General features: G+C 41.2%; 5 protein-coding genes across 22 annotated transcripts; 1 reads left to right on the top strand and 4 right to left on the bottom strand.

Annotated features, from left to right (window-relative positions):
- Positions 1 to 4,916: 4,916 nt before the first annotated feature.
- On the top strand, positions 4,917 to 13,920 carry kif9 (kinesin family member 9). Of its 2 annotated transcripts, none has more exons than XM_034148563.1 (20): positions 4,917 to 5,169; positions 6,375 to 6,546; positions 6,684 to 6,790; positions 7,387 to 7,617; positions 8,556 to 8,639; positions 8,761 to 8,853; positions 9,092 to 9,239; positions 9,336 to 9,400; positions 9,486 to 9,563; positions 9,726 to 9,794; positions 10,027 to 10,131; positions 10,223 to 10,278; positions 10,401 to 10,491; positions 10,637 to 10,758; positions 10,933 to 11,112; positions 11,212 to 11,420; positions 12,753 to 12,905; positions 13,010 to 13,089; positions 13,195 to 13,272; positions 13,413 to 13,920. In XM_034148563.1, exons 1-20 carry the CDS (start codon positions 5,074 to 5,076, stop codon positions 13,506 to 13,508), a joined length of 2,313 nt encoding a protein of 770 aa, XP_034004454.1. In that variant the 5' UTR covers positions 4,917 to 5,073; the 3' UTR covers positions 13,509 to 13,920. The 2 variants fall into 2 exon arrangements, with proteins under 2 accessions (XP_034004454.1, XP_034004446.1); XM_034148555.1 differs by having other exon boundaries at positions 13,010 to 13,104.
- Positions 13,618 to 76,481, bottom strand: scrib (scribble planar cell polarity protein). Of its 13 annotated transcripts, none has more exons than XM_034148455.1 (45): positions 76,129 to 76,481; positions 75,461 to 76,016; positions 52,021 to 52,138; positions 50,514 to 50,592; positions 49,902 to 49,991; positions 46,970 to 47,026; positions 46,303 to 46,366; positions 45,579 to 45,653; positions 45,236 to 45,380; positions 44,548 to 44,666; positions 44,202 to 44,401; positions 43,573 to 43,739; positions 43,001 to 43,128; positions 42,613 to 42,729; positions 42,255 to 42,434; positions 41,768 to 42,172; positions 40,679 to 40,744; positions 40,031 to 40,093; positions 37,329 to 37,418; positions 37,162 to 37,239; positions 36,745 to 37,062; positions 35,484 to 35,564; positions 33,700 to 33,948; positions 32,885 to 32,995; positions 32,613 to 32,789; positions 32,390 to 32,506; positions 31,863 to 32,051; positions 31,612 to 31,731; positions 30,588 to 30,644; positions 29,968 to 30,024; positions 29,234 to 29,314; positions 24,739 to 24,810; positions 24,172 to 24,225; positions 23,516 to 23,638; positions 22,358 to 22,408; positions 21,850 to 22,011; positions 21,313 to 21,472; positions 20,981 to 21,200; positions 20,814 to 20,903; positions 20,545 to 20,727; positions 19,019 to 19,158; positions 18,846 to 18,883; positions 18,307 to 18,381; positions 16,662 to 16,716; positions 13,618 to 15,442 (listed from the first exon to the last, which is right to left on the bottom strand). In XM_034148455.1, exons 2-45 carry the CDS (start codon positions 75,617 to 75,619, stop codon positions 15,306 to 15,308), a joined length of 5,517 nt encoding a protein of 1,838 aa, XP_034004346.1. In that variant the 5' UTR covers positions 75,620 to 76,016; positions 76,129 to 76,481; the 3' UTR covers positions 13,618 to 15,305. The 13 variants fall into 13 exon arrangements, with proteins under 13 accessions (XP_034004346.1, XP_034004353.1, XP_034004421.1 ...); XM_034148462.1 differs by having other exon boundaries at positions 76,382 to 76,481; XM_034148489.1 differs by adding an exon at positions 16,503 to 16,532 and having other exon boundaries at positions 15,317 to 15,442; positions 75,461 to 76,481.
- A 955-nt stretch (positions 76,482 to 77,436) lies between these two features.
- LOC117498358 (poly(U)-binding-splicing factor PUF60-like) lies at positions 77,437 to 86,699 on the bottom strand. Of its 5 annotated transcripts, XM_034150431.1 has the most exons (12): positions 86,641 to 86,699; positions 86,009 to 86,094; positions 85,682 to 85,780; positions 85,196 to 85,285; positions 84,682 to 84,732; positions 83,454 to 83,615; positions 83,219 to 83,311; positions 81,800 to 82,013; positions 81,485 to 81,717; positions 80,761 to 80,893; positions 78,211 to 78,458; positions 77,437 to 78,112 (listed from the first exon to the last, which is right to left on the bottom strand). In XM_034150431.1, the coding sequence occupies exons 3-12, from the start codon at positions 85,757 to 85,759 to the stop codon at positions 77,813 to 77,815; spliced, it is 1,602 nt and encodes a 533-aa protein (XP_034006322.1). In that variant the 5' UTR covers positions 85,760 to 85,780; positions 86,009 to 86,094; positions 86,641 to 86,699; the 3' UTR covers positions 77,437 to 77,812. The 5 variants fall into 5 exon arrangements, with proteins under 5 accessions (XP_034006322.1, XP_034006299.1, XP_034006313.1 ...); XM_034150408.1 differs by lacking the exon at positions 86,009 to 86,094 and having other exon boundaries at positions 86,641 to 86,691; XM_034150422.1 differs by lacking the exon at positions 86,009 to 86,094 and having other exon boundaries at positions 80,779 to 80,893; positions 86,641 to 86,691.
- Positions 86,700 to 87,148: 449 nt separating this feature from the next.
- LOC117498349 (nuclear receptor-binding protein 2-like) lies at positions 87,149 to 116,597 on the bottom strand. Its single transcript, XM_034150390.1, has 18 exons — positions 115,903 to 116,597; positions 94,892 to 95,014; positions 93,799 to 93,900; positions 93,608 to 93,697; positions 93,277 to 93,317; positions 93,088 to 93,182; positions 92,934 to 92,957; positions 92,754 to 92,840; positions 92,189 to 92,244; positions 92,011 to 92,106; positions 91,644 to 91,776; positions 91,029 to 91,131; positions 90,873 to 90,923; positions 90,656 to 90,791; positions 90,488 to 90,541; positions 90,234 to 90,297; positions 89,632 to 89,687; positions 87,149 to 89,516 (listed from the first exon to the last, which is right to left on the bottom strand). The coding sequence occupies exons 1-18, from the start codon at positions 116,020 to 116,022 to the stop codon at positions 89,430 to 89,432; spliced, it is 1,518 nt and encodes a 505-aa protein (XP_034006281.1). The 5' UTR covers positions 116,023 to 116,597; the 3' UTR covers positions 87,149 to 89,429.
- A 3,351-nt stretch (positions 116,598 to 119,948) lies between these two features.
- LOC117497891 (lectin-like) lies at positions 119,949 to 120,582 on the bottom strand. Its single transcript, XM_034149928.1, has 4 exons — positions 120,544 to 120,582; positions 120,385 to 120,389; positions 120,212 to 120,300; positions 119,949 to 120,101 (listed from the first exon to the last, which is right to left on the bottom strand). Coding segments are annotated over exons 2-4 (243 nt in total). The 5' UTR covers positions 120,386 to 120,389; positions 120,544 to 120,582.
- Between the last annotated feature and the right edge of the window lie 1,638 nt (positions 120,583 to 122,220).

Here is a 122,220-nt window from a genome sequence, read left to right as displayed (position 1 = left end):
TGTGTTGCTTGGGGGGGGGGGGGGAAGAAAAACGTACAGTTAAATTAGTACAAAATCCTACGTTGTTCAGCCGCTGTGCTGTCTGTCTAAATTGTGGATTCAACTGAAAAGACGGTGACTGACATTTAAAATTATACAACATTAAATCATTATAAAAGCTGATTGTGGAAAGTGCTGTATAGTTTCTTACCCGACGCTGACGCACTGTTGGTTTGAAACCAGCAACGCCCGAAAAAGGCTGAATAAAACTAGGTTTAGCTATATGTTTCTGAAGGGGGGGAAGACAAAAACGTACAGTTAAATTCGTGTAAAAACAATCCCAATTTGTTCAGCCTCTGCTGTCTGTCTTCTTTTTTGCTTCACCTGAAAAGACGATGACTGACACTTACAATTATACACCTTAAAATCCTTTAAAAAGCTAACTATTGCATGCTCAATATTTTTTTTACCTGAGCACTTTTTCTGTTTCTTTTGTGAAATCACAAAAACGTTACATTAATAAAATAAAAATAAAATGGATGCTAAGAAAACGCTTTGTCTGAGTTCCTTCCTACAGTGTCTTTTTATATAATGATGAGAATGTATTATGTGCTGCTTTACAACCCTGCTTTTGTGACCTATTGCTCATGCAGACACTTTTTTTCGATAGCGAAATATTGCAAAGTAAAAAAAACTCTTATATGAGATAGTGCTGTGCTTTGGTATATTTCATTATATTTGAGTGAGATGTCCCATTTTAATCTGATATACTCTCGCCGACCACAAGGTGGTGATGGAGCGTATTGATGCCATGTAGACCGTATGCACACAGCACAGACCCGGTTCCGGTTAAATGGATGGGATTGTGACGTCACAGGGATAACCAAACATGGACCTAATTAAAGTTGTTTGAAATTCACTACGCTTTTAAAGTGAAACCAAAGTACAGCCATAGACAGTTAAAATAACACGAACAAATGTTTGTTTGAAAAAAGTTAATGGAAAAGAAAAGCCATGTCATTCATTCAGTTTATGTTGACGCTGAAGTGTGCCCTGGCAGTTAATCAAGCCACCTGTTCAACCAGGTAACGGTAGTCACATTTGACTGCTCAAATAATACAAACAATTGCTTGTTAACTTTGGATATGTAGAGGATTTCTTTGTTTACAAGATACAGGACTAAGTTGCCTCTAGTTAGCACCATGTGTTGTCTGGCTATCTTTTGTATTTGTGTTTTATGTGAAGGCTACTTTTGTATCTCCTTGACAACGATTACGAAACGCACTTCAACTAAACGTTATTTGGTTCCCTTTACCAAGAAGTGGGTTTAATATTTTCAGTTGGCAGTAATAATATATTTTGGTGCCAACAACACTATCAGAATTATGCTATATCCTGGCTTTTTGGCCGGCCTTGGCTTTTGAAAAAAAATTATATATATATATATATAGTTAAAATAAATCAATTTTTTAGGTTGATTTCCCGTATTCAATGTATTCATTTTATATTGTGTTGTCATTTTTAACCCCAGTGAATAGGCATTTTTATTAGAGTTTTTCCTCAAACGCTAGCATACATTTGCCTGTAGCCTACGCCTGTTTTAAAATGGTTCTTCAGTTTGTTAAGCTTCTTATTAAAAGCCTAAAATGATTATCAGACTAGTTATAGAATTATTTTATTTTGATCGAGTAATCTACTAATAGTTTCAGTTCTATTTTCATGAAAAGAGCAGAGCCTAACAGAAATAAAATGATCATTAAGAATGAGGTTTTTATCATCCTGACGGCGGTAATTCTCGATCAAGACTTACAATTGTTTTATGTCTGTTGATTTGAGCCCTTTGCTGTGTGTTGTATACATTATATTACTGCTAAAAACAAATGTAATTATTTTTACTTAATCACCATAACAGCCACACATGTAAATACATATAAAACCATGTTAACAGGATTAGTAATTGCTTTTTTTCAGATTAGATGTCAGCTGACATGCAACATCAAATTCGGAACAGTTTCTTACCTGGGTGTCTTCTTCCTCAGCACTTGGAGGAAACCCAGCCGAATTGTCAACATTAGTACGAGTACCATTCCACTGATGGGGAAAAATTATAAGCAACGCTTTATGGTGAGTACATTACATAGTTAATAAAAAATATCTGAAGTTTACATTTTTCTATGTTAACACATTGTCTGTTGCACTTTAATATGAGTCCTGCCTCTCAAATATACAGTCAGATATTTAATTGTTATTGTACTTCATGATTACATACCTCCGCATTTGAATCAATTAGTCTGGTTTTATTGACCTGAAATAGAAAGGCATTGCACTTAAATAGGAAGTAAAATGTAACTGTCACTGCAGGAATAATACAAATTGAGACACTAGATAACCCTAAAAATATATAATTGTGTTCTACAACTGCAACACTGAAGTAGAACAATATGTGTTTTATAAAGATAACGTGTATCTTAACCATTGATGTAATTCAGATTATAACATTAAGGTCTGAGGCCAGACTTTGTGGAAAGAATTAATGACAAGAACATTTGACTCTCCCACAAAGTCTACCTACCATTGTAGAGTTGATTGTGGTGTTAAAGCCAGCAGGATTTTGCATCGGTAGTTGACTTCCTGGTGGCCACTGGAAATGTGATTTTAGAATGATTAGATCCAAAGAGTGTTTTCTTGGTATCTGGTTGACAGTTTATTTGCAAAGAAAAATTGACATTTGATTTAAAAAAAAACATAAAATATTAAAATAAATAGTAGCAGTATGATACATTCTGTCGGCCTCTCTTCTCTTCTGATTTTTTAAAAACTATGGAAATTAAATGTTTTCTAGTTTAATCTAATCTAAGTTTTTATCAAAATTAAGGTTGCAATACGTATGGAAGCAAAGAAATGTCATTTAGGATTTGTCTTATTACTGGATACAAACAGTGTGACATCTAAATATCACCTAATTTATGCTATGAAAAACAATTTTTACAAAGAAAACAATGTGTCATGTTTAATAATTCAGCGTTGTAAATTGTAAGTACTAGACAATTTAAAGTATATGCAAAAGTGTTTCAATAAGACAATTGGGTAGTCATATTCAAATTTTTGCTACGTTCTTTGCTACCATACATTTGAAAACTGCAAAAGTAACATTCAAGTAAATTTAAATTACCGTAACGATATATAAAAAAGGAACATTAGCAGTATATTTCATCAATTAGTTGTTTCCTTTTTCAGTGTTTTCTCCGATCTTACCACAGCAGATTTAGTCAATGCTGCTAGAATAAATCAAAATTAAAGTTTAAAATAGTCTTTAGTTTCGAAAATGAGAGGAAAATCAGCAGTTTTACCTTTGTACCAGATGATACTGTGAGAATGAATCCCAGAAAACACAGCAATGTGAGCCCTCTCATGTTGAATGTAGGTTAGCCTCCTGTCCGTACCATACAGTCAATGATCGGCGCATAACCCAACTTTATAGTATCCATGTCAGTAGGTGGAGTTTGTTTCAGTTTTTGCATGCACAAGTGTTTTGTGTTTCACTTGTAGCTTAACTTCAAAGTCCATTTTACTCGTATATCAGCCCTTTTAAGGACACTAACATTTGATTTAAAAAGTGTATTTATCGCTCATCCCATGGAAAACGGTCACATTACTTTATCCACAAAGTCTACCCACCATAAATTACTCTTCTTTTGTTACCCTGCTCATCTTCACCTATCACCTATTTGGATTAGAAAAAAAAACGTAATCCAAGGACATAACAATGTTTAGATAGTAAGGACTTTGACATTACAATTCAAACATTGCAAATACAAGATCAATAAGTCAGCCCACTTCATGTTGTAAAGCGAGTTTAGAGCTTTTTAGCAAATGAGAATTTATATACAGAAAGTTCTAAAATAAAACATAGAATTGTTGTTTGGAGTTGGTTTCCTCCACTTTTATGATCACCAGACTTACCCTTTCTTCCCCTTTTTATATTTGAATTTATATATTTGTATATATATATATTTATACATTAATTTCTGAATTTAATTGTTTTAATTGTTTTTAGAAATGTTCAGTGATGATTGTAGGTGAACAAGAAATGGAAAAACCCTGAGATCGACTCTAATGTATTTTACAGAATTACTTGAGAACAGGTGGTGGTAATGTGCCAGTGAAAGCAGTAAAGAAGAAGAGTGCACCTTAACAAGGTAGGAATTACAAATATTTATCGGCTTTTGAAATATTTTATTAGGAAGGACATTTTTGGGGGGATTTTATGGATAACAAGGATATACATGATGCATTTGGTGAGTAACAGCTTCTTCTCCGCATGGAAGCAATATAAGTTAAAATACCTCAAGTTAATATTTAATACAATAACAGTTTTTATATGATTCAAAACATTTATTTATAGGAAGAAAATACGAAAACAACTTATGAAACCCTTTTTAATTATTATTTTCTTTAATTACATTTTTAGATGTAAACTCTTGAAATTGCAATTTTTAAATCAAAATAAAGAGTACAAACTAAAATAAGTCAATAAGTCTCAAATGCATTAAAAATGACTGCCATTTTATAATACAGGATTGCACTGAAATATAGCTTTTGTGTAGTTTTTCAAATGGAAAATTAGTTTGAATTATTATTAACCAATTATCCTGGCACCATTATAGGAAACACAGGTGGAATAACTAAGTCTAGAGTAGACCATAGGTCTAGACTCGTTTTTTAGAAGATAATTTAGCCATCGTGACTTAATAAGACACAACACTGAAATACAAATAGTAATCGGTGTGTTTGAGAAACATTTTAATCATAATTGTCATTAATCGTCGTATCTATCCTTAAATGCACTGGCGTGGGCTCTGCCTCTGCGCGCGCACGGGCGTTGCCATGACGCTGAATGGAAACCACAGAAGGTGAACAGAGGAGATGTACTGTAGCTGATAAAGTGAGCTAAAATGAGCAATTCTCACCTGATAAGCCCCGATTCTTTTAGTTCAGGTGGATTTAGTTAAAAATATCCACGAGTCTGACGCAGTTTTAAAGGCACTCAACTTGAGTTTTGTAGTGTTGTCGTCGTGTTTCTGTTGAGGGGATATGAAGGCTCACAGCGGTGAGGTCGGAGTGTTTGTCCGGATCAGACCAACGGCAAACTTCTCCCAAGACATTATTGAATGTCTTCCTGACGGACAGGTAAAACCCCTTTTAGTCGGAATTAAAGTTTATTTAACTTCCCGTTGATTTTATTTTTGAAAACATAAAGCGAGTCAAAGTTTGATTTGTAGGCCTATTGAGGTTAAAAATGGAACTTCAAACTATATTTTCCCAGCAAGCATGATTCTGGTTGTTTGCAAGTCAATCACGTGAAGCCGGCTAATTTAAACCGGTTGACGTTAATTCGGTAAATCCAAATAAAACGATAGTCTTATTAGCTAGGGTTTATTGGGGCCAAACCACAACTTTCACAAATATAACTACTGTAACGTTTTGCCTTAGAGGCCTTTTTTTATGTCAGTCATAACACCAATGCCGATGTGTCAAAGCAAAAAAGGGTACAGGTGCAATCACTTTAATTAATGAGGGCACCAATTCATAATGCTAGGTGTCAAGTTCCAAGGTCCTGATATGTGCCTGTTATGCATGATGCTTAGCAAGCAATTTAATGTAGGAAAGCATTCCATCATTGTTTTACTTGGAGCTGTTCCTGTATTTCTAGACAACATTTCTAAAGTTATACAGTATGTTGCTTAAGGTAGTTGCTTTATTCATTTGCAACTGGTTTAATGTTTGTTTAGTCGCTCAATCAGTCATTATTATGTTAGGCAGTAATGCCACTGGTTCCATCTCAGATATTCAAAAATAAAGGTTTAAAGGTAAAACATTGTATAGTGAATTTAATATCTCTAGGTTTTGGACTGTTGGTTAGGCAAAACAAGCCATTTCAAGACACCATGTTGTGCTAAGTGAATCTCCTAAAAATCTTATGGCATTTTATAGACTAACCAATTAATTGAAAATGGATAAAACAACAGATTCATTTTGATGATAATGACGTTAACTATTGGTGTCAGCCCTGGATGCTCAACAACACACACAAAGTCGGTTGCTAGTTGCATATACACCCAGTTGAAACTACTGAAGTCTTTTATAACAATACTGCTATTAAGCCTGACTTCATTAATAATTTGTATTTCATTTGGCACTTCATCTTGTTTTCCTTACATTTTAAACCTCTATAAATGTTGTGGCATAATGTCCTGAAAGTATTAGTTTAAATAATAATTATATGGACAATCTTGCACTAATATTTATTTTTGCACATTCGATGGACAATCTGCACTAATGTACATTCTCAAAATATTGAAGTTTGGTACACTCAAAACTTTTATTATGTTAAGACAGTGAATATTCATCACAAGAAAGACACCAGGAAGCCCCTCTGCCCCAGAAGGATTCAGCGGAGTTCCTGGTCATTCCGACTGGAGGGCGTCCTGCAGGATGTATCCCAGGAAGAGGTGTACACCAGAGTTTGCAGACGGGTGGTGCTGGGAGCACTGGATGGCTATAATGGTAAATCTGTTAATCTACATAAAACTGTGTTATGTGTAGTAGAGAGTTTATACCTGATAAGCAAGTTTAATGCATCCTTTTTTCTTTATTGAGCCAGAGAACAACACGGTCTAATACACTCCCTGTGTGTCTTTCAGGTACTGTGCTGTGTTTTGGGCAGACGGGTGCAGGAAAGACATACACCATGACAGGCTCCACAGAATCATACAAGCAGAGAGGCATCATTCCTCGGGCCATTCAGGAGGTAACTCGCACTATGTGAAAGTGCATCTGAAACATCCTGACTGCTCCACTTAAACCAGGGGTGTCCAAACTACGGCCTGGGGGCCATTTTGAATCGGCCCTCAGCAGATTAAAAAACTATAATGAAATATGGCCCACAAATTAAACTTGTGCATGTCTTGTATTGTACATCTTAAATATATATGTGAACATATATTACACAGTAGTATTCATGTGTTAATGAGCCCATTTTTCAAAGAAATTCAGTCAATTAAAGTAGAATTTTTTTGTTTTTGTTGAAAAGTTGATAAGAAAAAAGCCCAATAACTTATTTGTATAACAAGCTTGAAATATACCATTCCTATTTCCCCTTATTATAATCAATCTGAGGCTCCTGTTTTAAGGGATGAGCTGCTACAAAACAAATGAAACCCTCTGGAGAGCTGGGATGTAGGCAGTTTTTTCTTAAGGCATATTCAAGTAACAAGCATCATTTACCTACATTTGATTGATTTTACTAACTTATAACTTCACTTATGAGGCAATATACCTCAACTTTAGTATGTGGCCCTCGGTGAAAAAAGTTTGGACACCCCTGACCTCTCATATGGTATTCAGGTGTTTCAGGAGGTGCAGAAAAGGACTGAGCACACTTTCTCTGTATACCTGTCCTACTTGGAGATCTACAATGAGACCCTGGTGGACCTGCTGGCCTCGTTGCAAAGCTCAGCACACCCCAGTCCACGTAGTATGGTGATAAGTGAGGAGCCAGGCAGAGGAGTGTTCATCAGAGGTCTGTCCCTTCACCCGGTCCACAGTGAGGAGGAGGCTCTGAACCTGCTGTTCGAGGTGTGTGTCTTCATTTGACCAGCAAACACAAAATGACATTGTTTCAATGTTTTAAACTGTTGATCCATAGGTCAAGTATCATTTTTTTCTAACGGTACGTCCACACGGCAGCGTTGCGTGCTTCAACGGAGACGCTTCCCATTCACTTTGAATGGGGTGACGTCACGCTTTGCCGAACTGCATTGTGGTTCCGTCGCGTCGCTTTGCCTCCGTTGCTCGCTTCGAAAGTTGAGAAAAGTTCAACTTTTCAAGCGTCGACGGAAGCGCCAGCCAATCAAATCATATGCCAGTACAAGCTCTAGCCAATGCGTGCTTGTGTGTCCGGGGCGGGAGATTAATGTGATTGGTTGTTGGTCGCACGCCAGACACGCCCACCGGCAAGCTTCAACGCAACGCTGCCGTGTGGACGTACCGTAACGCAGCGTCCACACGGCGGCGTGCGTTGAAGCTTGCCGGTGGGCGTGTCTGAAACTCGACCAACAACCAATCACATAAATCTCCCGCCCCGGACACACAAGCACGCAGTTTGATTGGCTAGAGCTTGTACTGGCATATGATTTGATTTGCTGGCGCTTCCGTCGACCTTCAAAAGTTGAACATGGCTCAACTATTGAAGCGAGCAAAGCGAAGCGACGCGACCACAATGCAGTTCGGCAAAGCGTGACGTCACCCCATTCAAAGTGAATGGGAAGAAGCGTTGAAGCTTCAACGCACGCCGCCGTGTGGACGGGCCGTAAGTGTTTCCACTGAACACATGACCACAGCAAAACATTTGAAAGTGTATTACTATTAACTAGTATTTCAGTCTATTTTAATCCTATTTTTTATGCAGTTGTTTGAATGGGTTTTTGATGGTGGGAGCTGTATATTTAGTTTGTTTTAATAGAGAAACACATTTTATAATTGACCCTTCACAAAACTGTTTTCTCTTTGTTCAGGGTGAGATGAATCGCGTTATTGGATCTCATGCCTTGAACAGGAACTCCTCCAGGTCCCACTGTATCTTCACTTTGCATTTAGAGGTATGCCTAAAGAAATACCTTTAATGTTTTGCTTTATTGTTTTCTGTGGTGTTTTTTTGTTTAAATATGCCTTTTCCTGCATACGATTTTAAGCACAAGGAAATGTCTTTCTCAATCTCAGTCTCGCTCACGGACTCTGTCTGATACCAAGTATGTCACCTCCAAGTTGAACCTGGTGGACTTAGCTGGGTCAGAGAGGCTGGGAAAGACTGGGGTGAGTGTGAGACTGTCTGACTTTACCAGTTCACATATTTATGTTGACAAGCCATAAAATAGTTAGTTTGGCATAATATACACGTTCTAACATGTTACACCACTTGAATAAAGTCATGTCGAGTTGGGATTTTAGAGTCACCGAGTCTATTTCACTTTTATAAAGAATAGCTAAATGTAGTCTTTTTAGAATGATCCGTGGTCTAACTTCATGTAATGCCACCTTCCTGCTCTTCCAGTCAGAGGGTCAGATGTTCAAGGAAGCCATGTACATCAACAAGTCGTTGTCTTTCCTGGAGCAGGCCATCCTGGCCCTGGCCGACCGTCGCAGAGACCACGTTCCCTTCAGACAGACTAAACTCACTCATGCCCTCAAGGACTCATTGGGTGAGACTGCTGGCCCCTTCACTTCTAACAACGCTGTTAGCTGATATTTGATGGTCTATATGTTTTTTTCTCTGTGTACTAATACTTGAAAAACAGGAGGGAACTGCAACACTGTGCTTGTGGCAAACATCTACGGTGAGGCGTCCCAGACAGAAGAAACAGTAAGGAGTGGAATATATTATATAATACAAAAAAACGGTAAATGATGTCATATAATCTCTGGATGATAAGAAATATCCTTTGCAGCTCTCTACACTGCGTTTTGCCAGCAGAATGAAGTGCATCCGGACAAATCCTGCTGTCAATGAACACATGGATCCAGCTGTAAGTTCACAGGAAATGACACTTACCAAAAAATATGACATGAAAACTCAGCTAGGAATCATACATTTGTATTATTATGTATTATTTTACTACATGTTTGATGTACTCTCTGTCAGTCGTCAGAAAACAGAGTGATCTCATGAAACGTTCTGTTGTGATTAGGCTCAGATCAAGAAGCTAAAGAAGGACGTACAGATGCTGAAAGAGGAACTGTCCTTCGGTAATACATTGGTGAGTAGAGCTATTATGAAAATTGTGAAACTACGCATGTTGTTATGTCTTTGTCAATTGCCCTGTTTTTTTATTTAGCTAAATTGGCAACTTGAAAAATTAGCCAGCAGATCATTTAAAAAGGCCTACAGTAGCGGGGCAATCATAGTAATGGCATTTTGCAGTTGTTTCCCAAACACATTTCAGTTGCTTCATATGAGAAGGTAAATGACTAATATTCACACTTCACTAGGTGAACCGGCCCAGCGTACCGTACGATCCGTTGTCTGAGGCCCAGCTGGCCGAGATCGACAGCCAGGTTCAGAGGTACCTGGAGGGAAGCCTGAAGGAAATCAGTGTGAGAAGATGTACAGAAACACAACAATACAACATTTTAGAATCTACACTTGAAGGCTTTAAATCTCTTTCTGCATGACATCTAATTACAGATCACAAGTGTCAGTCAGGTCCGAGCATTATTCGCCAAGTTCAAGCTGGCTGTGCAGTAAGTATCATCCACCCTTTTGAAATCAACAACCTTAAACAAGTAGGGTTTCTTTAGACAAAACATTGGACACTGTTTTTGTTAATGGTAAGTAATTCCACATGTTTATTTATGTCTGTTAGCAGGGGACAGGAGCAGAAGGTGAATGCTCGATTACGTCAGACCTACAACTTGGGGGAGGAAGACCGAAGAGCTGATACACCTGCTGTCAAGGTCAATCTACTTCTGATTCACTGTTCATGCCATCTCGTGGAAATGAAGAGTTGTTGTGGGTGTTCATTTCTTTACTGACAGCCTGTTTGGTAAACAATTCACTGTAATTGTGCTGTGATACATTTGACTTTGTAAACTATTTTAGGAGTGGGATACCAGAGGCAGCACTGAGGAAGATGAGGCTGGCAGCTTTGAGGTGTCACACAAAAACACCCAGCGCCCGAGTTCAACCAGAGCCAAAACTAAAAAGTCTAAGGACAAACAGAGGTAAGGGAACATTTGGTTTGAACTTTTTTCCTCCGATGACTGATTCTGATCATCTTTTTAAAGTATTCAAAGATAATAAGTACATATATTTGTCACTTTCAACCCTGATAAGTTTGCATGCCTGGATTTAAACACACCAGTTTTCCTAATGACGCACTCAATGTGATTATCCAGCCAAAGCAAGAGACAAGGAGAGGAGAGTCCGGTCTCTAAGAAGCATTCGGACTCTGCCTCCAAACCAAAGCTGAATACTGTCCAGAGCCCCGAAAGGGAACAGGAGTTACAGGAACCAGACACGGAGAGCCAGGAACCACAGGAGTCACAACCAAATGGCAAAGAACCCTTTCACCCTGAGTATGTGTTTGTGCTATAAAAGGGTAAGCTCAGATATCGCTGGTAGTCCTACACAGTAAATGTAATGTGATGTTTTATACCATTGCTGTCTCTGCCCAGCTCTACTCTTACCAAAGCGGAAGCCTTTGATGATTTTAAAATGGGCAGAGGCAGCAAGCTAAATCGCATCCTTCAGGAGAACAAGGCCGTGCTACTGGAGCGCCGCAGTCTTCATCGGCAGCTAACTGACAAGGTCAACGCTGTGAAGAGAGAGATCGACTGCACCGCGGCCACCATGCAGCAGTACAGGGAGACGAGAGGAGGCCAAGGTACTTCAAATGTTTGGATCATTATGAAACATGACCCTTTAATTTACTTTATTTTGGCTTTTTTATTAAATACTATTCTATTACATTTTTATTATATTATACTATTTTATTTGCTTATATTTTCAACATACTTTACTATGTAGTTTCTTCTGACCGCAGGCCATTTTGAATCGGCCCTAATTCAAAAAGTACACGGGAATATGGCCCACAAATGAAACTTTTGCTTGTCTTGTATTGTACTTCTTAAATATATATGTAAACATATATTACACAGTAGTATATCATAAGCCCACTTTCAAATGAATTCCAAAAATTAAAGTTGAAAACATTTTCTAACAAATCTAAAGTTGATTAAAAAAAAAAGCCTAATAACTTATTTCCATGACCAGCTTGAAATAAACCCTTCCTATTTCCCCTTATTATGAGCAATCTGAGGCTTCTGTTTTAAGGAATGAGCTGCAAACAAAACAAATGAAACCCTCTAGAGCTGTGATGTTGGCTGTTTTTTCTTAAAGCATATTCAAGTATAAAGCATAATTTGCCTACATTTTGCTAACTTATAACTCAACTTATTAGGCAATATACCTCTCCTCTAGTAAGTGGCCCAGCTCTTCGTATGTGGCCCTCGGAGAAAAAAGTTTGGACACCCCTGTACTAGACTATGACTTTTTTACGACATACCATACTAATAGATTTTTTGAAATATAAATTCACCATTCGATATTTATGACAGTTCCCCCGTACTATTCGAAGACCTATTTTCAACATACTATACAAAGATCTTTTAAAATATTTGTTCCTGATATTTTTAATCATTGTAGTAATTATTGATAAAATGCATAAAAAAACATGGTATTTTATGTGGGAATAAGGCACGGTATAGTGTGTAGAAACCAGGCGTATAGTATGTCGTTAAAAATGACAGAAAAGTCGTCGTATAGCATGTTGAAAAATATGACAAACTTTCATTACCTTTTTTGACCTACTACACAATGTCTTTTTCTTTTACAGTATGTATTATAATACGACCTTTTTAACAACATACTATGACTATTTAGTATGTATATTCTTCTGATATTTTTTGACAAACTATGATATATTTTTTACATTTTTAAGTATGATATTTTTCAACATTCTATACTGCGACATTGCACGTTATGACATATTGATGATATACTGGGAATTTAAACTTTACCAGGGGTTCATTAAGTTTGAATGACTTCATTAATGACAGTTTAGAGAGCCAACACAAAAAGTTCTCTTTTTTTAAATTGATAATTTTTGCTTAGATAAGCATTAAGGACTTCTTTTCATTTCATTTTTTGTATGAAGGTCGGTATTCGGAGCCAGATGACACCTTATTGAACCAGCTCAGAGAGCTGAAGGCCCTTTACCGGCAGAGATATGAGGTGCTGCACGAAATCAAGGCAGAAATCAACTACTGTCAGCACCTGGTGGATCAGTGCAGGGTGCGCCTGCTATCTGGTCAGTTCTCTAAAATCTTTATCAACTTCTTACATGGCACAGCTCAGAGCTTTCATAGGTGCTTCAAAACCTCATACATACTCAATTGCTTGTTTGTGTCCCAGAATTTGAGAAGTGGTATAAAAAGTATTCCCTGGTACCCGAGGAGGATCTGGAGTCATCTATGGATAACACCCTTGATCAAGTGAGTCTTCCTGAGGTAAAAGCTATGTAATGCTTCTGGTAGTATTCCATAAAGAAACTAAGTAAAAGATGTAACTAAATGTTGGTTCTGACTTGTTGATATCAGTGTGATGATAACCAGCTTCCTCCTGAGAGCTCCAGCTCTGAGTCCTTCCACAACGCCCGCTACACAATGCTGAGAAGGGTGGGTTTGAACAACGACTTATTTCATTAAATGATATTACAAGAATAGTGATAGGTCTGTATTTACACCAATCACCTTTGTGTAGCCACATGATTATCAACAATGTGCAGAAAGTGTAACCTTTAGTAATGTCTCTGCAGAGGAACACCCGGTCGCTGTGCGTCACTCCAGAGCAGAGGAGCTCGTCTTCAGGGTCCAGACAGAGAACACTTCCTCAAATCCCCCCCGTTAGCTAAGTGAGTTTATGTAAAAACTACATTATGGTCTCCACATCTTCTTTTCTCTTGGAGTTTTTCTTTATTCAACCAGTGCATTAATCAAGCAAAAAAGACTCTACACAACAGATCAGCTTCTTAAATGAAAAGTAAAATTTATTATTCCTGAACCACAAAATAGACTTCTTTGGTTGTACAAATTCACTAGTTACAGTCTTGTGAGCTCTAACCCTTGACCCTAGAACTTCTGACCCTTTCCCTCTGACATATTTGCAAGTAAAAGTCCCAAAAAAGAACTCGAGACAAAAGAATAAACACAAAAACTTGAAACACTGCATTAATAATGTAGTGAAACCCATCTGAAAAAAAAGAATGACCTACTGCAAGTAAAAAAAAAAAAGATATCAACCATTGCAAATGTTATCAAACAAACTGAATTTCAGTCAGTGAGAGCAACATGGAAAGCTATGATTAAAAGACCCTACTTTAAATTAAAACAAATGCTACTATGCTGTGATTCTGCAAAAATACCCATCAGATACATAAACTGACAGCATGTGGAGCAGTGAACTGAACAATGTCTTGAGAGGGATTTCTAATTGCTTCTGCCCCCCGCAGCTCTTCCATTAACAAACCAATATACATGCAGAGAGCATCCCAGCACCAAGCCTGTAAGACTGACTCAGTTTCAACCCGACGTTTGCTTTCCTTTCAGTATTTGTACATTATTCACACAATAATAAAATGATTTTTCAGTGGCGTCAGATTTAAATAGACAGAAAAATAAAACACCTGCTACCTTCACATCACTCTGGAATACCTCCAGATAATTCAAGGATACAAATGAATGATTCACATTGCAAAATAAAAAAATAAGACCCTAAACAGGGCAGGTACCGTTAATTATTAAATGATACTATGCATGGTTCCAAACGTGTGATATGTTTATCTGTAAAAACTGCCTGCTTAGTGTAGTCAGATTCTCTCAAAGGGGAATGTAACAATCACAAGTATGACCAACTACCGTGAGCAACAGATATCAAGAGATCTAATTATTGATATGCTTCTCTAAAAATGTGAAATGAATTAGTTTAGTATTTAAAGATACATTACGATAACCATCAGTAAAAACAAAGGAGGTTAAAACAGAGGGCCTTCAATTTGAGTAAAACGCTAAAAACAATAAATTACTTAAGATATATGTTCTTTAAAAGCTGATAGGTGGCAGTGCAAAAAGGATATGTACTGTTTTTTTAAAGCTCTCCACAATTTGTGACTGAAGGTAGCAGGATGTTCCCTCAATTAATATATACACTCCTGTCCGAGTCTCTAGAAACCCCTGACTTTTTTACAATCTAGTCACTGAAAGGCTAAAAATATCATTCAACAAGTTAGTAAGTATAGCTATGACCCATTTCTTTTCTCTTCCAGTATGTTCTTTTTAAACAGCAAAATCATTAGAGGTGCAAAATTAAAAAAAATAAAAACTTCGGCCGCTTCCTTTTTAAAATAGATAAGCTTCTACTTGGTAAACCGAGTGTACAACAACAAAAAGAGAATGGTCTGTAAGTAGCGACAGCTAGCTAACCACACTACAGGGTTGTTGCCCTGTAGGGACTGCTCAGCAACCTGCCATCCACAGACTGGCAGCAGGATATAAGAGTGTCGTCTCTGCAGTGGTTATATATGGGAGAGGAAATCTCGCTCTACTGTGTAGTGTTTAGTGACTCTGTGTTCCCAGTGTTCCACAGTGCATCTTAATGTGTGTGTGTGTGTGTGTGCATCATGTCGTGGGCTCTCTCTCCTCTCAGTGAGCCGTTACGTGGGCACGGCGGTCTCCAGGCTGCGGCGGCCCTGCCTCAGTTTGCGCTTGTTGCTGTACAGGGCCATCTCCTCCAGGGCCGAGGTGGTAGGCAGCGGGGGGGGCACCTCAGCCTCAGGGCTCGCAGCGGGAACTAGACAAAAAAACAAGAACAACTTTAGTCATCGTATCTATCGAGCGTCTGCAGTTCAGCATCTCTATACAACTATCACTCCCCAGCGGCAGCTGCAGAGGGGAAGAAAGACGAAGACAACTGGAAAGAAGATCCCTGTGGAGCGTTAGAATGAGGAGCAAAGTGGAGGGAGCCCTGAAACCTGCGCAGGAAGCCCCACATTCACATCAGCAGCTGGAAACAAGCACAAGTCTTTAGCAGCTGATTTAAACCCTCCACCTCAAGGTCTAATTGGCAATACCTTATCAAAAAACGTTTGTTACAAACTGTGATTTCATGTATTTGAGTAACTGTGTTGCGTTGGGGTTCTCCAGTAAGTGGATTTCTTGGCTATGTAAATACACTTAACTGGGTTTATTATTGGCATGTGCATGATAAAGCCTTCAGACAGGAAAGAATGCTGCCAGCAGAGGGGATGCTAAAATGCTTACAATCAAGTGTCTAGATACAACTCCCTGCATGAGTTTGCAGATTGGAGGGAAGTAGTTCATGTGGCACAACAGCAAGGTCACTTCCTGTATATTTAAGTAAAAGCCCCTACTTCCATGCAATATGCAAACTCATTCAGGCAGTTACAATAAAGGAGGTGTCGAGTAACAGAAAGGAGATAATGACATCTATGAATGTGTCCTCATGTTCAAAATAATTCAGAGCGACACTGACATGTGTACGGTAAGAAAAAGCAGTCAACACTACAATAGTTAAAGTCAGCTGACTAACCTGGTTTGCATGTAAACATAATAATAAAACCACTCAAAGCTTCCTAGTAACTATTTTCCTATAACTAGTTAGATCAACAAATCCATGCACATCTGGGTCGTGGTTAGACTGAGGTCATTAGTTTAAACAGGAATCAGATGCTGCTTCCTATGTGAAGGGCAGCAGCAGGCGAAGCACACCCTTCTTAACACCTGAACCACAGTGTTAGGCCACAGAACTGGCATGTTAGAGTATAAATGCACACACCAACACATCTCATAGACAGTCAGGCTTACAATCTCACACACACAGAGGATCCTACCAATAGGAGCTGCTTATCCCAGGTAGTCACCTGAATGAAAGGGAATAGAACGGGTAATAAATGAGTAACTTAATGCCCACACACTGTTTTCTCACGCTCATTCCTTTCACTCAACCTGTTTTTGTTTCATTTGACTGACTGCATATCTGCAGTACTAACCTGGGTTGCTGGAGCCGTCGTCGATGAACTGCAGCTCTTCCACTGCGTCAGGGGACTGGAAGAGAGAGGAAGACTGTCAATAACTGAGTGTGTGTGTGTGTGTGTGTGTGTCAGTCACCTGCATCCCAGGGGAAGCCATCACCATGCCAACACTACGCGCTCCCAGTCTGTTAGAGCACCTCTGCTCCACCACTCCCCAGGAGAGATAGCCATGTTAAGGGAAAGGGAGGTTATGTTAGGTCATCAGGTCCGGGGGTTGTTGTGTGTGCAAACACAAAGAGACAGCCAACAGTGCAGCACCAACAAGAGTCACCAACGCACAACAGGAAACTTGGCACAATGTTCAGTTGGTTTTGTGTTGATGCTATTACACACCAACACAGATCCTGTTTCCCCATGTAGATCTGTGATGAAGGGTTCTTTAAATTCTACAAAGGTGTACATAACCTGCAAGAGAATCATGTGACTGCTAGCATGCTAACTATTGACTGTGCTAGCTGATCTTATCTTACAGGACACGTCAGCTGTGGGAGTCACAATATTGTATTATGAGTTCAAAATTGACACATTAAAGCAATAACTCATGTTTCTTTACTCAAACTGTCTTCATCGTTATTATATTATTCTGGACTGGACCAATCTGCATAATTAGTACTTTTATTTTGGTACTTTAAGTTTATTTTGATGCTAATACTTTAACATTTTGAATTAAGGACTTTTACTGTATTCCTACACTCTGGTACCATGTACGTCTTCCTCCTCTGCTAACAGTCACAGATACTTGACCTTCCAGAGAAGCTCAGTGCAGGATGGCTCTGCTTCACCACCCATCTCTTCTTCCACACACAGAGAAGACCATGTCACACAGAGAAGACCATGTCACACAGACTAACACAAAGCCTCCACCCTAACGAAAGAGCAGGAGGAGAGCCAGCGCATGACAGAAAATGTGATATAGGATGATATTTCTCGGCCTGATATGCGACCCATGCGAACAGGCAGCCGATGGAAGTGACCGTGAGAGTGGATGAGATGCAGAGTTTGTGGACGTTTCTACCCCAGGAAGAAATTTGGGTTAGTGGGAACCAGAAACTGTCCCTGCAGCTGGTGAGTGTTAGTGTCTGTGATTGATTAGTATGGTGAGAGACAAATGGATGCTATTACATTGGTGAGTGATATGTGAAAGACCAGGAAGGTAGGATGGGGGGGGGGGGCTGATATGGTGGGTCATTTGCGTAAAGTCTCTTCATTGTATTCCAGTAATGTGTGTTGCATGTTTTAAATGTATTGTATTTACTTGTTTAAAATGAAATGTGTTTTAGGTTGACTTTTAAAATCTGCCCAGGGACTACAGATGAAAAATAGCCTCTTGGCTAACTGGCACATTTACAGAAATGTTAATGAATGTGCACTGTCCCTGTTAAATAAATGAATAAATAAATACAAATAAAATTGTAGAAGTAAGAGTTAGTGAGCCAATCCCTGTAGTGCAGAGCAGGAATTACTGACCAATCACGGAGCAGAAACATACAATCGAGTTGCACTGATTTCAGTTGATTAACAGAAACTAAAAGAGGGGCAGCAGGGAAAGCTGGGAGTGGGGTGGGGAGGCCGGGGCCTCGGGAACTCAGCATGCAGCCAATACCTGGATGTCGTATACGGGTTTGGAAGAAGGAATGGCAGCAAACTGTCGGTAGTCAAACTTCTTTGACGACAGGGACTAGAAGGATAGCAAACGGGAATGAGCAGAGGTCGAGGGAGGAGAGGAGAACAAGGACAGGAGGAGGCAGGACAAAGTATAAGAAGAGAGGAGAAGGAAAATGTCAGAGGAGAGGAAAAGGGATGAGGAAATAGAAAGGGGGGAGGCAGAGAGGCTAATGGGTGATTTAAACAGCCAGCTGTGGCACATAAAGGGAGAGCTGTGTGTTCTCAGCTCTGATTGGCTAGAATGACAATGAGCAAGATGGTGGATTAATGCAAATGTGATTTGATGCAAATCTACTCTCTTTTCCCAGCTTGTAAACAATCAATCTTATTTGTTTCAATTCCCAAATAAAGTTCCTTAAATTAAACTGCAAACTCACTGTTACAGCTCGGTTCAAATATCTGCAAGTCCGCTCTAAGGACACATATTCACTTTGATAAACCTGTTAAAAGAAATGATGAAAAAAGATGAGTGCTTACCAGCCGACCCGGAGAGGTGACTCCTCGGGGACTGAGCTCTGTAAAGAGAAAACAGGAAATGAAAAGTGAGACAGCCTTACAGCTTATTTGTAGGTAAGTGGGATAGGATGATTTATATAGTTCTTTTTAAAACAAAAGTTAGTCAGTGGTTCACAAAAGCAGCAGCTTCTTACCTTCCATAGGTGTGGGAGAGGGGGTGGGGGCGGGCGAGGGCGACTCTGTCAGCTGGTCGAGTGTCCCACGCTTCTTTCCGTCCCGAGACTTGGCGATGACCATCTGAGCTTTCAGTGCATCCTGCTCCAGAGACTTCATCCTACAAGAGGAACAACCAGCGTCAGATACATGGAAGCAGAAAACAAGGAAACAAACACAGAGGCAGTCACTGAGGCACACACCGCTACAGGTGGGGGCCGATCACTACTAATGTCGGGTGCTCCTTGTCCTGGTCTGCTGTCACAAACAACCAGTTTAATTCAATTTCACAAAAAAGAGGGAGGCATTCCAGGAAAAGGACTACCTACTGCCAGAAGGCGACCCTTTACTCACACATAGCTTGCAAACTGACTGCGGGATGTGTGTTAGTACAAATAATGAAAATCAAGAGAACAGCAAGGTGCAAATAAAAAGTGCTGCAGGGAGGAGCAGAGAAACAAAAGAGAGGGGGGGGGGGGGGGACCAGAGGAAGCAAGAGATGGAAACAGCAAAGACGTGCAGAAGCTTCTAGAGTCCACAGGAAGCACGGTCACTGCTGCTGCCAGTGCTTGCTTGGACCTCTCCTAACTCGGCTTCTAGCAAAATACCCCAAAGCACCCGAGCACACCCCCACGACGCCGTGCGGCTGGCCCTGGGGGCTGGGGCCGAGGAGCAGACCTGAGCTGGGAGGCTGCAGAGGAGCAGGAAGAGGTGGGGGGCTGGGGGGCCTCGTCCCGGCCCTGAGACGCCCTCACTCTGGCCTGGTAGAGCCTCTTAGCCAGGTCCTGCTCATACTGCCTAACATCATCCTCTAGGCCGCAGGGCCTGGGCCCCAGGGGACCAGGGGGAGGGGGGGAGACAGGAGGGAGGATAGAGGTGCACCAGGAGGGAGGAGGAATATGAGGAAGGAAAGAAAGGCATACAGACAGGAAAAGAGAAGAAAACCAAAGAATGGAAGGTAAAACACTGACACATTTAGAAGAGCCAGGAATAATATATAACCAGAGAGGAGCCTAACCACAGAATGAACTGTGGACTTATGTTTAGTTTGACTGCACATAGAAAAACTGACAAACAGTTTATTAGGAAATCAGGGACAAAGGGGTCACAAACCATTTCATCAACACACTACGTGGGCTTGATGTTTTAGCCTTAGGTTCACAACATTACAAAATAACCCCTAATGTAAGGGTTCATACATTTTTTTAATAAAACGTTTAATCAACATAATATTTGGGATTTTGTCTCTTGTTTCCTAGTTTCAGATTAACTTCTGAACAACATCCACATGCCTCCATCATAGGTCAAGGTTTAAGGTCCCAGAAAACAAACTTCCCACTCTAATAAACTCTGACTCACGCTTTATTCAAACTAGTGCGGAGCAAAAATATAATGTATCTGTAGACAAGTGTAATATCACTTTGGTGAGAATAGATAAAGCCTGTTCAAAGACCTGATAAGCCGTTACACCTTGTTAGTCAGAACGTGTTGTATGTGTTCTAATTACCGTGCTGCCCTCCACATGGCTCTCTTCTCGGCCTCCAGAGCTCGTTTCTCAGCAGGGGACAGGTCCTTGTCGGAGGCCACAGACAGCTCGGGGCTCTGCATACGGAGCTTCTCCTGGTGCCGCCGCTCTGCTTTGGCTGTGCGGATGGGGGCCGCAGAGTCCCCGGTGTACGCTGGGATCAGACTGGAGACACACAAGAGGAAGTGAGGACAACGTGACAAAGACAGCAGCAAAGAGGCCTTTTAACATGTCGAGTGTGATGTAATTACCCAGTCATGGAGTTGGGTCTCTGCTCCATCCTGAAGCTGTCCTCTAGTGAGTTCCTCTGAGAATCTCCTTTACCATCAACAGAAGAAGGCCTGCATACAAAAACACCATTAGCTGAATAAACAAAAAATAACATCTAACGCAAAAATAATAATATCCCGCTTCCTACCCTGAGCTGCCACAGTAGCTGGGCGGCGTGACGTTGTAGCAAGGTGGGGTAGCGCAGTGCTGGGTGGGGGTAGACACTGGCTCCACGTTGTACTCCACTCCGTCCAGCAACACCTTGCCGGTGGCCTTCATCTGCGCCACCTGCTTCGCCAGATCCTCCTCCTCGTCCTCCTCGTCTTCATCCATCAGGTACTCCCGCGCCCGCTGCTCAAACTTCCTCTCTGGGGGGGGTAAGAGACGCAGAAGTGTGAATTTCAAAGACAGGTTAGCAGGGTTTCTTATGTTCATTCGTTTTTGGCAGGGAGTGTTCAAGGAGAAACAGTAGGAACAAACCTTCTTCTTCCCTCATTTTCTTAAGGTCATCTTCTCCAACAAGAGACACTCGAGGTTTGGGTTTTTCTGGTGTCTGCTGCTTCACGTCAATCTCAAAATACTTCTGTCTGTCCCTAAAGGAGCGCTGCTCTGGGCTGCCCCGACCACCAGGAGAGGGACTCTGAAAGAAAGATCAAGGACATCATATTTATGATGTCCTGTTGTCATGGCACCTTCAATCTTTAGATAGAACAACGAGATGAAAGCCAGTGTTTGCTGCTAATGATTTTATTGCTATTAGCATTGTTGCCCAGCCATCAAAGAGGATATCACAATAGATGCCAGAGGAAAAAGTATCATAGACCAAGAAGAAGGAAACAAATTAGCCATTTAAACAGAACCCAGCACCATGAGCCGATTTACAATCAATTAACTGGCAGTCCCATCATTGAAATAACATGGCTGCCTCCCACAGTCTGAGAGCAGAGACACCACCACCGATGGAGCCAAGCACAGCCGGACAGCGAACAGGCTGCAGCAGGGGGGGGCGGTGGGTACCTGCAGGTCCCAGGACGGCCTGGAGAGGCGAGGCACTGCGGCCAGGCTCAGATACTCCCGCCGGTCAGGAGAGAGGTGGGGCCTGGGGGAGCCGTGGCGGCTCAGACCAGCCCCCTCCTGACCGTCTATGACATCATCAAACACCTCGTTCATCAACTCAGGCTGAAAAGGCCACAGAGGTCGTCACCACACTGTGACGCTGAGTAACTACAGGAGGCTTCAGCTGATCCACACATTCTTTGATATTTTTTTTCTCACAGATGCCTATTTATTATTTTCAAAATCATATTACACTAGCCTAGTTTCTGCTACTGGGTGAACCTGAAAACAAACCTTTAAAAACACCCTACAAATGGTCTTGAAAAACAACGCAAAGTCTACAAACCTGATCTTTCCAACTGTCTTTGAATATATTACAAGCTCCACCATTTCACACTGTTAAGAAATAAATGATAGGACCACAGACAGCTGTTCTTTTAAACTGTTTTTGGGTGATGTGTTCACTCACCTCTGGAGAAGGTTCCTTGGGGTGGAAATTGTTCCTGACACCATACTGGTCCTGTTGGGCAAAACAGGATGTTAGTAAAGTGAAGTTAACTCAGACTGAGGACACACACGGAGATACAGAGCAGGCAGACTGTAAATACAGAAAGGGGGGGGGGGGGGGGTTGAATATTAGTACACGAGCCACACATGGATGAATGGATGAAGACTGGACACCAGTATGACAGATGATGGCACTGGAGTACAAAAACCCACGATGAGCGCATTCCACACGTCACAGCACGTCACAGGCCCCCCGACACAGTGCAGGACAAACTGCTCCAGTCAGGAGGGGGCGGGGGGGCGAGATCAACCAATCATGCTTTTTGTGGTTTTGACCCGGGAGGGGAGTCCGGGCAGCACGGCCTACCTGGGGGGGCTCCAGCACTGCCAGTGAGCGAGGCACGGCGGCAAACGCCTTGTATGCCTGCTTCACGTTCATGGGGAACTCGTCGGGCGAGGTGGGGGAGGGGGCGCGAGGCTGCAGGGGGGAGGTTTGGGTGGGGTCGTGGAAGGTGGGGAAGGTTCATATGGTAAAAGAAGAGGAGGTGGGGAGGACGGACAGACAGAGACATGGAGGAGAGGGAAGACTATGAAAAAAACCAGCAGAGTTGACTGAGGAGGAGAAAAGGTGACAGCATGGCGGCTGGTTTCATGAGACAGAGGAGGGGAGTATGCCAGAGCAACACACACAGTAGGGCTTGGAAAATCCAGAGCCATGACAGACTTATTTGTATGAGAACCTTTATGAAACAAACAGGAAGATATGAGATGAAATCGTAGCTCCTTCATTATTTACCAATCCAGCTGTGCTGCTTGCCAAAGCTAGAAATAACATTTGAGAGAGCAGTTATTATGAGAAATGATTCAGGAGCTCAGAGGTGAGCTGGATGCTCTGATTCTCAGGTGTAGGAGGTCTGCACCTGCACAGACGTATCTATCCTGCACAGACTTATTCATTTAGGTCACCCTTTCTTTGGTTCTAGCTTCTTTGGAAACAAAATCATTCTGGTGCCACAGTTATCTGCATCTCTGCTATGAGTGTTTATGAGCGGTGTGCAGTCAGAGGCACAGAGCTGAGAGTGGAGAGAAAACAGCACTATGTGGTGGTGAGGGGCCTTACAGAGGTCTGGGAGTTGAAGGGGGAGGGGCCATGCTGGAAGGGGTTAGGACTGTGGCCCTCCGGTGTGCCAGGGGAGGGGCTCTGCCGCATGCGCCCCACTGGCTGGATGGCACCCGGTCGTGTCTGGAGAGAGAAAACAAATGATATTTAAGAGGGATAACTGAAGTCAATATAGACTACAATGAAACATTTGCATGTACAAATATTAAATAACATAAGTATAACACTTTCACTTAAACCAAACTTTAAGATGAATGACAAATCAAAATGAATGGAACCTATGCTGAATATGAAACAGAGCCTATTTTACCAATAGGGTTGTTTTAACATGGTGTTTTTCTTGTCTTTATCACTTCCTTCTTTTTATCTTTACAATCTCAAGTATTGTTTTATTTTAATACAGAGGATTACAGACTCCAAGGGTTCCTGCAGAAAGGTACTATTAGATGGAAAACATTTGTGTAGCATAAGAAATAAAAACTTCTATTTTTGCTTTTGGGTTAGGAGCTCTTTGAGATATATTGTAACAGTTTAAAATGAATAGAAAACTAAATACACAAACAAAGGGAACCTATAAACAAGTTGTATTAAATGAGATTATATTAATATATTTGTAAACTGGTGTGATCTATCTCTACAATAAACTTCAAACTCACTGAAGATGGAGAGTTCTCGATAGCAGTTGGAGTTGAAGTGTAATGAAGGTTTGCCTGTAAAAGAACATTTGAAAATATACTTGAGTCCTAACAGATAGTTACCAAATGTTCACTATTGGAAGATGCCAGGCCAAATATAGAGACTATCAGACAATGCAACACAGGCAGGGTTTACCTTAAGTATAGTATTTATTCTACTGTTAAAATAAAATAGTGTCTTGTTATTGTCCTATGAAGCTGGAGGAGGAGTCACATGCTTTTCCGGAAGGGCAGTAGCAGACTAGTTGTTTTTCTAACATCTGACGCATGTGCTAAAAAAAAAGGTTTAACAATCAAGGCCAGAGCAGAGAGGGCCACGAGACCCACTTACAAAGCGGGTCTCCCTGCCTCCACACAGGGAGCTGCTGGAGGAGTGGTGGCTGGGCTACGAGTGGAAGGAGAGGTCAATACGGTCAACTGGGAAATACTTCTTCTATAGGGGTAACAATGACTCATGGAAAAGGATCAAATAAAGGAAAAACATGGCAGGAGGATGGTGGAGGAGGCCTGGGTGTGCATGCTGCTCACCGGTTGGATGGTGGGGGAGTAGGGGGCGTCTCTGATTGGGCTCTCCGTCCTGTTGAAGTCAGAAGGAGGCGCCTGGAAAAACAAAGATCAAACAGACATAGACTTAGTAACTGCTCTCCCTCTCACTCAGACAAACAGAGTAGTAAAGAAATACAAGGTTCACTGGTTAGTCCTGTAGAGAAGTGCTCTTAAAGTCAAATCAATCATAAGCTGTTGCTGATAAACATGCACTTTTCTGTGCAGCTTGCAGATCAGTTCCTCTGTGACTTATGACCTCCCTGGCAGCTGCTGGGACACACATTCCAGCCGGTCCGGACTATGCGCCCAAATACCTGACGAGATGCCACCAGCTCAGGGCTCACAGAAAAACATGCACCAGTTCAGCTGGCACAGTAATCCTCCTCTGCAATGAATCAGTGAAGCTAACAATATAAACCAAAGTGTAGGGATTTATTATATCCATTGGGGCCAAAATCGTTTTAGATGTACATTTCCATTTCTCAGCACCCTAGAAGATGTAATCATGCAATAACTGATATTTTTGGCCCCGATAAATGGCATTTGATTTATTGTCATAATGGACGTATTGATTAAACTCCTTTTTTTCCAACAATAGCCCAAATCTAAAGGATTGTTATAATTCTACATCCCTCCTATCGTTTTTTGCTCACAAAATGGTACTTTGGACACATGCCAACCAAAAAACAGTGAAGGGTATTCCTTTGGGTTTAATTGACACGGCTTTTAAAAAGGTTCCACAAATGTTGTTGGAACGGTTTGATCCGTTTCAAGGGACACGAGTGAGCCAAACCACAAACAGTGCGCAGGAACACACCATGCTGCCTCCAAACCACACTCAGGCAGGCGGCTTGCCTTGCTGAACAGCCAGGGCTTCAGCTGGCCCTGCTTCCCGTAGCCCACCGGGGGTCCCGACAGGATCTGTTGTCCAGGAGGACGGCCCTTTCCTTTGCGATTGGCCACCAAGAAAGGGTTCTCTTTGAAGCAGATGGGCTGAGAGTCCACCAGGTTCTCCTCTTCTCCTTCTTCTTCTGGTGCAAATGTCGATGAGTTAATGGTTGTTGATGAGCCAGCACTGTCAGTAATGGAGGTCCCATTGGGGGAGAACTGAGATTCATGGAGATGTTCCATGTTCAGGCTGGAGAAGGACTCGGGGTCCGTGTGCTCCAGGGGATTTGTGGGGTTGCCTAAGCCGAAGCCCAGGGGCTCTAAAGGAGCTCCGTACTGGGCCTGCAGGGGAGCCTCCATGGGAGCAGTCAGACTGACAGAGGGAGAGAACTGGACAGGAGCAGAGAGGGAGGACAGTAAAGTCACACTGACAGAAGGATTGAAAGGAAAACTGCACTCACTCAGACAGAAACACACAAAGGTTATTACCGCTAGAAGGATTTAAAGAAAGAAAAAAAAAATCGGTATAAATATAGAAAAACAATATAGAGGAGAAACGGAAAAAGCGAGTTCCTACAAAAATATTAAATGATAAACCGTACAATTTGTATCCTATTTTCATTTAGGTTTGGCCATTTATCTTTTATGACATTGCTACAACAGGAGAAAACACTTAAATACTGATTTTCACCAATATTAAAATGTTATTTGAAGGTGAAACCTGTGTGATATAATGTCTGGTCCGCCCACGTTAATCTGTTCTTGAACAGGAAATGTGTGCGTCAGGACAGTAGGTCAAAGATAAAACAGGAAGTTAGCCTGTAAACTATAATGGATGTTAAAAACACACTGTGTTGTTATTGTACCGTCTGATCTGCTGATGTGATTTTTATTTAGTTTGACTTCTTTTCATAAAGTTTCCCGTTCATAGAATTCATGCAACTTGAGTACAACGTTTTTCTAACCGTTAACCAAACCTACTAAAACCAGACCCAGCTTGTAATAAAACTAGAGTACTCCTTTAAGAGCAGTTGGGAATAGTAAGGAAATGGTAATTAAAATAGATCTACTAAGGGATGCGTGTTGTACCCTAATGAATTAAGCCATTGTCAACCAAACTTTGAACAAATACAGCAAAACAAAAACAGATTTGGCAAAAAAAAATAGAACCTATAACAAACCACCAAATCAAATCTGGCATAAGAGAAGAAGAGTCATTCCCCTGCCTCATGACGTCCTTCTAAAAATAATAGACAAACAAGTCTGTAGCTACTTAAAGAGTTAGTCACCCCACTAAATCTTCCCTGAAGCCTAAATCATAAATTACTCGTCTTTCAGGACTTGTTAACTGCTAGTATCTGATCAGAGGGACAGTCAGGCTCCAGCACACCTTCAACTCCTACTGTACTCCTACTGTACTGAACGTAGAGGACGGGTGACGTCATTGAAGGGAAAAAGTATGAAATGTTTAACCTAACCCCTGTAAAGAAACCTGATACTTTAAGCACAACCAAAGAAGTTTCATGTTTTCATGAATGCCCAAATCGCTTCTAAAAAGCTTCAAGATAACTTTGATTTATCAGGTGTGACCTTGACATATCTGCTGACAATCAAAATAGCCGTGCTAAAAATACAACGCGCATTGTGAGCATTGTAATGTGGCTCCCTACATGCTGACTATAAGAGTCTGTGGTGTGATGAGGGTCAGTGGGATGGAATGTGAATGAGTGCCCTTTTGGCTCCGACTCAGACTGCGAGGGACAGCTGGGCTTCAGAGAGGAGAGGCTGCCATGCTGGGAACCAGGAACTGAACCCTTTAACTCCACACTGTACTACAGTATAGTGATAGCTGAGTACATGAACATCTATTCATTTTTTGTATTTAAATAGAAAACTGTTTTTACCAGTAGTTTTCATCTCATTTGCGCCTAGAAAAACTCATTGTTTTATTTGAATGATTCAATTTTCAAATGTCCTTACGGGGACAATAAAATATATCGTCATTTTCTAGATTCCTCTCTTTTTTTTGTATATCTATTTGAATGTTCATTTCTCTCGATGAACGTTGGTAGACTGTAAACATCAACAACAATGACGGAAATAAATCCAACATTAACATTCTTGTAAGGGATTATACAATATTGTTTTTTTGTTTAAATATAATTACAATATTGTCAATAAACCAAAAGTTCCTTTCAAAATGAATGTATATTACTACATTCAATTCAGTCTTGACTCTTTCATGTCTACAAAAGCCAGCTCTGCAGCACATCATGCCTGACCCCTCACTTCCTATAAAAGTCACGGTAAACTTAAAAGTAAAAACCCACTTTGGCTTTATTTAAATTCCTAAACCACTTCTCAACCAGAACCAACTCTTGTTAAGCCTTTGGTCACAACTTGCCGGCAGTAATGAAGGCTAACTGTGACACAGTGTGAGCAGTACCACGTGTGCTGGAGCAGCAAATCCTGCTCTAACGCGGCGAGCATTAACAGCTGCAGATGAGATGCTTGAAGTTCTCCTGGACAATCTTACAGGCCAGAGCTGATAAAGTCCTGATAGCGTTCTATTTAAAGTTATGTGACTTAAATGGCAATAAAGATACAACAATCCCTAACCCCTTAACCACTTGGGTGGACAACGAATAGTATCTAGGAGTAGGTAAGGAAAAAAGCATTCTTATCCTTTTGGTGATCAGGTTTCAAAGAATTCTAAGCATGTCTTAACCCGAGTCAGTCATACAATCTTCCATTCTCACCACACACAAACTGGATCACAAAAACACAGGAAGAAAGAAGACAGAAGGAAAGAATAAACCTAATAACAGCCAACTCTCGCCGGTTGAACATGTCTATACTCACGTTAGGATGGGAACAGGAGAGCGCAGTATGTCCACTCAAACTTACTTCTCTGATGGTTTGGGAACTCCAACTGAAACACTTGTCAGTCCCTCTGTGAGGATCCCCTTCCTCACTGTCTAGCACTCCACCCACCCAAGAGACTCCGTCCAATACAGAGCCAGACAGGGTTTAAAATATCACAGAGGATAGGCTGGCTGAGAGGGGGCAGCTGTCCCCTTCCCCCCCCCTCATGTCGCCACCTCTTACACGTCCTTACACTTTGGTCATACTTCCTTTCAGGTCCATCTCAATCTGTTGATACTTTCTTGTGTCTGGGCCTTGATTCCTGGTCTTCACATTGGTTTTTTTCAAACTTCTTAATCAGTCTTTGATCTTCATGACATTTCTTCAGTCCAGTTTGGTCCCATTTGCTCTTCTGCATTGATGTAGGACTCGTTTGCATCCTTCTGACGTGATAAGTTGTATGGTTTTGACCCCGGGGCACTGTCAGTAATGTTGACATGGGGTTTTGCACATTCCCATTCCCGCTCCTGGGGAGGTATCTAGGCGGCTCTAGGTCACTTCGTTACGTGGGTGTAAAAAACCCTGCAGGATTCTTCCGAGAAGTCTATTCTGAGCCTTGAAGGCCATTTCCAACATAGCTCAATAGGGTTCCTAACAGTTAGTGTAAAAACCTGTGTATCTTGTACCAATGTTTGGAGACATTACAACATGACGGGAGACTTACCCTGTTGAGCTTCTGCAGACTGGTGGTGGGCAGAGCCGCCAGGGTTTTGTAGTCAAGTTTCAAAGGTCCAGTGCCCATGTTCTGAAGAGTAATAAACAGTCATCATAAGTGAAAGAGGGGTTGGGCTGAAGTTTATTACACAAGTGACTATTTTAGACAATTGTTCAGCATTCTTTATAAAGAAATAATAGTTTATGACAACTCAAGATTTTATATTTGTAGGGTAAACAAAGTAGGAACGGATGGGCTTGGGGCAGATTTCTTTCCCGTACGCTTTTTCCCTGGTACATTTTGGATCAAATGTACAGTTACAGTACATAAGACGCAGGTATAACAGATCCACACTAGGTGGGTCAAATATTTAGTTAAAAAATAAACTTTTCTTCCCAATTTAGTCAGTCCCTAAAACTAATGTGCACTGTCGCTGCTATTGTATCTACATTAAATACAAAAAACATTTGTACCTATAGAGAGGACTTATTAGAGGGTAATATACATGGCCTTTATGTTAGTTTTATTGAATTCTCTCATCTAGCATCAACAACCAGCTGCCTTGTCAATCATAGTAACATCTACCAGCAAGTTAGAGTACTTTTTTAAGGACATAGAGATTATTTTCTTTCGGTTTTCAAAAAGAAATAACATGTTAAAATCCTGTGGCAGTAGTGCTGTGGTATTTCTGATCAGACTTCCAGGAAGGTTGTCTGCAGAGCTGCCGATGAGGAGTGTCTCACCTCAGTCTCCTCTTCTAGCAGGCGGTTTGCCTCCTCTCGCTCCAAGCGCATACGCTCCTTCACCAAGAAAGGAAGGGAAGGAGGAGGAGGAGGAGGAGGAGAGTAGAGCAGGGAAGAGACCCGACCAACCATACACAGTGATGCGATGAGAGGTGAAATGGAAGCGTTACAGAAGAGGAAAGAAGTGTTTCAGTGGAAAGATGGAGGAAAAACAACAGTGGAAAGGTGGTATGGAGATGGGATGATTTTTTTTTTATCAAATCAAACACACGAATAGTAAAGGAGAGGTGAGATAAAAACAGAAGGGAAAGAAAGGATAGAATCCGCACACATTAGAAAGTACTCTATTCATTAGCTACGGGAGCAGAAAAAAAGCATGCAAGGTGGGACATTGCAGGAATAGCTTTCAAACACATTACCACACAGGGTGCACAGGAAAAGCTTCATTCACCCGGTAACAGACAAACTCTAAAAGCTCCACCCTACAGTACTGCGCAGACTTCTGCATTTTCTATGGAGCAAGAATTGTCTTATCTTACCTTGCTGCATCGCTATCTATCTGCTGATCTGATACAATTTTCCCTTTCCCAAAACAGTCATATGTTTTCAAATTCACTTACCACTTTCTCCATCTCTTCTCGCTCCCACTGTGATGTCTCTCTCACCATCTCAGACTCCTGGGGGACAGCAACATTTCAGATCTTTACAATTGTAATAAGGGTGTATTTTTTTTGATTAAATTATATAAATGATTTCTGACTGTGTGTGCTCTACAAAAAATGATCAAGTGCGCAGAGGAACAGAAAGAAGCATTCTATAAACCAACAAGCCCCTACATTCCTTTGGTACGGGCAGACTACCAAAAGCTCATCTGAACAAAATAAAACAACTGTGTTGGCGCTTTCTGGGAGCTGCGGTGAAAAGATAGGTATGTGCCGTGTGCGTGGTTGGGGAGTGAGTCAAAGTCCATGGGTGTTAAAAAGTCCACCTGCTAACACCAAACTGCTGTGGAAGCATAGTGTTGGTGGGACAGAACTGCTGTTCGAAACAGCTGATTCACGTGTTGACTTCCTGGTATGTGGAGGTACTGTGTTTCCCGACACTGTTTAATTCCCATATACTGGGATTTTGGGCTTTGTCTGACCTTAACTGCACAGATAATGTTAAATTAGAGATTAAAAGGGGCCCTATTATTATTTTCAGGTTGATATTTCTATGTGTGCTTCTACTGTGACATGTTTACATGCATAAACGTTCAAAAAGGTCTTTATTTTTCTCATATTAAGTGTGCTACAGCATCTCTTTTCACCCTCTGTCTAAAATGAGACCCCAGTCTGCTCTGATTGGTTAGTTGTCCAGCTCTGTTGTGATTGGTCAACCACTTAGAGTTGTTTTGCCTCTTAGCCTATAATGTACAATGGCTTGGAGCGCTAGCCAATTAAAGTGCGATTGTACATAATGATGTCACCATGTTATGGAAGAAAATAAAGGATTTCAATGGCAGGGGGGAACTTTGGAATTTTAGCCTTTGCAGACCATTTACATGCACAAAAACCTACATAACACACCCCAAAAGCATAATAGGGCACATTTAAGATATATAATCAGTGATGATATATTATCAGTATATAATCTATGCAGTACCTTCTGCATGATCTCCATCTCCTCCGGGCTCAGGTCTCGGTCTATAGATGAGATGCTCTCCATGCTGTTCTTACGGACGATGCCGGTGGCAAATGGGTTGGCAATGATGCCGGGAGACGCCTGGATATAGACACAAACAAGATGGTTGTTTAAAGTTTCTTTCCAAAATTAAAACAGATTGGGTAATTTTAGGAAAAAGTACAAATGATCAACATTGCTGGCAATTTGTCTAACTGCTCATGGTGTCTCACCTCCACGCCCGTCATTTTTTGTGGGTCGAATCCGTCACACATCAGCATGACCAGAGAGTCTCCCACAGCCCGGAGCACTCGCACCGCCTCTGTGTGCGTCATCCCCAGCAGGCTGTGGTTGTTCACCTCCAGGATACGCATCCCAACCTTCAGTCTGCTGTCTCTTGCTGCAGCACCGCTCGAACTCACCTGTTTAATATCAACCAAAGGAGAAGTTAGTCAAAACTACATTTGTCATTTAATGTTATCTTAAACACAAATCTAAAAACGTCATCCTTAATAATAACGTTGTCATAAAAGCTAATACCACTTTTAAATGAGTGCCAATTCTCCCAGCATTGATTGAGCGCAACTTATTGGGATTTTACTTTTAATAAAGTGGACTATTTTACAAATCTGTTGCTATCCAACCAATATGGCTTGTGCAGCTAACGCTTAAAACAAAACACTCTTTGGGATTCCTTCAGAAATGGTAAAGAAAAAGTATTTTATAATATTATATTAATATAATAATGTCATTTACATACCTTAGAGATGAAGATGCCTTCATCTGTAGGGTCAAAGGGGTTTCCTGCGTGACCCTTGGCCCCTCCACGAATACTGATGCCGAGCTTCTCCCCTGGCTGCTTATTGATTACAATTTCCTGCAATGATACAGACACAGCTCATCAGGCAAGGTGGTGCAAGCATTTTCCAATATTATTAAGTCTATATTAGTACATGTATATTCAGTTGTTTCGGCGGACTCACCTGCATCCCAGGCGGGGAAGGGTCCCTCCGCACCAGCATACGGATCTCCTGCTTATTGGCCAGCAGCGCACGCACAGCTTCCTGGTGTGTGGCGTGACGCAGATCGATGGCGTTCACTTCCAAAATTCGGTCCCCGACACGCAGTCCACTTTCACACGCTAGGCCGTTAGGAATCACCTGATAGGATAGATGGAAGGTGAGACACAAAATGTATTTAAGGAGATGCAAACAACTTGGAAAAACAACAACTCGCAACTCTTTCAAAGTCCTACCTTTGAGATGAACACCCCGGGTTCATTGATGCCAAACGGGTGACTGGCATGATCACTGCCTCCCACAATGCTCAGGCCTAGTGGCCCGCCTGACTTTAACAGGATCACTTCCTGTTAGGGTGAGAGGTAAAAGACTTGTTTTAGCAAGGCTTTTGAGACTATTAAAGAAATCAAGACCAGGTGACAATCACTTCTACATCTAATACAAACAAACCAATCTACTGCCGGAGCTGCAACAACTTGTCCATTGATCGATCCCAAACTAAAATAATCACCAACTATTTTGATAATCGCTTAATGGTCATTCTTTTAAACCAAAAATGGCAAAACAAGTTTTTTTCCGCTTCTCAGATAAGAGGATTTTGTTGTTTTCTCTGTTTAATATTATATTAAACTGAATATCTTTAGTCATCAGCATGGACTTTTCCCAACAATTTTCAGATAATTTCAAAAATGATGAATCGATTCATCCAGAAAAGAATCGGCAGAGTAAAGAAATAAAGTTGCAGCCCTACCTACTCCAAACCCTTATATGTCATATCTCTTTACAGGCCAAAGCCACTATTAGGTAAAGAGTAACATATTGGCATTATTGACAACTGGAAAAGCTACACTCTATAAAAGCAAACCATTATTCATTATTAGACCAAGCCTTCATACCATGCACCATCTTCTCTGGAACTGGACAGCATTGAGGATATTGCAGGGGCCAGATAAACAAACATTAATGCTGAATGCCTGCAGGAGCTTTCTACAGCTTAGTCTAATGCATTAAAATATATTAAACACACTGAAGTCGCCCCTAGAGGTCTCACCTCGATGGGATACTCGTCCTCCATGCGGCTCAGGTTGTTCCCATGCATGGTGAGGCCGTCCTCCTCCTGGTCCGGTGAGTCTGAGGGTTCTGGGGGTGGAGGGGAGTGGGCTCGTGCCCGGGATTGACCTGGAGAGCCCCCTGGTGCATTCAGGTCTCGCTCCACCACAAGGGCAATGGTGGGGGAGGTGCCGGTAAGGAGTGCTACTGCCTGGTCATGCCTGGCCTCTGTCATGTCTACACCATTGATCTGCATCGACAGTAAAACCAACCAGGAGGGTGTCAGCCCACCAGGACGCTCCCAATTTAAACAGGCCACAGGGGCCATTGGACGATGAACATTAAGAAAGAAAGACATGCTGAAAATGGCATGCAGCCATCAGTCTTCTCTCATCTCTATCAAAGTGTTTATTCAACATCTAAAAAATTATGAACTGTTAATTGCAGTTTGTGAGTGCACCAAAGTGAGTACTGTTAGATAGAAAAAGAAGCCAACACCTGTACAGAGCAACAGGAAGAGGCAGAGAAAAGGAGTGAGAGGGGGGAACAGCGGGCTGCTGCTGGCAATTTAAGCTGGCAGAGCTTCCCTGATGCAGAAATGCTACTAGCTAAAAAGCTATTATCTCCCCAAAAAGTCATAGAAATGTAATATAATCAGTTAAAATAATTTTCCATCCCTTTTTTGCTTTTCTTACTTAAAACACAAGTCGAAATGTTTCCAAAAAGTTTGATCTTAAGTCAACAAAAGCAAGAAAGGAAATCCGTAGTATAATTAAATGACTAGTTTTAGTTTTAGATTAGGGGGAAGCTTTTAGGCATGCAAATCTTAAAACTATTCTTTGGTCCAAAGTGACACGCAGAGGTCAGCACTGACCCGACAGTACCAGCTCTTACCATCGGCTGATATGCTGCTACATACAGGCTCCGCCAACTCCAACCCAACACCATACCCACCACCAAGCAGACAAGGATGTGCACGTTATACATTAGTGACCATGCAGATGTGAGAAAGAGAGAAAAGAGGCAGCCTACAAATAGATTGAAATATAAAGAGCTGAGAAACTGCCAGAGGGAAGAAGAGAGTTAACCCGGGAAGAGAGCAAAGAGGATAATTCTTTTCTGAGATTCTCGGAGCAGAATGTGCATTAAAGAAACAGTAATGAGCAGGAGCAGTCTAACATTTGCCACACTTGGAAAAGGAACCGCTAAACAAAATCTTCTCAGTAGTAATGTGGGTGTGACAGGACAAAAACATGCAATAGAGCATTGAGAGGTCATGCGGTAAGCCCTTAGTAGTGACAATTCTGCATAACTTCAACCAAAAGAGATCCATTATTTCTATCTAAAGAGAGACCTGGGTCAGAATTAGTAGAATGAGAGTGAGTTAATTCTGTGCATGTGGTAATACACGTAAGTCCGACTATCATTAATATGGCAAGACATAGTTTGAGGGATGAGAGCATTGTTGCAGGCACATTAAAAATGTAAATTATAAAACACCTCGCATTGATGACATACATGATTTGTTTCTTTGACATTATGCAAGATTGGATAAAAACTGAGAAAAATGACCGAGATTAACAAAGAGAACATCATCAGCCAATGCTCTTGATTAACATTAATCTTGTTCATTTATTAAAATACCATGTATTTAATTTCAAGCTATTCTTAAATCCCTACTGGAGACAAAGAAATAATCCCTTTCTCACATCTGAAAACATTGTAGCGCTAATGCTAATTTGATAATGCCCAGAGGGAGGTGTGGGGGCGATGAGTAGTACTCACGGAGATCACTCTGTCGCCGACACGCAGTGTGCTGTCTCTGTTTGCTGCTCCCCCTTCTGCGATCCGAGAGATATAGATTGCCTGAAACATTGTCAAATGTTAACATGTACATTTGCTCATATATTACTCAAATGGATGTGCCATTTCTGCAAACGTTTTTTTCAAGAGACATTGTGAATCTTCTGCATCTTTTTCCTAATTATAAAAAAAACAGGCATGTGTGTCAGGGACAGGCTGGTGGTAAGGGGGTCTGGTGCAACAGGCTGCAACGCTGCGATGACTCAGTGTGCTAACTGTGAGCTGTCTGAGTTACCGGTTAGTCACTGTGTGATATCACGATTGATCTGAGGCCAACATCGAACTTTCTATACAAAGTGTGCCAGTGGTAATTGATAAAGGGATTCTAAGATAGTAGCAGCCCACAATGGCACAAATCAAACCCATATATACATGACAACTGATTAACAGCAGCCTCTGATCACTAAGACACAACAGGACTCTACAACACAGGCAGCACAAATCACGACCTCTGACATATTGGCCGCTTTCTCAGACAAAGTTGTTTAGCAAATAAAAACATACCTGAATCTAAACAGAATGTACAAACACATGCAGGAGCAAAGTCTACAGCACCTCCTCCTCAGATTAACCAACAGCCAACAACAAAGTCACTGCATCCATTTCAAAAAGCTTTTGAAAGTGAGGCAAGACTTACAGACCTGCCTAAACGTTTATGAGTCTTTTCCTCTTTCCGGGCTCGCTGAGCTGCATGAGTAGCAATGCCGTTCTGCTCTGGCCCAAATATACACCTCAGCCCGTCCAGTTAGAGTGGACTATCAGGTGTCAGGGCGGGCTATTCATATCTCCGTCTCCCTGGTGATGTCTGTAAACGGTGCAGCTAGAATAGACAGATCCCTGAGACTGTTACTGTAAACACTTAGTGACCTTACTTCCCAAAGTATTATTAGCGTTTGTATGACAGATTAGCTTTAGATCATTTCTGTATCATTTTTGCCAGTGCCTTTTCAATGTATGTTAAAGGGTTGGGATGATTCATTAAGGGCTGCAACTAACCTTTATGTACATAACCAAATAATCTATCACACATCATGCATGAACAAGAAATCAAGTTTGACAAATTGGAACCTGCAAATATTTTAGGCTATAAAATACAATTTTAGAAGATGTTCTACACATTCTTTATAAAACTTTACGTCTAGGTTTAGTCAGAGTGTGGTTGGGGTGTGTTGGCATGTCTCACTGTGTCTGCTGTGCGGTAGGGGGTGGAGCCTTTGCCCCCTGCGATGCTGAAGCCCAGCCCCTTGTCGTTTCGCATCAGGCAGGTGGAGAGCCGCTCCTGTGGCCCCTTGGGAGCCGTCTCTATGTTGAAGGCGATGCCACTGCTCCGTCTCTCGCGGGGGAAATAGTCGTCTTCCGGCCTCAGTGGCGTGGTGGTGATGGCGTTCTCCGGCTCCACCATATGCTCCCGCAGCACCGACATGGAAACTGAAGCACCAGAGCTCCGAAGAGCTTCAACCGCCGTGTGATGTTCTGCTTCGTGGAGGTCCACTCCATTCACCTGCGACGAGCAGAGGGAGTGACTGACTGGTAATGCTGTTCAATTAAAAAGGTTACCATAAAACAGAGGAAAGTGCTGCGTTAACAGAACGGTTTTTACCTCTAGGAGTTTGTCCCCCACTTTTACCCCTGCTCTTGCGGCAGGGCCATCTTCAGATACTCTGGAGATGAAAATTCCCTAAAAACAAAAACAGAAGATAATTTATTTGTATAATCTATGGCTTCTTTTTTTTTTAAACTACTCAAGACTCCAGACACACATCTTACCTCATCATCTCCCTTGTAAGGTGTAGATCCTTTCCCTCCAGCAATGCTGATACCGAGGCCGCCAGTCTGTCGCATGATGATCAGCGAGTGCTGCAAGTTGAGGAGGGGGGAGTCAGCACAACTACTAATGAAACCCTCTGAACACCACTCAGCTCAGGACGGATTGAGAGGGAGGAGAGCCCACCATTTTGTTATTTTACAACAAAAAAGAGTTTATCTTAAACTGTGATATAAATGATGGGTGACCTCCCTCTTTCTGCCAGAGGGTGGTGTCAGTGTAGTCACAGCAGCATCCTCTCACTCATGCTCATAGATGGATGGAGAGACACTTTGACTTGTCTTGAGCCTAAAGTCAGTTTTAAGTGGAAGTTGGACTTTTGTGCCTTTTAATTGAGCTTTAAATTACCTTTTTAGTTAGTATGCTTGCCTTTGTATGTGTACTTAAAACAGCATGGTCAAAAATAATTTGTTTTCAACCATTATCCACTTAACTGACAGTTGACTTCAGACATAAAGCGAACACACTTGTCTAAAGACCTCTTCAATTTAACTCACAGAGGCTTGACCCTTACTAAAAGCATACAATGTGTCTTGTGTATGTACGGGAGGAGGGACTTTAAACACCAGGTAAGGCGTAACACTGTGTATATACTGTGTACTTGCAAGCCATGCAAAAAGGGGAGGAATTGCAAACAAATGAGGGACAGGTGGAAGGAAAAAGGAGAAATAAAAAGGTGAAGGGAGTATGTGGTGTCCTGGCTGTGAAGACGGTTGTACACTTGTAGTGTGGGTACCCGTGCATTTTTTGTAATGAGATGACAAACATTTCTTAAGCAAACAAATCGGACATAAATACAATCGTCTAACAAAAACTGGCAGAGACAATTTTCATAAAATACTAAATACCACTTTAAGTTTCAGTTTTCTTCTCCATCAACGAGTATTCATATAAAACACTATAAACAAAATCATGCTAAAAAAAGAAACATATTGTGTACAAAGATTACCAATGAAGTTTTGGATTTTTCTACAATTGAAAACTTTAATTGAACCCCAAAATCATTTTCAAATACTCTCTTTTCTGAAGTGTTTTTTTATCCATCTTGATTGTTTTGGTGTGATGTTTTTTTTGGTGCTTTAAACGCCTTACTTGTAAGCTAATACAGCTGACATCAGAAACACTAGGCAAGGCAACACACACCAAAACAAATAAATAGTAGTAGCAAGTGATAGAAAAACATTGTTTGATTTTGGGGTTAACTGTCCCTTTAAGTCATGACAGCATAACATCTATACAGGTTAACCATTTTAAAATTAGACTGCTGGGAAGTGATCGTCATCCCTCTTCATCAGTCTTGAGATCCTCTTCTGGTCGTTGATGAGTAACCTACTTTGTACCAAACAGAAGCACCTGGAGGAAGCTGGTGAAGCAGCCCATTCATTCCAGGGCAACACAGCGTGGACAGGGGAGGAAAGGGAGCAAAGCAGCAGGAGCAGGAGAAAGGTGGAGGAGCAGAGATGTAGCGTGGCAGAACCTGGTGCTGGACTCAGATGCATTCTTCTGTGTGAACTGTCAAAGTTTGAGATATTTTGAGTATTCCCAGCACTTAAGGAAAAGTTGATGAATGACAAAATGCCTAAAATGTATAAACATGAATGTAGAACTTAAGGAAGATGTCCCAGCTGTGGGCATCCAGGGGATTAATAATGATTGGAAAAACAGGGGTTCCAACATGTCGACTTTGTCAAAGGTGGTTGATTCTACATGATATGCAATGAAGTGGATATTACCAACAGTCATGTCATCACATATTCTGCTGATACTCAGAGTTCTCTACTTGATATTTACTTAGCATTGTTTATTCTGTCAATGTCCTTGCAAAGCCCAAAGATTAAACATGATCATTCTGTTTAACTAACAGCCTTTCCCGGAGGCCCCAGTATGCAGGGCTTTAAGGTTAACCCTTTCCTGTACGAACTTAAGACAAATGGAGCCTACGAATGGAGCCGAATAACTACTAGCTTTAATAAAATGTTACTGTTAGTACCCATTTAACTTTATTATTTATTCATTTTGTCATGTGACTCCTAAAAGGATACACCACACTTCCTACAGATGCACAAATTATGTTCCAAAGGCAAAATATATAAAAAGGTGATTATATTAATTATAAAATAACACCTCTTCTGGCCTTTCATGGTAGATCTTACATTTAGTCTTTTGGTCTTCAGAGATGCAACTAAAGGTCTGAGGCTTCACTCAAACTTTTTAAATACAGAAGCATATTTTACAATAGTCACATAATGAGTCCTAATTGAAAGAGATATAGTTGGTCATTAATATAAATAAAAGAGATCGAAGTGCATGCTCAAATAGTATTAACTGAAGCTGATTGGATACATGGATAGAACTGAACAATGTGTTAATGTCTGGAAATATAGTGTAATCTCCCAGGATGCACTGAAACACAGCAATGTGAATCCTCATTGCAAGTTTACTGTCATGACTACTACTCTCCTGCATCCAGGTTCTGCCACACATCTCATGAATGAGTTGTGGTTAGAGGGTCCCTAGTGATTGGCTTGGGTTAACCCTTTGGATTCTGTGGGGACTTTCTCCACCTCAGGATACAGGTGGGTGCATGAGTGGGTGAGTGAGGGACACAGAGAAACAGAGTGGACGGGAAAGAGTATGTACAGACCTCTTCCTCCTCAATTCGAGCAGGTTCAATCAGCAGATTATTGACTTGATCAAATTTCACCCCCTGTTAGGACAGGAACCAGCGAGAGGCATGCGGATTAGTCAGGCCAAAATAAAAATATGCTCACACACACATACTAAAAAAAATTAAATTAAAATCCCTTTCTCACACTCTCCATAAACTTCACCAAACACACCCAACACTCCACTGTCTGCAGGTTGTAGAACCTTCAATCCACTGGGATGGAACCCCTTAGAGCAGAAGCAATGTCACATTCACCCCCCAGCCACCAGAAGCAAATACAGGCAGAGATGGAAAGACAAGACCAAGGAGCTGAGCTACAGGGCAGAGAGAGCGGACAGGAGAAAGCAAAAGCTCCCATACCAGAATAAGCTCAGCCTCCACACCACAGAAAGCAAATTCCTCCAGGGGCAAGCTTTGATTTAGACAAAAAGCCTACTTTGTACAAACAAAAGCTTACAGTTACAGTACATTTACAGCTTACAAATAACCCAAGATATCTACAAGCTGACTTTACAAAAGTAATTCATAGAAAAATATATATTTGATTAAATGAATTTGATTCAGAAGAATGATGAAGAATCGTACTGTCTATAACAATTCAAACATCCCATAAATGATTATTACCATATTACACAAACAAGGATCGTTGGATCTCACATTCCAGCTCTGCCAATACATGTTCTGGTTGGTCTGAGGTCAGCCACACAAACAGACCCACATCCACAAACACACACACAAAACAGATTTGGTAAGATGATGTTTGATCACAGCGCTTAAAAGGATTTCTACAATCAGCATGATAAATCAAAACATTTTTCATTAAGACCCAAAATAGTGTTGATCGATAAGGAGATTAAGTTTCATAAGCGGCACCGACGCAGACTTCATTCATACTTACAAACACACACACGCACACTGTTATAAGAGCAGAGTTTGAAATGTCATTATTGAATTAAAACAGGAGATGGCTGATAATTGACTGAGAAGTTCAGTTCTAGACTGGGCCAGTGTTAGGGAAGAAAAGCCTGCAGAGGCTTGTGTGGAAGGAATGTTATCATTACAATAAAAGTCTATCTGTTATCTTAATTCTGCAAAAACAAAGCTATTTCATGTGAAAGCACAGAGTGAATTTCTCAAATGTGTCCCTAAGTATGAGACTATACAATAATGTGTCGTTTTGGTTGTTTATGTGTCAAAAAAGTCCTAAATGATGTGAGGTATTGGAAGGCATTATCAGCAATGACCTCTGGGTGTTTTGTAGGCGTTTGGTGAAGGACGGAAAGTATAGTTCGGAGACTGTTGCAGAGTTTGTGGTTAAACCACAAACTCCACTCCTGAGAAACACATTACCCTTGATTTACAGCATAGGGTAGTCGCTTCATTTACACAATGGCCCTGCATGCAATGCCACATCCTTAATAAATACTGGCAGCCCACTCCAAACTGAATGCAACTTGCAAGGTGGTAAGGGCACTCTATGCATACAGTATTAAGTGTGTGCATAGATGCAATGAGCAAGCAAAACATATATTCAATTTAAATACATGAATAGAAATGACTGCCTGTCCTGCACTATTCCTTATCCATAGACTAGATTTTTACAAGTGTGCATAAATGTTTGTCGGGAAATAAAAAAATGTGCTATCATATTCTTCCCACCTATTCTCCATATTCCTGAAATACACCCTAAGAGTGGTGGGATCGCCCCTTTACCTTTACTAGACTGGAGTTGACCTGGAGCCGACTGTCTTCCAGCGCCTCCATCCTGGGATGGTGCTGAGGGGTGCACATACCCTGCTCTTCCTCCTCCTCCTCCTCCTCCTTCTCTTCCTCCTCCTCCTCCTCCTCCTCCTCCACTTCCTCTTCCTCTGCAGGCTTTGTGGGAGAGTTCATGCTCTCGGGGTTGAAGCCCTGCAGCAGGGCAGCCACAGTCTCAGGTTTGGGCAGCTTGGTGATCTTGAAGTGCTTCTTGTAGTGCGGCGTGTCCTTTCTGATCAGACGCTGCTTCTCTGCGGGAAACACAGGCCTCTCTTCCTCGTCACTCCTCGCGCCATCTTCCCTGTCCTCCTCGTCATCCAAACCCCGGATGATGGGCTCTTCTGCAAAGTGCACAGTGGGCTGGAGAAAAGAGAAGATTGAGATTGAATTTGTTTAGAAGATGACATGTAACTAAATGTTGTATCATTTTGTAAATATTCACCTCAATGTACTCCACTTCCATCTCGTCCAGCTCGTCATCATACTGAGGGGCGTGGCCATCTACAAGGTCCTCCCTCTGCGACGTCACATTGTGCCTCTCCTCATGGGAGGTGGCCGACAGCGTGCTATTGGACACCTGAGAGTCATGGCTCTGATTGGAGAGGTCACTGAGCCGTTTCTCCTAAATCAAAAAGTTTGATTCATCAGAATATTGTACAAAAGTCATGATGCCTTTTGTCTACTTCCTACAGCAGCAGGCAATTTGTCACAAAATAAGATTAGGGCAAGAAAATAACAAATCTCTAAATAATAACTGTCAGAATAGACACAATAATCAATATACAGTATGTGGTATGTACCTGTGAATCAGGAGACTCTTCATCCCTGGATGTGTAAGCTTCATTCCTCCTCTCCTCAATCACCTTCTTCATCACCTTCAGCTCACTGGGGTGCGGTGTAGCTCTTCGCTGAAGACCCTGAAACAAAGTTGGTAACAAAAACTTTAGTCAATCATAATGTTAAACAAGTCAAGGAAAATGTCAGATGACTTTGTGACAGTAAAAATATATTAATTTGGACTTTATGTCACACTTGAAGCATTATAGTTTTCAATCAAGAACTCAATCAAATGCCAACAGAGATGTAGTATTAAGGCTGATAACTAGAAAACCAAAACATGTAAATAATCTGAGCAAAATAGCATATATAGAAGATATAAAGTGACACTGTAGTGCTGTGTTTCCTCACTCTGCGCTCTGCAGCAGCCTCATCGTCCTCCTCCTGAGCCTTGGTCTCTTCCTGGAACTGAATGACTGACACTCTGTTCAGGTTGCTGTCCGTCCAGCTGTCGTCCACACTGTTCTGTAGCAAGTTCTCTGTGGAACAAAAAAGTGTCAAATTGAGTTTATAGCTGTAGATCAAAGAATCTCTTCCTGAATATGAGTCCCACGACCCATATGTGTTTTAAGCTATTTCTGGTGAGCTTATTCAATCAAATCTATACACAATAACAAATAGCTTCAAATATAAGGCCGGGAACACAATTAAGTCATTAAGGCCTTAGTACAAATGTAGTGATCTTAGTATTCAAAATAGGGATCAATTTAAGGGATATACAAAAGCAAGCAAAAAAATCATCATTAAATAAAAGTTATGATAAACAATTGATTTAAACTTTGATGCCGTTTGATAAGCCACATAGAAGATTGGAGAAGCCCTTTAAATGACTGACAAAGACTTTCTCTATTTGCTGTACGTCTAATAAAATACAATGACGATCCTATAAAAACGTCACATTGTGTTTACTGAGCGCTGCTCACCGAGGCTGGGGGAAGGCTGCTGAGGCAGTAGATAGCAGGTCAGCACCTTCTCTCCTGTCTGCTCATCATCCTCTGTCTGGAACTTGAGCATGGGCTGTGACTGGTTCTCTGCGAGCCACATGGCCTTCAGGTTGAGGTTTGTCAGGGCAAAAGGCAGGTTTTGTAATCTGGACAAAAGAAGAGGTAAGGGATGGTACAGGTTAAATGACATGGTCTTAGATATTTGAAGGGCCATCGCAAAACTCAAACCTTGGTATTTAGAGTTTATGCAACGTTATAATTAATGTGTGTATACCTCAATGCTCACAGAGAAAAATGATTGCAGGGATAACCTCCATAACTCTGCAGACACCTTGCTCCCTCTATAACTTTTCGGAAATGGGCCACGACTCTTTGACAATGATGCATTTGCTTGAAGTTTTCTAATAGATTATTTTTCCATAATTTAGCAGCAGAGCTTTTAAACATCCCTACAAGGTTATACTGATCACATTTAACAAGGGCACAACTGCAGGATGCTGGTAATCCTGAAAGTCCATTTTGGCAAAGGCATTCCAATTAAATATTTGACCTTGGCATGTATAGCTTCCGTGAATCAGTTACAGTTCAGGGTGTTAAGAGAGGTTTACCTATTTCCGGCCACATCCAGCACATGCAGCTCAGTGGCATCTGCGAGCTCAGCGGGCAGTTTGCCCAGGCGATTGTCTCTGAGAGAGAGGACGTTGAGACAGGCACAGCCGCCCAGCTCTTTGGGCACGGTGCCCAAATGGTTGCGGTCTACATTCAGGTTGGTCAGCTTCTTCAGCTTGCCCAGCGAGCGAGGAAGTGACTTTGAGGGAGGGAAAAGGAAGTCATTAATATTCAGTGAAAATGATAAATGAGGCTTAATAGCTGTTAATTAGACTAAGGTATAAGGCATTTATACATCCTAACTGGGTCAGTGTGAGGCTGTTTGTGTGGTTTGTATCTCCTTACCTCTAAAAGGTTCTCTGTTAAGACGAGTTCTGTGAGGTTTTCACACTCTCCTATTGAATCAGTCAGTTGGGTCAGTCTGTTTTGGTCCACTTTGAAGATAGAAAGCTGTTTCAGGCATCCTGGACAAAAACACAATAGCAGTTAACAAACAAGATGGCATTTACACTGACATATTTTAAATGGATCCATGCGCCGAATGAAATTCAATTGAAAACAGTATAGCTTGAGTCACTCTTCACTAGCATTATTCTCCCAGTAGAGGGCAGTGTTGTTATTTAACAGAGCACAGTCTCCATGCACAGTTGGCCTGCTTTAAGGAATATTCAAACTACTGCCTAATTAGATAGCTAACATCAGAAATCCATGGGATTCTTTTATGTCAACTAATATTGACCTAATTTCTATATTGCTGTTTGAGTAACAGTTAAAATATTATAATACAGTATTTGCACAGATGACATATTCATAGGGAGCAATGATAGAGATGGTAACTGGGATGGACCTCAACGCGACAACATCTACAAAGGCTTTCTTAATGTTAGCATAGTTATTCTACCGCATAACTATGCTAACATGTAAATCAGCAGTAATTTGTTACTCAAACTGGACTTCTGGGACTGGTACCATAGATAAAACACTTCCTCCACCTAGACAATATTTTTCTTTTCCCCCCCATATGTTTTCTCACCTATGCTGTCTGGGACGTCTTCCAGCTGGTTCTGTGTGAGCAGCAGGTCAGTGAGCGCCAGGAGGCCGTTCAGCTCTGAGGGAAGCTCCTCCAGACGATTCTCTGACACATCCAGACACACCAGTCTCCGGAGGTTCCCCAGCTCCTGCACAGACACAAAATAAATACCACTTACTGTACAGAGAGCCACGGACGCCCAACACAACCATTACCTTCACAGCAAAAACAAAGGGAAGAAATCTGGGGCGATAATTCTGCATATGTGGAATTTTGTTTTGTTTATAAAAGAAAGATAAAGGAGATTAATTATAGTTCCTACACATTTCTATGAAAGTGTACTTACTGGTGGTAATGAGGACAACTGGTTACGGTCCAGCCAGAGCTCCCTAAGATTAGGGAGAGCACCGAGGGTGTCCGGCTAGGAGATGAGACATAGCAGAGAGGAGGAGGAGGGAGAACATTGGGGCAGTTTATTATATTTGGTAGTGTTTGAGGTGCAAAGGCAGGGGCTGCATGATTTAATAAACGCATCTGAAAACTGTTTCGCTGGTTAAGGCCACCGCAAACAGAAATCCTGTGCCCTAAATACACATATAATTTATAGATACATTTCATGGTTGAAGTTCAAGGTCAATTACAGTAAAACATTTAATTTCTTTAAAGTCCTAGGATCAGTCTGCTAAATTCTTGAGTATTCTCAAATTGAAGTAGTGCAGTGGCTTATGGCAGGCAGCCTTTCATCATAGTTGTCGAGTGTTTGCTCAGCCTCCGCCCTTGTCGGGTCATGAGGAATTGTTTACCATCCCATGAGACATGGTGGGCGTTTCCCAGGCTTAGAGCAGGGCTCACTATGAGGTATATGCATGCAGGGCCTCAGGTCTAACAGACCGGCTCTGCTGCGTTTGGTGAAGTAATCATGTGGTTTGGATTGTAATTATTGTGGTGGGAGTCTGAGAGTGTGCTGCACTGGCAACATAAAATACATTTTTAGGCACAACTGCGGGTGCTGTTAGAGCACTGCGAAGTAGAACTAAGATAAAAAAGGGGAAGACGAGTTATCTACTTACCAAAACTTCCAGTTCATTGCTGCCCAGGTCCAGCTGTTCCAGTTTAACCAGGAAGGAGAGGGACCTGAATACACACAATATAGCATTAGGTCACACTAATATGAGGCCTGAAAGAACAAAGAGCAGAGCTTTGCTTACTATAACGATATATATATATATATACATACATACATACATATATATACATAGATATATATACATATATATACATACATATATATACATAGATATATATACATAGATATATATATACACATACATATATATATATATACACATACATACATACATATAGACATACCACACATTCAAACGTAATGACATATGCAAAGAATGTGTTTAAACCTACGTAGCTACAGGTAACCTGTCGTTTCTGTCATGTTCTCACACACTACAATAGATGTTTTCTCAGGCTACTTGATAGATGTTTTCTCAGGCTACTTGATATGTACAGTAGGGGAGTGAGGTTCTAACTAAAAACTAAACAAGTAAAAGTAATAAAGGAGAATCAGTTTTGACAATTCTTAATGTATTTGAGGTTGTCTTGTTCTGTCAACAGGCACTTATTGTTCTTGATGGAGATGGTGGGAAATTAGATAAGATGTTAACCCTGCATGTGTACTCTACGGAAGGGGGAGATGAGGGAGATGAGGGAGATGACACTTACGTAGGCAGCGACTTCAGCTGGTTGTCCCTGAGCTCCAACGTCACCAGGTTGGCCAAGCTGTAAAAAGAGGAGTAGCAGTGAAAAGGAGGCAAGAGAAAGAGGGGTAGGGGTAGGAGATGGCAGGTGGTCAGAGGGGAGGATGGGGGAGTGAGAGAGAGGGGAGAGGAGAGGCAGGTTGGTTAGTCAGATGGCAGGTCTGTTGGAGCGGGCTGCCTGGTATGGTGAGGGTCTCCTCCATCTGGCTGAGCACAGCAGTGGCCCAGAGCCCAGAGAGGCCCACTGGGCAACAGAAGTACACTCCTCAAAAAGCTGCTCAGTCTCTTGATGTCTCAAGGATCTAACTGAGTCCTCAGCCTGTCCACACGGACCAGTGTGATAGCTCGATTAGAGAGCTTTTACAATTTGGCAAAGATTGTAATCCTAAGCGTTCGTCGAGAATTCACAACTGAATATCGATATTGTAATATGAGACTAGATATTCTCTTTTTTTATTGAGAACACTGTTTTTACTGTTTATCTTTACCCGCTTAGTCATCTACATTAGTGATGATTATTTATCAGAATTCTCATCGTTTAAATATTTTGAGAAAGAATAAATATTCAACCATACAATATCTTCACGATTACCATATCAATGGATTTGGTCAACGAACAATTTTTTTGGGATCATAAATTAATGTCTTGCTTTATCCCTTTCAAATACCTTATCACTTACATTGGAAATAAGTTTAAGAGGCCTTTATTAGTTAAGTTTTGGGGGTAGAAATACAAAAGTAATATGATAAAAAAAAGTTGATTACGGTGATTATGGGCTTAAGGTCTCAGGCTCGAAAATGACATTCCCAGAACAAAGGAGAGGGGTCTGCCTGCAGGCCTCCACTCTCAGGACAGTTCCGGTGTAGGCTCCACTGTCAGGACACCTCCACTCTCAGTACAGGAAGTGACGATTCTGACGAACACGTTTCTCTCCCCTCTCTTCCACCCCCCCCCCCCCCCCCCCCCCAAGTTTTCAAATCACAATGGAGACTCATCTCCATGAGTCCGCTCACCATGCACTTTGGGTCGACCTTGGTCAAGCCCTTTTGACCCCCCCAGCCTGGTTCTCGTAAAAGTTGACTTAGCCATTTTCCGCTCAAATGACACCATGGAGGAATGTAAGTGTGTGTCCCACTCCAGCCGTTTCCCCCCCCCCACTCATCCATATATTAACGGATTTTGACCATTTTTGTTGCATTTTTCTCCTCTCCTCGCTCTCACTGATCGAATGGCAAACGCGACCCACCATCGGAATGCCTCCACCGGCCCGGCCTAGTGCCGGTGCTCTGGTGGTCGGTTCCTCTGAACTGCGGGTTCGACTCTGATGGCCGGGAGGGTGTGCTGCGTTGGGGTGGGGGACTTCCCCCACTCTGGGTGTCTCTTCCTTCCCGGGCCGGCCGATATGAAGCGTGACCAAGACGCACCGTCTGACTCAGAGGTCTCACCACGGGTCCCGGCTGGAACCTCCCCACCTCCGCCGCGGTGCACCCGGCAAACACGGTTGTTTTTCGAACCCTCCACTGTTGTCTAGCGGGTGTAACTAAAATACAAGATGTCGTTATTTATATATATATAAATATATATATCTATATATATATATATATAGATATAATAAGTGTCAGTGCGATTTTATTTTGTATTAGCGTGCATTTCCTGTTCGGAAAGTGGTGCTGTACTGAGAGTAAACTATACAAGGTGTCCCTATTTTTATATATATATATAATATATATACATATATATATGCATATGTATATAATAAGTGTCAGTACGATTTTATTTTGTATTTGCGTGCATTTCCTGTTCAGAAAGTGGCGCTGTACTGATAGTGGCGATTTTATTTTGTAATTCCTGTCCTGAGAGTGGAGGTGTCCTGAGAGTGGAGGTGTCCTGAGACTGGCGCCTGCAGGCAGGCTCCCATGGAACAAAGGACTATATCTTCACTTCTAAAAGGGGTAAATTAATCATCTTTTTTCTCAAAGCAATGATAAACCTGTGAGTTGGATGTAGAAAAGTCAGAATCAATATAGAATTTTTTTTATTTTAAAGTAAATTCCGATTGAACATAGTAAAACATTTTTAAATTATAGTGTCCGTCCAAAAAGAAAACATTACTTATAGTATAGTGAAAACCACCCTTGAATGATTGGATAGTAGACTAAAAGCTTTAGGAATTCAAACTATAACATATAATAAGTACCCTGTATCAAGATTGATGCAAAACAAGTGACATTTGACCTTTTTTAGAGAAATCTAGCACAAAAAAAACACTTCTGGGGTCATTTGGGTGGATTTGCCATATCTCTGGCCCCCGTCGGTCGATTTTGATGATTGACACCACTTTTGAACCGTTAGAGCCAATAGAATCGAAGGGGGAGTTCCTAAATCCACCTACACGTTACCATTGAGGAATGAGAGTAATGCGCACGCAGCTTGCCCAAACCGAAAGCTATGTTACGCTCTGAAAACTGAAAACTAGGATATAGCCATAAATATGATGATGGATTATCAGTAATCATTTCAAAGTGACACAGAGACATTGGATTAACCTTCAGCAGCGTTTTTATCGTTTTAATGCCATTGAACACAACTTTTGATCAGAAAAACAGCAAAGGTAAGACATATTTGCCGTTTTGTCTCCGTAAAGCTACGTGGTGTGTTGTCTGGTTTTGCCTTTGCTGCCCTGAGGCTTGGCGTTGGAGTTGTGTTTCGTTTAGCTAAAAATGGTTCATATCGTCAGTTAGCTGAGTTTCTTCCCGTTAAGTGGGTATGACACATTCCTAGTTTGTTAAATGTGAAGAAGCCTTCAGACGCTGTTTCTTGCAGATGTTGCGTTTTTGCCCCAGCCCGCGGGGCCGTGGGGCTCAAGAGGTTAAACAATGTGAATTTGAGTACATACTTTCCAATGTCATTGGGCAATGTCTGCAATGACACGTCGTTGAGTGCCAAGTGAGCCAGCGTTCGCAGTTGAGTGAAACCATCCGGCAATCTAAAGCAGAAAGACGGGGGGGAAATAGTGGAAAGAGAATTTTAGTGTTTTGTTGTACAGCACATGGGATCACTTGACTCACAGACATAACTATTAACCCTATACATATTCCCATCTGTTAAAGTATCAACGCTTTATCCAGTCATTTCTATAGGAGGAAGTTAAAAGGTGAAATACCAAGACATCACTGATGAAGGATGTGGAAAGAAATGCAATCAGAGAGCAATGCAACAGTGAACAAATACAAAAATATCATAGGGATATTCAGGTTACATTTACCTGACAGCAAGCACTTTGTCATACAACACAACTGAATGATTTACAGTTTTGAAATCAGCCAACTGTACATCAAACACGCAATATGATTCACTGCGCATTTAAAATAGAAAAGAGCAATTGGAGCACATAAATGACATGTAATCATGCTTTGTTTGATTATTCAAAGCTTATGTTCCCCTTGTTGCATCTGGGCAAACATCAGATTTGCTCACAGGAGTTATGGATGGAGAGACTGGCTGTTACCTGGTGAGGGGGTTTCCGCTGAAGTCGGCGATCTCCAAGGCCCTGCAAAACTTAATGCTCTCGGGGATCTCAGGAATGTCTGCAGGAGAAAAGAGGGGGGGGGGGGGGAGACAGGCATCAGTACCATGGACACACAGATTGAGTGTGGGGGGGGGAGCATACTCTATGGAGTGAATCATTTTAACTTTCTTGTAATCACAACCAGATGGCCACAAGCGGGGAAGTGAGAGAACGGGAGAGAAAATTGAGACAGAAAGAGGTGCGAATTTACTACGAAGGACACCAGTATTTGCATTTTCCTACCATCAGGTAACAATTGGACAGTAATCGCACATTGATTTGATCCAAGTCGTAATTAAGATAATTGGACCCCTGTCTCTGTAACTGCATTTCAGCTGTTACTTCAGTGCTCTTGTCTTTATAGAGTGGTGTTCTCATGCGTGGTAAAGTGCAGGATTAAAATAATTTAAAAAAAAGGGGGGGGGGGGCGGACCTATTTATACGTGCTGGATGATGTTAAGGCTTCTTTGATTATAGGGCTCAGTTTTGCCTCTGTTCTGTCCCACCTCATTTGCAAACCAAGACAAATATTGCTTCAAAGGAAAACCAGTCTGCTGTCCTTCAGCTGAAAGGCACCTGATTTAGCTTCATGATTCTCAAACATATAGCTTGTATCATAAAAGCAATAATTTTCTAACTCACTAGATAAGAGCTTAAATGAGTGCTTCCCAAACACTGTGCCTCGACTGACAGCACTTTACCCCCTTATAAAGATCTAGACTGTGCCAAGACAGACTAGGGTTGGCACTAACAGATATCTAACCGATGGAACTCGGTAAAAAACTTTTATCACTGGATGGATGCTGCAGGTGCATGTTGAGAAATCCCTGCTGAGTGAAGCAGCCTCATCTGGCTCAGCGTGGTCCTGCGGCAGGAGCCGGCAGCAGCCAGCAGACAGATGGGAAAGGCTCTCACAGGCCACTGCACACCACAGATGATGCAGTGTGTTGCACAGCAGATGGCTCTCACCTACCATACAGACCCTTCCTGCCTCGGAGTATCTGGGTGTTTGGGTGCAGCATGCAAGGACACAGAGAGGGCAAGATGTGTATGTCTGAGAGTGTGTGTTTGTGTGTGGTTACAGCTGAGAAATTAAATAGCTGCCAAAAGTTAAATGACTTTCACCTCATGTCTCAGGGAAAATGAATGCTGATTTTTTTGGTTTGCATGCGTTATAGGAATATTTCAGGGGCATAGACATTCATGTATGAGTATGTTGGTTGTGCCCTGGGGTTAACTGAATAATCTGGCAGCTGATATGTATCGAATGGCTGCTGCAAGTGTGTTGATTCCCTAGCTAGCTCGAGTCATTTTTACAATCTTTGTTGTTTGGTGATTTTGGGGGTGGTCTAGACAGGTCTTTAAAGTAATTGTGTGCTAATGGGTGGTCTAACAAGCAGAGATTGTAGAGAAACACACACAGTGAACTTGTGAATGTTTTGTGTACCATTTCTGGAGATGTCAAGCTCCACCAGCTGCATGAAGTTGGCCACCTCGGGAGGGAGTCTCTGGATCTCATTGTCACTGAGGCCGAGCTTCCGTAGGTTCAGTAGTCTGAAGAAAGGCTGGGGAGACATAATGACATGTCAATCAAAACAGAACTTTAAAAGAAAATGTCATTCAATCCCACCATGATGTTTTCTTTTTAAAACTGTAACTGCAGAGTTTAAAATGATATGTTAAGATAACTGACTGTTATTAGTGTTTTCAATGTCGCTTACATTTCTGTCTGCCTTAACCAAACCTGAACACGAAGCATTCTGTACATTCAAATGAGGGCCATTTCTGGGACTGGTTTTTAAAAAAAAATATTCCATCGTCATATTCCCAAAAACTCCTCCTCACCATGGCAACACCAACCAAACACAGTGGCTTTGGATGGGAGAGCTGAGAAGAGTGCTGCTGCTGTAGCCGTGCCAAGTGCTTTCACAAGAGGCTGCTTGTTGGATGGGACAGCGTTCAGAAGCATTCCTCCGCCAGCCGCGCTGTGTGTGTCTGCTTGTGTGTGTGTCTGCTTGTGTGTGTGTGTATGTGTGTGTCTCATCTGCCGTTAAGATGGACAGACAAGACAGGCTGGCGAGGAACAGCAGGAGTCACTATGCAGTGATTAACCCCTCAATCAGTCCGTGGTTCCGCAGCCCACAGAGGACCCACTGTCTGCCCGTCCACTCCTCAGACACTCAGGCTCTTGAGAAACCTGCTGACTTGCACTTTCTGGAGTAGGAATTTGTATAAACTCATTATTCAGGGATGCTTTCTGACATAGGGGGCAAAGATGTCTGCGAGCTAGGAGCCTAAACATTAATTCCAATTAAACCTGGTTAAACAACGATTGTGTGTCAACGCCACAGATAAATATAATAATTTGAAAAATGTCTTACCTACTCCTTCGTGACTGAGATTTTAATTTTGCAAATGTGGCACTGCTACTGTTTCCAAACTATTTTATAAATATGTGTTAAGTCAGAAAGCACAGAACATTTGATGGTTACTTGTTCTTGACAGAAGTGTGAAAACACGCATACAGTACACACACTCCCCTCAATACAACATGCTGGGAGACAGCTCTTCAATCATGCTGTCAAAGAGAAGAATGCTACAGCTCAGATCCTCTCTGTTCCTCGATGACAGACAGTTCCTGCTCTTAACTAGTCATGTGTATTGTGTTTGGATCGGGAGTGTTGTAGTTACATCATCATGGTTATTGTTTTTCCCAGCATCTGTTTGAGGTTTGCTGGAAGTGCAAGATGGAGCTTGTCAGTCAGGACTTTCCCAAAATTCCCAAAATGTCCCAGCTGGTAGTTCGTACTAGCCTCCCCACCTGACAAACATAAAGGAAGGGACAGTGGTAGAGAGAGACAGGGGGTGTTTGCTCACTGAGGAGCAGGTGACAGGTATCAGATGACAGGAACAGGAAACAGGAGCCGGGGACAACCATGTGACCGGGGCCGAGCCCAGATGTGAACGGCCCCCAGGAGGGGAGGCGATACATGCAGAACAGGTGACACTCGAAGACTGTAAGCCTCTCGGGAAAGTGTGTGTAAAAAACACACCAAACAACTCAGATAGAAGAACACACCTTATGTTAACTTCCCACGGTGAGGCAGTACTCTAGTAACAAAGCATGACCTATTCTTAAAATCCAGCTTAACCAATAACTTGATCTTTGCGTCAGTGAATCCATGTCCTCTCTTGATAGCTTCCATAGCTCTAACAGTAGTGACGGGAATGCTAATACAATCAAGCCTGAAAACAAGTAATTATGAACACTCACATAGATGGCCATTCACTACAGAGTGGCCGCTCACACACAGGCTGTTTTTCTAGCAAACAACTGTGATGCTGTAAACAAACTGTACATGTAATAAATCTGTTCTTTGGGGCAAGCGTTCAAATACTTTAAGAAAAGTCAATAACTACAAATTCAATCATTGTAAAGTGGATTTGCTGTTCCTGCCGTTTCCCACTGACTGATGTACGTTCAAATTAAACAATGGCGACCCAGCAGTGTTATACGGGTCAACGGGTCAGTTGGAATAACAAGCGGGAGCGTTGGGATTTAGTGTCCCGCCACCGTCTTTTCATTGTATTAGTGAGCAACAACAGTCTGCTCATTGACTCAGGCAGTTTTTACAGGATGTGCGTGTGTGTAACCATTTATAGAGTGAGGCGGCACGTTGGTTAGAAGCGGTGTGCTACATTTCCTTTACAACTTTGTAACTGGGATGGTTTAATTAGGGCCTTGTGAAAGTTGTTTGCTTAAGGAAGGGAGTGAAACTGTGAACAGGAGGATGTAGTAGTGTGGAACAGAAAGGAGTGAGAGGGGAAGTAGATTAATGATAGCCATGTCAGCAGAGGGCAGTGTGGGGTCTCGAGAGCACACTGCCAACTTACAAACTAACATCAGAATACTTTATAACTGTTTTGCTCATTTTAAAGAAAGGCGATAATAAAATATTTGCGCCACAAAATGTATACTTAAAAAAGGCATGCAAATACTTGCTGTTTAAAACTGAAACAAGCAAGCATCCAAACTGAAAAATCAATGGGTCTAGTTGGAGGTTTTTGTTTAGTTTTAAACAAGATTTTCTTTTTTTGAGGACAGCTTTTGCAATTACTACACCAAAGAGGATGTCTCAGTTGAATACAAGTAAGAGTCACACCAGTTCCCTTCTAAACTGCTTTTAATTCCAGAGACAAAATAAGAGGGAATATACCATTAATAGTGGTTAAGGCAGCTATGACAACTGGACAGATTTTGTAGGACTAAAAGGTTTCCCGCAGGGGGGGGGATTGGGTCTGCGAAACATCCACAATGTGACCAACTCAAGCTAGTGTGAAATGAGTTCTGTGGTGTGGGTACTTATTTGAGATATCCCCCATTATTAAAAAAGTGAAGGAAGCCGTGTCACCCATGGGTAACCTATGAGACAGATAGCAGTGTGTGTGTGTGTGTGTGTGTGTGTGTGTGTGTGTGTGTGTGTGTGTGTGTGTGTGTGTGTGTGTGTGTGTGTGTAGACACAGGGAGGCCTTGCAACAGACACTGCACTTCAGTGAGCGTGTGTGCAGCATCGCAAAACGCTCTGCTTTGTCTTATCTCCCCTGCTCTGCTTTGCTTCCATTCCACTCAGGCAGTGTTAATGTGCCGCAGGTCAGGATGTGTGTTTTTATGTATGTGTGTGTGTGTGTGTGTGTGTGTGTGTGTGTGTGTGTGTGTGCATGTGCATTTTGCAGACGTCCACAGGAGAGAGGATCCTGTGCTGTAGGTCTATAAGTCAGCACACACACCAATGTTTACAGAGTCTTAGTTTTACTTTGGTTAAGGTTGCCAGGAACTCTGGCTTTCAGCAGTAGGACTCAGCATGTGTGTGTCGGGGGGGGGGGAGAGAGCGGTATGGTAACGTTCATATTTGTGTGTTCATGCGTATTAGCAGCAGTGGGTGTTTGTTTTAGAGTGTTTATGGGTGTGTTTATGTGCTCTTGAAGAGACTGTAAATTCACAGGGTGGAATGTTAATGTTTTGGACCTCACAACACTCAGAGAACCCAATTAAAATATGACCACAGATATCAAAGAAGCATGTCAGTGACACATGTGAGTAAACTGTATGTTCCCTGTATGAGTAATGTCCTACTGTATGTGCAGTGAGCCGCAGACTGAACTTGACAGAGGCTGCAGTGTTCCAGTCAAGTGACTCCAGTTAGCTTACGGTTTCCCTCCAATCATGCCCTCAGACTACAGAGAGAACTCCTACTGCCCTGCAAACACACACACATTAAATCCAACCTCCCACTTCGGAGCACATTTAGTGTGCAGGAGACCGTACAGTCACCCCAGATTTACAAATCCATGGTCATTAACTTAAGGCCAAATGTGTCTATTCAAAAGTTATTGCTAGTGGTACTGCAGAGACAATGGTCTAATCTTGGAATTCTGTGAAACAAAAAAAGAAGAACTGAACCGACTTGGTCCTGTCTCAGCTTGCCTACGGAGGCATTTGATCAATGGACCCACTCATCTCCAAATTTACTGTGAAAATGGCAAGTCGAATGACATCACCAAACATCTCTCATCTATTCTTTCCATTAGCCACATTTTTACTCTAACATGCTTCCTTCTCTCTATAAATGAAAGGCCTTTTCACACATTCCACAGCTTAATTTTGTGCCAAATCTGCCCGCTGCCCTAGACTGCTTGTTCCCACTCTTCCCAATATCAATTCCCTCACAGTGCACACAAACGGCACACACACTACTGGGGTGAGGGGCTCAAAGAGAGGGGAGGGGAGAGCACATGCTTTTGTGCTGGCCTGGACTCTTTCAGTGTCCGGGGGAAATAAAAAAGCCAAGAGGATTTGGTTGACTGAGTAGCTTGCTCTCAAATGGCGAGCCTCATTACTGCACACTCGTTTCTATAGATAGCCGCAGTCATTGTTGTGGTATAAACTCAGGACGTGAGTGAGCAGAGACACAAGGGAGCTCTGCATTAACCGTCACTTTAACTCAACTTCTTCTGTGCAGTTATACATTTAAACGCACAAGCACCAGCAAGAATTCATGCTCAGTCATCTCACGGCCGATGCTAATGGGGCAACATTGGTCAAACGACCCCCTCCCCCTTATGACCACAGTTTGAGACCCAAAATTCCCAAAACTTCCACACATGAATGACACCCCAACTGGTCCTCTTCCCCTCCCTCCTCCCCACTGCTCTCTCTACTGCTCCACTTTTCTGCGTTCCCTCCATTTTCCTTGGCAGAAGGACAAAGGCCAAACAGCCAGCCCCACACATGAGTGTCAAGTCTCTGGCCAGCTCTACATGCCCCCACCCCCTGCAGCCCAGCCAGGGGATTCCTCCATTGTCCGACAGGACACCACAGAGAGGAGAGAGAGGGCTGGAATTGGAAGGATGGAGACTTGAAAGAGGAATGTTGCAAAGGATAACAAAAGGAAGGAATGACTAAGAAGGAAAGTGGGGAGAGGAGTGCAGAGAAGAAAGGGTGTGTGAAGAGAAGAGAAAGGGAGTGACGGTGGATTATTAATGAGGAATAGAGGGTAAACAATGGATTCCCACAGTGATCTGGACATTCTAATGGGAAGGAAGACTTCACACACTGACCAACATATTATCTCACTGCCCCTTTCCATTTAAGATTAATAATTTCATTTATTCATCCAAACTAAAACAACAACTGTCATTAAAAGTAGTTGGGTCTAGTCCATTGTGGTCCATTTGCAATGTAAAGTACAATACTCCCATTGGCCTCACCATTAAACCCAAACAAAGGCCAACAATGCAGCTAACCACCTACCCACGATTATAAAAAACCTACACACCATTTCCTCTGCCCTCGCCCACTGTCTCCCACACACTCAGTTGTTTGCAGCTCAGTGCATTTGTGAGAAAGAAAGAAGCAGGAACAACTGAAGCATGAGCGATGTATGCAGCACATAAGTAGTAGTGTGTGTGTCTGTCTTTGTATGGGCCGTGTAATTGGGTTTGCGTGCTATTGTAAAACACTGTGCATATATGTGCTAGTGTTTGTGTTCCACTTAAGTGGCACTTTCAGCCGTGACTTCCCTTATCCGGCTCCGGGCCCTCCAGAGGCCACACAGAGAGAAGGGCGTGGTGAAGCCGGCATGACTGACAGCATAGCTAACTCCCATCAACATACACCTGTCCTGGTGACTTTGATCTGTGCGGAGGAAACACAGCCGCAACTGAAGCCATGTGATGTCTGAGGCTGCCACGCCTAAACATTAGCAGCTTTGCACTACAGTAGCCAGATCCGGCTCTGACGAGAACACATTGCGGGCAGATCAAATTATAGCTGGTAACCACAAAAATAAAACATGTTGGTAGCTTGTCAGTATAGAAAGATTTACATGAGGAAAATATTGTGATGGTAATGAAAATATGCCAGATGACACCTTTGAAAATCCTATTTACTTCAGTTGGATATCTGTGTGAGCTTCATTTGAACATTTAATTCAAGCTATAGTTAATAATGGTGCATGTTTAGTCTTTGTGTTTTGCCCCACGAGGGAGAGCAGTCGTTTATGTTTTACAACAGTATTAATGAACTCTAATGTTGTGTATAATCGAGTATGGGCACAGCCTTAAAATGAACATTTCCACTAATACACTCGTAGAACCTGGGGCAACTATTAGTTATGAACACGCTGGCATTGCATAAACAGAGCTCTCTCTTGTATTGGCTGCCCTCTGGACATCCTGTGCTTTGCTGTGCTGCCATGTTTTCTTTAGTGAGGAAGTCAGGCTAGACTCAATGAGGAATGGATGGATGCATGTACACAGTTTAAAGAGAAAGCCAAGCAGGAGGAAAGGGGAAACCCTCGCTTCAGGGCAAAGTGCCTTAAACAATGACAGTGTGGTCTCCATAAACACAAAACTACCTCCTGGAAATACAGTACGGCCAGATAGTGTTTCCACTAAGCCACTGTGAGAGCCAACAACTTCTTCTAGGTCAACATGGTTAATAAACAACCACAGTGACAACAAGGGCTTTCCCCCCCTATGCCTCATGGGAATGCTGATGAGTTTCGTTGAGTTGACACAATGCTATTAAGTTTCAGTGGATCCCAATTGAATTCAGCCAAATGTGCCGCCTGGAATGTTCTGCTTATAAATTCCTATTTGTCAGCTGTATATAAGATGTCAACGCACACTGTAAAGTAAATAGAAAGCCTATATCGTACTAAAGTATGTTGTTTCAGAGGGCTGCCGGACTAAGATGGAGAGGGAACAGGTGGACGTGGCATTGTGTGGCTCTTCCACTCACAAAAATACATCGCTAAAGGTTACGGCATGTGCTACACTGGGATTTGAAAAATGTATACCTTCTCACCGTATTGCTATTTTAGGGAGTAAAGAACAGGATTCTTGAGTGGTATTTTACAAAACACATTAAGAACAATAAAAGTGACATGTTTTGTGGAACGCAGAGTGGTAATGCTTCGTGCAGTAAAGCGATTTTAAGCCAGCATTTTATAAATAGATGAGTAATCCCTCTACTGTTACCTTATTGGTGGGCTAATCACTGCTTTGGTTACTAAAACCGTCACACTGATAGAAAAGCTCACACCTCCAGCTCTGGTACAACATGTCCACTACACTTGTCAACAACACCAAAACAGAATGAGAGAGAAAGAGAGTGCAGATTTGCAATCCAAACAATATTCAAAGCGGCGGCCAGGTTGAAGCCTTGAACTTGTATTCTCCAAAGCAGAAACAAGTATCTGCAGATTGCTTCCCTTTCAGGTGTTGTAAAGCTTACGTTTTAACTGGCTACAACAATGTGAACAAAAACATAAATAGACCGTACTTATACAATAGAGAAAGCAGAACACAATATAACACACGGGCCATGGGATAGGGAAATAGAGGAAATGACAAGCTATATGGAGAGGTGATGAACTCAATCTAAAGGCCTCTGTCCAAAGAGGTTGCAGCATAATAAACACAGACACTGCGTTAAAGTCCCTGAGCAGATTATGACTACAAAGGGACGTTTTGTAAACACTTGTTTGCGAGTACATTAATGGGGTAAAAAAGAGGAAACTACCCCAACTCAAACTTTGCCATTTAGTTGAACTAACTGGGATTCTCCAGCTACGCTCTGAAACTGCAGACGAGGCCCTCCACCTCCGCCCCTCTCTGTCCCTGGACCTCATCACATGCTCTCCCATTCTCTGTCTGTGTTCCCACAAACATGACACAAAACTCGAGGCCCTATTGTTTACGGTCCACAGAGGACGTTCGGCTCTTTCCTGGATGGGCTGAATCCGGTATGTGCAGCCTGCCTGCCAGCTCTCCGTTTGTCCCACAGTGAGTCACTGCAGGGGGGCCAACATGGCAACCAGGGCCTCTGGGATTGCACTGCCACGGCTTTGTATATACGAGTCATTTGCAGGCTGGTTAGCAGACTTTCAACACATAACTTAATCAAACAAACACATCGGAACAGCAAGAGGAACACCGGCTCTGCAGCTGCTTGATTTGGTATATATAGAATACTGGGCTTGGAAGATATGCATGAAGGTGTATCTTTTATTACAGGGACAGTGTTGAGTATAACACCTTAAATGACTAACAGCATGTGAGTTCAGCCTCGGGACAATTCATGCATTGTATGTGACCAGGTATTGCCCTCCCTCACAAGATCATGTGGCTCAGTATCTTTCCTTTTCCAGAAGCAGCCTCAGCATTTTCCCTCTTGCAGCGGGCTAGCAAACAGGTCTCTGTCTTTAGATTTCTCTCTCAGGAATGTTGGAAACTGGCATTGGAAATGGATAGCTTTGGAATGTTCCTTTCCACGTCCCATACCATGTTAGCATTTTGTTGACCTAGGCGGAGCACGTTGTTATTTTAAAGGATCAAGATAGTACTCAAACAACCAAGAATCAATGTTGCCGAGCTTTATCTACGGGTGTCCCAATACCAGAAATAAAGCAGTCCAAATGAAATTCCATGATTTTCAATACCCAACCTGCAAAAACAACAAAATACTTTATTACCGTTTGAATGTGGTTTTGGACAGGATGTTAAACGGGTCATAATTCACTTAAATATGTATTTGATATTGCTGTGAAACACCACATTAAAATAACTGTAGACTAGTATTAACTTGAATTATTTGCCAAAAACAGAATTTTACATTTCAGCACATCATAATAATGTTGTAAATGACCAAAGACGTATACAACATTTTACTTAGAAAATAATAATAGAGCATGAACGAATCATGAGATGTATCGGATATTGTGCCATTCCAAGCTTTGACCACTGTACAACAATCATTTGGGCCTGGAAATAAAAGGAACCCAAACAGTGAGCCTTGTTCTGTACACAGCTGTTGGTAACTTTCGCCTGGATCCAACAAATCCAGATAACACAACGTCTTTCACCGTTTTAAATGAATGTATTTAAAAAGGTCAAGCTTGGGGGGAAATGTTCTACTTGAACGCCACCAAATGGAAACAGACTACAAATGATTCAGTTACCTTACTTTATCTACTACATGTAGTTTGTTCTAAAAGCATGGACATCAGAAAATGAGCCTATGACACAAATGTTCCGCAAGATCATCACAAAGTCACCTCTATCTAGTCCACTGATCTAGCATCAGGCCCCTGTGGAAAAATAACTGTTCTACTTTAGGTGTTGCTATGTAATGTATCTGCCTTGCAGGTGTAACTTTTTCAAAGCCAAGCACAAAGTGTGTTTCCGAGACAAGTTGGTTTCTCTCCCTGCCTGTTTGGCTCGGGCAGATGCAAAGGTGGTGGTGTTGCAAGCAGATTTGGAACAACAATTGAGAGGGCCTCTGTGCACACATGGACGTAGATGGTGTATCTCCCTGACAACACAGGGCAAACGCATCCATGCACCAGGCGGACCACTGGCCCCTGGAGATCCATCACCTTGGAGACCAGCATTTGTTCAATGAAGAAGCCAGGGGAAAAAGGAAGTAGAAACCTCCCCAGTGACGCTTGACTGGCGTTGAAATTAAAACTTAGCCTCCCTAGATAAGGACACTTTATCTGCTTGAAGATCTAAACATCTGCACTATATCATCACAGACTCTGATATCATCTGGCAATGTCTGTTATCATGCAATTTCTTTTCTTTATAAGCACTGGGACAAAAGAGCACTCGACACCAACATGTATGCTTATCTACAACCCAAGACAGAAGACAGGGATGCCGTTACTTAGGATTACAAGCCCCATTAATATGTCATGGTGGAGACAGTGTAATTACACTGAGATGTCTGCACACCCCTCCTACACGACTTCACAGGATCAATGCCAGGAAGAACCAAAACACTAGCCTTTAGCTCAAAGGAGAACACATGCTGATTCTCGATGGGTGTGTTAAACACGGCTCTTCCTGAGGCCCGCCGTAACGAACCTGGTTTGTGATAGCAGATCTAAAAATACACTACGGTGCAACCTGATGATGCACATGAAAAGAATCACACTGTACTTGAAAGCACAGATAGCACATTTTGTACCCTTGCCAGCAAGCCAATTTCCCTGCCTAACAAAGTATGAGGTGACAGAGTCCAACTAAACATATGTGTGCTCGATCTGTACATGTCCTTGACCCCTGCGACATGTTCCTGTGCTCAAAAGAGCCTTCAGACTGCTGAGCTGCCGCAAATGTCACACAGTGTTCAAAGATTACCTGTGACAATACATATCCAGCATCCTGTAACCCCTGGCTACCAGACCATATTGCAGTGGGTAGGTGAGGTGTTAAAGTAAAGATGAAGGCCAGGGGTGGTAGCAAAGTTATTTAAACAGAAACAGAAAAAGCAATCATGCATTAAACACGCTGAATTGGTGAGAAAACAAACATTTTGTTTTGTTGACCACAAAGTTTAAATAAATCAAACAAAAGGTGAAGTGAGACCGATACGTGTCAATATAGATTTGAGGGTAAACATTTGCTTGTCACAAAAATATGTGCCGTTAGTCCAGAAACATGGATGGGCTTTTTTGGACAAAGTAGCCACATAAAGTATATTTCTGTGCTTCAAGTTCTTGAGGCTTTTCTCAGTTAACATACACGGATACTGATATGAATGCAATATAATATCAGCCCATCCGATATATCTGACACGCTGTAATCTGAAAGCACTGGAAGTTTACGCCTAAAAATCAATAAACCATTTCCTGCGTTTGCTAAAAGAGCTGAAGCAACCTACTAAGATCTTACAAAATATGAATATAAATAGACAGGCAGTTCACTGTTCTCGAGGCGTCCTCTACTCTCTTTCAGCTGTGCTCCTTTTTAGTATTCCCATTTGGGTTTTAAAATCCCAGAAGTTAATGTGCCATCTTAATTAAAACACTGTTAGACTGAGTACAGGCTAATATTTAACAATGGGAGCCTGAAATGTAGCCTAATTACTAGGGCTGTGCAATTCATCGTATATTAATCGCAATTACGATTTTGGCCTGCCACAATTACGAAAACAACATAATCGAAAAAAACGATTATTTTGCTTAGCTAGGTTGTGACAGTGCACTGCAACATATTTGATCTAATTTATTTTAGTCTAATTTATTTATCATATTTATATATGTTTAGTAGCTTGTGGAAGCACATATTTGTTGATCTTGTTTATTGGTATTTATTATTTTGATATTATTTATTTAAATGTAAACATAAATGTATCATTTATTTTAGTATTGTTTTTTTTTTATACGTTCAGGGTAATCAACAGTTAAAAAGATACTGCTCAAATTATTATTTGTATTTGTTTTAAAGTTCAATAAATGGATGCTTTCAAAGTCAATGAATAATCGTATTTAATAATCGTGATTTCAATTATTGACCAAAATAATTGTGATTATGATTTTTGCCATAATCGAGCAGCCCTACTAATTAGGTTGAGATGTTCCACTGAAACAAGATGTGTGTATCATGCATGCTTCAGAGTTTGTCTAACAGTGCCTGTGTGTGGGCTTCACCAACAGGAATGTGAAATGAGTAAGTTCAAGTGTGTGTGTGCGTGTGTGCGTGTGCGTGTGTGTGTGTGTGTGTGTGTGTGTGTTTGAGAGCGCGAGAGAGAGGAGTGAGTGTAGCAGTTAGGGCAGGGCAAACTCCTGGAGATTCCAGACATGCCTGCATTTCCTCGGATGTCACGTGCTTCAGTCTACACAGAACTATGTTGGCTAAATTACAAAGAGCACACCTAGCTTTGCATTTTCCACCAAACTTTTCATATTTAAGCAAAGCCAATATCAAAAGTAAATTAGGACAAAGTCTCTAAAACGCCCAAATATCCCTTTCATTTGATAAAAACCTGAGTAAAATGTAATCTTTTTTTTATTTAAGACTACAACCAGAGAAGTTAAGCCGTGAAATCAAAAGATGTTCTCTTTTTTAGGTTCCCGGAGCCTTAATAGAATACGTTTTTGTCGTTGGAATAAGCTCTTACACAATAGTAATGGAAGATAAACAAGAAAAGATTGCATTTTTGGGGCGATTCCACTTTTTGTTTTTTAGTACATGTCTGTAGACTGGCAAATCTGGAATATAAGATTTATAAGGGTCAGATTGATGCACCTCGATAAAACAAATATTGGCACAATAATGCAAAGAGAATGAACACAAACAGTACTGTGAATTGCTGCAATTCCGCACGTTAAAATAACTGACCTTTTACTCTAAACAATGTCCCAGCTATCAACACTTACTGAATCACTCATCAGACTGGGCAGCGCTGTTGTAAGCATGTCAAACGACTTCAAAACAAAGACGTAAACACAAGAAAAAGCTAAATAAAGGGTTAAGTGCTGAGGTCAAAACATATTCACAAGAAATCAGGGCATTTTCACTGCACTGGAGATGAAAAGATGTGCTTGGGGGGGGCCTACTAACAGTCCTGCTGACGTGCACACACACATATGCACACACTGCTTTCTACTTTTCCACAGACCTGTTACTGCTTCGTTTGTTATTCCTCGCCGGGACAAGCATGACACATATGTGCGTGTATGCTGCTTTGTTGTCTCCAAAGAACCCTGCTGTGCTTTGTATTGGTCATTCTCTTCTATTCTCTTAGTCATACACACAAACATTCACCCATCAGCACCTCTATTAGAAGACTACAACTGGCACACACATTCAACCTGTGTTGTATTGTGTTTGCTCAATAAACAATTAACCAGCCATGACAGCGTAATATTTGTATCTAACAAGTCCCTCAAATCAGAAAAAACGCAGCTTTGTTGCTTCTGTTCATTCTAACAAAATGCCACAACTCAATGATAAAGATATCACACCTCAAATCAAATCTTTGTGGGACAAATAAAGGTTTTTCTAATCTGTAAATATGATTTTTGTCTTCAAAGAAAGCATTATAACAATATTTAAAGGGGACCTATCATGCAAAATGCAGTTTTTTATGTCTTTTATACATAAATATGTGTCCCCGGTGCGTCGGGGAACTCACGCAGCGTCAGAAAATAAAACCCTTTCTCTTTTCCTCCGTACCCAAATCTTTTAAAAACGGGTGTACAACGAGCGGATACAGATGTGCTGCCAATATGACGTCAAATCGGCGGCGGACCCACAGAAAGTTGCCATCAGAAACAATGCCTGACGTGTTTTGGACGTAATCTCGTCTTTGTTTACATTAGCAAGCCTTGCTAACACTCAGAGCTAACCTGTACTGGAGAGCACATGTGTTTAAAAAGCAGGAAATAAAAAAAAGGAACTCACCTTGTGATAAACCTGCAAGAGAAAAAGCTGAGCTCCATACTGTTTCAGATATAATCCTTGATGTGGTTTAGAACAGGATGGCATTTTATCACAGCAGAATTTAACTTTAACTCCGGTAGAATTCTGATCAGGCATTAGCTCCGCCTCCTCTCTCTTTTTATTTTAGCTAAGGACCCAAAATCCGCGTTTCTCTAACAGGGCTGGAATAGAGGGATGTCTAAAATGTATGATCTGTTTGTATCTTGAGCAAAACACATCATAGACATGTTTTTATATACTTTTATATATCTGAGACCCATAATATATGCCTTAAAATAGCATGATAGGTGCACTTTAAAAGACGTCATACTTGCATCATTAATAACTTAAGGTATCTTAGTACTTTCTATGTGGAAGAGGGTGCTCACAAAGCTCTTTTAAAGATCTCCTGTATGCAGTGTGTGATTTGTCAGTGGATTCTTTAAATAAAATGTAATATTATGAATAAAAAAACCTTGTAACTAAAAAGAGTACCGGTGGATTTATCTGTGGACTGTTAGGTAGCACACTGTAGATCACACTCATCATTGAGCCTTACAGATGAAGACACACCTTCAATTAGAATCCAGCATATTTAGCAAAAAAACAAATCATGCTCAAATCCAACATGGCAGTTTCCGGGCGTAAGACAATGAATGGTTCTTCTTAGGGATTCTGACCAGGCAAAATCAATAGTGGGATCAATAAGGAGGAGAAGCAGACAACACAGCGATTAAGATAAGTTGTTAAAGATTATTCAGTCAATGTTAGCTATGGTGTTGTGTTGAGGAAACTTTAAATCACTATGCTCTGCAATAGTGCTATGTTATTGACTGGTTCACATGTGTATATTTGTTCAGTTAGCATGTGTAATGTTTTTAAAAGCAGACACTGTAGTGTAGTTGTCTCAGTTGTATTATTTTGCATATGCAGCGTTTCTAATAGAAATGATTAAATTAAAAGCAATACAGCATAGTAAAATATATTACTGCTATTCAGAAAAGTTGAGAAAATCTGAGAAAAGATATTGCCCAATTGGCACCAAATGTTCGCACTCTGAAGCCCTGTAGATGACAGATAGTGAGCAAAGTAAGGAGAAGTGGTGCAAAGACGGCCATCGTAGTAGTGAACATAGCTGCCACAAGTGTACTACTGTACTGCTTTATCATCACCCTTGAGCTCCTGGGCTTAACATTCCTTCACGGGTTGGTGCCATTTCTTGTAAGATTACAGAGAAACAAAGTACTTTACATTACTTATCATAAACTATCAGTCAGAGACACTGTGAGCTTCCGAGAGTGTTTGAGAGGGAGACATAAGAGGAGGAAACAAAGAAGAAACACTGCTGTACTGGTAGGGGGAGATCTGGGTAAACAACAATATGGTGATTTTCCTCAGACCTCCTGTTTTAATGCCTGAATTCAAGTTTCTTTCTACAAAACAATGACTAGAGGAGATGGTCTTTCAAAAACAGGGCATTCCGCGGTTGGCTCACTTGATTATTCGCGCTTCCTGCTCGCAGAAACGCTCCCAAGGAATCAACAAGAGAAACACAGGCGTCAACAACCCCAAAACCTAGATGCCGTCCGAGTGTCGAGTTGCCCTCAAGAAAAAACATATATAAGGGCTTTATGTGCTAGCTCAAGCAGCCACCTGTTTCAAAACACATGTAAGACAGAGCTGCTCTGTTGTGGTAGCTGTTGTTTAGAGGACGTATTGTTAATACTGCTGGATATTTTAAAAGAATGTTTGTGAAGTGGTAAAAAACAGCTTCTTCCTATAAATGTAGCAGGTATCCTGGATGGAGATAAGACAGCTGAAGGCGAGGGAGGGCGGCCCATCTAAAGCCACAGGTTCCGGAAGTACACAGAGGCTGTAAAAGCTATCGGGTGACAAGTGATAGATAGAGACCTTCAATGACTGCGTGTGGCCTGCAGATAAAGGGCAGCATTTGTTTGTGGTTGGTTTTTATGCCAACGCGGTTGACCTATCGCCCCACAGGGACATCAGCACCCACACAGATTAGCCTCAAAAGAACCATTTGTATGGCTGATAGTGTAGCTCCTGTATGATCAAAAGGTTCAGATACAGCATCCCATCCCAAAGAAATGTCACTGCCAAATTTAACCGCTCCAAACTTCACATGGTCATCTATAACCTCTCTTTGAGTCTCTGGCCTAGATATAACCTGTTCAAAATATGCAAAAGCAACCGACAGTTTACTCAAACTGCATAAACATCTGGCACAAGATGACCTCAAACTGTACCGCTAACAGGATGGGAAATAAGCAACCTCGTACTAGGCAATTACAACTGGCTGACAACATTGTCTGCGTTTACCAAGCATTATCAACAAGTAGAAAATCAGTACTGTTAAACTTTTCCTTCTCAGGACACAACCTGCAGTACTTTGTGGTACAAAGAAGGGTAGGACTTTTGTAATGTGGTTTTCATTTAAAAAATATTTATGCTTGAACCTAATTAATTCAACAATTGCTCCGAAAGTCAGACAATCCGTCTACATCATACAAGAAGCAAAACTGATCGATAACCATTGGAGAAATTAGCTAATGTGAAAAGTGTGCCACTCCCTACTCTTGGACACAAGCAGCAAGCCTCTGAGGTTTCTAATGGCGCATTTCCATTGCAGCGCGTAGCTCGCTTTAAGCGTGCCGTGTCGTGCCGTCCCCTTTTTTGGTTGTGCTTCCACTAGGCCTCGTTCCGGCGCGGGGCCACTTTTCCCCCTCTTTTCTGGCCCTAGAAAATTGTGGTTCTATCGGGGCCAACAAACAGGGCTGAGTCGGGCTGAGTATGCTAAACTAGAGAGAGGAGCGCTGGCAAGAGAGCTAGAACTACAACAAGATGGACATATTTGACCGTGATTTAATTGTAATACACGTTTCAAAATGATGCCGAAGTAACAACATACTGATACCGGTTAGTAAAAACCATGAATTAATGCTTTGTCAAGTCTGCAGACAGACGGCAGGCGAAAAACCTTTTAAAATTCGTGTTTTTCTAGATGGAGATTGGCTAAGCTAACGCAGTATATGCCCCGACCGTCCACACTCACAACAACGGCCTATACAGACATAAATAAAGCAGCGACTGTATTCACCATGACACAGGCAGTCTGTGGTTTGTACTTGTTTAACTTTTGTCGAGTTTCTGAACATATATAAGGAGCTGTGAGCTCTGAGTGCTCACAGCTAACGGCTGTGTTGTGTTTCTGGATTTCTCATTGAAGATGACGTCACGGCTCCGCCTACACTGCGTTACTATAGTAACTACCCCAGTTCCTAAACTGTAATGGAAGCGCAGCATGAAGTGAGTCGGCCCTGTTAAGGCCCAACGCGGCCAAGCCGTACCGAGCCGTACCGAGTGTGGCCGAGGCCGACCGTGTAGTGGAAATGCGCCATAACAGTGGCTGCTGTAGAGGGTGAAATCGACACAGACATACAGTGGGACAAATAGAAAATGGCGTCACCTTGTACATGTTGTCTGTGTGTACTTAATTACTGTTGCCAACAGAACACCTGTCCTATCACTGTGCTGCAGCAGGGCAGCCACAGACTCTCCCCTATCGCAAACAGCTGCCACAACCACCAAAGCCATCAATTATTCACCGGGGCTTTGCCTCCTTGTTTACCTTAGAGGCTGGCAACCAAGGCCAGAGAGCATGGGAGACCTGTGAGCAACAGCAGCATGAGGACAGACCTGTGTTAAGTCCATCACACTGCTTAAAGGAAAGCACAGAATCATTAGATTCATGTCGTGTCACATGAACAGGAAATGCTACTGTGCTGAAAGTCAACCAGACCTCACAGAGTTGAATCAACGACATTATAATAATGGGACTATGAGCTGGACAGCACTGTCTAAAGTAGGTGTTCAACCTTTGATAAATATCTCATTCCATTGTTTACTAATCTGTTAAACTTTATTTGATAATGTATTGTTGAACACATGAAAAACACCTGTCACAAAAGGGCTCAAGCCATTCATATAGATTGTGTTTAACATTCTCATTCAGACTTGAAACAATGAATAAATGACCAAAATTATGTTGATTTACTGTAGATGGGATACATAAAGCAGGGGTTGAATTCTAAGGGACACTGACTGGTGCTTGACAAAACACACTGCAGCCATTTCTCAGGAAGGAATGCATTATTTCTCAAAGTGAACGGGACGGAAGGTGGAGGATGTGTGTTTGCTTGTCAGATAGAACAAAGTAGAAGATCCATCTACACCGCGCAGGGGTCTCCAGGGGGAACGGCTGTTTTCCCTGGGACTCTGGCTGCTTCTTCCCCACCTGACACCGCATGTCAGCCCTGACTCTGGTGTTCATGGGTGGATGGATGGCTCCTGCACTAAGGCCTAGGCTCCACGGGAACGAAAACGGGTTGAATCCGCATATTTCTCATGCGTATAGCCCTTTAAGCTCGACGACGCCGTAACGGAAACGTAGAAACAGACCCTGCAAACGACAATGGGTCCAAAGATGGATAGATCTGGGAACGGAGCGCTCTGGGGGGGTCCAACGGGGCCGTGTGGTCGCCTATACGGTCATCCGTTTCTGATAATGACGACGCAATAGCCCCGCCTCTCCCCACCTCTGCTGCTCACCCCCGCAAAAGTACACTGCACACTGAATTCAGATTATTTATCTTTATCTCGATATGGACATAAACGCGAGTGAAGTCTAATCTGACAGGACGGAGACACGCAGCTCCTCCCGCTGTGATGCAGCGGGAGCAAAACACACACTTCAAGTCAGATCATCACCCTTAGCTATTTTAATTACCTCTCAAACTACCTAAACTAGTTATAAATATGTTTATTTTTACTGTCGAGTCATCATTACTGGATCAGCTGCTGCATGAGACAGACACTGACGCTGTGAGAGGAGAGGAAAAAGAGACAGGCTCCGTGTATTTTATGATTATATATCATTATATCGTCGTTATTCATTTGTTTTAAAGCTCAATAAATAACAATGAAGACCTTTGACCGGCACTTTTATAATTTTGTCCGGAAGATTTAAACTTTAACACACGTTGACCGGCGAAAAACTCTGCCCGGATCCCTCGGCCCCCACCGCGGAGAATAAACAGAAGTGCAGCCATGACAACCATTCTTCTTCGCTGCTTTTGTGGAGGAAGTTGCTGCTTTTGTGGAGGAAGTTACAGCGCCACGTACAGGCTCGGCATATGTACTGCAGCTTTTCCAGCGGTTGGATGTAAACGGAGCCGTCTCGTGGAGCTTGACACAATCCGGTGTATATTGCGTGTGGGCGGAAGGTTTTTTGCGGTTGCGTTTGCGTTACTCCGATGCGTTTTGCCGTATGCGTTCCCGTGGAGCCGGGGCCTAAGATCCCCAGAGGTCCCTGGGTCAGTGAAGCACAGCTCAGCTCACTTCCTCCAGTGGAGGTGCCAGAGCTCCACCTGCTCATGTTAATCCATCCCGGGAATGAAATACACCCCCCTACTACAACTAAATACTCACTCTCTCACTCACACACACACACACCCACCTCCCATTACCCCACTGTCCCACCAGATTGGGGGAGGGGGGACAGCAGGATGTGAGACCAGCTGGTCATCAGCTCAGACAAAGAAACCTGCTCAATGTGCTCTTGCATCAAAAAGAAACTCGAATTTCTCACATTGCTGTTTTTTCATAGCCTCACCAACTCTGTATAACTTTTCAAGTGCTATGACACGAAAAACCTCAAGTCTGATTCAATAAGTCATAACAAAAATTCTACTTCTGTTCAACCCAATACTGTAGAGATCCTATAGGCTTAGAGACATGAAAACAAAGTATTCACACAACAAATCAAACTGTGGAACCATTGACGTGTAAACAATAGGACTGGCTTGACCAGAGCAGGAAAGAGAGCAGAGAGGAGTGAGAAAGAGCTGCGCTACAGGAATGATGTGGAGATGCCAGTGGCAGGTGTAATTTATCTTTGGTCTTAGCCTAGTTCAGCAAGGTTGTTGGGGAAAGACAAACCAGGGCTCTGTACATCCAACTGGAAACTAAGGGGAGTGACACCGACTGCAGAATTCACTAGCACAATGTAAAGACTGCAGTGTGAAGTGAATGTCCTAGATTTGTTAACCCAACTTCCCTCACAGAGAACCAAACTTGAAAGCCCAGTGAAGCTGGATGTCTTCACATATTCAAAAGGAATAGAAAAGTAGATAGACAGAGCACCATTCATTCTCACATAGCCATTTTGGATTTTCCTTAAGATCACAACAGAGACTTATACAACAAAGACACATCAAATAAAAAAGATGTCTACTGAAGCTTAAAAAAAACAATGGTAGGCCGATTCACTTTCAGTGAAGGGGCATAATTTGAGTTGATCTTGACTGCGGGGGGAGAAAAGCAAGACTTTTATCTGTGCAGTTTTGCGCTCGAAAAGAGGCCCAAATGGCAGATGAGCAGATCCCAGAGGAAGTGTACACAGACGCACTGGCGTGTATGAAGGGGGGGGGTCACAACTGAGGTGCATTTTCACGGCTGAGTGAAGCATTAATCTGCCCTTAGCCACCGATCTATTAGCACACAGCGGGAGGGTACTGGTGACAGCTGAGGATTACAAATATTGCCTAGTCATCCTTACTAATTATCATACACATATATAGAGCCTTATAACAACAAAATAACTACAAATCGTATTTTCTCCAATTACTTGTGTAACTATGGCATTAGTTGCTGATAGCGGCAACACATTTTTCTCATAGCCCATTTGCAACAGTTCTTATATTGAGACAGGAACGGTAACATATCATCAGTGTATCTGCAAGATCCTATTAGGCAATAATACTGGGAGCAACATACATAGAACCTGTTTTGCAAATCTAATGGAGACACACCCATCAGGGATATGTTCCCTATTTCAACACTGGAAAACCAAAATAAGAACAAGTAAATATACTCAGGTTATGTACATTTGGTAGAGGCATTTTTTAGGCTGCTGTCTACTGCACCTGCAGAACACCTGGCCCCTCTGAATAGGGTCCTACTTGTGCTTTTGAGCAGGTGTAACTGACCTAAAACAAATCCTAAAAGTGAACATTTCAGTCGATATGCTTGCAGACTTAATGTACGCCTGGTCAAGGGCAGTGCAGTGCACAAAAGAAACACAAAGAGCCATGACATCGGATATGAGGGAGGGGGGGCAATCAGACTTGTGAATGGACTTCTTTGTAACCTGTCATGGGACTTGAGAATGGCTAAAAAGATAATTCCCTCTTCCTCAACATGATCTTTGAGGCACAGCTAGTTTGTCAGAGCAGCGAAGAGAAATTTAGATGGCTTTATTGCAAACTTCCCAGCTGAAGAGTCACACAGAACTGTATAGTAAGCAATTTGTCAATAATTGACAGAATAGGTTGAGCAACCAAGAGATTCACCCGTGACAATGACGTGTGCCAAGTTAAATAACAAAAAAGTCATTATAAAGTCATTCATTTTTTCTCAATTTTCACTCAGGTGTAACTTGCAAAGTAAATGTCCGAGTAGCAAAACTGAAACCGGTTACCGGCTATCTGAGAATTTTTGCAATGAGTAAACAGAGCTGTGACCAGCATTAAGGGCTAAGGATATACAGGCCTTTGGGAATTCCCGACCAGCTGCCTAATTAAAAAAGGCTTCTCTACACTAATTTCATACAGAAAGGTCATAATGAATGCTACTATTTAAGTAGTATAATCCCAGCTTGGATAGAATCTTGCCCGAAAATCAGTCAGACCCACACATCATTCTTTCATTTAGTCTTTTACAAAGCATGTGGCAAATGGAGACATCGTTACAGCAGAGAGCATTATCTAAGATTGGTGGGCAGTGAGGTGGGGGTGAGTCACAACAAACTTAAGAAACTGTCAGGGCGTCTAAATCTCCATCTGTTCACTTCGTTAAACCCCCTCAATACGAGACCTATCCACCTCTAGCCGCACCATAAAAAATACCTATACACATCACAATTGCTTTAATGGTCTTATCAATATAAAACATATTACCAGTTCCCTGTGTTTAAAGCATCTTAATGGCTGTATTGATTTTGCTTGTGTATAAAATGTTACTGTATACATAACATCCCCTGCTTGACAGCCCTGTAAGCTTGTGACTGTGTCCCAGGGTAGTTTGTAGCCCCAATATAAAAGAAGTGAGTCTGCGAAGGTGTCCCCTCTGAGCCGATTATTCTTTATCTATGGCATATGTTGCACATGCTGGTTGCATCCCATAAGCATGCCGCAATGCGTCCACACTGTGCTCATTCAAATACATACAAAAAAACTGTATAACACAAGATGTTAAGACTGAAATTGAAAAATAGACTGACAAAGCCAAAGACTCATCTTTGACCTGAATACCCAGTGACAAGAAAGGACAGAAAAGCATAAAGGCATTCAGACCCATACTGACGTATGAGCTCATTATGGAATGTAATGTATCATACAGTCAGTGCCCTTGTTCCTAACCCTGTATGGGCCTGACCTCTCACACGGCTCCTTCGCTGAAGCCCCGCTGACTCTGAGGACCCGAGAGAGCCCGTATGCTTTGTGTCTGCACGCTACGCTTTCACTGCAGCCACACGAGACATTGTGTCAGCCCGCATTTATGTCTCCTGGTTGAAGCCAGCATCACACAGAGACTGTGTCGGTTAGCTTAGCAGTCTGCGCCAGAATATCTGGGTGTATCCGTCACTCAGCAGGATTTCAGGGGCCATGCTCCAGGTACAATGTGAATATCTGACAGGGTTGAACTAAGTGGAGGAAACAGACTGTCTGTCCGCAGGTAAGCCTCATCAGGCAAAGCTTTTGTGCAATAACTACACTTAAATATCCTGCAGCTACTGTATGTGTGTCTTCATGAGTGGAACCCTGGCATCTGTGAAAAAATTGTTCATGCAAGAGCCAAGTTTGGGTCCAAAGAGAAGTTATACACACACATTTTATAAAAAGAAATAGCAATAAGAGCTGATCTAAAACAAGTATTCTTACGTCAAAGTCTGGGGATGCTAGAAAAATAAGTTCTATTGTTCCCAGAAAGTAACAGGTGGTCCTGTCAACACTTCATCCTCTGTTGACCTTGACTTGTTAACATCTTCTTCATTAGTGAACAAACCACTTGCCCCTTCGCCCCTAAGCAAAAGCCAAGAAACATGAGACTGACAATGTCTACTACTGAACAGTGTATTCATTCAAACTCCCAGCTCCATCACAATCACAGCCAGAACCATGTCTCAATAATAAACAATTGCTGAACTGAATAAAACAGGGAGAAAGTTGACCGAGCAAGTGCTTTGTTCACCATCTCTGGAGAGCTATGGAAAGAAAGACCTACAACAATTCTGCTACCCTAAAAATAAACTCTCTGGCTGCGCAGAGAGAACTTTTTCAGTTCTCATTTTTCAAACAGTGGGTGTGTGGGTGGGAAAACCGTTTCAATTCATTCCACGCATGCCTTCCCACACTGCATACAACCCACTGGCCAGTGATGCCATTACTAGGCAACATGTTGTGTGCCAGCTGTTTTGGTCAGGGTCATTCCCTCTGAACATGCAGCATACCCAACCTTTAGCCAAAGAACACTTCTCTTCGACTAACTAAAACATCCTATCGTGCCTTGTCCATTCATCTTTACACAACTTACTAAGGGCTTCAGTATTATTTGGAAAAACACCCCCATGCAAAGATGAACTGGATTACCATAGTTGTATGATTCAAGATTCAAGTTTATATTGTAACTGTTGGATACTTTATGGCTCTTGATTATTCATTGATGTCACAAGACTGCAGGGCACAATGGCCAAACATATTCGAAGGAGGCAAAGAAAGAAGTATGCTACCTTTGATGAGAAGGAATTACCTGAGCCGGTTATATCATGCAAGCTATTTCACCTTGGGTAAACTTTTCTAATTAAATATGTGGATTAAACACATTGAAATATGTGCAATTGTTTAGTGCTGTAGAGAGAATTTGACAGAACCAGGATATCATGCACAAGGAGACACTATAGCCAGCTTGGCTCAGGGGAATGATGCACATTGCTGAATGACACAGAGGTTACATTTTGGACTGTTAGCCATGCATACCTTTGGTAGCTCTTTGAGTTGGTTGGCATCGAGGAGAAGCTCCTCCAGGCTGCGACTGTAGCGGAATACCTCATCGGGGACTGTCTGCAAGTTGCAATGCCGCTTGTCCACCGACTCGACGTGGCGGTTGCAACGCCACAGGGGGATACACTTCAGCATGTCCGGCCGCCGGGGGGATTTGGTCGCCGGTGCTACTGAAATCTCCGCATCGGAGGATGAAGGTCGGCAGGATATTTTTTGCGTGTAGACTCACTCAATGTCAAAACACTCACAGTGTTCCCACGACGATCCCCAACAGGAGGCCGAAATCCACTTAGAGACACCAAAATAATCCCTTCGACCTGTTAGTGATATTCCCAGTTTCAGTTCAACTGTGTTTGTCAGGTTTGTCCTCGTGTCATCCACACCGGAATGAAAGATAAACACAAATAAAAACTCCCGCTTGCCTTCAGTTTTTCCTCACTTCTTGCAGTCACTTCTTCACAGAGGGGAGTAACGTTAGCTTGTTTTGCTACCGCCACATCCCTGAATGAGACCGAAGCAGTGCCTTGGCTAGCTGAAAAACAAGCAAACGAACCAGTTATACTTAAGTGTTGCTTCAAGTATCCTAGTCATGAGTGGTAGCTGATAAAAAAAACACTTGACTTAGGTTACAAATAAATGACTACCATGAAACAGCTAACATAACCCACGGAGCGAGTCAACAGAGATTAACCCGAGTGTGGCTGCGCAAGGATGTGCTCGTTCTCGGCGGCTGTGTTGTTAGCATGCTAGTTACAGTTAGCTAACATCGGCTCGTAGCTCTCTAAACGCCTTTGTGCCTAGCTGCCGATAGCTCACTAATATAAGTATAACGAACGTTACGGAAAACACCCTATTAACCGGCCAAAGAGTGAAGTGGCAACATGCCAGTAGACGTACAATAAACTGCCTGGTTTTGTTTTAATGCGACGTAGTTACAATGCCAGCCAGGAGCTTCAGCAACAGCCGCGCATCACTCCCCTTGTTGCGCTGAGGCAGGCCGGTTTGTCCTGTATGGCTGTGGGGGGCTGGGCCGAGTTTGAGTTGGAGTACAGGCCACTACTACTGGCGGCTGGGCAGCAGTTCCGTTACTGTACAGCGACATCTAGCGGTGGATGACAGTTGGCTTAAATGTATACACAACACAGTACTATCATATTGTTTAACGAAAAAACCAGGCCATAATAAAGTATCATTAAAATATGACTGCCTATAATTTAATGTCCTCGAGTTTGCACTATTTGTTACATGTCTTCAACGGTTGCTTTATTCTTGCTACATGACTATAAATTGCAGGACTTTCCAGTTGTGTGCAATGCAGGGAGACAGTGTACATTACTGTGTCCACAACAGGGAATAGCTCTACTACCACAATGTGTAACCAGGTCCATGGTCTTTGAGGACAGACGTGAACAAAACCATGCATATAGCCGATGAATTAATTTCTTGAACACACAAGTCAAACATCCATCTACAAGCTATTCACCCTTCACTGAGTAGCAAGTAGGTGAAAAACTAAAATTATGCTATTGTAAAGAAGAGATGCAGGGCTAAACAAACATGAACTTACCTACTCAAGTGCCATGATAACAGTGAAGCAGGTTAAAAAATAAAACCTATGGCAACTAAACCGAGTCAAATAGACCCAAAAATGTCAGAAATCGAGAAAAGACTGTCTTGGCTGATCGTTTTGAATGATCATTAAGTAAATATGTATCTATTCAAAGTCTGAAGTGTTATTTTACTATTTCAGAAGTTGTTCACCACCTGTACTAACCACAAACGCAGTGGCATTTGAGAATGACCAATACCCGATTGGACTACAAATGCGCATGCATAAGTAAAAGTACATGTTTTTACTTTTTAAACATGTTCTACAATCACTCACACAACTAATTATCTCAAAACAAAGGACTCTTTATTCATAAACTAAAGAAAAACTGCATCACACGTTCTTAGGAACAAACAATAACCTTTAATCATAGAAAGGATGTGTTAACTTGTCCCAGAAAATTAATGAAAGGAAGAAAATGTAAATGAGCGAAAGCAGGAAAAATGAACATGTTACAAGTTTGGATTACAAAAAATTGAAACTTGCATAAAAAAAAAGGAATTTTCACAAACAACAAAGCAAAATCTGACATGTAAATATTTTTCTATGAATCCCCCCCCAAATGGGGCATTTAACATTAATATCAACAGCAATTTTAAAAAACAAATAAAAAAAACATAATTACAAGTTTCAGTGGTCCGCATCTCTAGCTGCAGAGACTGACATGAGTTTAGGGGACAGGTATGGGGGTGGGTGCTGGTGAACCATTACAAACACTTTTACGCAGAGAGATCACTACTGTTGAAACGGTCTTGGTCATACACCTCTGCGACAACTTTGCGACCTCCGAACCAGCGGTCATTGAGGGCCTGGATGGCTTTGTTCATCTCTGAGGCCATGGAAAACTCTACAAAAATTTTGACAATGATATCTGCATCCTCCTCTTCTCCTTGCTTCTCCTGGTATATGATGACTCTGTTGACGGCGCCAAACTTCCCGCACTCTTCGGTCACCTCCCCCTCCAGGTCGTCGTCGATGTCCTCAGGTCCAACCATATTTCGGAGCACCATAACCGTAGACTAGAAAGGAGCAACGCAATCATTTTACAAGTAAAAAGTATTTGCTAATAAAATGTCTTTTAAAGGCTCTTCTTTCACCACATATGACCAAAACTTACCTCTGATTTTCTTAGCAGTTTCTGCATCACCATGTGTCTGGCACTGCTGCCCGAGATGCTCATGTGTTCTTGGTCACTCAACATCTCCTGCCCTGTACCGTCCTGCAGCATCTCCTCTTTCTCTTCTTTCCTCTCTTGTTGGTTGGAGCCTCCAGCTTGATTGGACAGGACTGGCGGTGAAGCGAGCACTGGGTTCACAAGACCAACCTGGGGGAGCACTGGTATGGGTGGACGCACTGGAGTCACACCTGTTAGGGAAATGCAGATATGCATTCAGTGACATCACATGTGTAAATAAATAAACTTTAATAAAACTAGAGAAGTTATCATTTACAGAGCATGTGCTAACTTTCGATCCGAACCATTCTCTTAATGGGTTGTAACTTAACACCATATCAGTAAGCTAGGATAAAAACTATCCTGTATGATTCCATCTCCTACGATGAATCGCAGGTGAGTTTTGAAATCGCAAGAAGTCTCATGTCAAATGGGTGGCCATATGAATTGGCTAGTGTTCTTCCATACAGCTAGCTTAGCTTGACTCAGCCAATTGTGGATCGTGGCAAGGATTTGCTTTTTCATTAGAACAGGGCTACCACCTTTAAAGTGAGTCTAAAACTGATCCATGGCTGTGAATGTTTGTGGCCAACCGAAGGGCTGTAAAACGGTGGATGAACTAATTTATATCATCAATTATTCAGATTTAAAAGTAGCCCCATTTGTTTTGGTGCTTACTCTTTCTCCCTGCAGTATTGCCTTGTTTTAATGAATCTGGTTATAAACACTTAATAAATCCTTTACAATACAAAGTCACATATTGTTAATTAAAAGCTTTTGTTATGGGGCTGCAAAAAAGCTTAGATTATCTAAAGCAGGGGTCTCCAACACGTCGATCACAAGCTACTGGTAGCTCGCAAGTCCTCAATAAGTAGCTCGCCAAGCAAATCCAAAATGTAAAAAATACACAAAAGAAAAAAATAGGAATTGTAATTAAACAAAACCTCAAGCATAGCTAATTCTATCTACAACTCTATATCTATCCAACACCCCTCGTCCCCCCACAATGAATATTGACCAATCACGTTCTTGCTTGATTTGCGGGACCAGCGTTGCAGTTGGGAGGAAAAGATAGTGGAGCAGCACCTCACCGGTTCATAAGGAGTTTGACCGTGATTTTCCTTCTGGCAGAATCTACACAACACATCAGCCCCATTGAACACAGCCTAGTCATGCCAGCCTATACAGCACATGAGGGGCAGGATTTTACCGTGTGTGTTGCAACTTGCATATATATTTATGGCACTTGACGCACACATACGCATGGCGTAATTTCCACTGGGGACAGGGGGGATATGTCCCCCCCCACTTTTCGAAATCCCGTTTGTGTCCCCCCCAGAGTTTGCGTTAACTGAATATTTTCCGTCTATGACGGATTTTTTTTTATAACAATGACGGAAAAATCTGAAAGCCGTCATTTTGACAGATTTCAACAAACTCAGAACAGCGCCAAAGTTTCCCCGCAGCGGGGCTCCGGTGTCATGCCGTGTTATGCATGCCAAACCAAAAGGAAATTATACCGTTTCCAAACCTAACTTTGCCGAACAAATCATTGAAATGTCTGTGAGTATTTGCTTTACGCTGTGCGCGCTCCCGCGAGGTGCAGTGGGCATGCGTAATGCAAAATGACGGACAGCGAAAAAGTCTATTGCAACCTCTGGTCCCCCCACTTTACAAATATGTTTTTTTTTTTTTTTTTTAACGCAAGCCGTCATCGCCACGGAGGAGCACACAGCCTTTGTGAGCAAGCGAGACAGAGAGCACACCTTTATCTATTTAATATATATAGACACCCCTCCTCCCCCCACAATGAATATCGACCAATCACGTTCTTGCAACAGTATAAAAGGGGAGTGATTAGTAAAATATGCATAAATAAAAAGAAAGAATGCTAACTAACATCTGAATAAACAAGTTTAAATGATTTGTTATTGGTTGTGATCATATTCTAAAGATTTTTGGATTATTGAAAAGTATACAGCTCCCTTTCATATGAGTGTTGAGAGCTGTATACATACATTCTTTTTGTGCTCAAAGTGCACCAGATTGATGCTTTTAACTTCAACATTAAAAAAAAACATCTTCCCGGGGGTGCATGAGAATGTGAGGTGCAGCCCCAAATAAAGCAGGTTAAAACAATTAAAAATTGCATACATTTTCTTTTAGTAAACACTGAAAACGGGTCCCACAGACCCAAACAGCACACAAAGGTTAAAGGTAAGCAGATAATGTTAAAATGTGCAAAATATATACACTGCAACAACAAAAAAAATAGCTCACGACTTGTTTTATTTTTTGAAAGTAGCTCTCATCCTAAAAAAGGTTGGAGACCCCTGATCTAAAGAATTAGTTGATTGTAGTAATTATTCAAGGCTAAACAAAATGTTGGTAAAATTGCATTGGATGTAAAGCTGGATGTTTTTAAAGGCTCTTAAATAGCACAGTGAATTACTAAGCTCTTGCTTTTTTATTTTTTATAAATTGAGTACTTACTCATATCTCGGTACACACCTGTGATGACCCCTGGTGCCTGGGCAGCCATAACAGCCTGAGGAATACCCATTTGCTGACTGAGAAGTTGGGGTGCGGCTAACGCCCCCAGGACTGATGCACCGGCTACAGCCTCCTTGAGAGAGGGGGGCCGAAGACATTAGGTAAGGGAAACACACAGAGAACAGCACAAGGCCGCACAATCAACCATCACACAGCATGGCACAGAGTCAGAGCAACCTTAACTCCCTGTAGTGAGAATCAAAGTCTCTTCAGATTTACTAACAAAATCATCACCTATACTTAGCAAGTCATAGATATACAGCAGTGGAAAATATACATCAAGACACTACAAGAAAACACAATGGACTGATTTATTGTTAGGACCTTTCACACAGGAAAAATAATTATGTTTTGCCAACTAAGAGAGGACTCTTAGCTTACACACCCAATCAGTGAATGGGAGGAGCATTTATTGCTAACGTTATTATACAAAAAGATAAATATACATTCCGATTTAAATACATTAAACTGGATAAAAAAAGACTTAGCCCAGAATGTCCTGAATCTCATTTCAGGGCTGTTAAATTGACACATGGGCAACTACTGTTTTTTTTATGTGATCTTTACAAAACTGGCCTTCTCCCTGTCACCTGTACCAAAGTATATATGCCCATGTTAACTGTGCTTAAGGTGTCAATTCTAGCTAGATCTGGGTTATATTTACCTGGAAGGCCATTAAATCCCTTTGGAAGGGATTCATACTTGCCTGGGCCGTTATCTTAGCGGTGGCTGCCGCTGCGGCCACCGCTGCAGCAGGCGGCAGACCACCAGGGGTCGTGGGGGTCAGTAGGGGCATGGGCGGAGTCACCGCTTTGCCCACCCGTAGGTACTGACCCCCCAGGTCAAACAGGTTCATAGAAGATACAGCGTCCAGGGCTGACTGAGGCTTTTCATATTCTGTAAGTGAATAATCATATTGTAGTAAACAGCGCAGTGGTAACACAAAGAGCACGAGCGAATGAGGGCCCCTGGAGCTCACCAATGAAGCCAAAGCCTCTGTGTCGTCCTGTGGTGGGGTCTCTGGCTAACGTGCAAGACTTGATCCTTCCGAAGGCCTCAAACACACTCTTGATGTCGTCGTCGGACAGGTCGGGGTGGACGGACGCCACGTAGATCCGATTAAAGGCGCGCGCCTCCTCTGCCAGCTGGTCAATGATGGGTTGCGCCTGACCGATGTTACTTGGCCGCCCAACCTATAGCACAGATCATACCAGCAGGGCTACTGAGTAAGGGACTCAAAACCAATGAGAACGCACTACCGAAAACTCCAAGTCCCTGCAGCACTAACTTTGGACAGCCACCGAGCTTATTCAAAGCCACTCTATTTTTACAATCATGCCATGGCTATCCTTGAATCCAAGTAATTCGTTAATGCTGCATGTCAATCACTAAACTCAAAGTTCTGAATCTGAGATTTAAAAGAAAGGCACTTTAATTCTTGCCTGTTATCCTATCATTGTTATATTGTCTATTAGATTCAAAGTACTCTCTACATTATAAAAAATTCCATGTTTAAAACATGACAAAAACTCTAAACTGTACTTAAAAATCTGTATACATCCCTGCACTCTTCATAGATCTAATTTTACATTAACCACACATTTAAACCAGCCCGACTATAAAACAAACAGGGTCTCTTAGGGATGCCGATCATTTGAACATGAATTTAAATCAATGTACAAACACATAGACTCTTGATATATTAAGTTAAATAAACTTATCTCACTACACAAGTAAATACAAAATAACCTTCAATATATTAAATACCAACTATCCCTTCTTCTACAAGATGTAAATAACCGTGCGAAACTATCAAATAAGGACGCGCTGTAAATTTCAAAACACTACCAGCTCAGCCAGTCACACTCTGCATGCACAGAGTGTGACTGGCTGAGCTGGTCGAGTTACCGAAAGTGGACCGCAAGTGTTTCATTCTTCTGCTACGCAACCTGACAGCTTCCTCTCCCTATGTAGGACGGGTTTCTAATGACGACTGGGATCTGTACTACAGATGGGGCGGCCAAGCAACACCAACCAGGCGCAGCCCATCATCAGCACACCATGGACATAGAGCGACGCCATGCGCCGCTGGGAATCCTACTGGAACTGGTCACTAAAATAGTCTTGATGACATCATGGAAGCATAACACACAACACAGACAGTACACTAAGCATACACCCAGACATACACAACTCACGCACCTGAAAATCAGACAAGCAAAGAGAGAGGGAAATTAGTCATATGCAAGTTGTACAAGTCATTAGAAAGCAGTTATTTAACAAATTGACTCGGTATCCAAAATAAAGATATACAGAAAAGGTTGTTATTAAAAAAAAAAATCTCAGTCGATGAATACCTTTTACCTTGAGGAGGTACACATAGCTCCGGACAACCTACCTTAATGTTTCGCCCCCCCAGCATGACCGAGTTCATCTGCTCCAGAGCCAGCTGAGCAGCCTCTGGCACATCATACTCCACAAAGGCAAACCCCTGCGCCATTAGGCCAAATGCAAGAAAAACAGAACATATACAACCATTGAAGACTTAGGCAGCTTTATATGCAACCCTCAGCATTCAAATGGAGGTGTAGAATTAGCCTTAACACCATGTCTAACACTTAATTGACACTGACCTTGTGTTTCATTGTAACAGAGTCCCAAGACATGTCAATGCTCTTGATTGGGCCAAAGGGGGCAAAGGCCTGTCTGATTGTGTCCTCACCGAGCTCATAGTATATGGAGCCCACATACACCCGACACATTATGGCTAGGGCACGTTGCCGCTGAGCTGCCACCTGCCAACCGGGGGAACAACACACGATAAACATTTGAGAGCAAAAGAACGGAAGGAACACATAAATACACTAATACAAAATTATTATTTTCTACAGTGCGTGATTCCCCCTTAAATAGATAAGAGGCCAATACTAAGTTAGGGGGGTCTAGACCGGTAAAACGGGTAACAATGGGATACTGTAATCAATAGATAGAAGTTTGTGTAAAAATACTAACACATGTACAACAGTTATAAAATATTGATAACAGCACTTGTAATTACAAAATGACCATGTCACTATTGAACTGACATATGAAGAAAAGCACACTGAAGTGATACACATGCAAAGCCCTCACAAATATTTGGCTTCAGTAACTGACCTGTAGTCCAGGGATGAAAGTAAGGTAACAAAAGTAATAGTGGAGTTCAAACGAAATCCATATTAAGTCTCGAGAGCATTTCAAACTTTCTGCTCATACCTTAGGGGAGGGATGGTTTAACGAACGAAAGTTGTTGCGCTATTAAATTATTCCTTTAAGTCAGTCCGTGTCTGCTATTTAATTATATAACAACATATGTATAACATGTGCCTACTTCATGAGGTTAATGGAAGTTGACTTGTTCCCTGACAGAAAAACTTGACTTAGCCAAAAGATCCCCGTTCCATCAATTCTCTCATTTTAGTCTATTTTATATTAAAACATATACATTTTATAAAAAAAAAGGGGGGGATTCCTATCCCTCTTTAGTCCCATGCCAGAAACATTTAGTTGTTCTCACATTTATAAACCTAATAACAGCTTAAGAGCTCGAGCCATCTTGTTTAAAAAAACATTCTAGAGAAAATTATCCCATTGTGACTCAAGAGCAAATAATAAAAAACATACAGCTCCAATGATAAACATTAGTCTACTGATGGCCGCAAGTACACTGGCAGTTAAAAGCCAAGTTTATCTCACAAAATATGCATTCTTGAGTGAGATTTTAAAAAGGCAGAGATGTTGCCAAAGCAACCAGTAAAAGAAGGTTAACAGACATTTTCCATTGGTTATGCGGACAGAAAAATAATTGAATAATCTATTGACCGATTGTAAAGGTGAGAGAGGATCTCCAAAGCCCATTGTCACTGCTGCCATCTGAAAGACAGTAAAAGTGAAAAAAGTGCTGAAAAGAAAGTTAGATATCTCTGAGCTTTGCTTTTTCTAAAATGTCATTGCTTTGCTAGACAAAATTGGTTAGGCTAACACTTTATTCAGAACTTCCTGCTAAACAACATACAGTTTGGAGAGTTTCTCCCCTGTCTAAATGATAATCAATACACAATAAACATAAATAACTGCCCTATAAAAGTGCAAAGTATTAAACACAATAAACAACTCTGTCTTGACGACGTCCATCTGAAAAAGAGCAGAGGCAAAAACAGGTGCATATAGTCTACAGGCGTTTCTTTTTCACAGCTTGAGGGAGAATGACGTAAAACTTCCAAAAGAATTGAATTACTGATTCATGAAAAGGCTAAGACATTTTGTTAAGAATCAACAGATGACAGACACATTACAAACTTTGTTTCAGCCGACCAATGCATTTTATAAATCTCACCTGCAGGTTGGTGAGCTGCTGTTGCTGATGGGCAATGGTCTGCTTCACCAACACACTCTTAATGCTTTGTTCCATGGCATACTTCTTCGCCTGAAACAGGAGAAAAGCCATTACAAACAAAAGAGACAGAATATGTATTTACTAATAACAAAAACTGACAAGCACTGCATCAGTACATTTACTGATTAAAAGTAATGCATTTGTATTTTATTATGCAAGTCTTTTTTAACCACTTTCATCCAGTTTAAGTAAGTCTGTAAAAGGCACAATAATAAGGGTCCCCTTACTGTTAAATGCATGTCAACATTCATTATTTTTTAAAACTTAAATAAAAAGTTCACATGGAATTAAAAAACAACAACATTCAAATTGTTTAGGGAACTGCAGCCTATGTGATACAATGTCATGGGTCTTAACTTTCATTTGGGCTTTTTACATCATAACTTAAGGAACATTTAGGCAGATACTGTGTCAGGGGTTTCCTACCCTCTGTAATGCCTCCTGCTGCTCTGGGGTAAGAGGCGGCAGGCCGAGCTTGGAGCCTGTGCCCTGTCCATTCTCCATCGTCAGAGCTGCTTCACCTCCCTGCAATTCAGAAAAGGCAATTAATGAAGAAAATAAGACACACAAAATTAGTTTGAAGCATTAAAACCTGCCTGTATGTACACACCCATAATTACACTTCCCCATTAAGAAAATGCCTGCGTTACTTTTAGAAGTCACATCACCTCAGACAGTTTATCATAACATGTGCTAGCATATACAGGACAAACACCCGGATTTAAACCAGGTGGGACGGGACGAACTCCTTACCTACGCAACCCGCTAATCGCTGGGTCCACCAGACTGAGGCAGGAAAGAAGATGACTGACGGGGAAGCTTTAACAATTCAACAAATTCTAGGGGAAATAAAAAATGCCTTCAGACTAACATAACAGACAGCTAGCAATATGTTACATTGCAAACTTCACAAAGCCGGTCAGTCGTTCCTTATAAGTTTAGCCATCTTACGTCAGAGTGATAAACATGAATGTGAATGATGGATGCCATCCTAACATAAGCTAGGTTAGCGAGGTAAACTAGCAACAATGGGCTAATCGAAGACGTGTCAAGCTAAAGTCGATAAAGACATTAACCACGATGCATCTTTGTAGCACCCACATATACATTAATTTGCATAATTATTACAACAACACTAACTACTGAATATATAGAACTGAGTTCTATTAAGCTTGCGTAATCTTTGTTGGTAGCAAGGAGCTAGCTGACATAAGCTAATGTTAGCCATTCATTGCAATGGCGCGTGAAGCTATATTTAGATACATTTAGTCTATTTACAGGATATTAAGTGCGAATAAATTCTACTAAACATCACTAACTAATTATGCAAACGCAACTTTAGCTAAAACAGGTTAGTGTTTGATTGTAATCAGAAATACATTTACCGCAGTCTCCGTAACCGCCATGAAGCACACTGTCTTGAGAGGCCAACTCAACACTCGCGAGAGCTTCTAGTTTTAAATAAAAGATATCGCGATGTCGGAACCCTCGCGATGATAGTCTGAGAGGAGTTTCGGAAACAACGTTTTTCATAGTATGAATGAACCATAAATGTTTTATAACATTTTACAATACAGCCATTCTAATAACGTCACATAGTCACACCGTGACTATGTCAGCTTTATTTCAACTCCCAAAGTTTTAAGCAAATACTGTATTTCGATAGCACCTGTTCCTCCTAGCTAGTGCTAGCCAAACACTGAACATCGAAAACATCACAGACAGGACCTGATGCACAGAAGTATGCAAATGCATAATAAATAGAAATCCATTACTTTCATGAATTCAATTATTTTTTCATAACATGTGTTCATGTGAACACAAAATATACTCAATACATAAAAGTATACATTTGTAGTGTAGCAAAAAATAAGTTCAGACATACCCAACATGTCACTGTCACATATTGTTTATTGTAATTAATTGCAGTACCTACAATATTTAACAAAGGTTTAAGTAGAACACATCCAAAAGCAAGTTTCATTCAACAGATTCACAGGGGAAAAAAACATTAAATAAGACTGATATGGATGTTTTCACAGTCTTAACATTCATTTTCTTGGTCAGGTCCCCTCTGGAACTAAACTGTGACTGACAAAGGCAAAATGCAAAGTTTTGAATTGTTGCAGGCTATTAAGACATGCAGCTTACTAGATAAAATGAAAGCAACAGTGGCACTGCTTTGCAGTGACATTTTGTCTAAAAGTAAACCCCTTCAATAGCCACAAACAAATATGTACACCACAGCCCGTAGTTATTGAATATCTTGGAGAATGTAGGGCTTCTGTCTTCAGAGACACGCTGATAAGAAGGCTTGAGTAAGTAAGTACTGTAAGCAATGACTGTACAGCTCTGTAACTGTTGTGAAACCAAGAACTAACAGACACGGGAAAGAAATGGAGCAGAGCCAAATTAGCCTGACATACAAGAGTACATTGCTGAAAAGGATCAGACCATTCACTATGGTTTTCTTTTTGCTGTCCAGTTTTGTAAGGGAAAAATCCACCCAAATGGTAGTGTTCTTCTACAGTGCCAACACTGGATTCTTGAGAATAAAATCTGGAAGAGTTGAAGGAGTGTATTCTATTTTTGTGTTTGTGTGGGCAGCAGTGCAATCAGTCCTAAAGTTCACACTGTCTGAAATAAACCTACAGTAGATCTGGTACTGGGAGATTAACATTTTCTGAGCAGAGTGCCACTATTGTATCAGAGATTGGGTTTTATCACCTGCGGCACATGGAATCTTTCAGAGTTTAGCTCTTATATTGATTACATTAGCAACACAAATCTAAAACCACATAGTCTTAATGACTTTGATTAAAAGTATTTTATACAAATGTCAAAAATCAGAGAGGATAAAACACAATAAATTCCAAAGGCTTATTTCCATTATTTGGGTAGGTGTTTCAGTGTTAGACAATATACTCAGATAATTTGAGATATATTGCAAAAATAAGTACATTTATTAAAAGTACGCAATTTTTTATTAACATATCTATAAATCACATTACCATCACCCTTTCTACCATTCATATAGGACTATGATTTTATTTCACAAGCTTCCTCTGATGTATTCCAATTGTTGTACATTACTGCAGCTCTTTCCAAACTAATATTGACCTGATCCATATGTCCAATATACAAAGGCTGCAGCTTCTAATGGAGCTGCCAATACAAGTTCATCTTCACATTCACATAGGCTGACTATATAGACTCATGATAAGAGATGGGAACTAGTACAAATCAATTAGTCTGGTTTTAAAACTTAGTCAGCCTGAATTAGTTAAATTCCAAATTGCTATGTTGTGTACCAATGACGTTTCATTAGGACATGTTGTCCAAAGTACATTGCCATATCAGGCACTTTGCAAGTCTTTGGCTTTCAGAACACTTTCATAGGGAAAACCCCTTAAGAGCACAACAGGCTGAAAGAGAGGCATCATTTCATTGCTCGTCATAACATTTAGGCATGGTGTGTTTAGCTCAGAGTGCCATGAGGTTTGTTAACGCTGCATGTCAAAAAAAGTTTAGGAAAACAAAAGAAAAAAAATAGGTTTGTGCAAAGCTTCTATTGTTCACAGTTAAGCAGAAATAAATAAGTCAACTGAATGATTATTGTGCATGCTGGACGGAATATTAAATTCCTAAAACTGAAATAAACCGACGGTTCTGGTTTGCATGGGAGAGAGGCTTTAGTAAAATTATCTTTTTTACAATTCAACGTAAATATGCACTAATCAATGCGGACATTGGAGTGCAAACGAAGCAATAAAACATCCGTCTGAAAACATATCTGTTGCATTTGCAAGTGAAACATATCCATTCTGAATAGTGGCATCATGGAAAAGTTGTCAAGATATCTTAAGGCATGATAGCCCTTTTATGCAGGGAGTTTGTCAATCTTCCACTGCTTTGTGGGATTGCTGAACACAGTCATGATGCCTCCGGCCCTCCTATCAGAGGGGCCTTTGGTTCCTTTCTCAGCGCTGGCGTTCCCTCGTTCTCTCTGGGATGGTTAACTGACTGTCAAAGCCCGGCATCCTTCAGTATTTGTCCCCTTCATGTGCCCAGCTGGGTCAGCTCCCTCCGTTCCCGGCTGTGTGATCCCTTTCTTGATCCGTATGGTCAACGCCGGGCCCCTATGTCTGGGGCCAGCCGCCGTTGTGACCCAACCTCACTGTGTGGTCCCAGAGGTGAGTCCTCGGACCCGGTGTCGACTAATGGCGTCCTCCAGGAACACTGCCACCTTCTCACTGTCCTCCTACGGAGCACACGGGACATAATGGGACGTCAAGTTTTGCTTAAAGAAATCCAAACCACAGCAATGACATTTATGGCTGTTAATCAAGAACAAACAAAGATGTTTTTATATGTACCTCGGTTATGAAGGCGTAGTGAACAAGCTCACTGGCAAGGTCTCTGGAGGTATCAGCTAAAATGGTCATATTAAATATTTCAGTTATACAAATCTGTGACAAAATGAACCTTAAGAGCTTGGTGTTTATTAGGGATAAGTATGGTGATTCATATACATTTTTTAATTGTCAACCAATCCCAAGAAAAGAACAGTGATCAAAAATACAATCACAAGTATTGTATGTGTATCCAAAGCGTGAGAAGCTGGGTGGCTTGTTTCTTAAGCATACCTTTCCTAATTACCATTAACATGGGCACAACTGTTTAAGTTTTGGTCAATACAACACTGAAAATAGTGCCTTAACAAATGCACTTTTTACAATGTTTCCCAGAAAATGCCCAACTATTTTATGAAAATGTCAAGAGTATTTTGTGACTTGGGCTTGGGTCTGAATGCACTAAAGGCTTGGGATGTCGGAAGGTGATAAGACACTGATTCAAGCTTTTGTGGTTTTGTTCTTTTCATGGTATTTGTAGACAGCAAGAAAAATATAGAGTCACACTGCTGAAGTACTAATATTAAAGATATTCTTCTTAAAAGGTAAAGTGGTGGCCAACTTACTTGGAAGGATGTCACAGCTGAGCTGCCTATGAAGTTTGTCATCCATCTTCAGAAACAAAGATAGCTGAGGAGAGATCAAAAAGTGTAAATCAATTTACTACTATAATTGACGTTACTTGTAAAATAAATGTTGTGACAGTAGTGCTAGTAGAATGTTACTGGCAAAATATTCCAAAAGGCTTACATTTAAAAGAGCCTTATAAAATAGTTTATACTAAAATAGAAAAAAGTACCTGTAATACAATGTGACTCACATGAGTTTTGGTCCCTTCTTCATTTGACTCCAAGTTACAGTGAAACTGAACAACCTACAACACAGACAGACAAAGAGGGTCAGTGAGTAATGAACCTGAGACATGTTATCTCTGTATGCAGCCAGATTGTGTAGCTTAACATTTTTGGGTGACGTCTTAAAGTCTTACCTTCCTTGTCTCGGTCTCCTGGGGTTCAGGAGTCGGCGTCTTGACCGTCTCGACCTGCTCCTGAGACAAGGAGAGGGCACGGGGGACGGGGTGAGGTCGAGATGATGCAAAGTTCATCAATGGGTAGATCCCATTTCTAGAGAGGAGACAGGAAGTCATGTTGAAATTCAAGCTACAGTAATAAATGGTATGATAGAGTATGAATAGTTCCTCTTACTTGACATCCTCCAGAAACTTGTCAAGCTCCAAAGGGGACACATGGGAATATCTATAGGAGATAACACAGTAGAGTAAATGAGTGTTAGGCTTTGCATGTCATGTCAGGATATTCAAGACAAGTAGCCAAAGATAAGAGGTGCTTGTGTTCATTTACTTGAGCTGAACTCCCTGTCTGTCATCATGCTTAATCTCCGCCATGAGAGCGTTGGGGTCGAAGGACTTGGTTTTCTCCTCCACACAGTTTTCGGGGAGCAAGTCTGTAGAGGCAAAACAAGTGTTGACTGATTATTTATTAAAACACATTTGACAAATCTGTTTTTGTGCGATAAAAGGTTTCTTATTATTTTAGTTACATTTTCTGAATGTGATTGTGGTTATATGACTGAAACTGTTGTTATAACTAGGACAAAAATACATCAATAATTACCCTACTCGTGAATGTCCAAAGCTTCTATGTGTTATAAAAACAGTGATTTCTAACAAGTGAGGAATTTATCCTGCTGAACAAAACGTGTTTTGCCACAGAGTTTATTTAATATTAGCTATATTCCAAAATCCAATAGAATAATCCCATTTATTTTTGTCAAGGGAGCCGTTTCAATGCTAACTTCCTAGTCGGCCTACACAAATACGTCATTCCTGCAGTACTCAAACATTTAAAAGTGATTCAATTGTTCTTCTCCATGTAGAAACAAATACATGTTGTGATGTGCATTGAAAAAATAGACGTTAGTGATGTAAGCCCAGTGTGCGGAGGTGAGAAACTCACACTGGTTGTTGATGAGGCAGTGGGCGGCGAGCAGTTTGAGGGAGTGGACTTCAAACAAGACTCGGTGGAACAGAAGGTCGTGAGCCGTAGGACGGAGCTTGGCTTCATGGCGTAAACAGGACTGGGTGAACTCCTGCAGAAAGCAACCACACACTGAGTCCAACACATCACTTTCATATTGAACAGTATGACCCAGTTGAGCAACACCTGTTCTGGATTTCCTGGCATGTTTCACTGCCACATTCACTTAAAACTGTACAAACTCTACATGTGATAACAAATACACGTAGAAGCAGGGTGGGTGAACAGTTTATCTTTATCTCCATGTTTGCTGTGTAATAAGGACAGTTTGTATGACAAGACTCACTTTCATAAGAGGGTCTTCCAGGGATTGACCTGCATTGATGATGGCCTCCTTTGAAACAGCAGTATCTCCATTGGCCTGGATTTCCAATACTGCCATCTAGGGGTGCGAATAATATGTTAAACAATCACATATTACACACACACACACAGAGGAGAATCTGTAAGACCTGTTCTCTCACCTCTAGAGCACAGATGCCGAACGAGAAAATGTCTATGGCATAATCATCTTCGCTGGCTAGAGGCAGAAATGGAGAAGCAAAGATGAACACATCAATAATCTTTAGGAAAAGCTTACCCTAAAATTATAATGCAGTCAGATTGAGGCTTGTCGCAAACTAATAATTAACCAGTCTATGTTTTTTGCAGCTTTAGAAGAGGCACACAACATCCAATTAAATGTCTGAGCAGAACAATATAGTATTTTCGCGGTTTTCAGTGTGCCTCATATTATCCTGACAGTCATTATCTCTCCATCCCCTAAAATTACAGTCATTAATGTAGCACACTGTCCCACACTTCACTGGTGGGAGAATCTACACTGTCAATAAAATATTTGGATTTGACTGAAAACGGAGAGTAATATATATCACAGTAGCTACTTTCCACTCTGCTTGGCAATTTTACAATTGTTGAAAGAGACGTTAGGCTATCAAGGTATTACAGTATTTAGTAAGATGATTATTATAAACAAATGAGACTTTAAAATAAATCATAATCAGACAAACTCTGCTCCATCCCACTTACATCCATATTCTGGAGCAAAAAAATGAAGATTCCTCTGCTCATCTCGATGTTGCCTTGCTTTACCGTGGACGCTGGCATCTGGAAACACTGGTTTGAGATAACACACAAAGTATATAAACATAACATGGCATAAGTTGATGTATGTGACACGTACCCACTACGAAATGAACTTTTTCTTACCATTGACAAATAGCCGATGCCACACTGTGGGGAAAAAAAAGAAGCATTATTCAGATTTGTTTTCTTCTGAATTCATTAAATGCAGATTTAGAGGATACATCATGGGTGAGATATGCTGGATGCAGTAACATAAAAAGCCCTGAGGGGAGCAGACCTGAGCCGATCTTGATGAGGCCGTTATGCTGAATGAAGATGGTGTCGCACACCAGGTTGCCATGGATTATTGGTGGTTCACAAGAGTGCAGGTAACTGCCGAGTAAACAATAAAGCGACTGGTTAATGCAATGGCTGTGATATTAGAAATCTCTCATTTTAAAAGCCTGGGGAATAAATGAGTCGGTACCTGAGGGCAGAGAGAATCTGGGTGCACCATCTCTTCCAGGCCTAAAATGTAGCGTAACAAAGCAACATGAGTCCTCTAAAGACACAATAATACAAATACAAAATTCTCAGAACCAAATAGAGCACTGTTACTACATTTATTTTGTATTATTATATTATAGACAGAAAAGAGCAGACAGAGAAGAAAAAAGAGAGGATAAGATGTTTAAACAGATTTAGCCACTAGGGTGTTCTGTTACATCATCTCTAATCCTGCAGGAAATATGGATCTTAACAGGGATTTGTCTGCAGTACTCAGAGCCACCACCAGGGGACAGGCAGAGCACACTAACCTTCACATTCATAGTCTTGTGGTTCTTCTTAGTTTTCTTCAGAAACTGTTTGAGGCTGCCCGACGACATGTATTCTGTGATGAATATAACCTGTGGGCCATTATGGAGTTGTGTTAATGAACCAGTGTGTGTGGAAATGAATAGGACTGGGGGTGGGGGGGAAGACTAGAGGAGTTTAAAACATGTTGTACCCGCGCCTGGCTCTCCTTCATGTCCAGCCAGTACTTGTGGAACTTGACAATGTTGGGGTGTTCGACCTGCATCAGGTTCTCAAACATCTCCTTGATCTTCTCCTAAAGAAAAAAATCAGCGTTGATTCACATCTTCACATTACATCATCGAACAAGAAACATACTTAAAGGTAGGGTAGGTAAGTTTGAGAAACCGGCTCGAGATACACTTTTTGTTATATTCCATGGAATGCTCTTAACATCCCGATAGCAATGAATATCTTAAGTGCTTTGACAAAAAATCCATAAAAAAATGTCATCTGTGGAAGCCGTAGTACTGTAAAAAGCACGACCAATCATTTTAGCCGGCCCGGCTAAAATAACTGGATGGCCTACCTGCCTGTCAGCCTTCCATCTGTGCACAAACTTATCTCGTGCCCTCATTGGTCATGTGCGCGTTCGTGTGTGTTGGAGGAGGGGCTCTATAAGGAAGTGGCAGATTTTCTCCGGTCGTGTATTTTCAAATTCTAGCGATCTCGAGCCGGTTTCTCAAACTTACCTACCCTACCTTTAAATCCTTTGACCTTTGCCATAAAGCTAAAACTATAAGTTGATTACATGATCAGTAAATTAAGTACTTTCTAAAGCAAATAAACCAAAAATAAATCACTATATCTTTTTGTTCATAATTTGGGTAGTTTCCTTGGTCTTTTAGGTGAATTCACCTTGGGTCTTGGACTCTTATTTGAACTAAATCATTACATTATTGTTTCAACTTGGATACAGAGAATTTGTAATGGCCCATGGGCATTTATTTAACAATGTTTTATATTTTTTCAGGATTTCACTTTGTTTAACACTAATAATAATCTGCAAATACAGTACATCGATAATGAAATTAATCATTAAAGACCTCCAACTTCTCCTTTTAGGGGTTCTTTTGGAAACATATGACATTTTATTACTCTAAAACACAAATGTATCCAAATGGGGAAGTGTAGTATATCAGATTTTGTTTTAAGACTTGTTATTTTACCTGGGTTAAATCCCAAATTTAAATATAACAACGTTGTATAGTGCACGTCTTGTCTGTAGGGAATAAGAGCCACCATACCTCCTGTGCTTTGAAGACCTTCTTGTCGGAGAAGAGCACCTCGTTCCACACCACCTCCACCCCCTCCTCTGTGTCCATGGCCAGGGAGGCACTCTCCACACCGGGGACATTACCTTGGCTCACCTGCAGGGGGCAGACATAAAAAAAGTAGGAGTTAGAATTTACAACAGTTACAAGCTGCAAACAAAACATTGACTAGTATGATCTTTTAAAGTTGTTATGGTTTTACACACCCTGATACCAAGCACAGTTGTGTTTGTGTTCATTGGATAAAGTCTAATATCTGGCTCTTCAGATGCTAAATGTTAGCCAACTTGACGCTTACTGCGTCTGACTGCTGTTTGGTACGACTTTATGAGAGCGGTGAGGATGAAAAATAACAGTACACATTTGAAAACAAAGCAGCAAAGCATTAAAAAAGCTCTCGCTTAACTTCTCAACAGAAAAAGCATGTCTGAAATGATTAGAAGTCACCTGTGCTGTGGTTAAGATATCTTCTAAAAGCTCCATATAATCTACTCAGAGAATCATTGTGGCGTCATTTTTATTTAAACGCCATCCAACTCAATTTTTCATTCATTAATAAACAAGGAGGGGTTAGTGTAAAGATAACTCCATGTACAGAGTTTATGCTAAATGTTGCCAGCCAGCTAAAACATGATGATGTAGAGTAGTATGCCAACGGGATGAGCAGTGTTGGGGGGGAAGAGATGGATTATCAGGAGTCAGATAGGGAGAAGTGAGGGGATTGTCCACGAGGGATTTACAGAAATGAAACATGGGCCACATGATGGATGATGTGTTACTGGAGATGGGAATAAAGAGGAAGCAGAGTGGAGTGGAGTCAAGAGGCAGCGGCTAGGTCTATAATCTGGCAGACGTAGACAGCCCGGGGGCTCCATGAGTGTTTATGCAACAGCGACCAATAGCCTAAAGACTGCTTATCCCAGGATATCGCTGCCTCAGCACAGACCTGATGTAACCCTTATGCAGCAAAAATGTGTGGTGCAGTGGAGTTTCAAACACTTCATTCAGGATCTGCACTAGGATGTGAAGGTTGAGCTATGACTGTTATTTGACCTTTTTCTCACATGGCTAGATTGAGGTCTGACGAAGCAAAAATACATTTTTACCGTCTCCAGGAACACTGACTTCTTTGAGACTTCTTGTTGAAGATCAATAAAGAATTAGCTTTATAGTTATGAAGAAGATATAATTATTGATCTTGGTATTGATGGCTTGAACTAAAAACTCTAAATCTGTGTGACAGAACATTTTCCCTCTGCAAGGAAATGATATGATGCCGAGATGAGGAAGCTGACAGAGTTTTATGACGGGGTAGGACTGAACAACCATTATTAGGGCTTCTTTCCCCACCTAAATTACTACTTATTACAGCAAAATGCTAACCATTGATCATTATTGCAGTGCTGTACTTGTACCATGTGTCATGACATCATCTCACACTGCGATGAATTGAATCAAAGGACGCCTCTCTGAATCCGGATCAACAGGGGGACGTTTGTTAAAGAACCAAATAAGCACAAGACAAACAGCAATTACAACCACTGCACAAGCTGCTATAAATATTCAGATTCATGATCCAGCTTTTCAGTCACAGCCGCAGAATTCTTTTGAAATAAACCAGCCTCAAAAGAAAGAAAAGTTCCATTAAATGTTGGCTGTGGTTCGTTTATTGCTAAACTTGTAGCAGCAGTAAAACTCTATTTACAGACGCGATGATTTACAATCTCTTCACTTCCCTACTCTACAAGAGATGATCATCTAATTACTGGCATTACAGATTGCAAACACAGTCCTCTGAATGTCTGACAGAAGAAGGAATTCATTCACTTTAATAAGCTATCAGGAAGGAATCATGTCAGTTTCCCTCTGGCGGCTCTGCTGGTATTTATTTTCTCTGGATGTTGAGAAACACTCGGCCCCCTGTCCCACCTCTACATCCCGGGGGTTTAACAGGGTCTGTAGCTTGGTCGTGGTAGCGTGAGACTCGTAAACAACACACCGGATGCTGGGCTGTGATTGGCTGTGTGAAGGGAGGTTGGTTTAGGGAGAGGGAAGGGATTTAAGGATTGTATGTTCAAGTCAAAACAACGTCCACTCGGCTGTGGTTAACTCTACAGTTGAGCTGGGTAAAACTGGATTATAAAGACTGTCACACTAACCTCTCATTACCTCACCCACACATGTTTTCACTCACATGATTCACTTTATTTTGATTTGTAAAGGGAAAAACTACCAGATACTAGCGATACTATAATACGGTTCAATCCCACCTCTGCTACTTCAGTGCAGCTTAAAAAAAAATAGGAAAGCAGAACTCTAAATTGAGTGTCGAAATCAATACATCACTTTTATGTCAGAGTGATATAATTTAATTATATTCTTACTTGCAGCATACCATATCGCCATGGTTGAGACAGCATTATGTGGATTCTATTCAAAGCACAAATTAAATGCACGTTATGCAACATAATGCGAGGAAAGCTAATCAACTAATTATAACAAAATACAAAATAAATCTCATCTTTTGTTGCCGTCTTCAATTAATATAAGCTCCCTAATGATCAGCACAGCAGCTTACCCACAATTCACTGGTTTTTATAGACAAATACAGGAACAAAATAGCTAAAACAGTATCTTGAAAGATATTGGTGTATAAATGAATTGAAATCTGTATGTGATGAACTCTAAATTGCCAGTTTATTAGGGAAAGCAAGCTAAAAGTAATACAGTCTAATAAGAGAAGCAATAAATCCTAACTTAAAGGGTTAGAACATTATTTTTTATTTGAAACAGTTTAAGAGAGGTGTCAAGTGAACTGTACGATCATTTTAAGGGATGACGTGCTGTTGAAATGTATTGCACTGTGTTGTACAGTGGTGTATATTGTTGATAGACACACCCTGCCATCTGTGCAGAGCTGACTTTGCTTATGGTTTACCCCACATTTGTACTGGCTACGTCCAAGTAGAGGAAAGTGCAAATCTCAACTGGCTGGACCATTTGCAGTGACAGTTTCATTGCCCAGAATACGGCAGCTCTTTCAGCCTCATTCTCCCTGCAAAGGCATCTTATATGAACGAGTCTCTTTGTGTGAGACTGTGTGTGGGTACAAGCTTTACAGTGACAGAGATCTTTGTCTGCCAGACGTCAGCATATCAAATCTTCCTACACCTCATACCTCAACGATGAGTTGATACGTCGCACCACATTCATATTTAACAAGTAGATTTTATACAGCCCTACACTCAAGTCATTTTGCATCACGCTGTACTAGATACTTGCTAGGTGTCTGCACTGTATGTAAATGAGTGCAGTCTTCCTTCTGCGTTGCTTTGAGCTTTATCCCTCACGAATTTCACTGGCATCAAAGGAGCAGGATCAAAGATTTGGGCTGAAGTGCTGTGGAAAATACACAAATTATTTTTAAATCTGCACAATGAGGATGTGTGAATAGGGAAAAAGATGCACCCATCCAATGTTAGATACCAAAAACAAAATTACTTTATAATGCTATTACCCAAAACATAATATATATCGGAATTACAGAAACCTATATATAATGGTGATTAGTTAGTGTGTTTGAAACATTTTCTGAAAAATATTCAAACTTTTCCCTTTAATTTATCCTTTCCTACATCCCTAATTTCATCTAAGGTGCACTGTGCCGTTACAGACATGTGCTAATGAGCAAACACCGAAGCAAGCCAGACTTTACACGCTGCTCGATGAGCCGTCTCACACTCTGTGTTTCTGTCTGGTCGGTGTCGGGGCCCTGAGCCACTGACCGTCTGCTGACCTTCACCAGCTGCTCTATAGTCCGCCTTCACCTCTCCCTCTCTTTTCCGCCCCAGGAAGTCACCTCTGCAACACACCATCAGGTCAGAGTTTCGGATAATGTGTGTGTGTCTGCTCAGCGTGAGAAATAACGTGATGGCACCAGCCGTGACAAGTCAAGCAGGGGACAGGAAATGTGCAGCTCAAAGCTCCACATTCACATTCAGATGATGTCCGCTGGATAAGATTTTAAATCATCGAGAAATTGTCTCTGGAACATTTCCTCAGATGAATGCCCTTCATATCTCAGATTATATAAATCAAACGGCTGCCAAGATCCCGGAGCGTAAAAAGGTTCAACCTCTTTCTAAGGACACACAAGGTCACACAGGCTCATGGGCTGTTATTAGACAGACAGATCACCCCCCCCCCCCATCACTTCTCACGTCTTCATTTTCTCATGGAGAACTTAAAGCTCCCCACTAATGGTGCTTTTCCACTGCAGCACATAGCACGGTTTTTGCTTTTCCACTAGGGGTAGTTCCGGCTCAGGGCTACTTTTTCACCTTTTTTCTGGCCCTCCTAAATCGAGGTTCTTACCGGGCAAACAACCGGGCTGAATATGCTAAACTAGTGACGTAAACACTCTCGACTGCTGAATGGTCAGAGAGAATCGCTGGCAAGGGGGCTACAACTACAACAAAATGAACATATTTTACCGTGATTTCATTGTAATACTCGTTTCAAAATGATGCCGAAGTAACAACATACTGATACCGGTCTGCAGACAAGACGGCAGGCGAAAAACCTTTTAAAATGCTTGTTTTCTGAATGGAGATCGGATCGATCAGGCTAAGCTAACGTTGTATATGCTCCGTCCACACTCACAACAACGGCCTACAGACATAAATAAACCAGCGACTGTATTCGCCATGACACAGACAGTCTGTGGTTTGTACTTGTTTAACTTTTGTCAAGTTTCTGAACAGATATGAGGAGCTGTGAGCTCTGAGTGCTAACAGCTAACGGCTGATGTTTTGGTTTTGTGGTTCGCATTGAAGATGACGTCGCGGCAGTTTTACGCAGCGTCGCTCCGCCCGACGAACAGCCGATCGGCCCGCCTACACTGCGTTACTATAGTTACTACCCCAGTTCCTAAACTGTAATGGAAACGCAGCTTAAAGTGAGCCTGGCCTACGAAGGCCTAACCATACCGTACTAGGTCCTGCAGTGGAAAAGCGCCATAAGAGGAATGTAGGACAGCAACGCGGGTTAACAGAGCAGATGGGTACAAAGGGGAGAGTTGCTGAAAAAAAAAAAAAAAAGACAATGTTTGTCAGCCTCTTTCAGGCTCTTCAGAAAATACAATTTCATGTCCTGTTGTGCAGTAATTGTATGACCCATTTTAATAAAAAGGCTTGAATTAAATCAAACGAGCCCTGCTGATAAAACATTTTTTAACAAAGAGTAAGTATCGACCAAATCCTGTACTTTTTTTCCTTCTACAAAACTGGGACATGATAAGCATTGTGAGGCTGGCCCCTCACAAAAGATTAGGACATGTTTGGTTCCTGCAGATGCTGCATCTTTCAAAATCAGCATTTGATTTCGCAGCTCAGAGTAATGTCTGTATTTGTGTTTCAGTCTGTACCAAGGCTTTTCAGTCTGAACAGTCCCGTTGTCCTCGCTCCTATTGTCACAGAGACAAAGCTGCAGATTTATAGGGCCTGCGGGAAAGAGATGGCAGAACCACAACTGCATTCAAGAAGTGAGAGCCTGCTGACTGCAATGTGATAAGCATGGGAAGTGCTGGGAAGCCTTGTTACATAAGGCTTTTACCCTTTAAAAGTGTTTCCACATAAATAAGGGCTTTTTCAACTGACGTCTACCTGCAAGACAGAGGCGTGTAAAAGTGGTCAAGTTTCTGAGTGTTTTATTCCGTACACATGTGCCTGTAGGACTTTTTAAGACCACTTTGAATAGAATTTAAGACCTATTTCACGGCAAGAAAGTATGAAAGAAGAAATACGTCCCATAATTACTTACAAAGTAAATGTATTCATGTTCAAGAGTGAGTGAGTGAGTGAGTGAGTGAGTGAGTGAGTGAGTGAGTGAGTGAGTGTGTGAGTGAGTGAGTGACAAGAGCTATATTCAGAGCTCTGCTGCCTTCATGCTGTTGTATGATTGGTGTTTAGCTACGGTATTTAGCGTCCACAGCACCTCCGCTTTTAGGGTTGACGTAGACTGCTGCACTAGCTAACGCTGCATTAGCAAAACAAACGCTCATTTTGTTTGCAAAAGGTGCAGCGGGCTTCAAACACGTTCCCCTCCACTGGTTTCAACCAAGCACTAAATTCGATGTTTTCCAACCAAATACGGTGGAACTTACACTTCCCCATATTTATTTTAAAGTAGATTCGAAGATACCGGAGTTTCTGACTGCCGCTAGCTGAAGCATGGTTGGTTGCTAGGTTACTAGCTGGGTGTTCTCCGATAAGGGGCCGGGGGAAACAAAGTTAGTGATTACTGGTTCCATGTTGATTTATTTCAATACAAATTGTTGGGGGGAACTGAAAGGCTATTACCGTACTGATTACTTTGCAGCCCGGACATTTCCCCCAAAACACATTTAGACGCGATCGCAACACAGAAGTACTTTTCAAATCCTATCATTTTTAAGACCTTCTAAATCATATTTAAGACCTTTCTTATTTTTTTGATCATATTTAAGACTTTTTAAGGCCTTAAATTCTGATTATCAAATTGAAGACTTTTTAAGACCCCGCGGGAACCCTGTAATAAGTTGTTGAGTGCACAAAAGATATGGAACAAAAGTGGAACTTTTTTAAGAGCTTAAACTTAAAATGTCAATGATTGTTTCATAAATAATCCAAAACATAAAGATATTTCATTAATAATTCTATAAAATCAACAGATCCCTATAATTAAAAAGTTGAAAACAGCTAATATTCTTCATTAGAATAATTCAACGATTGCTAGTGCATTAATTTCTGTTGCCTGACTAATTGATTAATCAACTAATCATTTCAGAACTAATCAGAATCCAGCTCTACTTGAGGCAGAGCATCATTGATAAATCCGAGCGCTTTACTGTAAACTCTGAGCATAGCCATGTCCTTGTCAAGCCCATGAACCTTCCCAGAGCCAGAAATTGCTCAATGAGCTGAAAGTATGGTGGCCCTGAAGCCTCAATGATCTGCGAACCAATGCGCATAGGCACAACACAAGAAGAATATATTCACCTATTCAACAAAAATGACACACACACACACACACACACACACACACACACACACACACACACACACACACACACACACACACACACACACACACACACACACACACACACACACACACACACACACACACACACACACACACACACACACACACACACACACACACACACACACACACACACACACACACACACACACACACACACACACACACACACACACACACACACACACACACACACACACACACACACACACACACACACACACACACACACACACACACACACACACACACACACACACACACACACACACACACACACACACACACACACACACACACTTTTTGACCAATGAAACATTATTTTCTGTTAAGTGGAGAGAAACAGCCCAAGGTCAGGCTTTATCTGTATAACCACAGAGTATGTTTACTTATTTTACTGCTTAACCTCTTAAGAACTTTACGGGATTAAAGGAGTACAGAGCAATTTGTTTTCCCGCCCTTGACAAACAGACATTGTTTGGACAAGAAGCAACTAGACCATATATAAGTGAATAGGATCTTGGCTCAGAGACACAACTATGGCAGTTCAGAGAGAATAGGAAAGGCCTTCGTTGCATAAGAAACACTCGGCCTTATCATCACACCTCAGCAACCACCTGGCTCTCCTCTAACGTGGAAGTTAAAACGACATAATGTAGCAACATGAATCATTATCAGGCTCTGTTATCACCACGGTATTCTCTGTTCTGGCTTTTTACCCTCAAACAATCACTCAAAGTTAGGCAACATACTATCATCCATCTAATCATTCTTTGTTTCTGATGAGGGGAGTGCTGATTATACAGGAGGAATGTGAGAGAGAGGGGGGGGGAAGGTCAAGAGTCCTTCTCACAATGTCACGACGACATCTGATGTTTAATTTATAACAAAGATCAATATACTAAGGGGTTATTCATTTGTGCCTCCTTCACATTCATTCTATTCAGGCTTCATTTGAGAGCATTCTTGTTTGTCTTAAACAATGTGTCTTATGCCTTAACATAAAAAGTATGCCTTAACATAACATGAAATACATGGGTTAATGTGTTTCATCCTGTTGTGATCATCCTTATTTGTTGTTTTGGGTGTTGTCATTTCTAATAGGGATGTCCCGATCCGATCACGTGATCGGGGATCGGAGCCGATCACGTGATTTTCACGTGATCGGGGATCGGGAGAAAAAAAATCGGGGATCGGAATTTTTTTTTTTTTTTTTTTTTTTTTTTATAAAATATTTTTATACATTTTATTTAATGTTACAAAACAAAAATGACCATGTTCACGTCTTAAAGTCATCCTGAGGCCTTAGTTTTGGGTTAAAATTACACAACATCATGTATGTGTTGCTTCTTTTGGGCTTGTTTTCATAGACCTGGTTGCTTATTTCTCTCAAATCTGGCAACAGAGTGGGCGCAGTGTCTAATAGTAGCAGTAAGCTAACAAGAGGCTACGTTCAGCTGGTGACTCGGGAGTCGGGACAGAGAAAATGTCAGGAGTTTGGAAGTATTATAAAATTGAAAGCGAAGGCAGTGTAACAGCCAGATGCAATGTTTGCAAGGCGGAGGTTCCGCGTGGTGGAAAGAACAGAGCTACGTTCAACATGACCAATCTAATACAAACACCACCAACAACAACACGACGAGTACACAGCGGCCACTCAGGTAACGGCACTGAAACAACCGACACTTTCAGAGACTTTTAAAAGGAAAGAGAAACTACCCCAGAACAGTGAAAAGGCCAAAAAAATAACAGCCAAGATAGCTGAATTCATCGCGTTGGATGACCAGCCGTTATCTGTTACCTTTTTTTTCCTCTTAATGCATTGCATAAAGATCGGATCGGGAAAAATCGGTATCGGCAGATTGTCAAAATCAAATGATCGGAATCGGATCGGGAGCAAAAAAAGGTGATCGGGACATCCCTAATTTCTAATCAATCATACAGACCTAGTGTCAGAAGAGGGACCAATCTTGTTGGAGATAACATTGTGCAAGGAAGTCAAGCAGAATATAAATCATTCAATTTGGACATGCTGAAACAGTGTCCCACTTAAGAGTGTGCCTCACTTTCTCTCCTGCAGCGCAACAACATGCAGGATCATTCCCTCACAACAAACATCCTTACCTAACCTCACAGCTATTGCCCTTGATTCACTAAACTCCTGTAAAGTGCTGAGTCATAATTGTAGAAAATCTGCATGAGTCACAGACACCTTTTTCTCTCGTCTCTCAGGGATTGATTAATTGCTGCTTACCATGCTCACAATAAATACAGATACACACAGCGAGAAACAAAGGCTTGTTGATGGATAACACAAACATCTCCCTTTTTAAACTTCCGAGAGACGTCTGCTTTTCAGTGTCTGTTGGAACAGGAAGATGCTCTGCCCGGTCCCAGTGTCCGGCCTAGCAGACGCACTGACTCTGACTCAACTCCAGTATGGCTTTGGCTTTTTTTCCCACGGTATAAATAGTTATTAAAAGCTCTTTTTCCATCAGTTAGTGGTGGAATGTAACTTAGTGCATTCACCTACTGCAATTTATAGAATTCTCTATTTGTAATCCACTACATTTAAGAGGGCTTTTTACTCCACTGTTCCTTTGACAAAATAAAGCAACATTATAATACTCTTTAGATTTGAGCCTCACACTTGCCACATAAATACATGTCTGTTATTTCACAATGTGTTGTTCCATTCAAAGCCCACAGCACTTGATGACATCATCTAAAGTTTGTGAGGTTTCAGTGCTTAGAGCTGGGGTGAACATTTGTCAATTCCCAGCTAAGCGTTTTAACTTTCCCTTAGCTTCACCCTCAAACTCACTCACACATACAGAGTGTTTTGCAATTGCTTAAAAATAATCTGCAAACAATTCTTGGAATGGCCGCAGCGTTTTAAGATAAAAAAGATCGCTTCAACCTGAAAATGGCCACCTTCCAGTTTCCCTAAAAACATGCGCAACTGACTGTGTTCTTGGAGAAGCTTAACAGGGTCTGGCAAAGTCTGCCTGAGTCTTAAAGCTCTCCATAAAGCGGGGTAATTTCTGCCCACTGGATTACCCAATTCATGCTTGTTAATCAGAACACACTGCTTGCTTCATTGCTACTTCATAACCAGTGGAAGAGCAATATGTTATGTGACCTCCTACTGCTCCCCCCCCCCCACCACCAAGTAGAGGTTACTGCAGTACAGCTTTCCAGCAAGCATGCGGGGTGACTCAGGGTAACAGCTTAAAGGAGTTGGCAAACAGTGCAAAGGGTTATTGAGTGTTTGCCACAGTAGCGAGCAAGCAGCTAAAAGCTGGGTCTGAGCACAGTAGCAGTTAGCTCGTGCATGTTGGACCACCATTAGCTCGTAACACTCCCATTACCGGAGGCAGGAGCAAGAAAACAAGATTGTCGAGCAGAAGGAACCACTTAGGGGTGCGAGTACAAGTTTCTAGGCCTCAATTAGTCAAGTGGCTGATATTGAGCTTGTTAAAAAAACAGGCCCCATGTGGAGGAAGGCTGAAGGAAAGTAGATATGAGTACGATGAGGGAGCAGAAAGAGTAGTGTTTATCATGCAGCGTTTATCTTCCAGGGGGATTTAAGGCTGGAAAGTGAGAGCGAACCTGAGCTGGCTCTTCAGCACGTGTTCAAAACAAAAGCTTGTTGGCAGACATGCGTGGAGACAGTAAGAGGCCTTTTCTGGGCCGGCGGCTGTTATGTAACCTTACAGACAAAGCTCAATGGGTGTGTCTGTGAAAGCACCACGTGGGGGGTTAGTGTGTTTATCCAACCCTCAGCTACCTGTCCACAGTTTCTGCACAAGACATCAAGAGCTACAATGCGAGTTGTCATCACCAGGGCCGCAGACAGGCGATAAAATACGATCCAGGGGGGTCAGCTTGAGTAACAGATACATGAGTTTCAAGGTTTATTAGGAGCCCTTTATTATAGCATGAGATAACAGCAGCAATTATTTATCTCTTGCTGCGATGGTCATAAGGTAAACAGGAAATAAAAAGGACTTGACCTCTCTGTCAGGCTGCTATAGCCGTGCGTGAGGACGGGGGGCTTTTATTAATCTGCTCTTTAATTAACCGGCCATCTTTACTGATTGATGGCTGCGGGGATGCATTTCTAATTCAGCTCCTGAATGAAAGTGACCTGCTTTATATTAAACCGCCTGAGCTACACAAACAACACAAAAACATTCAAATTCTGAGTGCAAATTAGGTGGCGTCTGACACACATGGACAACAGCACATTTATGAGGAGGCGGTTATCTGATTTCTGTTTGGGAGCACAAGATTTAATTTCCGCTCAAGAGGAGAAGAGCTGTAATTTAACCAAGGGGGCCTCAAGCAACACATCTGGAGTACACACTCATAACTACAGAAATGCATTTACAGCAAATATGTAAATGCCAAAACAACATACAATAAGTTCCCTTCACATTTAACTTTAATAATGAATGTACAACGTCCCTCCACAATATCCAATTGTTGCTAAATCCCTTTTTATGTTTGTTTTTTAGGCACACATACATAGGATATCAATATTTGGCTTCAAAGGTCAAGACAGGAGTTGATAAAGAGAGGAATGAAATACTCCTTTGAAACCGGCACACACAACGTTTTCATATCAGCTGGTCAATAAAGTCAGGATAACTCTCCTTTGAAGCGTGAAAAGCTTGTGTATGAGACATTCTTGGGTATCCCTCCTTTATTTATTGTTGAAACACAAAAGTCTTTACAGAAATAGTCGTGTTTATAGAGGCTTTAGCCAAGCTATTCGCACCTGCCTGATGCAGGTGGAGATCGAGGAATGGTTGTTTTTTATTGTTTGAAGTCATAAATCATACCAGAGCAAAAGAAACAATATTGACCCGACCATACCTACACAGTCTCTTGCTCTTTGTAACAACACTACAAGACAGGAACTAGACTGAGTCAAAAACTATTATTATAATTGACTCTGTGTGCATCAGAATCACAAGACAAAGCGTTGCATAGGGAAATTCCCTCTGTCGTGATTTAGGTGTTTACATACTGTTAGTCTGGATACAATGCCATACATTTCCATACTGATACTGAAATCATTTATGTTTTCATATCTTACTCCAAGAATAGGGTGAGGGTTAGGGAATAATTTAACAAAACGATAATATTGACACCAGCTTTCTGTACTTGGATAGTTAGTGATTTTTCCGAATGCCAAAGTCAGCTACTTATTGTTCTGCCTCATGCAGAAAGTCGGAATCTTCTTGCGGGATTGTCAGTCCAAACAAATGATTTTAATGTCTGAAAACCTGACATTTAACATTAACATTTAACTCTGTTTTCATATTTGTACGTTTTTTGTTTAAATCCCACTGATGCTGTTCTGGACTTATGTTTATGTGATTTAATATTGACAGGATTAAGTTCAAATAGTACTGTCAATATTTATGTTTCTGTGTGATGAATGCCAGAATCCTCAGCAGAATTTATTGATGCAAGAAATATAAATAAATAAGTTTGTACTGCTAATATAAACAATCATTTCCACATCGCCATGTGAGAAGATTACTCTAGGTAAAGGCTGTCTGGCCTAATGTGTTTAAAGCATACTTTAGTAATTGGGAGGCATTCCTCAGAGGCATACATGTCATGTAACGTGAACTACTATGACAGCTTCGTGAAACCCGGCGGACATGTTAGCCATTCCTAGAGGATTCCTTTTCATGCCAGCATCCCCATTTGACTGCCAGATAGTACGGGTAGCTCCAAATCTCAGAGCTAGAGTGGAAAACGCTGACAGATACCCCTCTGTATCTCCCATCAGATCTGATGACCCTACTAGAGGCCTTGCAAGCCGAGTTGCTCACATTTCACTACAGGTGAGAGTCCCTATAGATCGTATAATCACTGTATCTTCAGCTACAGATAGTAATATGAGTTAGTGTGTGCCTCCATAAGTAACTATACTAAAAGTCAGGCTATATTTATCAACCACTATAGACGATAATAACAAAGTGAAAGGATAGCATTTATTATTTATGAAGGTTTGTACCGATTGGAAGGGCTGAATTATTTGTTTGGTCGGTTGTGAAAAAGTTACTCTGGAGCCTTAACACTCTAAAACACAATAAATAGGTTTAAATTGAACAGATAATGTTATGATTCAATGCAGTTCAACCAACCAAATGTATGATTATTCTAAAAAGATATGTCTTATTATCTCTTTGGTATATACAGTATACTACTCCTAAAAAAGCTATTTGAATCAAATTCCTTGATTGACCCATTGAAATAAATCAGAATGCTCAATTTCTAAAAGACCTGATAGCTGCAGCCCTAGATGTTAATGCTTGAAGTACAGCCTGTTCATGACAGAGCCTTAGGTTGAACACCATCTGTTCTGTTCCTTACTGTAATGCAGCTCGCACCACAGCTTAAAGCTCACACGGTGTTGTAGCAGACCTGACACAAAGCGAACCTTTATTTAGCCTATGGAAGGTTTGTTATGTTTCTGTCAATGCAGGACCAGAGAAACACTGTGAGCACATACACAAAACGGTTGGCTTTGTAACTTGTATTTTAGGAAATCACTAGTTCTTCTTAACTGTACAAACATAACACCTGATGAGATACTGGACGAGGTAACTGTCAGCATCTTTTTTTTTATTACTTTTATTTTATCACTCAGACAAATAAAAAACAAGTAACTCTCTCCGGATTTAACTGATCTTCTTTAAGTATTAAAGAAATTCCAATCCTCATGGTTCCTACTAATACCTAAAACTGGTTTATGTAAGTGGTTTATCCTACTTGGCTGTTTTGTATTATTGGACTGTTCATTATTACTTGGATGTGGAAACAAGCGAACAAAATAAGTATTTCAAGGGCACACATGATTACATTAAAGGAATGTGTTAAGTATATGACACACACAGTTTAGTAATTTGAGGCCTGTATTTGCAGGGAAAGCAGTTTACCCAGCTCAGTAAAGTGGACACAGAAGATTAAATATCTTGCAAATACAACATTTTGTCTTTTCCTTTGTTCCCCTGCAATAAAGTTAGGGTGCAGCTGCAGCTACTACACTTACTCGCAAATGAACTCCTGGAATGCGCTCAATATTACAAGCTGGTGATAACAGTGTATGTGCATCTTAAATGTGGACATTTCCTTCAAGCTGGAGAATAGTAATAGCATTCTTGTCTAGATTCTGACCAATGAGTACACTTTAAACCCTCATGCAGGTGCTGCTTGCTGCTGTTTTTGTATAAACAGGCCTCCAAAATGCCTGGGAGCCTGTGAAATAGCAGCATGTAAACATCAGAAAGTATTCCCCAAGCATAAGAGCAGCGTCATAGATAACAGTTAGCGTGACACCAATATCTTTCAATTTTCCAGCTGACTGAAAGCTTTGTAGTAAAATCCTACCATGACAGCCGCAAAATGCACAGATGAGAATAGCATGCTTTCTCTAATGAAATCTGACCGACTGGGTGATAGGCGTCACACATGAGACGGTAAATAATACATAATACAGCTCCATCAAACTCTTTATGCAGGCAGAGAAGGCGTTGCTGCAGCTTTATACTATTGTCACACCAGATGGGCAAGTTAATATGGAATAATCTTTTGTCACACAGACACAAGTATACTTCCCAGAGGAACACACCTATCTTTCTAGATAGAGGCACTAGATCAAAAGTCAAGGGATCACCAAAGCTTGTTGGATTCATTCTTTGACGTCCACACAATTTAGTAAAAGGTTAAATGCCAATCTATGAAATAGTTCTGGATATATTTCAATCTAGACCAAAGTAGTCAATAGACAGAGTGACATGGCTATCCCTAGAATCATGATGCTAGCATGGCTAAAAAACAACCGCAATTCAATGGACATCTGCATGAATCATTATTTTGTATTCTAGGAATGAATGGGTGTTAATGTGTTTCCTAGTAAAGCCTTGCGCAACAGGCGTGGATGACCGTGGTTGGCAGAGTGACCGTTTTAACAGGTTGATCAAAGCTGGCTGTCCCTGCTCTGTTTCCCCTCCTGGGAAATCTGAGTGGATGTCATTCCTCATAGGGCAGCTGTCAAAGCAGCAAACATGCCGACACTGCAGGATTATTAGGGAGTATGAGTCATTACGAGGATCCCCTAAGGACAGGCAGCGCTTACTGCAAGCCACAACTTGACACGGTCTTAAGAGGGGCAATGCTCTGGGTTTGTTTGCCCGGTTTAATGGCTTGTCTTTACAACCCAAGACATGGAAAGCATCCAAAAACAGCGAGAAGTTTACTGCGCACAACATACGTCATATTTACTGTGAGGTGATGATTTTTGGACGTCCAGTTGACTGCAATGAATATATCCCAACGTGTGTCGCCAGCCTCTGATTGTCAAGGCATTACATCACTGAAAAAAATTGTGATTTCAGCTGGTGTACCAGAGTTCCCGTTAGAATATTTTTTTGCCGGTCAACATGTCCGTTAAAGTTGAAATCTTCCGGACAAAATTAGATAAGTGCCGGTTAAAGGTCTTCTTTGTTATTTATTGAGCTTTAAAACAAATTGATATGATTCGACATTAAACAAACTAATTATAGTAGATTAACTACATTATTCAAAAGTGTACAGTAATTTACAAAAACGCGGGAATAATAAACGGAGCGCTCTCTCCTTCTCCTGACAGCCCGTCAGTATCATGCAGCTCGCGGATCCAGTAATGAGTGACCCGACAGTAAAACTAAACATATCTATAACTAGTTTAGGTAGTTTGAGAGGTAATTAAAATAGCTACGTGTGATTTTCTAACCTGAAGTGTGTTTTGCTCTGCTCGCCGCTGCAGGGGATCATGCAGAGCTGCGTGTCGACTCGTCAGCAGCAGCCGATCTCTCTCTCCTGTCAGATTAGACTTTACTCGCATTTATGTCCATATCGATCAGATCTAGCTAGTTCTAGCTAATGATATGACTACCTGCTTGTTAAAAGACACCTAAACAATAAGCGTCGCTATGCAACCGGATGAGGCCACAAAGTATAGCGCAGCATTATGCATTTGTTTACATGCCCACCGGAACCCCGAGGCATTACCAACAGATCAACGCACAATCAACCCATACAGGACATCTCTTTCTCCACATTAAGTGTTAGACATTAGAATTGACAATTTTTGTCTGTCACATACTCTTTTGTCTGTCACATACTATTCTTGTCTGTCACATAAGTGGCGCAACTGATGCGGTATTGCGCTAAGGGAAAATTATTTTGACCGGACATTTTGACCGGAGAGATTTAGATTTGCCGGACTTCAGCATATTTTACCGGTCATTGTCCGGTAATTACCGGCTAACGGGAACTCTGTGGTGTACCTCATTTCAATACCAATATGTAGACATCTTTCAGGGCTTTGGAAACATTACATATAGCCTAAATCATTATTGAGAAACAATCTATAGATTTATTGATAAGGAATAAAGTAATCAGCTGCAGCATTGTAGTCCCCATAACACACTAGCAACATAACATATCTTACTTAATTCTTATGTAAGGCTACACTGCTGTGGCTGCCTTTAATTGTATTTCTTACATGAACGCAAAAGGGTCAAATTTCATACTATGGATCAGCCATCATAATTTCCATATTTAAACCTTCTTTCAAAATATATTTTGTGGAAAAAAGACCTATTGTAATATCAGTTTTTTGATATTGCTCACACATGGATGTACAAACTTGAGGTGTGTTATTACCTCAAGTTTGTCAATCCTGGCAAATGCATGCGAGTCACTCACACATGCATGGGACTTTGGTTAACACTTAGGAGCAGAAAGCAGCATCTGCACACCACACTCAACAGCACATATTCTACTGCGCTTGAGAATTAACGCCATGACACAAAGCAGAGTTGCAAAGCAGATTGGAAATAGAAGATGGAGCAATTACTGGAATGGGTAGTGGGCTGTTGAGGCTTCACAGTGCAGGGATGGTGGGAAGTCACTTCTGGGGATCTACCACACTACAACATCGAGCCAAGATCACAAGGGGTCAGTGATAATCCTCTCTCAAGGCTGGACTTTAATAAAAAGAGCCAAGTGTGACAGGTCAAGGTCCACTGTGTCTCTGGTGGATGTAACTCAAACTGTGATACGAAGACAGATATTCACTCTTTAGACCAGAAGACAGGAAGTATTCCAAGGTTTACTCCAAGGTTACCATGGAGTCTGTTAGTCAGCTGTGGACTACTTGAGCCCTGTTTTTTCAGCCAATATTTGTTTACATTTTGATATATTGGCACCATGTTGCTGTTGCCGTGTATCCAAGGACATAAGAAAACTCTCACATTACTTTGATAGGGCAATAACACGTAGAGAAGGTGCCAATCCCAGGCAAGACCTGGAGTTAGAGTACGAGTTTAATACTGAAATACAGTGTTCATAAAACTGATTCTAAATATGTGTGCATTTGATTTGACGTGGATACAACTCTGAGCAGGAGTTACATTTTTTGAGTGAATTGCCTAAATCAGGCACTAAGGGTTTAAAGTATCATAAGTGTCAGATGACTTGGGTGTCACAGACATGTCAATAAGCACACAAAATCAGCAATCAATACAATTACCATTATTTTTAGATCCACTGCATGCTCCTTTCCCTTGTACCTCATACAGTACATTTTGGGCCATTTATCGTCTCATGGTTTGAAACCTCAGGTTAAGAGCATCCAATATTTGCTGCAGTTTTGCCAGCCTCATATCTCAACAGGAATATTGTGTGAGTCACGTCATTTTCTTTGTAAAATGACGTGGGTTAGCTTGAATGTCCACATTCAGGGATGTCTCACACTGAGGATACGTGCCGACAGCCATGTGCACAAAAAGAGCAGCCGGGTTGCATTGTCAACACCTTATGCAACAATTATCCAAACATTGAATTGATTTGGTACCGGGGGAAAAACAATGCGTTTAACAACCAGCCTCAGTTTGATTCAGCACACAGAACTTTGCTTTCCCATAACACCATCACCACTCAGCCCCTTAGAAAAATCAATGCTGCATGTTGGGTCAAGAAGGTAAAACTGACTTTAAACCATTCCATCTAAGAAAAACAGCCACGCAAGGCAACAATACCATGTGGCGGCAGGCTGTGTTTATTGTGATGCCAGAGCTGAATAACAGATATGGCAGCGTGTCATCTGAACTTACGCCCCCTGACTTAGTTACTGAGTATTCATGTGTATTTCATGCCTGCCGCTCAGCCACACCCAGGCATGCTGGATGGAGAGCTGTCCGACACTATTGCATCAAAACAAGGCAAAGTTTATGGATTGAATACACTTTATATAAATGTGATATACACATATATCAACCTCAGAGATTATGGTTGATTTATTCCTCTTGGAGCTTCTTTGTGATTGTATTGGCAACAACTATCGGCTTAGCTTGTCCCTGCAGAGATGACGTGACATGAGTTTATTTTGTTCTTGTGTAAAAACCTGGCGACTGATGAAATGGTTTTGCTTATTACTCTCCGGTTTCTTTCAAAAGAAAAGCTTATTCAAGACAAAATCGAATCACTAGGTGAGCTATAAAAGGTAACCTTACAAAGACGCAGTGATCATAAGCTCATAAAATACTGAAAATAATTGATTTATGAATGATTGAATGTGTTAATCAACAGAAGATAATTGTACAAAAATGTTGAAAACAGAAATTATTATTCAAGATTATATATTAAGTGCAACTTCTACAAAACATTTTTGGTTCCAGCTTTTCAAATGTGAGTATCTGCTTTGTGTCATTGTAAACTGAATACCATTTGATATTTAGATTGTTGGTTGGACAAAATAAGCAATTTAAAGTTGACCCCCTCTGGGTTTTGGCCATTTTTGGCTGTTTTTCACAAATTCTAAAGACCAACCCTATAAGTAACATTCACCAAATTAAAAATGTTTTTGCATAATGAGTTGATGTAATGTAGAACAGTAGAACATAGTTGATCACATTGAACATAAATTAATGTTTATATTAAATAATTAGAAAGTGATTGATTGCTATAGTCCGATATGGATTTTCACTATAGCAACCAGCCCTGAATGACTGATGCTCTCAGTGGGGGGTAGTAAAAGCAGCCCATATGGGTGATCGATGGCTGGAAAAACACCAGGCAGGGTGTGTTGGAGTGCACAGAAGAGAGTGAGGTCAGGTGGTCCTGCTGTTCATAGGACCCCATGTGTATTCGAGAGATAACCTTCAACCTAAATGTTCAGCCTTATCTGGAGCTGTTAGTGAAGCCGACGCCCGCTGCTTCACTAAAAAACATTTAGGTGTCTGTTTCTTCTTTCTAAGAAATAGATCAACTTTTTTTTAATGTATATATTCCTAGGTTAGGGTTTAGCAGCTGGGTTTGTCAGAGAAACTGTGCAGAGTCTCATTGTCTTCAATGTTAGCATTAAACAAACATGGGATTATGTATGAGTGACAAAGCCTGGGGTAAGGTCACTGGGTTATTTGTTTTGAATGCAGCTAATGTCTTGTCTGGACTAGTGCTGACCTTCACATGGAAAGGTGGCAGAGTCGTAAATAAAGCTGTAGATAAAGACAGTTAGGTACTCTCCAAAAGCGGAACAAATTGGCCCGTTATTATTTTGTGCCACAATCACGCAGTAGCATTTAACTGTTCCACCTTTAAATGACCCCCTTCCCATGTTATTTGCACCTGCTGGGAATGCTTTTAGAAAAGAGCTGTAACAAGAAAAGGAAAGATGTTTCTGGAGTTTGCTTTTTAGTATTGTCTGTCTATTAGGATATGGGGTGTTGTGTTTTGTAAGGGTTCTTAATTCATCTAATAAATCAAATAAGATCAAGGTGAAAACAATTGTTAAACTAGTAGATTGATAGAAAATGTATCTGATAATCCAAAAATCAAGTTGGAATACTTAATATTTTTGGGTTCCAGCATGTAAATTGTGTGGATTTAAGAAGAAGAAGAAGAAGAAGAAGAAGAAGAAGAAGAAGATGAACCTTTATTAATCCCCCTAGGGGGAAATTCGGTGTATCACTCTGGCTTGTATTTAACACACACACAGTATACATTTATGTCTTTGTTTTGTTTGAGGCAATAAAAGTACAAGTCAAACAATTATCTACTTTGACAAAGTAACCTTCATGTTACTGATAATGTCTCTGGATTTTGACTATCTCTGACCAAACTAGGATAATCTTAGCACAATTTAACATGTTCCATCAATAACTAATATGTATTCAATCATGATTCTGTCAATAAAATGTCAGTTAATTCACATAAGTAAATAAAATATACGTTTTTAAGTTGCCACTTGTATCCACCTAACAATGCAACAGCCATGACATCCACTTTAATATAAATAATCACATAGAGGAAGCTAATTTCTGCAGTTGACTGTAGTTGGTTCCCATAATGCACCTCATTTGCCCTTTATAGTGACTGGATTCTGATTTATGGAACAACTCTGTTGCTTCCTCTCACACCTGCATACCTACCTTTTTATGATACAACATGCAATTTAAGGTAATAAAGGGAAGCAGTCAGACCTGCTTTACACACCCACAGTATGTTAGTGTGCTTCCCAACCCTGCAGCATATCATAAATCCTATGTTGAGATTCTAATCTTCCAGACGAAGAAATGTGAATAAACAGCAGTGGCGGGTGGACGCCTGTCACATTGAAATAGACTGTATGTGGGCTAAGCAAATAAAAGGAGAGATTTATGGGTGCAAACACCATGGGGCAATAAAACCTCGGCCTGGCTTAGAATAATTGCATAACTGGGGATGTCCAGCACTCAGAGAGGCCGATTGATTGGAATATTTCCTGATCAAAAAGTAGATGTTTTTAAAGGGAACACACACACACACACACACATGTAGGCTGACAGACCAACCTGCTCTTTCCGTTTCTGCCAGCGGCCGCACGGGCTCTCCTCCAAGATCTCGCTCTCATCCTCGCTCTCCTCTTCCTTCCCCTCCGAACCTGATTTCCTTTCCGGGACGGACATCGTCATTTTAACGCCGTTTATTTCCAGATAACAAACCCCCGACAGACCCTCTTCTACCTCCTTCCTTCCCTGAGGTTTTGTCGACCAGACGAGTCGAGACGGTCCTCGCGCTGTCTGCGCAGTGAAGACACCCCCCTCCCCTGATGACAACAGCCACTCTCACTCAGCCCCCTTGGCGCTCAAAACATCTTGCAGAGAAAACTGATATTGCCTAAAACAAGCGCTCCTCAGTCTGTGAGGAACAACCCACACCGCCTCCAGATAACAACTAGCAGTGTAGGCTACACATAACACGGTCGCTGGACTGAACGGAGGGTGGGAACGTGTATCCCAGACTTCAGGCGCCCCATGCAAAATAGGTTACGAAATGGTTTTCCGCTTATCTTTCTGTTAACACTGAAGCACCACGGGAGTGGAAGCTCGGTCGGTGGAGCAAAATAATCCCTCCCGACACAACTGCGATCATTCCCTGCCTCGTTTATCGTCTGTTTAATAGAGGAGAGTTTAATTTTCGACTATCTTCCGCACGCGACACTGTCTGTGTTGTCGTATCTGAAGCTGCGGCGCGAGCTCCTGCCAGGAGCGGTGCGCAGAGAGATGGAGCGCATTACCGTAAAGTGTTCAGTATGTGCGCTCAGGATTTTACGTTAAGCCTGTCTGGAAAATGAAGCAAACGTATAAGGACGAGCACTAACTCAGCTACCCAAAATAGGGTATTCAAAAAATATAGTGTGTTATATATTATTTCACAATACATGATTTGACGCATATCCAGGTCCCATATTAGTTTGATTTAATTGTTTGGCATTCATTCTTCTTCTTTCCTGTTTTGTGAATATTTAAGTAGGAGTATACACCCAAACCAACAAAACCTGCTTTTAGACTCACAGCACTCCAATAATTACTAAAAACCAGAACCTAAACCAGAGCCGAGCAGAAGGGCCTGGCTGTTTTATGTGTTAATAGAAGAAAGAAAGGCCCTTTGTGCCTCAATAAGGAGTGCCTGTAGTCTAAGAGGCATGACTTTAATTAAAACAAACATTAATGCTGAGCAGACTAAACTGCACAAATAAAAATAAAAAATTATAAATGCATTGCCCAACATGTATTCAAGCTAATGAACAATGTAGCTTACATAAAGATTACATAGAAATAATTGATTTATAGAAATATACAGCTTTATAAAAACATTGCCATCGACTCCCAGATTCAATGCATCCATTTAAAAAAAAAAAGAAGCTCTGTCTTTTATAGGGGTCAAAAACTATTTTTAGGACCTTAATTAATTTAATCTCCTGAGAAAAAAGTTGTGTTTTATTAATTTGCTACAAACTAGTTTTAACATGGAATACCACAGTAGTATTAATTCAGTCTAGGAGGTAGTTTCTGGGCGTGTATTGAAGCTGTGCTTCATATGTTAGGCGGGCGACATACAAAAGGCACACAAAGCAGGAGATGGTTGAGGAGATCTGCCATGAGGAAAACTATCATTTTAAAAAGTCTACAAAATATGCAACATTTTTAGACAATTAATATTGAAACATTAACTAGAGGAGAACATGAATTGTTTATAGAGATATTTCTGAGAAGTTAAAGACAGAGTTAGATTTGTCCTACACACTGAGGTTTTTGTACTTTACCCATCAGGGCTACATTCAGATAAATAAGACATTGACCACCTAAAGAAAGGAGAAACAAGGAGTAGTCCTAAAGACGAAGAAGAATCCTGATACATTAAGCCCTCAAAGCCAGAAACATGCAGCTTGTCTATGGTATCATTTTGAGCCCCATCCAGAAACAATATGTCACTCTGTATTAAGCAGAGGTTTTTGATTAATGAATAACAAGTGTTCCAGTGTTAACCTTGTTTGCCATCTAGTGGTTGTGCTTTAAAAATAGTACTGGGGAAAAAACAAATTACACAAGTCATTATGTAGGAACCTGTTTGATATGAGAGAACACTGTGGAACCAGGGTGGGTATCCTGTGCCCATACTGTGTAAAACATCTGATCATCTGATTTAAAATAAAATCAGCTATGGGATGAAAACAAGACATTCTAACATTAGGTCTCAATGAGGAGCAAGTTTTTTTGAATTATTGTGTTAATGTTTACTAGATATTTGGGTCAACCTTGCAAATGCAAATATAGCAGGCTTTTTTTAAGTCCAGTAAAAATGTGCCTATTCAGCCATTACTTTCTCTTAAGGGATGTGGTAATAATCGTCACTTTTAGGCTATTTCATTGTTTTAATTCACTCTCTCCAGGTGCATTAAACTACTGTACCACATTTACTATCTTTTATTAAATGTATTTTTGTATAGAGTTTGCTGTCATTCTTTTAGAAGTCTGACAAAATGTACTGTGGACATAAAATAAAACATTTTTGAATACCCCTGACCTATAGCATCTATAATGTTAAAACAACGAGGACCATGTTAACTGTGCTGTGCTGTTGACAAAGGGGTGACCTCATGGGGGCCCCAAAGGTCAAAAATGCAGTTTGGCACTTTTTCTACCTCACATCCCCTGACTTGACCGTGAAAAAACAGTTTGGATGTAATCACAGTTTTATATAATAATCACTTTCTTCCTCTATTTTTAGCGCACGGTGCTCACAAAGGGCCTGAGTGCCAATTCCTCTCACTATTAATGAGATTTACTCTTGGCACAAGGAGCCTCTGCTTTCCTCTGAAAGACAAAGGCGCTGTCTAGACGATATATATCTAGGACACAAAACAGAGAGACAGTCTCCCAGAAATGGAGGGGAAGAACCCAATGTGAACCCAATGTGAGCCCCAAACTAACATTTACTGTAGATGATGTATTCTGCTTGATACAGATAATAATTACACTGAAGTTGGCATTTAATTTGGACATTTTAAACACATTTTGATGATTACAGATTCTACAAGGACTTTTTGTGAAGCCCTGAGGGATGAGGAGACAGCTGCAGGATAACAGGGACACCTTGTGGATTCTTGTTGAAGTTGCAATCATTCCTGTAATTTCAAAAAACTCAAGTCCCTCATGCCACCACTCATAGAAAACCAATCATTAATAGTTTTTCATACACCTCAATTCTTAAACAAATATGCAGAGTCATATATTCTCAGGTTGCTCAATGGGTTACAGTTTCAGAGAGCCCAGGGACTTTCAAATTCATGCAAACCCATAGACTGAATATATAAAAGACTGTATATATAAGGGGCAAACCACTTGCATTCACTGCTCTATACAACAAAAGTAATTTATTAATCTCAACATGGAGGAACATAAAAATATGTTTGTATTCATTGTAATCTACATATGTTGTATACCGCCTGCCTCACATGCTCATGTCAAAGTATAGGTGTCTTACATATCTATACTGGCAGGACACAAACATGCTAAAAGCAACACTTAAATAGACTTTATCCATTATATAATCGTCATAAAGGTAACAGCCTTTTGAAAGTGGAAGGTAAAGAGTTTGTGGAGCAGTCTATCGAGGTGCATTCACCCTTATAATTTAGAAGAAAAAATAGACTGAGTGATTTTACAATTTTTAGAAGATAACAAGACAAGAGACAATTAATACATGATACAGTTTCAGAGATGATACAAATCAAGTCTTGTATTTTTACCTACATTTTGCTAACCCATTGAGTGTTTTTAGTTCCACAAAAATGGAACCAATTTATATTGATCTAAACTGCGCATTTGTGATGTTGTGTAGCATCTAAATATAACACTCAAAAATAAAACAGACAATACATTTGTAGAGTTTGAAGAAATGTTTAAATAAATAAATATAATGCACATAAAATTATAGGGGGATGATATATCTTATGACAGAAGTCATGGAAGAATGACGCATTTTCACCTCTTCAGAGTGAGTCTACTCATCATCTCAAATAGGCAAAGCTTCTATAATCAGTTTAGATAAGTGTTTAACGTGTTGATGTGTTTGTGTGCCACATGGCTTTGCCGCCCTCGTCGTACATGACCAGGTTGCAGTCATCCTGCATGATCAGGCGGAAAGGGGATGACCCTGCAGTGTCTGAAGCCCACACAGGACCATAGACCACAACGTTTCCATCATCCTGCAGGCAGAAACAGAGACGATTGTTAACGGTTTGCTCTAAAGACCATTGCATTTGTAGCATGCACCCTGATAAGAGTCTCATGTGCACAAATATTCTGAGTCACTCACCTGGAAGATAGCCTTAAACTCTCCGTTGCCGGACACCAGACGGTCTCCCTTGCGGAGCTCATCATTTTTGGACAAGAAGTTTCTGCTCAGTGTTATATCCCTTTAAAACACTGAAAATGCTTGAACACAAATTTTGTGAGTTGGTTTGCCTATTATATTTGTATTACCACCAGTGATTTGTATTCACTGAAGAGTAGTTATTTTTCCCCTTGTCTATATAAATAATTTCAGCAGAACAATTTAACCAATAAAGAACTCCATTATGCATCAAACTATTCTTGCACAGTAATATTATGAACCAATCTATTATAATAAAAGTATAGAATACTCACAGAGTTGTGTTGTTTTCTCTTCAGTCAGACTGCAAGCAGAGGAAAAGGAGTGAAGTGGCAGAGACTGAAATTCACCCAATATTTATACATCTATTCTGGAGGGGGGGGAGAGAAGGTGGGCTAGAGAGGGAGTGCTAGGCCTTTCCTTTTCTCATGATACCTGAATGAGCTTGAAATATTTTTGAGTTTTATGACCAAAAACAAGTTTTGTGAAGGGTTATTGATGGCTGTGAGAAGACTATACTATTCTGTAAAAGTAGTAGAGTCATTTTCAACATGCAAATATAAGGTGAGCTTGACATGCCATAATTACAAGATACCTCAAAAAGCTCTTAACTCAGCCTAAAGAATTATAGCATTGTCGTATCTCACTTTTACCTGAGCAGGTTACTAGCTATGTGACATTATTTTTTAAATGTGCCTTGGGTTTATTAAAAAAAATGAGTGCACTCTTAGTGATAAGCAGCGCAAACCACAATTTCTGTAGGCTAACCTTAATTGTTAATACCAGTCTAATTATAAATTGGCCACTATGTTCATTTGGAAGGAATGTTATCCAAATGACATAATACAAACATTTGGGAATACAAGCATACAATGAGAATATTGAGTTTTCAAAGTGTGAACCTTCAAAAACTCCCAACTAAAACCCCAATCATAGCACGTACAAGGCTAGACACTCAAACACTGTAAAAAGAGGGAGGCAGGGATAGATAACGAACTACTGCCGATCTGTATCTGAATAAAACCGTTATTTAATACTTCCAATAAACTGGAATAATTTACATCTTACAATATACAAAGACTTTTCAAATATCCAAACCTTTTTCATGACTGCAAGTGCCTTTTGAATTAACTTTTTTGCAATCTTGCTAGACAAAAGTGAAAAGCAAATAACTAGCTATCAATGATGAATACATGAACAAGAAAGTGCCCCAGGAATTGTACCAATCTGTGGTTATCAGTGGAGTCATTCTCAACATGCAACAAATACCGATTAATTTAAGATGAAATATACTTTGTTAATCCCAAATTGATCTGACAAATAAAACACTACTGAAGGGAGAGACAAAGCATGACCTTGATATAAAGCTCATCATTATTATGGGCAGGAAGTTTGTAGCGTGACAGAAAAAATACCTTACAGTCAGTTTACCAAAAACACTGCACCGTCGATAGTTACGCCACTGCCCCCAGACCCCCCTGCAGGGGTTGAGTTTTCAGCATGTCTACTCTTTCACCTGTGGGGAAATTGCAGGATTGGCTCCAGGTCGCCCTTTTTATTTACTACAAGAGAAATGTGCCTTTTTATTTCATACAGTTCCATTTTGATTGAGACAGGGAAATAATCTAAACCTCACGCATGGCGTTTCACTGTCAAGGGGGGCGATATAGCGTGTAAGTAATTACATTAATACTGACTTGAGCACCACCACTGTATGGGTTAGCCCTACCATAGATTACCCAACTAATGCTTGATGTGGTTTGGAACATAATATGGCGTTTAATCACGGCAGGGTTTAGCTGAGTTTCTGCCGGTAAACATCCTTCTCTTAGCAGAGGTCACCACTATATAGCAGGATACTGTATCTAAGAGAGGGACTTAGAGTAAAGTTGCTATAATACATACAATAGCAATGTTCTAGCGGTAAACACTGAATAAAGAACATGTCAAGC

This window comes from Trematomus bernacchii, unplaced genomic scaffold, assembly GCF_902827165.1.
Source record: "Trematomus bernacchii unplaced genomic scaffold, fTreBer1.1, whole genome shotgun sequence".
In the NCBI taxonomy this organism is placed as follows: domain Eukaryota; kingdom Metazoa; phylum Chordata; class Actinopteri; order Perciformes; family Nototheniidae; genus Trematomus; species Trematomus bernacchii.
The sequence above is the reverse complement of the archived record's forward strand: the minus strand, read 5'-3'. Positions and strand labels throughout refer to the sequence as shown.

Coding starts and splice junctions, on each gene's coding strand:
- scrib (XM_034148455.1), bottom strand. CDS start 75,619: ATGCTGAAGTGTATCCCCCTGTGGCGTTGCAACCGCCACGTCGAGTCG. Junction 43,740..44,201: donor CTGGATGTGGCCGGAAATAG/GTAAACCTCTCT, acceptor TCTTTTGTCCAG/ATTACAAAACCTGCCTTTTG. Junction 22,409..23,515: donor CCTTCAACTCCCAGACCTCT/GTAAGGCCCCTC, acceptor TTTGCCCAACAG/GACCAGTATGGTGTCAGGAA.
- LOC117498358 (XM_034150408.1), bottom strand. CDS start 86,661: ATGGCGGTTACGGAGACTGCG. Junction 85,781..86,640: donor TGGCGGTTACGGAGACTGCG/GTAAATGTATTT, acceptor TCTGAATTGCAG/GGAGGTGAAGCAGCTCTGAC. Junction 81,718..81,799: donor CAGAGGCTTTGGCTTCATTG/GTGAGCTCCAGG, acceptor ATTCACTTACAG/AATATGAAAAGCCTCAGTCA.
- LOC117497891 (XM_034149928.1), bottom strand. Junction 120,102..120,211: donor AGTTTAAGGCTATCTTCCAG/GTGAGTGACTCA, acceptor TTCTGCCTGCAG/GATGATGGAAACGTTGTGGT.
- kif9 (XM_034148555.1), top strand. CDS start 5,074: ATGAAGGCTCACAGCGGTGAGGTCGGAGTGTTTGTCCGGATCAGACCA. Junction 6,791..7,386: donor TTCCTCGGGCCATTCAGGAG/GTAACTCGCACT, acceptor TATGGTATTCAG/GTGTTTCAGGAGGTGCAGAA. Junction 9,564..9,725: donor ATGAACACATGGATCCAGCT/GTAAGTTCACAG, acceptor TGTTGTGATTAG/GCTCAGATCAAGAAGCTAAA.
- LOC117498349 (XM_034150390.1), bottom strand. CDS start 116,022: ATGACGATGTCCGTCCCGGAAAGGAAATCAGGTTCGGAGGGGAAGGAA. Junction 93,183..93,276: donor CAGATTCTCTCTGCCCTCAG/GTACCGACTCAT, acceptor TTTACTCGGCAG/TTACCTGCACTCTTGTGAAC. Junction 90,792..90,872: donor AAGTTTCTGGAGGATGTCAA/GTAAGAGGAACT, acceptor TCTCCTCTCTAG/AAATGGGATCTACCCATTGA.